The sequence below is a fragment of the Hippopotamus amphibius genome, chromosome 15, assembly GCF_030028045.1.
Source record: "Hippopotamus amphibius kiboko isolate mHipAmp2 chromosome 15, mHipAmp2.hap2, whole genome shotgun sequence".
NCBI classification, from domain to species: Eukaryota; Metazoa; Chordata; class Mammalia; order Artiodactyla; family Hippopotamidae; genus Hippopotamus; species Hippopotamus amphibius.
The window spans coordinates 61,560,204-61,704,065 of record NC_080200.1 but is presented as its reverse complement, the minus strand read 5'-3'; the positions used below and the strand labels follow the sequence as shown (position 1 = coordinate 61,704,065).

The following is a 143,862-nucleotide window of genomic DNA, read 5'->3' as shown; positions in this document are numbered from 1 at the left end:
CTCCACAACAGGAGAAGCCACTGCAATGAGAAGCCTGCGCACCGCAGTGAAGAGTAGCCCCCGCTCACCACAACTAGAGAAAGCCGGCGTGCAGCAACGAAGACCCAACACAGCCAAAAAAGAAAAATAAAGAAAAAAAAAAGTCCAACATTTTCAAAAAAAGAAAAGAAAAAAAAAAAGGAAGAGCGATTTTTGTGCAAGCAGAGAGTGCCGAGGGGGATAGGCTTAGCAGAGCTAAATCCTCTGAAAACAGATCAGCAAATGACCTCCAGGGCCTTGATTTCTTGAATCAGTTTTAAGTGGAGATTACAGATTTCCAGATCCTCTCAGACATGAGAGGCCAGACTAGGAAAGACAGATGTTGGATGAATGTGACAATTAGGAAGAATGAGAACTTCTTACACAGCAGGTCACCTAACACAGCAATTTCACAAACATTGCCGTGGACGGGACCCGTAAGACTGTGGGCCTGGAGAGGTGACATGATTTGAAACCAGACCGTCTGTTTGGTTTTATAGCACATTCTCCCTTGACTGGGGACACGATGATGGAGCCAATGGCCCAGTGGTGTCCTGAGGCTGTCCAAGCCCCAGGCCTCTAGATGCATCTGTAACTGCAGGCTGGTGACCACGTAACGATGTTAAAATGCTGGAAAGAACCAGCACAGCAAGTCTGGCTGCTTGTTCCTTGCGTGTCTCCAAGGAAACCTGGAGCCGTGACCAATCCTTGGCCCACCCTTGGCAACATGGCTCTTGGACGGTTTGTGATGTCAGTGATTGATGATGTTGTATACACCTGGAGCAGTGGACCGTGCCCTGCTAGCGTGTCAGGATGGCTTTGCACAGACGCCAAGACTGATGCTGTGCACCTGGTTGCATTGTTGGAGTCCTGAGTTCTGGTTGCTGTGGCTGACGGATAGCAGGATGTGTCTATGTGACCAACCTCCCCATTAATGCCTGGACCCTGAGACATGTGTGGGTTTCCCTGGGCAGAGGCCTTCCACGCATTGACCCTGTGGTTCTCTGCCGGAGAAGAAGCACGTCCCGAGTGGACTCAGATGAGGAGGCAGGGGAGCCTGTGCTGGACTTCTGGGGATTCCGCCAACATGTGCCTTTTCCTGCTACTTCTTCTCTGCATCCTTTGCTGTAATGAATCTCAGCCCTGAGTACAAGTCACACTGCGGTGTCCTGTCAGTCTTTCTAGCAAGTCATCAAATTCAGGGAGATGTGGGCCCTCCAGCCCAGAACAGGAAGCAGTGAAGCCCACTCCCCTCTATTCTGCTGGGTACTGCCGGACCCTGAGATCCAGGCCGCACACTCTCACCCAGCCTTGCCCCTTCCAGCTTTGATGCAGGTGGCGAGAAACAAGGCGCAGAAGAGTTACAGGCAAAGCAGGAGCTCCAACTGTAATCCCCGTGGAGGGGGTTCCTCTTGGGCTCAGAGCCCCAGCGTCCACCCACCTGGGAAATGTGGGAAGGGAGCGTGAGGCCCAGGCAGAAGGGGTAGGGAGGGTGAAGGTCCTTTGGGGGGCAGATATCAAGGTTCATTGCATTTTGGAATCTCTGGGATTTTTGGACTTGGGTTAATTTACATAACTGAAGTCAAAGCCACAAGGGCTGCCCTGGACTTCTGTTACTTATTACTGGTTCAGCAAGGCAAGCACTTTGGGTCAAAGTATCCTCCAGCCCTGCAAACCCTGCTCCATGTGTGCATATTTCTGTTTCACAGTCCAGAAGCACATTGCAAATCCATTCTCTCTCTCCTTTTATTTATCTCTCTCTCTCTCTATCTATCTATCTTTAATATTGTTATATGTATAAACTGAATAGGCACATTTCAAACCCATTCTCTTTTTATCTATTTATCCACCTATATCTATCTGTCTGCTTGTTTACCTGTAATATTTTTATGTGTGTAAACTGATGAGCAGTCACAGACACAAACACCAGTTAGACATGTGAAGAGTAAGATAGCTGGACAATTACAGATAATGCTTTCTAGTCAAAAAAACCCCGGTGTTTATTTTGCATCTAAAATGAATGCTAAAAGAAATGAAGATTGGAAAAAAATAAAATGAATGCTAATCCAGAATAGCCAAAAAAACTCTTGTAAAAGAAGAACAAAGTAGGAGGCCTTATACTTCCTGATTACAAAACATACTTCAAAGCAATGATAATCAAGACAGTGTGGTACCTGCATAGGAAAAATGTACCGACCAATATAACAGACTCATAGAATTCAAAATAGACCCATACGTCTATGTCAACTGATGTTCAACAAGGGTGCCAAGAACATTCAACAGGAGAAAGAATGTCTTTTCAACAACTGGAACAGCCACATGAAAGAGGATGAATTTTGACCTTTTCCTCAGACCTATACAAAAATTAACTTAAACTGGACCAAAGATTTACATGTAAGAGTTAAAACTATAAAACTTGGAAGACAACATATAAGAAAACCTGTATGATACTGGATTTGACAATCGTTTCTTAGATTTGACACCAAAAGTACAGGCAACAAAGGAAAAACAGATAAGCTACACTTGATCACGGTGAAAATGACATCATCAGAAAAAATTGAAAAGACAACTCACAGAATCAGAGAAAATATTTATAAACCACATATTTGAGAAGAGTCCAGTATACAGAATATATGAACTCTTACAACTCAATACTAAGACAAACAACCCAATTTAAAAGTGGGCAAAGGACTTGCATAGACATTTTCTCAAAGATGATATACAGAGTGAAGTGAATCAGAAAGAGAAAAACAAATATCGTATGTTAACACATATGTGCGGAATATAGAAAAATGGTACAAATCAGCCAGTTTGCAAGGCAGAAATAGAGACACAGATGTGGAGAACAAACATATGGACACCAAGTGGGGAAAGTGGGGAGGGTTGGGGGGGAATGAATTGGGAGATTGGGATTGCCATATGTACATTACTAATAAGAAAAAAAATACCAAACTGTACACTCAGTATATGCAGTTTATTGTCTGTTAACCTGTTAACTGTATCTCAATAAAAGTTCTTAAAAAAAAAAGATGATATACAAACGGCCAACAAGCACATTAAAAGATGAGGCTTAAACTTAAGTCAACACAATCAAAAGTGGAAGTGGGAGGCACTCTCAGGTGGGAGGCACCGAGAAGGTCACTTAGGTATACATTCTTACCAGAAATACACCTGAAACTTCAGAGAAACCCACATTTCAGGGCATCGAGGTGAAGGGCATACGAGAGTTTTTTAAACTGATCTCTTATAACTCTTCGGGAACAACTTTTATGTCCTTTTACACCCTTCAAAAATATCATTGTCATTCAAGACAAAAAGAAGGCAAACAAAGATGTCAGATTAAAAGAGAACAAAGAGAATTGGCAGTGAAATATAATGTGTGATCCTGGTTTGGACCCTGGACTGGGATAAAAGTGCTATAGAGACATCATTGGGACTTGGTAATTAGGAATATGTTCTTTCAGTGATAAATTTCCTTCTTCCGATAACTGCACTGTGGTTACATAAGAGAATGTCGTTGTTCCTAGGAGATACATGTGGGAATATTTAGGGGTGAAGGGGCGTGATTGCTGCAACCTACTCTTAAACAGATCAGGGAAGAAATTGTATATATGTATTTATCTAGAAAAAGAGGGATGATGCAGCAAAATCAGGCAAAATGTTAACAATGGTTGTGCATCTGGGTGAAGGGTATGTGGGAATTTTTTGTACTGTTCTTGCAACTCTTCTCTCAGCTTGCAATTATTTAAAGACAAAACGTTGTTACTATATTAGACTAAAAGAAGTAAAAATCTTATAATAAAAATATTTATAATACAAAGCTAGAAAAACAAGCATCTCTGCCGTAAAAACTTTAGGGATGAAATCGCCTCCAGCCCCTAGGAGGCAGTGCAGCCCCCCGCTGTCACCTAGCTGGGCTGGGTGGGCTGCAAATGCGGCAAACTTCCAATTTGGCACCAGACACCAGTGGGGAGTCCCTGAGGCCTGGAGTTTGCCCGCGAGAGAAGAGCATCATTTCCTGGCAGAAGATGAGGAGGAGGAGAAATTCACTTCTGAGGCTACGGGAGCTTCTAGAGGAATCCAAGAGTCCAGAGGCTTCACACTGTCCTTAATGTAGAGGCCAGGCGTGGCTTTCCAAGCCTGCTCCTCTCTGCTCCAGGTGATCAGAGCCACGTTACCTCAAGCCGAGGTGCACAGCTTGAATACCTACTGTGTGCAGAAGCCTGTGGGAGTGAGGAGGCCACCAGAGGAGGGATGTGTGTGTGTGTGTGTGTGTGTGTGTGTGTTTGAGGTATGTGTGGAAATCCCACAGAGCTTTGCAGCAATGCTATGTACGGGTTATTACTAATTTGGCAGGGGTTGGGGGGGTGGGGTAGAGGATGCAACCTCATTCCGCTGAGGAAACCGTGACCGTTTCAACCCAGCAGGATGATGGTGAACACTCCACAGCACTTACTCGGTGCCAGGGAGTGTTTGAAATATTTCACCTGCGTTAACTCCTAACCCTCGCAACAACCCCAGGGGGGTAGGGGGTTTGTCTCCTGTTTTACAGATGAGAGGTCAAGTAACTTGCCCAAGGCCACCCCACCAGGGACAACTGCTACCAAGACCTGAGGCTCTTAATCAAAACTGAGGTGGCCCCCTTAGCACGGGAACACACATCTCACTTTTTTTTGATCCCGTCCTGGGACATAAGTTGAGTCTCCTATAGGAGGCAGCTCTAAGGAAACACGAGGACGTTCTTCTCGCTCTGGGAGACAAGCCAACAGTTTTGCAATATGGCGCGTTTGTACATGGGAGTTATGGCCCCGTCCCCACTTGGGCGGTGGGCGTCTCTTGTCATGGTTTTATTGCTAGGTTGTGAATAAATTGTTTAGATTGACCTTTGTGAGTTTCGCACCAAATTGGAAGAAAAAAAAAAGGAATGGTTCAGCCAGCTGGCATTTTAGGAGTATGTAAAATGTTCCAATGTACTCACTCAAGCTTTGGTGCATTCCCTTTAAAAAAAGAAGTTGCTGGCAAACATATTTTGAGCATCATTTGTGAAGTTGCCCCGCCCGGCACTGCCCCAGGCCAGGGAAAGGCGTGCTTAAAGGGAGGCTCACTCTGTCTCCTGCCAGAGGGTCATTCTTAAAGGCAAGTAGTCCTTTGGGAAATGCTCTTGGCCCCTGTTCTTGAGTTATGATAAAAAGTTATAGCCACACAATGAATCTGCATTTCAGTTCTTTGCCTACCAGCCACCACAAAGGAACACGGTAGCTAAACAACTTGAATCTGCACCTTTTTTTTTTTTCAGCACAAATAGCTACTTGTCCTTGGTCAGTAGGCAGGTGACAACGTGGGTGCCCAAATTCTTTGAAAAGAGCATGTTGTGTCTAGCAGCCAGTGAAGGCATCGTGTACCCACTTGGCTTCTGGAGATGGAAGGTGTTCTAGCCCAAAGGTCACAAAGGTCTTCATCTAATGCAGGTGTTCTCAGACTCGGGTGCACAATAGCATTACCCAGGGACCCTGTAAAAAACCACCAATGCTGCCTGATCCCAGACCATTTCAACCAGGCCCTGTGGCTGGGCTCCTGGGTGGGAAGTGTGTTCTCAACAAGCTCCTCAAGCAACAGAAATTGGAGGATGGATTTGGGTCAGAAATGCCCAGAGTTGATGAAACACAGCAGCATTGTCTTCTATCACCCAACTACCAGGAAAAGCTCCAGGACACAACGAACAAGAGGCCACTGTCGGGAGCTTTTGTTCCCAGTATTCCCCCTAGATAACCTGGTCCACCAAGAGATGCTCGTATGCTACCCATCAGTGCTGGGTTCCCATTCACAGGGATAACGAGAACACAGAAATGGGAAGTTAGTGCCTTGGGACCAGAGGGTGAATTATAAAGGGGACAAAAAAGGTTTTGGAGCAGCGAGGCCTGGGCTAGGCAGGTGTGTGGCAGGCTGTGTGTTCCAAAGATGGTCCTAAGGCTCTCTCCCATCTCTTATGTTCTTCTGCAGGGTGACTTTGTCAGTCTTCCATCAAGAAGCAGACTCTCCTCCATCCTCTGGGACCTGGGCTGCCTGTGGCAGAAGTGATGATGTGTGATTCCCAGGCTAGGTCAGAACAGGTCTGAAGCTTCTCTTGGAAAGTTCCTCCTGGGGAGGCTCCTGTTCAGATCCCAGCTGCCACACTGCAAGAGGCCCAAGCCGCATGCAGAAGCCACCTGCAGAAGCCACCTGCAGAAGCTGTGTGCAGGCGTTCCATCCACCGTCTCAGCTGAACCCACCCTCAAGTCATCCCAGCTCAGGTACTAAGAGTAAAGAAGCCTCCAGGTGACCCCAGCCCCAAACCATTCATGTCTTCCCTGCTGAGGCTTCAAAACATCCCCCCTCTGCCTGACCCACAGAATCCCTGAGCACAATCAAAAGGTTCCTGTTTGATGCTGTTGTATTTGGGATGCTTGTTACACAGCATGGATCACTGGAACAGCAGGGCATATCCAGCATCAGGGGATGACTGGGTGATGGAGGCCTGAGGATGGGGACCCTCAGTGAGGCGAGGCCCTCCAGGCCCTGGTCAAGAGAGTGGGCTCTAGGGCTGTCTGGGTTTGAATCCAGTCTCTGCCCCTTACCAGCTCTGTGACCTTGAGAAATTTACTTAACCTCTCTGGGTAGCGGGGATGGTAATAGTGCCCATGTGAGCAGGTTGCTATGAGGATGAGATGTGTGGTGTATGAACAGCGCCTGGCTCAAGGGAATGCCCTGTAAGTGTTGGCAATCATTTCCAATTTGCACAGGCCTCGGCCCAGAACTGATCACGGGAGGATTTAGTTCTGGTCTAGATGGCACGTATGCTTGGAAAGCAATTCTGTCTCTTTGTCTCAGAGCCTGATGGAGGAGGAACGACAGGTTATCTGTCTCTCATTGTCTGTTGTGCTGGGGAACTCAAGGCATAAAGAAAGATGCTGTGCTTCAAGGAGGAGGAGCTGGCAGGGTCCTAGGGACCACGTGGGTGGAACTGAAAATAAAGTCAAGCAGAAGAGAAGCAGGTGAAGAAACTGGAGAGAAAGAAAACTGGGCCTGGGCCAGCGGGTAGTAGTGTTTTAGTGGTGTCTGTGTGTATGTGTGTGTGTGTAGGACCCCAGGGGATGGTAGGAGACGCCCCCTGGGATGTGATCCAAGTTTAGACAGTGAAGGGCTGTGTAGGGCACGCTACATGTTAGGGGTGCACCCCGGAGTTGATGAGTAAAGGGGTTTTAAGCGAGGCTGTGGCAGGAATCATGATGGAAAGTCCCTCTAGGAAGGGTGTCTGGCAGCACGATGGGGGAGACCTGGGAAGGGCCTATAACCAAGCAAAGGCAGGGCACCTGAGCTGGTCCCCAAGAGCACGGTGCCTTCCACACCTTCTGCTCTTGCCGGGAGAACCTTCTCCCATGTCCTCCAAGATGGAGGGATCGAATCCTGTTCTCTGCACATGAATATACACAGACACAGGACCCGGTTCCTGGGTTAATTTTTCTCTTGGCCTCTCTTTCCTTGGTTGAGTAAGCTGGCTTCACTTCTCCTGGTTACCAAATCATAACAGTTCCCTTGTAGCCAGGTCTCCCTTTAACACCTGCTGAGGCCTGACTGCATTGGACGCAAAGCAAACGTTACTCGGGTGTGTGAAATGCCATCCCCAGGGCGGCTGTTATAATAGTTTTAAAGACCTTGAAATTACTTTGATGAAGGTGATACTGAAACTCCTACTGCACCCGCAGATCCGTGTGCACCCTCTGCCTTTGTTAGAGGTGATGATTTGATGGTTTTCCCAGCTGCTGCTCTCCGCCTCCGCCAAAAGAGGAGATGTATGTTATACGCACTTTGGTTCCCAAATGGTTAAGCGTCATTGCGCCAGTAGTTGGCGCACAGTGGGTACTTAATAAATGTTTGTGGGATGAGAGGGAATGAGTAACTGAATAAAAGGCACGGACAGTGATGACCTAATTAAAATCTTGCTAATTTAAACATCCCAGCCCGGAGCAGCTGTGATTTCTAATACCACCCATGCGAGGGGCATGCTTACTCAGTGCCCAGATTTTACAAACAGGAGGGGAAAAAAACAGAACAAGGGGCAGAGGAATGCCGCCTGCCCCCTCAGCAACTGGACTGGCCTGTCCTGGCGGCATCTGCCACCCAGGGCCCTACTCAGCATCCTTCCTGCCAGGTCCCCCACGCATGGGCCAGGGACTCCCGCGTCTCAGAATGTGATAGTGGAATAACTCGTTCCCCCGGAAAGAGCACAGGAGTGGCTGAGTTGGCCTGTTGGGGACAGTTCTGAGGTTTCCTTACCCGGTTGTTGGCCCCATGTGCGGGCAGCTCCTGACACCAGATGGGCCCCGGCGCCCAGCCAGGGATGGCCTGTCCCCTTTAGCAGGTTAGTTCATCATTCTCAACGTGTTCCTGGACCTAGCCGGCCACTCACATCTTTCAGTTTGCATTTGGCAACTCTTTGGAGCCTCAGGACACCGGTGTGTCCTCTGAGCGCTTCTCCCGTGGGAGTGTGGGCTCCCGGGATGGCCGGCCCGGCAGGTGCGCGGCGCCGCCTCCACAGCCCTAGAGGACGCATCACGGTTACACAGCGGATTCCTCACCCGCTGCAGAAGCAGGGAGCCCAGGAGGAGTCACCTTGAGAAGCGACATGCATATTTCAGCGTCTCTAACACTTGGAACTGCTTTCAAATCTTGTGGCAAATTGTCTAAAAGGTATTCTTATTAAAAAGAACCACACAAATTCAAACGCTGAGGGTTGATTTGAATTCTAGAAGTCAATCAGAACACAGCCTGGGGAGCAAGAGGAGTGATCACATTTGGATAAATAAGGCATTTTTAGGTGAAAAGTGAGGACTGCTTTTAAAGCAATCAAACCAGTTTTCGTATGTGACTGTTAACCTGGATTTTGCGAGCACCACGTAGATGTCTTGGCAAAGACAGCTGTATTATTTAACAATATCGTGTACCCAGAGAGCCCATGGCGACCGCCATTTAGACGGGCAAATCTAGGCATGTTTTTTTTAAAGCTAATCTTATTCATTTATTGGGACAGGCACAGTTTACAAAACAGCTACGAATGTACCAGAGTGATGAAGGATGTATCAATGATTGATGTCCCCCCGGAACGTTAGACCATGTTGTGAAAACAGCCTTGCTTTAAAAAGTAATAGATTTGTGTGTGTGTGTATGCTGACCATTTCCCACTATCTTTTCTTTCTGTCTCCACAAAAATAATAGAGGTCCCCGAGTAACAAGGCTTCTAGTACCGGACTAGCCCTAGTTCCTGTCATCTCAGAAAGGCACCAGTTAGGCTGTTTACCAGCCTCTCTCCTAAATGGCTGCACTAGAACATTCTGAGTTCCTACGGGAAACCCATTAGCAGTCCATCCAAAATCCATCCCTCCCCCTGCCTTGTTAGCAGGGAGCCACTGCTCAACCCAGCTAACTATGTGCCCTTGCAGATGGAGGCCCGCTGAACAAAAGCAGAAGTCACTTGGCTTTTGCAAAATCTTTGGCTTTCCTGATAAAAGACACAGACATGGCCAGAGCCTCCTCTTCTCCCGCTTCTTGCTGTCTTGAAGGAGGATATGATGTCTAGAGCTGCAGCATCCCTTTTGAAACCAAGAGGCAATAAGACTGAGGACGAAAAGCCAACCAGACAAGGTGAGGATAAGCCTGGGTCCCTGATGGCCTCGGCCAACAGCAGGAGCAAGGCCAGCAGTCTTAGACATCCGGGCTTCTCAGCACATGGATACCATGAGGCCGTCTTCTCCAGTGGTCAGGCTCCCTGCTCCCAGCAGCAGACATAGCCCCACCTCGCACACCGGCCACTCCTTTACTTAATGAACACATGGCAAGTGCGGCTGTGCAGCAGGCAGGATGACATGGGCATGAGAAGCATTTCTAAGCCTGAGCTGAGTCTGTTTGCTGAGAGGAAGGATGGGAAGAGCCACAGACCTTCAAGTCTGATAAGAATTCTGGAATCAGTAGTTCTAATATAATTATGTTTCTTATTTAAAATGCATTATAGCAGTTGTATATTAACATTTTATATTTGCAAGTGACTCATGCACTTGGGAGGCCGTAATTTTCTTGTGAGTGGCAGGGAGGGGATCAGATGCTGGTTAAGACCTCTGCTCAGGGGAGGGGCTCACAAAAGGATCTGGTGTTTAGCGTGTGCCTGCTTTGTGCCCACATCGCCGTGCAAGAGACTCCACCTGCAACACTTCATTTAATTCCCACGCACACCATGACAAGGAGGTCTTATTCCCTCTCTTTTAAACATGTTTAAACACCAGTCTCAGACAGGTTGAGTAATTTGCCCAAAGTCACACAGCTGGTGGAACAGATCTCCCCCACAGCCCCAACCTCTTGCCTCGTGCCCGACTAGATTTGAGTCACAAGTTTTTGATGGAAGTCTTTCAGAGAAGAGCCCAGTCCCAACCTTAGAAGCATATGATTTCTTGCGGGGGTGGGGAGCAGGGGGCAAAAATGATAACTTTAGAGGCTCCTGAATTTCTCCTTTGGTGTATTAGCTTAAGAAAATTACTGTTTTGCTCTCTGGAATATTTATGGAGAATGTGAATTAGGAACTGTTGAAAGAGACATTAATAGATGTGAGATTTTTATCGTGATTAAACTAATGCTGTGTTTGTAAGGAACAGACTGAAGGGGCCATCTGTTTAATCCTCCTCTCTTCTTGAGAGGATTTAGCAGAATTATGATTAAGTAACCCTGAAGACAGTTACACCATAGTCTTTCTCATGTCAGATGTGTGAAAAGATGGCTCAAGGTCGGAGTCTCAGGTGTGGTACAGAAATATCCATTACCTTAAAGTCTTTTTAATTAGCTTCATTTCTACCAAAAGAATCCTGAAAGCTGCACTGTGGTTCAGTGAATGGACTTAGGGTATTGGTAGGAAAGTGGGTGAACAGATAAGAGGTGAGCAGGCCTAAAAAGATGTCTTCTGTGCCATTGTCTCAAATGGCCCATCTGGGAGGGAACAGCAGAGGAGAGAGAAGGTGAGATGCTCCATGTTATAGGCTGAATTGTGTCCCCTGCCCCAAATTCACATGTTGAAGCCCTAACCTCCAGTCCCTGAGACTGTGACTTTATTCAGAGATAGGGCTGTTGCCGATGTGATTAGCGAGGATGAGGTAATACTGGAGTAGGGTGGGTCCCTGATGCAGTAAGACCAGTGTCCTTACCAAAAGGGGAAATCTTGACTCAGATACACACACACACACACACACACACACACACACACACACACATACACGGCAAGAATGTCATCTGAACATGAAGAAAGATATTGGGGTGAAGTGTCCGCAAGCCAGGGGACACCAAGATGGCCAGCAAACCACAAGCCAAGAGGAACCAGCCCTGCCCACTCCTGGATCTTGGACTTCTGCTTCCAGACCTGGGAGACGATGCATTTCTGTCGTTTAAGTCATCCAGTCTCTGTTGTTTTGTTATAGCAGCATGAGTAAACTAATATACCCCGCAAGGAAACAGGTCTTGATAACTAAGATCTCACAAGGAGTTTTCTAAGTCTGAGATATGTTTGCTCATTTCTTCACCTTCATCTAAGAACAGTCATTCAACCCTCTGTGCAAGTCGGGCACCTTGCTGAGCCCTTTAGGAAACTGGTCATGGCTTCCCTGCCCCCAAGGAGTCCTTATTCTTGGAGAGAGAAAGAGCCCCCAAACCCGATGTATCATTAAAGCTGTCTCCATGCTGACTGCTGGGTGATTGCATAGGCGTGTGTGTGTGTGTACATGTGCAAGTGTGTATGGAGGAGCAAATGAGTACATGTAGGTGCCTAAATATGTATCCTGGGGACTTCCCTGGTGGTCCAGTGGTTAAGACTCCTCACTTCCACTGCAGGGGGTGCGGCTCAATCCCTGGTCCGGGAACTAAGACCCCACATGCTGCATGGCACAGCAAAAAATAAAAAAAGTGTGTCCTTTGTGTGTTTGTGTGTGCACATATGTGTGAATGTGTGCGTGTGGGTGTGTGAGCGTGTGTGCGAGTGAGCCGAGTGTCAGGTCTCATAGTGCATCTGCCGCAGGTTTTGTCCCTGTCAGCCTAGAAGTAGAGGCTGAATTCACCACTGGAGAAGAAGAAACTTGCGGAAGGGGCTCCCGGCTACGCTCAGCGGGGCTAGGGTCTTGCCGTCTCTGGAGAGGGTTCAGGTCTGCAGAGGGCCGCGTGTTTCTGAGGCCTCTGCAGCCTGAGCCCGGGGACGGGTCCCGGGACCTGCACTGTGAGGAAGGGCAGAGGCCGGTCAATGCATTTCTATAAGGAAAACATGGGAAACCACCTCATCGTTCCACAGTTGGCGATTATTTAATTAATTGCTGTATGTCCATACAATGGAATGGTATGCAGCCACTGGAAGCTCCAGGCTGAGGAATTTTTAACGCCTGGGGAAGCTGCCTGTGACAGTGCGAGACACCAGGGTGCAAACAGTGGCTGTGGTGCGTGAGGCTTGGCCGCCGTCTTGGGGTTAAATTTAGGCTCGCCATTTGCTGGCTGTGTGACCTTGGCAGGCACCTTGGTTTCTTCACCTGTCACACGGGAACCGCAGGGCACCAACCCCACGGGCAGTGGTGTGAGGTGCAGGGGCTCCCGGTACAAGGAGCCCTGATGTGTGGCATTTGCTGATTCCCACGGAGGTGAATGTTTCCATAGTGACCAATTTCAAGCTCCCGACGGTTTAACACCTGACTCACAAAATTCCTGAGACCTTAACCATCCCCCTCACAAGCCAGTCGGGGTGAGGAGTGCTGGTTGAGCACATCACGGCCGGGGTTACCATGGGGATGAAATGAATATGTGCACGACACACTTCGAGCGACACCCAGCACAAGACAAACATTAGCCATCATTGCCGTGCTGTTATATTTTGAGACACACGACAAAAATAAAGTAGCAAAAGCAACACGTGGTGAGGGTGTGTGATGAGCCAAGGGTGATGATTAGCTGAACTCTGTATATTCAGGGTCCAAAAAATAATTTTTTTATTTTTAATTTTTATATTTTATTGAAATGCAGTTGATTGATAATGTTCTGTTAATTTCTGCACAGCATAGTGACTTCAGTTACACATACACATATATTCTTTTTCATATTCTTTTTTTTAATAAATTTATTTATTTATTTATTTTATTTATTGGCTGCGTTGGGTCTTCCTTGCTGCACATGGGCTTTCTCTAGTTGCTGCAAGCGGGGGCTACTCTTCATTGTGGTGTGCGGCCTCCTCCTTCATTGTAGTGGCTTCTCTTGTTGTGGAGCACGGGCTCTAGGTGTGTGGGCTTCAATGGCTGCGGCACACGGGCTCAATAGTTGTGGCTCACAGACTCTAGAGCACAGGCTCAATAGTTGTGGCGCACAGGCTTAGCTGCTCTGTGGCATGTGAAATCTTCCCAGAGCAGGGCTTGAACCCGTGTCTCCTGCATTGGTAGGCGGATTCTTAACCACTGCGCCACCTAGGAAGTCCCATATTCTTTTCTATTACGGTTTATCCCAGGATATTGAATATAGTTCCTGGTGCTCTACAGTAGGACCTTCTTTATCCATTCTATATAAAATAGTTTGCATCTGTTAATCCTGAACTCCCACTCCTTCCCTCCCCACATCCCTTGGCAACCACAAGTCTGTCTTCTATGTCTGTGAGTCTGGTTCTGTTTCGTAGATAGGTTCTTTTGTATCATACCAAAAAATAATTTTAAAATATGTATGTGGCTAAAATGGAGTTCACCAAAATGCTGAGTGGTGGGGTTGTAGGCAATGCGTGGACGTTTGAGAATTTCTCCAAGGTTTGCACGATGAACACGTGGGACGAAGTAATCATTTCACTTAATTTAAAGGTGAGAGGAGTTCTGAAGATGGGGGCACCGTCTCTTGGGACGGGGGACAGAGAGTAGAGCCCCGGGGTGCTGGGGAGGCCTGGGCAGAGGCGGGAGGGCTGCCCAGGGTGAGGGACCTTGGCGGCTGGAGCGCCCGGGCCCCTGACACTGGCCTCTGGGTGGCTCCGTATTCAGGACACCTCCATCATCTCGGATCTCAAGGGGAGACTTTCTCTGGACACATCCTGCAAAAGGAAACCAGCCTCCTTTCTGTCTGGGGCTGTGGGTATTACTGTTGGGTATGTGGGGTTGGACAGTGTCCTCCCACCCAAATTCATGTCCACTTGGAACCTCAGAATGTGACCTTATTTGGAAACAGAGCCTTTGTAGATGTGATTAAGTTGAGATGGTATGAGGTCATGCTGAATTAGCGCGGGTCCCTCACCCAGTGTCTCTATAAAAAGATGGCCATGTGAAGACAGAGCCACACAGAGGAGAGGTCATGTGGTGATGGAGGCAGATTGGGGTGACGCAGCTGCAAGCCAGGGAACCCCGAGAATTCCCAGCAGCAAACAGAGGCCAGGAGAGAGGCAGGGCACAGAGGCCAGGAGAGAGGCAGGGCCCTGTCCCTCAGCGCCACCTTGATCTTGGACTTCTGGCCTCCAGAACCATAAGAATTCATTTCTGTCCTTTTAAGCCACCCAGTTTGTGGCATGTTGTTACAGCGCTGGGGGAAATGAACACACGGCCAAGGCCGAGAAAGCTCCCACATGGGCGCTGGTCCTGGCCTGGCCCCCAGGGTGGCGCTGGGGAGCAGCGGCCCCAGCTCCAGGCTGCCCCAAAGACGGCAAAGCAGCCCTGTGAATACATCAGCCCTGTGAATACATCCGAGCCCCAGGCAGGGGTGGGACACAGCTTTCCAAGAACATCATCACTTTCTTGGAAAGAAAGAAACCTTCTGATCTGTGTGGAAAATGAATCCTTCTTGACCAGCACAGTGCCCTGCCTGCATGGTCCTAGGTGATCCCCCAGGGATGCACAAAAGAGAAAGAGAGGAAGAAAAGAGGCTTTGGCGTGAAGCGCACAACCCACTCAGCAGATGTTTCCCTGGGACGGTGGGGGGACAGGGCACAAGGTGTGCCGGAGCCCAGGCTGGTGGCTGGCGGTGCCCGGCCCAGGTCACCTGCTCCAGCCGTGCCTTCCCAGCTCCCACAGGCTCCTCAGAGGGTGGGTGGCGCCTCCCTAAGCTCTGGCCCACACCCCACCCCTTCCTCTCCTCCCCCAGCTCATCAGGGATGATCGTCCTAACCCAGCAGCTTAATAGTCACTTCAGAACTAGACCGGTGGAAGATTAAGGGTTGCTAATTTCGAAGCAGGGACTGATGTTCTATAAAAAGCAGAGGCTTTGGGATCTGTTTAGTTTTTTAAAAGTAAGCCATTTTAGAAACTCTTCCTACACAAAAATGATGAAGTCAGTGGAATTTGTCCCTTTCCACACCCGCTTCTTCTGTTGGGCACCCCTCTCTTTTCCAGCTTCTCCAACCCCTTCACATCCCCCCATACGCCCCTGCCCCAAGCTCGGGGTGCAGAGGACGGGCTGCCACACACCCAGCGCCCTCCAAATGGGGTCAGCACCTTCAAGACGATGCGTCCCATCCTTCTAGGAGTCTAGGGTCAGAGAGGAAGAGATGGAAGGAGGGGACCCCCGACTGTGCTGGGGTGGGGGCTCCGGGCGCCTGCAGTGGACAGTGACAGAGGGGGCGCAGAGAGTGGGTGACTGACCCTGCCGGGAGTGGCTGCGTTTCAGAAAAGCACTGCAGGGCAAGGAACCCTTGGGAATGAGTTGCTCCTGTTGGAATCATTGAGTCCAGATGAACCGTACGGGCCAGGGAGGCCTTCCCTGATCCCTTGGATTAGCTGTAGGTCCTGGGAAATCGCCTGAGTGTTGCTCAGGGCTGGCAGGGAGTCATGTCTTTCTCTGTGCTGACGCTGGGTGAGCAAGGCCGCGGAGACATCACAGCCTCCTCTCACTCTGCTTGCAACCCAAATCTAAAGCTCCATGTTGCAAAAATGAAGAATGTTGAAGCTGGAAAAGGAAAAGGAACTTGACTTACTTTCTTATCTCTATGTGTTAGAGAGCAACTGTAACTTTGCAAGCAAAGTAACTTTGCAAAGCAGCTGTGTGAACACACACACACACACACACACACACACACACACACACACACACACACACACACACACACACACACACACACACACACACCCCTGAAGAGAAAACTTCGGGTTTTCTCAGCTCCAGTGTGTGCAAGTTATGTAAAAACTGGGAGCCTTGAGTGAACCAATTTCAGCTCCACTCTAGAGGCAGAAAATAGTCTTTTTTTTTTTTTTTTTGGCTTTTTATTTCTGAGATTCACCCCCAACTTGTTTTTCTGCCCCTTCATAAGCCTTGTAATGCACCAGCCAAGCCATTCCTCCCTGGAAAGCTCACACACTGCGAGGAGGCCTCCACTTTCTCAGTGGTAAATTCCAGGACATTTGTTTGGGGGCATAACATCTGCTGTGTAGCTACTGAGTAAAATTATGATTTTATGAAAAGCCCTTCGGGCAGGAGAAGACAGTGCCAGATCGAGGGAAGCAGAGGTGCAGAATTGCCCACAGGTCTGGCGATGACAGAATTGCCCACAGGTCTGGCAATGATAAGCCGTCACCATCGTAATTAAAAGCTGGGACACCCGGGCTGCGGGAGCCTCTCTGCCCGAAGACCTCCTTGTAGAGGAAGCACAGCCTTGGGACGGCCCTGCCCCTGGTCAGCGGAGACTCGAGGCCGCTCTGTCCTCTCAGACACAGGCCTGGGAGGGTCGCCAGCTGGGGGGTGCAGGAGGAGACAGAACTGGATGGACGGTTTAGGAGACACCTGAGGGTATCGTTTTATTCCAACTAGCAGGAGTGGGGGGGGTGGGGGGGGTGGGGGGGTGTCAGGTTATCCAAAGGCAAGTCCAGAGCTAACCCAGTGTCATGCGGGTGGGGTGGACGGGTGTGGGCTCCACCACGAACAACCCTCCCTCCGCCTCTGATGTTTTCTTTTTCTAAGTCAGTTTGTTGAAGTGTAAAACCATTTATACTTTACATAATATAATTTATAGAATTACATAATGTTATAATTTAGGTTTGTATATACTATCATAATTATCTAGTATAATTTATAAGTATACAATATGTTTATATATAGTATTTTACATAATATCCATATAACGCAGTTTACAATATTATGCCATTTATACCATATACTGGTCGATGATTTTTGACAAATGTGTGCAATTATGTAATGATCATCACAGTCAAGATACAGCACAGACCCGCCACTCCCTGCGTACTGATGCCCCGTTGGAGGGTGGTCTTCCGTGACCCGCGGTCCCTCACCACCCCCATCTGGGGTTGCCCCATCCTGACACCCTCCCTGGCTTCTCTCTGAGCCGTTGTTGCAGGCACTGAGTCGCTGGGTCTCTGTGCACAGCTTTCTCAGGGATCCTACCCCTCCCCTAGTGTGTGTGTGTGTTTTTTTTTAAGCTTAAATATATTATTTATACCCAAACCAGACTTTAACTTTGCTTTCCAGGCTTTAAGGGAAGCAAACGCAGCCATAATATTTGAAAATATACTTCTTAGCTTATCTCATTTTCAGCTGGGAGAATTGCCATGTTTGACAACCAGTCAAGACCTGGTGACGATCTTGAACCATTTTTAATTTTCTTTTTTTCTGAAAAACGTGCTTTGCAGGACCTCCCTGTGGCTGGCACGATTGAAAACAAAACAAAACCAAAAACAACAAAACAACATAACCCAAAACACATCGAAGTCCACTTCCGAATTTAGATCAGATCACCCTAAGTAAAATTCCTGCAGTGTCTATTGTCTCCTTGTCCTGCACCTGGCTGGAACCACCAGGTACTGAACCGGGCGCTCCCCGGAGAAGGGCCCCTCAGCCACGTGGCCGATGCTGGGTGTCTGAAAGGAATGAGGCTCTCATTACTGCTAATTAAAGAGTCACATGTTCCACCAACTGTAACCGGAAAGCAAGGCACATCCATCCTTGCCGGTGCTGCTCTCTTCGACTTTTTTAAGCAAACGCTTATATAACGCAGCGCTGGCTCGGTGCCGGCCCTGCTCACTCACGGCCCCCATCAGAGGAGCCGGGTGACAGCTCCCTGGGGCTCCGTGAGTGACAGAGGGAGGCAAACATCTCTGGAAGGACGCCTGGCCACCTGGCCGGCCGCTGCCGTCCCCTACAACGGTCCCAGCGGGAAGTCCTCCTTTTAGGCCGGTGGGAGTCTTCTCCTGGGCACCCCCTTCCCGCTCCCCCACGCCTGGGGGAGCTAATGGTTTTAGGGTGAATCCAAGTCCCTCCCCTCAAGGAGGGCCCAGCCTGGGCTATATTCCCAGGGGTCCTGAAGCCAGCGGGGTGCAGAGGGAGTCCTGGGGAGCCTGGTCTCTGTCTCTTTGCTGCTGCTCCAGGTGAGGACACCCGCATCCTGGGGACTCTTGCGAGCCCTTCCCACAGCGCCACCCCCATTCCCCCCGAGAGAGCCTACTATCCTTTGCACTAAAACACGTGCAAAGTTGGGCTCAGCCTCCTCTGCCCCCCTGCACACCGGCCCTGGGCTGTGTGGTCTGGGCTCAGCAGAGGTTGGGATTTGGGGCAGCCGAGCCTAGAAGGAGAAAATTCAAGGCCGGGGGGTGGGGTGGGGGGTGGGGTGGGGGGTGGGTGGGGAATGGCACACACGGGCGGGCAGGAGGAAGAGACACAGGAGGTGTTCAGACGCTTGTGACTCAGGAAGTTTGGCTGCAGCAGCATTGAGAGAAGAAGGAAAGGGGGGGGCGATGGGGGAAGAGGGAGTGATGGGGAGAGGTGGGGAGAGGGGAGGGAAGGAGAGGGGAGGGGAGAGGGGTGAATGGGAAGGGGAAGGGTAGAGAGGGGAGCGGAGGGGAGGTAGGGGAGGGAAGGGGTGAGGTGGGGAGAAGAGGGGTGGCCTGGCTGGGAGCTGGGCCAAGTTGGAGACGCTCGGAGGCCCAGCTGAGGAGTTGGGGTGTTGACCACGTGTGTCCCCTCCTCCTGTCCTTTCCTTTCCTTCTTGCCCCCGAAGGACTAGAGGACGATCTCAGGATGGGGGGAGGGTGGGGGGCTGGGGACGCGGTTGGGGTTGGAGGGAGTACAGACTCCGAGCCCCGCCCGCGGGAAGCGCTGGTTCTAAGACGGGAATAAAGTACTTGCTAGAAGAACACACTGTGCGAGTGGAAAGGAACAAACAGGCGCTCCCACGCGGCCGCCCGCGCCCCGGGCTGCTGGCAGCGAGAGGGGATGCGCCGCCGCCGCCGCCGAGGCAGAGCCGGGCTGGGGAGGCGCCCGCCACGGCACTGCACGCCCTTCATTAAAGTCGTTACTTATTATTGCTTATGTTGTGCCGATTCCAAGGAGTCTCTGTAAACGTTAGCTTCAGGATTGCTTTGTGTCCTCCCCACCCCCACCCCTTAACACACACAAACATGCAACACGGTTCCTTAAAAATCGACTGATAAAATCCAGTCTGGAGGAGCACCCAGTTGACGGTGAGCTCAGGTAGATTTTATAAACGCGGATGCTGGGGAAACAGGTTGCACCGAGGCTACCTCTGCACGGGCAGCGTTGAGTGGGGACGTACCCAGAGTGGAGGCGTTTGCCGGCAGGACCTCCTCATGGACCACCATGCTAGTTGGCCCCACCCTTCTGACTTCTCTAGATGATTCTGAAACCTTCTAGGCTGTGTTTCAGCTGCAAATTAGGCGGGGCTGTTTCCAGGTCTTTGGGTGACGCGGAAGCCCGCCTGCTGGGCGCGCATCTCCCCCGTCTCAGGGAACGCGCCCCCTCCCAGGCTCTGCTGGCCGCCTTCTGGGCCTCAGCTGAGTTGGCCAAGGGTAAGTGGGCTGCAGGCTCAAGAGAAATCCCTATGGTAGCCTGCACAAAGACTGGCACGGAGAACTTTGACAGTGAAGAGAGCCCTGGGCCAAGCAGCTTCCTGGATTCTGGAATTCACTAGGCAGAAGTGAAAGGTCAAGCTAAAGACATACTGGGTTGGTGGAACAGGGCCCACCTGAGTGCTGTGAGTGGGGCGATGGGATGAGAAGAGAAGGATGTGAGTGCAGGGTATGGAAGCCAGCGCTGCAGATGGCTCTGGGGAGAAAGGAGAGAGATGGCCTGCCCTGGGGCAGGCACCCTCAAGCCCAGTTCCAGTGTGGCCAAAGGCCCCGCCCAGCACATGTCCTAGCCTTGAACTTTCAGGAGATCCTATTACCTCTATGACAATAAACTCCACCCCCTGACTTGAGAGGCCTGAGATAGCCTCTGCCTCTTGAAGGGGAAAAAAAAAAAGTAAAACCCACGTACCTAAATCAGCCCCTGCCAAGTAGTTTTTTTAAAAGGAGAATGGGATGGGGTCAGTCAGGATCAGAGCCCTGGCACCTGGACACTCCTGTAGGTGGGTACTCACTGGCCAAGCTGATATTGGCTCCTGTAGCTCTTACCCTCTCACGCCTCCCAGCATCCCCTGAATGGGTTTATTCACTCTCAGGTGAGACCCAATTCTATTCCAAGTCTTTAAAGATTCATCAAGTGCCTACTGTGTGCAGGGCACTGGGCGGCGGCCTGTGGGGGATGCTCGGTGATGGAACTATGGTGTCAACCTTCCATTAGGAGAAGCGCAGGAAAGAGGCTGCAGGGGACCAGGCGGCTAGGGTTAGTGATCAGGGCACATTATCACTTACAGTTCTCTGATCTCTGGAAACAGACTAAATAAGAACCTCACAGTGCACAGTTGGAACGGGGGACAGGGGAAGAGTAGCACTACCATAGAAAAACCCGACAGATGCGTCCTCGGCCAAACAACCAAGGTCAATGTCAACAGTGATAAGTCGTGTTGATAGAGTGAATCTTTAATAGGATGAGATGAAAATGGAATTTACCTCTACGGCCTTCCTCCCCAAACCCATCCTCCTTGTCTCATCTTGAGAAGAATATCAGGCAAATTCTGATAGGAGAGCATGCTACAGTATGCCTGGGGAATTCCTCAAAACTGTCAAGGTCATCAAAAATAAGGAAAGTCTGAGAAACTGTCACGGCCAAGAGGAGCCTAAGGAGACATGACACCTCAATGCAATGTGTTATCCTGGATGGGATTTTTCAGCAGAAAATGAACATTAGGTAAAAACTAATTCAGAGATCTGAATAATCTATGATCATCAGTTAATAAGGTATCAATATCAGTTCATTATTTGTAACAAATGTACCACATTGATGTTAGATTTTATTAATGGGGAAATGGTGCAGGGCTTTTAGGAACTCTACACTTTCTGTTCATCATTTCTATAAATCTAAAAGTGTTCTAAAAAATAAAGTCTATTAAAAAGAACCCTGCAGGAATGAGGTTTGGGATGGCCAGTCTGTGAACCAGAATTTCTGCTCTCCAGGCGTTTTGGTGAGCTATTCAATATCTTTTAATAAAGCCCCTCTCTGCTTAAACTAGCTACAGTGGGAGTTCAGTTGTTTGCAACCAACAACCTAGACTGATACACACATTTACATACTTATGGCATCTAAGAAAAGAGCTGCAGGAGATTTGGTGTCATTTTCCATTTTGAGGAACAATCATTTTACAGTGGCAGGATAATGTTCATAAAACGTCTGCACATAGAATCGGGACTCATAAGATCATATTTGCAAAATGCTTTGAGCTCCCTGGAGCTACTGAAAGGCAAGTACAGGTATTATCATCATGAGAAAAAAACAAGCTTTGAGAATTTTGGCAGGGAGGCGGCTATAAGTAGAAATCTGTTCAATTACTCTCTCCTTTTAAAATAGACAAGTTCTATAAAAGTTGAAGATAAGTGATTTTTTTTTTTTGGTAAATCAAATTCCTCCTGACTTCTTCAGTCAAACGTTGCTGTCTGTTCTATGATCTTTCAATTATTTTCGGTGTTGGGCTCCCCCTGACAATATATCTAAGCAGCTTGAGTTTTTCTGCTTCCAGATTCTCCAGCAGAATATTCTCAAACTTCAAAATCTAGCCCTGTTTTGAGGGGAAAAAAATCATATGCTTTCCTCTAATGTTATTGGAAATTTCAAGACAAATATCGTGATTAAAAGAAAACCAACCAATACAAATCGTAATAGTAGAAGAAAGTCATATTTTTGTCTCTAAAGATACATTTTTTAAATTGTCAGCTCATGTAAAACATTGCAGGTTTTGTCCCTCCTAAGGAAGAGGGAGCCTGGGGCTCAGCATGGCCCTTTCAACATCAGGTCTGTTGTGTTGTTTTGTTTTCAAAGTCCATAGTGAGGAAAGAATCAGATACATGTGGGTGGAGAAGGAGATCACAGTAGGAACGTTTTCTCCCTATTTTAAGGAGAGGTTTTTACCTCCACATGTTCAAAGTCCTCTGTCTCAGAGAAGACTCTGTCATGACTAGCAGGGATTATCTGCTCTCATTCCTCCTGGGCCACCTTCAACCCAAGTTGTGTTTCTTGTTTTTGTTTTTCCTTTTAAAACCTTACAAGAGACTATGAAAATTGGCCAACACATTCCAAAACTTCCCTACCAAGTTCCCTGATACTATCTTGGTGGACACATGGCCTGTTTCCCAAGATGTAATTGAAGACAGTTTAACCATTTTGCAAACATGTAGCAAGAGCCCAGTTTTGAAACTGGGCTAAAGGCCACTGCAGCCTTCTCCTGGCAGTTTGGTGTCTTAGGGTTTCTTGATTTGCCACAACTGCCTCCTGGCACTAAATTCAGATTGAGCAAAGATTCCTTATGTGACAAGTAATTAGAAATCCAAGTGCAGTGACAAAGGGGATTCTGCGGCCCCCACACTGGAAGTCTGGAGGTGGGCAGATTTCCCCGAAGGTTCATATGATGACTCAGGAACCCCAGCTGTCTTCCTCTTGTAAAGAGTTTTATCCTGAGACCTCTTCCCCTTGTGGACCTGTAGAAGTCAAAGCCAGCTACTTCCTCCTTCACGTCCAGTAGGAGACAGAGTGGATCTGTCTGCAAACCCCCAAGAAGTCAGAGGGTCACGTGATTGGACAGTTTCCATTATACGATCATTGATGGACTCATGATGTGACCAGGATGCTGTGCTGATGGGCAGAAGTCAACCGCAGCCCAACCCCTGAAACTAGACATGGTATCCCCACCCTACCCCCAATACTGGGCTTCCCCAGGGCAGCTGGCGTGCACCCAAATGAAATCCATTACCCTTAGAAAGGAGGAAAGGTCAGGCTGCTCTCAGCAGGCCCCCTGCAGGGACCTCTGTTGTGATTTTTCTTGAAGTTACCTTTGGCAAGAGCTGGAATTTCAAAATTTCTTGCTGGAGATGTTTTCCAGCACAAATGGTATATTAGGGGAAAAGGGAATTTCTTGATAAACTCTGAAATGAGATTTTTTTCAGCTGTGACATCTAGAAAGTAGTTCCTGCATTTAGCCTATAATTTGCACTAGATACACATTAATTTCTTTCGTGGAATACTTTTCAATAACCTTGCCTTTGAAAGTTTTAGGTTGAAAAAATATAAAAAGACGGTTTTAGCAATGATTCATAACATCTGGGACTGGGTTTGGGCGCTGTGTTTTCATAAGGGGAAGTTTATATTCAAACCTTCAAACATAGTTGTCAAATAGGACAAGACTTGCTGAAAGATATAATTTAAAGAAGGTTACAGCTATATGCTTTTACCCTACTATTCCACAAATAGGACACCTGCCCTCCAGCAGGTAGGAATGTTTATCTCCCTTTGCCAATCATTAAACCTCAGCGGAGAACTTTCCGACTGGCACTCACATCTTCACACGGAGCAAAGCGAATCATCGGAGGCAACCCCAGATGCATAACTTTGATGTAGTTGATTACCGTTAGCTGAGGTTTTCTTATCAGTTCCTGGGCAGAGTTTTTAAAGGTAACACTGATGCTGTGTGATACAGCGTGTTTCAAAAATGAGTGTTTTCCTTTGATTTTTGCTTGGTATCTGCAAAGCCCAGCATTTCAGGAGTACCACCAGGGCAGAACCCCATTATTGGGGTTTTTTTTGCTATTTGACTAATTTACTTTGAAGAATCTTTACACAGCTTCAAAACTATCATCAGCTTTCGCAATGATTGGTAAGACCTGAGAAAAGCACATTTCTCTTCCAACAGTATCTTGAGCCATTGTGCCTAATAAAAGCATTAAGCTCAGTTTCTTCTGTTGGTTTATTCATCACAAGTAATAGGGAAAAGAGAGGCATTAAGTCAGTCTTTTGGAAAACTTTGATGCAAAACTTTTGCAAAAGTTTGATGTCAAGCTAATTCCATTAATGATTATTTGGTTGAAAAGTTGGACTGGCTTGAACAGCAATCTGAATTTTTTTCTTAGATTCTTCTCCAAAGGAAACTTACGTGGCTGTCAGAATGCAAACTTTCACATGAATTTCTTCACCATGAGAGGTTGGCTTTTGTTGTTATTGTTGTTTAATCTTAGTGATGGAAAAAGCTGAATCACACAAAACCTTCAGCACTTTGTTGATTCCTGATATCATATTCTAGTTCTGTCCAATCTTATGTGTAGCCAAAAATTCTCCTTTGCAGGAAAAACAAATGTATAAATGTCCTCAAATATTTTGACTGAAATATTTAAATTAAGAATTTGTCATTTCTGGAACACCAACATACTGGAAAAAAAATACTACATCCTTTTGCATGAATCCATGTATGACAATAAACATCGCCACAAATTTTTGATGCCATCTTCGACCACCCAGAGAAAAAAGACTAAGCAAAAATGAAAGATTTTGACGAAAATGCCTGGTCCCGCACTTGCAGCGTGCTGAGGGGTGTGATGCCGGGTCCAGACCCCTGGGCATGTCTGAAGTTTGGAATGCCAAGACCCTTTGTTTCAGTTTCTGACACTTGTCCTCGGCCTAAGCCCACCACATTTACTGCCACCATGGCAAGACTTAAATAATCTTTCCGGACAGTAGTCTAATGTTGCCCACTCAAGTTCAAGGACAAGCGCTAACTTATACAAATAGAAGACAGTCCCAGAATCTACACTTATACTTTATTATAGTATCTATAAAATCTAATGTTATTTTAAAAATATATGCAAACGTATTTAAACAGCAAGCTCATATACTGTACAGTAGGAAGCAGCAGAACAAATTGGATTTTATAATCCGGGTGAATAGGACACATTGTATTAACACGTGAGTTTCCTCTAAAGCCTTTCTTGCTTTATTTTCTGCCTGTATGCCCCATTCAGGGGACTTATTTATTCTCTTTAGTTTGTATTATAAAATAAATATATGTTTTTAATTTTCCAAATGTAATATTAGAATACTTAATATGGTCCACCCAATTTCGCACACCTGCTGGCCATATTCTGACATTCTCCCCCACTCCTACTAAATATTTTCAAAGAAAGAGTCCTTGGGACGTCCCTGGCAGTCCAGTGATTAGGACCCCATGCCTCCACTGCCGGGGGCCCAAGTTCAAGCCCTGGTCGGGGAACCAAGATCCCACAAGCCCCGTGATGAGGCCATAAATAAATAAATGACTAAATAAATAAATAGGTGCTTACCATGGAATGACCCAGCAATGAATCTCAGAGAAGCAAGAGTTATTTTGTGAATCTCAACTACTCTGATTTTTTTTAATGGGCATAAAACCAAATTTTAAAATAGGCAGCCCTCAGGTTAGGAACAGAGATGTGTATTAAAATGCTATTTGTCAGTCTTTTTTGGGGGAGGGGTCATGGAGAATTATGTTTCCATTAAACAAAATGTTATAAAGGGTGCCTCACCAGTGCTCTATATCCCTGTGAAGTGAATTACAATAATCAAGGACTGGGACTTCCCTGGTAGAACGGTGGTTAAGAATCCGCCTGTCAATGCAGGGGACACAGGTTCAAGCCCTGGTCTGGGAAGATTCCATGTGCTGTGGAGCAACTAAGCCGGTGTGCCACAACTACTGAGCCTGCACTATTGGGCCTGAGGACCACAATTACTGAGCAGCATGCCACAACTACTGAAGCCCATGCGTCTAGAGCCCTTGCTCTGTGACAAGAGAAGCCACTGCAATGAAGACTGGGCACAGCAACAAAGAGTAGCCTGCACTTGCCACAACTAGAGAAAGCCCGTACGCAGCAACAAAGACCCAGTGCAGCCAATGAATAAATAAATAAATTAATTTAAAAAAAACCCTCCTTTAAAAAAAAAAATCAAGGACTTGGGACACCTATGGACTCAGGTAGATTAAAAGCAGGCCCTCCACAAGTTTGGGTGCTTTAATGAGATATAGGAAAACATTGTCTAACAACAGTACAACCTTCCAGGTTGTCTGATTCTAGCCTTTCATTGTCTTTGAGCTGTTTTCTATCTCTAAGGTATAGGTAACTGTGTTAGTTCCTTAGGGCTGTTGTAGGAAAGTGCCACCAACTAAGTGGCTGAGAACAGAAGTGTATCGATTCACAGCCCTGGAGGCTCCAAGTCTGAAATCCAGGTGTCAGCAGGTCCATGCTCTCTCTGAAGGATCTGGGGGACAGCTCCCCACCTTTTCCAGTTTCTCATTCCGGCCACCAGCCACACTTGGGATTCTTGGTTCATCACTACAATCTCCACTCTTGCCTTCATATGACGTTCTCCCCGTGTGTGTGTCTGTGTCCCAACTTCCATCTTCTTCTAAGGGCATGGGTCAAATTGGATTCGAGGCTCACCCTCATCCAGGATGACCTCATCTTCATTTGATTACATTGCAAAGACCCTATTTCCAAATAAGGTCCCATTCACAGGTTCTGAGTGGACGTGAATTTTTGGTGGGCGCTATTCAGCCAGGTACAGTTACTAATAGCAATGCAAACCATTCGTGTTTATGGACATGTGAAGTCTGTCCTGTTCAGGAGAGGTTCAGTTGCCTTCTCTCCCGGCACCTGGAACAACCAGTGTTTCCTTCATTTGCACATTCATTTCAACATTCCTGATCTAAAAGTGGGTCTGTTCTTCAGAGTCTCTTTTAAACAGATTGGCATCTGTTCCTGGTTCCTTCATTTGTTGAATACAATCTTTAACAAGCATTTATTTTTATATATATATGAGAGTCATGGCTTTACCTTAAAAGAAAAATACTTTTTATCACTGAAAAGAGGAGGAAAAAGAAAGCACAAGGGAATTTCCTTCCCCTTCCACGGGCCCTAGGCTAGCCCTGAGCCAAACGCTGAAGTAGGTCAAGGCTGCCCTGAACCCCCTCCGTCTTCCACTTGGTACCTGCTCCAACCTCCCAGAGATGTCTGTTCAGGTTCTCTGTCCTGCATCCCCAAGTGGGTGGAGCCCTTGCCTGGAGCCTGAGCACCTGATACCAATGCTTCCTCCTGAATCCAACCCACCACACCCCTTCCTTCCGAAGGCCTCCTCCTAGGTGGCTCCCTTGTGAATTGCAGTTGGGAGCAATTGACACCCTTCCCCACTGAACTCCCACCTTTTAAAAAGACAATGCTTGCTGACCCATTTCCACCACTATTCAGCCTGATTTCAAGGAATGTAATTGAGATTCTGATCCTACATTTTTTCAGTTTTTTCTTCTTTTGCCGCTGAGTTCACAGATGTCTAAATCTTCTTTTTTTTAACTTACAGTTGTGTCCTATGGTATAGCAACGTGTAGCTGGCTAGTGAATCATCTGTTATAAATTAAGGGAGTTTTCAGATACATTTATTTTGTTCTTCAGTTGTAACTTTGGGGGAAATGGGCAATTTGTTTAGAATTTTTCTTTTTTATACATTTTTCTGTTTATCTCTTTGGTAGGTGATTTGGTCTAAATATATTTAAGATTGGAGTCAGAGAAGTGGATTTTGGGTCTAGAAGGTTTCAAAGATGGAAATACTCACTTGAGCCCAGGGAGTATCTGTGGTTGTACCTTGGGCAGCTTTTCCATCTTCAGGGTTGGGAAACAGTCCCTCTGGAGGGAAAAATTAGGCCTGCCCCAGGAAGGCTAGAGGAAGGTTCTAGGAGACAAACTTTCCCCACTAAAAGCTGAGATGAGGAATTCAATGGAACTTCCAGGTTTCATGGTGGAAGGGAGCTGGCAACTCCAGATCAGAGTTGGCCGCACTGTCTTATCAGCACTTTCCAGTCAAGGCTACTGTCTCCCCAGTCACTGCTGTGCAGGTGTGAACCTGTTACATCAGTTCATTGGTAACTGCCGTGTGAGCACACATGGATGCCCCACTTGTGATGTGCACAAAAGAAGAGCAGTGCAGTGATTCAGTTTTTGTGGTCTGAGGGTGTACCTGGTGCCATTATTTATCGAAGACTTTGTGCGCCGTATGGAGAAAATGTTTTGTGGCAAAGAAGTGTGTATGAATGCATAGAGATGCTTATTGAAGCCTAAACTTCGGATTAAACGCAGAGGGCTGCTATCCAAGGGCGTTGGGATCTTGCATGACAACGCACGTCCGCACATTTCTGCCCACACTGTTGACACTCCACAAAAACTTCGTTTTGAGGCGTTAAAGCATCCTCCCTAGAGTCCTGATCTTGCTCCATTGGACTTTCACCTGCTTGGTCCCCTGAAAGCAGCCCTAAGAGGCTGAAAATCCACTTCTGATAAAGAAGGGAAGACAGCGTTGCATTCGTGGCTTGCAGCTCAGCCTAAAACATTTTTCAGTGAGGGACTATGAAAGCTTGTTGACAGATGGACAAAGTGTATTGAAAAGCAGGGAGATTATGTCGAAAAATGCTCTATTTGTCTTTTCTAAAAGTTAGTTAAAATAAATTCTACAGCCAGAGTGCAGATAGTTTTTGACTCACCCTTGTATTTCTGTGCTCCTGTCCTGGGCCACAAGGAGAGAAGGCAGGCAGACTGGAGGTGCTTGGGTCCCACTGCACAGCTGTGGAAGGGCAACTAGGGTTGTGTTAGAGAGGGACCTGCTTAAGGAGGGTGACACTGCTGCCACACAGATGCTGGGATGCTGGGTGGTGGCCATGGGCTCCCTGGAGATGTAATAGGGAAGAAACTTTGGGGTGTGTGTGTGTGTGTGTGTGTGTGTGTGTGTGTGTGTGTGTGTGTGTGTGTGTGGCACTCCCTGCAGCTTGTGGAATCTTAGTTCCCAGACCAGGGATTGAACCCGCATCCTCAGCAGTGAAAGCATAGAGTCCTAACCACTGGACCGCCAGGGAATTCCCAGGAAGAAACTTTGTATTCTAAGCTAATCACTAAAGGGATGTTGCCCATAAGCTTAAATTATACATAATAGCCTATCTCTGGGAACCCTGCCTCCCAGGTAATGAGTGTTAAGCTAAAATGCCTTTGTTTAGCTCACAGGAAGCATCCTGACCAGGCCCACCTGTGAATAACTGCAGGGAGGAAGTAATTAACATATCCCCTCTGGAGGCTGACCGGAACCAGGAAATGTTTGACTTTGCTCCCTCCTCTTTTGGTATAAAAGAAGCCTGAATTCTAATCCAGGCAAGATGGTTCTTTGGGACATGAGTCCACCATCTTCTTGGTCTGCTGGCTTTCCGAATAAAGTCGCTGTTCCTTGCTCCAAACACTTGTCTCTGGATTTATTGGCCTGTCATTCGGTGAGCAATACAAGCTTGGACTCAGTCACAGGGATGGCCCAGGGTGGGTTCACCTTGATTTTGTGGCACCTGATGACACTGGAGGCCATCACTGGAGTACAATGATGACATCCTGCCTAATCTGTTTACCATCTTTCACTGCTTCAATTTTCAATCTTCCCGAATTATACCTGGGTCTCAGGTGGCTGGTACTCTCTGTGAGCTCCACTCCGCTTCTCCAGTTCCTTCTTCTGGAATCAGGGGAAGACTACAGCTCACCCTTCAGGACACTTACACTGGACGAACTATGTGCTTGTGTTCTAAAGAACAACGGCAGTAATGCCAGTACTAACACATGTGATGCTCATTATGTGCCAGGTGCTGCTTTAAGCATTTTACATAAATTAGCTCAATTAATCCTCATTAAGAAAACTATGAAGAAGGTGCTGTTACTATTCCCATATTTACAGACAGAGAAACTGAAGCATGAAGAGGTTAAACATTAGCTGAAAGACTAGCCTACTTGCCAAGGGAAGCTCATTGGTTCCTTAGCCTGGGGGGTTAATAATGTCCCCCCAACAAGGCTGATCTTGAAGGACAGTGTTTATTTCTAATGGGCTTATTGGGGATGGGGAGCTGCTGGGCACATTCTTCATCTTCAGTGTCATTCTTTGGGTTAAAATGAGCAGCAGTAGGTCCGAGGGACACACAGAGCAAGCGTCCCCCCATTGGTGATCTGGCCATGGGGAATTTGGGGTAAACAATGATATGAGTAATGGTTAAGCTTCCAAGCCAAAGAGAAATGCCTGAACCATGAGTAGTACTAGAAACAGTCCTGAATTCCAGATCCTCAGAAGATCTGAAGCTGGGAGAGCCCCTCCTGACATCACTGAGTGGGGTGGAGGCAGAAATTCCATTCTCAGTGGGAGGTTGAAGGTGGGGTGGGCTCTACCCCAGAGGGTTCCCAGGAGGCCTTCTGTAGGTGCATGGCCTCCAGCTACAGGGTTTAAAGGAATTTCTGGGGTGGGGAGAGATCTGGGGCTCTGGGTTCATCCTTCCTTTCACAAACCTTTACTGTGTGCTAACAATAAGAATAGCTAATATTAATGCAGTGCTTATTCAATTACAGTTTCCATGTTAAAACTTTCACATGTATTGTTTTTCACAGTCTTCTCTTACAACCTTGTAAGGCAGGTGTTACTACACTTCGAGAGGGATATTCAGCCCCACAGAATTTAAATAACATGCCCAAGCCAAAAAGAGCTGAGCTTTTAGAAAGTTTATTGAGGTATAGCATACATTCGGAATAATCCTAAGTGTAATAGATTGATGAATTATCTCAAAGTGAACCCATCTGTGCAACCGCCTCTCAGGATCACAAATAGGACATGACATTCCAAGGGCCCCAAACACCTCCCAGTGCCCTTCCCAGCCACTACCCCTCCTGCTCCCCAAAGGTAAATGCTATCCACATTTCCTAAAACACAGATTAGTTTCACCTGATTTTAAGCTTTCTATAAATGGAATCATAGAGCGTGTGCTCTTTTTTGTGTCTGGCTTCTTTTGGCCAACACCATGTCGGTGACATTCACCCACATTGTTGAGAGCAGCAGAGTTCATCCATGTTCAGTGCAGTATAGTGTTCCATCGTAGGAATACACAACTAATGTATCCAATCTCCTGTTGGTGAACGTGTGTTTTCTTCTTCTAGTTCTTGTTTTGTTTCTCGCCTCCTTCTCTGCCTTCCTCCTCTTTCCCATGATGAAGGAAGCTTCTGTGAATAGCCCAGTCCTGTCTTATTGGACATATGTACACATTTGTGCTGGGTACATAACCAGGAGTGGAATTACGAGTCATAGGGTTGATGCCAAGTAGGATTTTGAACCCTCATGTGCCAACTGTAAACTCAACCACCATGCCATATGCCCCCACGCGCTACGGACAGCATCAGGCTGGGGATACGGATGTAAAACCCCAGACAGGCATCCTGGGAGACATCTGGTGTGGAGGAGGGGAGCAGAGAGGGAGGGGTGGAGACACAAGCAATGCTGGGGGTGAGGAGGAGGGTCGAGTCTCTGGCTCGGGTTCCTGAGCAGGCGGTGGTGTCATTAAACATAAGAAGGGCAGGAGGAGAGCCAGCTTGTGGGAGGGGAGTGTGGGTTCATTCTGGCCCAGGAAGAGTCCTAAGATGCCTGAGAGACCTCTTGGGGCGCTACCCAGAGCACATCAGGCTGTGTGTGTTCATAAAGCTTGACTCAGGAGCCCGGTGTAGGGGGAAAGCTGGGGAGAAAATGCAATTGCCCGGGGCAGATCAGCACAGAGTGAAGAGCCTTGTGGGCCATGACACTGGAGGGTCAGGCTGGCTGCTAAGACCAAGTGGGGTGAGAGGGGGAGAAAGCGGTGAGTCTAGCAGGGCAAGAACCAAGAGTGGACAGAGAATTGTTGAGGGGCACTAAAACTGGCCCCCCACTCCGTATGGAGACCACACCCCCGTTGGCAGGACCCCTGGTGGGCGGCGCTCAACAGCCTGGTTGATGGTCCAGCAGGGGGGTGGTAGCCATGACCCCAGGGGAGGGGTTATCTGGTTTGGGTGGTGGAAGGTCAAGGATAAGGTCTGGAGGCAGAGTCTGATACGAGGAGAATTTAGGTGAGACCTTGTAGAATTGACCTGTGACAGGGAAAGAAGAAAGAGCAGGAATGAGGGCGCAGTGCTGGGTGATTGAAGAAGGGGTTGGAGGGTTGGTTCTGGAGTCTGACGAGGCCTAGGAACAAGCTCAAGTGAGGCACTGAGAGTCAGGTTAGAGGCAGGTGGGGAACGAGGCCGCCTGAGGGTCCGCAGCTAGAACAAAACAAAGGCAGTCTCTCCCAAATTCGCAGAAAATACATTCCACCAAATGTGTAGAATTCCACCATCTCAATGTGAAGGGTCATTCACACAACATTTTAACTCTAGTCTCTAGTGTCTGCTCCTGCTGAGGGGCACGTGTTCACAGATGACCACATGGCAGAACCAGTGGAAGGAAATGTTACTAGAGGTATTTGCAAGGGGGCGATCCTGCTTCATTTGAGAGCTCTGAGACTTATTGGCTGGGAGCCGGGGACATGTTTCGATTTTCTGTTGTGCGGATATAGTCCTATTTCCTGCTGGCAAGAGGGACCCCAGTTCATGGGGTGGGATTTAATGGATGCTTTGTCAACAGTGTCCCAGGGAGTGCCCCTGAAGTCTGGGGAGTCAGAGGCACAGAGACAGGAGGTGGAGCAGGGGTGCTGAGAGGATGCCCAGAGCAGAGAGCCCAAAGAGGGCTGGTGTGGGGCAAAAAGAAAGTTCAGTCTGAGATATTTGGGGGATTTTAGGGAAAACATTTTAAAAAATAGACTGAGATAAATTTTTAATGGCATCTAAAGTGACATTTAAAAAATCAAATTTTTTTTATGCACCAAAGAGTGCTTATCACTAGCAGACGTTTACTTTTTGTTGTTGATCAAATTGTAATTGTAGAACATTAATTCCATTAAAAAAAAATGTCATAGAGAGAAAAAAAATAGACTGCAGACTTCTCTGGTGGTACAGTGGTTAGGACTCCATGCTTCCACTGCAGGGGGCACTCGTTCGACCCCTGGTCAGGGAACTAAGATCCCATAAGCCGTACAGCACGGCCAAAAAATACAAATAAACGTAAATTTTAAAAATAGACTGATATAGTTCAGACATCTTCAAAGGATAGAATATCTGCGATTCCCCAGATGGAGAGTGATTTGGTTTCATTCCTCTGACAGTCTAGTGAAGGGCAACCTGGGTCCAAGAACTGGGGCTCAAAGAGAGAGTAGAGATGGACATGGTGAGCCGTGGAAAATCGTCCAGGAGAGAGAGCAAGGAGTCATGAAGTCAAAACTGCTATGATCTCTGTCCCCTCCTGTGGGTGCATGCGTTCCTGCCAGTTCAGCCCTGAAACTCTTCCGGTTGAGACTGGAGGGTTTGGGGCAGGGAGTGTGGGGACAACCAGAGCCCATCAGCCTACAAGACAACAAGGATCCCGTTTCCCTTTAGTGCACCCAGTGCCCAGACACACACGGTGAGTCTCCCCTGAGGCTGAAGGGAGTTGAAGTATTGACCTTTTTACATTTTTCTGGATCTAACGCCTGCATCTTCAATCCGCTGGCAAGGCAGCCATTGTCTCTTCTGCCTCTGGTTTGGGTCACAAGGGCTCTGTTTGGGCTGCTGCCCTCAACACATGTACCCGCTGGGCTCCACCGTCTGCATCCGAGACAGCCTGCGGGAGAGTTGCCACGGTTTCCTGCTTCAGTAGTGCTTGGGGCATGCAGCCCTCCTCCCCCACCCCGGCTGGCCCCTCAGAGCCAGACCCCCACCCCCTGCTGCCCGGGGCCCTCAGCCTCCCAGGCCCCGCTGCCACCTCCAGGACCACCGCATCCCCCCAGGTGCGTCAGCAAAGCCAGCAGGACTCCAGGCCGCCATCAACCGCCAGATCGACTGGGAGCTCTGTGCCTCGACCTGTTGGTGCCTTGACGACTTTGACCCGACAATGTGGCTTTGAAGAACGTTGTCAGATGTTTTCTTCGCTGATCTCATGAGGAGAGTGAGAAACTGATGAAGCTGCAGGACCAACGAGGTGGCTGAATCTTCCTGGAGGAGATCAAGAAATTGGGCCAAGATGCTTATTACCGGAACTGCACAAACTGGCCACTGGCAAAGATGCCCCCTGTTTGTGTGACTTCACTGAGGCTCATAACCTGAAGAGCAGGTGAAATCCATCAAAGAACTGGGCAACCACAGACCCAGCTCGTGCAGGTAGGGGTCCCGACTCTGGCACAGCAGAGCGCCAACTTGACAAGCGCATCCTGGGAGACCGTGGCAACAAGAGTTCAGTCTCAGGCTGGCTTCCATAGCCACGGGGGTGGCCTGCTGGCCACCAAGGCAGTGCATGTGTGTTGAGGTTACCTTTACCTTTTCTGTAAGTTGCACCAAAACGTCTGCTTAAGTTCTTTCCTTATACCATTCCTTCAGATCAAGTAATTGGGTACCCCACTCCCAAAAAATATTCAAGAGTTTTACTGAGGTCCTGCTCTCTGTGTGACAATGTTCAGCCCTTCCCGTCTGAGTCATCTACAGCCCTAGTGGTTGGTAGTTGTCAGGGGACAGCTACATATGTCATAAGGACATGGGCAAGTACAGGCATCTTATCGTTGGGAGCAACTGCAAACTTTCAGAGCAGGACTGTGCTGAGATGCTTTTCTATCCCTCCCACTCCATCAATACTTACTTAAGAAATTCTGTCAAGGAGAATGTTTGTGAGGGGTGGGAGGGCAAGAGAGGTCTGTGCTGACAGAGAAGAAACCAGAAGCCAGGTCTCAAAGGGGAGGTGATCCTAAAGCATCCTTGCAGTCTGGTGAGAGGGACTCAGGAGCCAGCTGCTGCGGTGGGGAATGTGGGCGTGAGTCACTAGGGGGGAGGATTCCGTGAGGGAATCTGTGATAAAATGTGCATACTGAGATTGTGCATCTGCTTCCCTCAGTAAACCAGGTGACTGAATAACTGCAGATTAGGAGAGGGAAGAACAGAGCTTGGGGATTTTTATCATTGTAAACTGCGGATATTTTTGGTCCAAGAATAAAATGCCAAAATGTTCTGCTGAATTCTTGACACAATCTATACCATAGGACCAGAGGCAGTCATAGTCAAGTGTAAAAGTGTGCCAACAAAAAGTCATAACTGTCAGCTCCACCACAATTAATGTTGTAAGGGGTGGGCGTAATTTCCACAAACTTTGTACCCGGGTTGTTTGTCTTTGCAACTAATGAGCTAATAGCTTCTGGGTTGGGTAAGATACTCCAGGTTGGGCAGGATGGGTGGGTTGCTTTAGGTTTAGGATCTCAAGAAAGCTGGGATTGCTCAGCCACCCCTCTTATCTATTTACTCAGGAATTGTTGCTGAGCGCCGTTTGGGCCACGGGCTGCTTTAGGGTACAGCTGGACCGGTCTCTGTTCTTGAAATTCACAGTCTGACTCACAACCCTCAGTCTTGCCCCGCTGCAGTCCCATGTGGGCAGTACTCCCACCTCCTTCCCACTCCCAGAGCCTCAGGAAGGACAGGGGTTTTGGAATATGGGGGGATGGGTGGTTCCAACTTCCCAACTTTGGACTGGAGACCTGGGTGGCTACAACATGAGCAGCCAGAGTGAGTCCACGCGATGGTGTCTCCATCTCCTGTAGATGGTCACTGTTCAGACAGGGTATGGGGCCCATGCCGATGCCAAATTTGGGTCAGGCTGGGAATGTCCATTGAATTTAAAAGAAAAGAAGCCCCTGCAGGACCCTTGGACAAGTAGGGGAGGGGCAGAAGCAGATGACAGTGATTCAAAGAGTAACGGGGAATACAGAAACTGGAGACATTGTCTTCTTACTTTGCAGACTCAGAGTGTCAGGGTGGTGGCAGGGGGTGTTTCCAAAAAGCATATACTATTTTTGCACTTTTCAAAGAAACATGTGCTTTTTAAATGAGTAAATAAAAGATAAACAATGGAGCTTGTTGAAGGAGATCTTTCTTGCAGAAGGTTTGGCTAGGACGGTGAGGCTGGTGGGGATGAGGGGGGCGGAGAAGGGTTGGGGGTGGGGGAGGAAGCAGAACTGGTTTAAGATGCAGAGGTAAATGGGTCATGGGTGCCAGAGGACAGTTGCCACACGATGACATGAGGACAGTCGGGGGAGGGGGTGGTATCCAGGGTCCCCAGGGAGGAGGGCTGCAGGTTTAGCTGTAGGGGATCGGCCTTTTCCACCGGAGGCTGAGAAGTGACAAAGGTCAGGGATGTAGACAAATCTCAGCTGGGAGAGGGGCATCCAGGGTGCCCAGTCTGGAAGAGACTGGTCCCGTTTCTCTGTAGAGCAGGAGGTGAGAGCTTTTGAGGAGGGTGGTGGCTTGGGCTTGGGGAGAGTCGGGGAAGATTTGAGGCCACTATGGGGACTGGGGGAAGGACAGGGTGGCAGGTCCAGCCCCCTGGGGAGCCTGCGTTGCTGGAGCCGGGGTTGGGATAGGGAGAGGATGAGGCTCACAGCTCCTGGGGCGGGTAGGACAGGGATTACAGGGTTCTCCCCAGAGGGGACAGACATGTGGATAGGAGGTGGGGTGGCTCACTCCCCCACTTCCTTTAGGTCTTAGTTCCAAAGCCCCTTCCTCAGCAGGACCTTCTCTAGCCCTCTCAACTAAAACTCTAACCCAGCATCCTTCCCACTCTCTTTCCCTGATGTTTTTTCTGGTGGCACATAATACTATTTCACACGCTATGCGTTTCATGTGTTTATGCTGTTTGTCACGTGTCCTCAACAGAAGGGGAGCCCTCCAAGGGCAGGGGTTATGGATTGAAATCTGTCCCCTTAAAATTCATTTGTTGACGTCCTAACCCCCCAGAACCTCAGAATGTGACCTCATTTAAAAATAGTGTTGTGGCAGATGTAATTAGTTAAGATGAGGTCATTAGGGTGGCCCTAATCCAATATGACTGGTGTCCTAAAAAAAGGGGGAGATTTGGAGACAGAGACAAACACAAATGGAGGCAGAGTTGGGGTGATGCTTCTACAAGCCAAGGAAAGCCAAATGTGCCCACACATCAACAGAAGCCCGGGGAAGCTAACCCTTCTGACACCTTGACCTCAGGCCTGTAGTCTCCCGAATTGCAAGAGGACACATTCCTAGTGTTTAAGCCACCCACTTCGTGATGCTTTGTTACAACAGTACTCGCAAACTAATACAGCAGGGAATTTTTACTTCATTTTAAAAATATTTCCCCAATGATTCTCCCATCATGCATTGCACGTTCAGCCTAAATTCTCTCTGCCCTTAGCTTTGACCCCCTGGGCACATTTTGACGTGAAACCCAGCCAAGAGAATTAGGCCAAGTGATAGGTGTAAGTCAAGCCAAAAATATGATTCATCATAGTAATTCTAAAATTCTGATTTGGTCTTTGCTTTGATTACCGAATTTATGCTCAATTAGGGAGAGCGATGGGGCCTGGAGGCCCTGCCCTAAGGACACGTGGGTGCTGGCTCAGAGCCGTGTGTGTAGCCCCATCCCTTCTGTTTCACAAGATGCACCTCTAGAAGCAGGACCACCGGCACTGGGTGAGCCCTGAGTCTCCTTAGCGTGTGCCTCCAGCAGCCTGAATATGGTGGTTACACACGGCTTTATAGGGAACAACTGATGGTCAGAGGCTGGTACAGAATGCAGACATAGCCCAAGGTCCTATGTCTTCCAATTTTGATAATGTGTTGTTGTTGTTGCTTTTTTTTTTAAATTCCGGAAGATCCAAAGACTTAGAAGTGCAACTGGCTAAAGAAAGTTCAGTTTCCTGTTCTGTGTTTGATCTTGTATAAACTCAGAAAGTCCTGGGAGACAGCTGGGGCCTGGTTTAGGATGCCACGTCTTCTCTTTCATTTAATAGGGATTTACTGAGTGTCAATCAAGATGGCGAGACACCCTCTTAGATGCTGGGGATTAAAAAAACTAATAATAAACAACAAGGCCCTTGTGTACAGCACAGGGAACTCTATTCAACACCCCGTGATGAACCATAATGGAAAAGAATAGGAAAAAGGATGTATATACATATAACTGAATCACTTTGCTGTTCAGTGGAAATTAACACAACATTGCAAATCAACTATACCTCAAAAAAATAAATTAATTAAAAAAAACCTAATAAGACCTGGTCCTTGAATTTGGTGAATTCCCAGGTTATAGGAAGGAAGATAGTCTTGCAAAAAATTGTTGGAAAACAAAGTAACAGGAACTATTATAGGTGCATGAACAAAGGGGCGGTGATGGGAAAAAAGAGTGTGTGCCCTGTGCCTGCCTGGGAGGCCAGGGTGGGTCCTGGAGAAGCCTCCCGTTCAGTGGATTCTTTAACAGCTTTTCACATCACATGTGACTTCCTAAATGGGCCTTAAAAGTCCAACTACTTTTATTCAGCTGAGGATCCAAGGCCTTTTTCCTTGAAGTAAACATGGCTTCCCTAGTGATAGCTTTTATCGCTAATTCCTGTCAAGAGCAGGAAAAAAGCAGAAGAAGTGGCAGTTAGGTGCACACATGCATATACTTCTTCCAGATATTTAACCACAAAGGCAGAAATCCTCCCTAAAAGAGAATAAAGTTCTTAAATGGTTATACACCCATCAGGTTACAATGGGAGGGAGCTGGTAGCTGTCCACCCAATGGAGTTAGCACCAAAGGGCAGCTAATCTCTTTAACAGGGAGACCCAGAAAGACACAGGAGACTTTTCCTTGTATTTCCAAGTAGGTCAGAAGTGTAATCTTGCCCAGTCATTCTGTACGTGGATTTCAGGACACTCTAGGTTACTTCTGTTTACTACAGTTAATTCAAGGAAATTTGCAAAAATTCCCAACCAAATAATTTTGGTTTGCTTAAATTGTTTTTTTAAGAAAGTGACTAAGAGAAGTCCCATCCCCCCTGCACTTCTACTTCTCACATGGGCAGGGGGCGAGCTGGAGGAGCCTGTGCAAACTTCAGGAGGTAATGAGCTTCTCTGAACTACATCCTTGAAGATGATTTCTGAGAGGAAGGGGAGAGTGAGAAAATAGAGCAGATCAGCCTTCAAGCTTAGGGTCTCCACGAGCCCCCATTTTCTTCCTTGACACCAACCCCAGGCACTGGGCTCGTTTCCTTTGCCTTTTTTTTTTTTTTATAAATTTATTTATTTATGTATGTATGTATGTTATTGGCTGCATTGGGTCTTTGTTGCTGCATGTGGGCTTTCTTTAGTTGCGGCGAGCGGGGGCTACTCTTCCTTGTGGTGCATGGGCTCCTCATTGCCGTGGCTTCTCTTGTTGTGGAGCACGGGCTGTAGGCGTGTGGGCTTCAATAGTTGCAGCACATGGGCTCTCTAGTTGTGGCTCGCGGGCTTTAAAGCGCAGGCTCAATAGTTAGTGGCGCACGGGCTTAGTTGCTCTGCAGCATGTGGGATCTTCCTGGAGCAGGGATCGAATCCGTGTCCCCTGCATTGGCAGGTGGATTCTCAACCACTGTGCCATCTAGGAAGCCCTCCTTTGCTTTTAACTGCTGCTGTCACTCAGTCCAGACCCCAAGCCTGCCTGGGGTGCCCTCGTCTGCAGCCACTGCAACCAAGCAGGACCCTGGGAGGCCCCTGGGCACGGAAGCCTTTCTGTGCCCTGTTTTCTTGTTGGTAGGGAACGGACCCCAGCCTCCACGACCTTCCTGAGTTCCAAAAGGCAGATTCAACAGTTGCTAATCAAGGGAGGATCAGCCAAGAAACCCACTGAGGCAACATTAAAGGGACCAGAGAAGCTCATCGAGAAGATTACCTGAGACCAGGTTAGAGGAGTGCAGGTCCTTCACACACTCTAATCTTATCAGCAAGCCCACCGTTGAACCGTTGCTATAAAACTCATGAAATCCTCCAGGGTTTCGGGGCAGGAGCCCGCTGTGTCCCCCTTTGCCTGGCAAAGCAGTACAGCTATCCTTTTCTACTTCGCTCAAAACTCTGTCTCTGAGATTCAATTTGGCACCAGTGAACAGAGGTCAAGCTTTCAGCATCACCACCCAGAGCAAGAAACAGCCTTTTTCATTTAGACAAGCTATTTTGCCAGTCGCCAGGGGACAACAGGGTTAACAAAATGGGTAGATATGCTCAGTTCTTACTTCTTGATTTGCAAGCAATCTCTCTGTATTCTGGCCATCAACCACTTGTAATACGCAGCACTATTAATGTTTTTCCTACAATTAATTTTTCCATTTGGCCTCTTGTTGTTGTTGTTTTATCTCTAAGATTTTTATTGTTTTTTGTTTATTTTTATTTTTTTGTTGAAGTATAGTTGATTTACAGTTTTGTGTTAGTTTCAGGTGCACAGCGAAGTGAATCAGTTATACATATTTCCATTCCTTTTCAGATTCTTTTCCCTTATAGGTTATTACAAAATATTGAGTAGAGTTCCCTGTGCTCTACAGTACATCCTTGCTGGTGATCTGTTTTATATATAGTAGAGTGTATATGTTAATCCCAAATTCATAGTTGCCCTTCACCCTGTTGCTGTTTTTAAATATGATTTATGTATTTATTTATTTTTGCAAAATTAAAGTTCTTTTAGTTGCTAGTATGGAAACCAACTCTGGAAAGCTTAAAGAACACCAGAGGAAATTATTAGATGTGTATTACCTCATGAGCTCTGCCTTAATTTTGTGGTGTAACCCCCACCCCATGGATTTCCACTGAAATTTTGCCATTTCTAGAACAGCAGGAGACAAGCAGGTTCTGAAACCAAGCAGGACCCTGAGGGGCTCCTGGGCACCATTCCTTTCTGTGTCCCCTGTTTCTTGTTTGTAGGAAACAGGCTTCATTCAGCCTCCTTGACCTTCCCTGAGCTCAAAAGGGCAGGTTCAAACAGCTGCTAATGCAGGAAGGGAGGGAATACAGAAATAAGGAAGGAATTGTCAAAAACAAATTGTGCAGCTTTGGAGCAGGGTCCTGGTTCCTGCTCAAGGAATATATGTAACAACACCTTTAAGTTCTTCTGCAGGACAAGGCCCTCACCCAGCTGGAGGATGGCAATTTCAGGCTGAACGCAAGGTTCCTGGAGCCCCGCCCTGCTACCTCACCACCAACCAACTGGAAGAAAGCCACACACCCTGCAGCCCTCACCCCAAATTTTGCCTATAAAAACTTTCCCCCCCAAACCATCAGGAAGTTCAGGTTTTTTGAGCATGTGCCACCCGTTCTCCTTGCTTGGCCCTGCAATAAACCTCTCTCTGATCCTGACTCCAACATTTTGGTTTCCTTGGCCCCACTGTGTGTCGAGCACATGAACTTTGTTCAGTAACAATCGTTTTTTCAATTGAGATTTCCCATCTAAGATCATGGTACGGCTCTCCACTGAGTCATGTCTCTTTCCCTGAGAACAGTTTTTATCCATTTCTTGAATTTTTTTCCCAGTAGTCTAGACTTTGGGTTACCATTTTGAATACAGCAATTAAGAAAATATAGAAGTTTAAGATGCTCAAGCCACCTGGCGTGGGAGGTTCTTTCAAGGAAATACCAGGTAAGAGTGCATCTACATGTGTCAACTGAAATAAAATCACATAACGTAAAAGTTGTGAGTTAAGTTTTATTTGGGGACTTACTGAGGACTACAGTCTGGGAAACAGCCTTTCAGATAACTCCAAGGAACTGCTTTGAACGAGGTTAAGCAGGGAGCCAGAATATATATGAACTTTTTGCTGGAAAAAAAATGGAGTCAAACATCAAAAGGTCACTGCTAATCATAAAGAACAGACTCCTCAAATTAATGATTTTAGTGCTTTTCTCTGTATGGGAAAATGCAAGAATCTGGGATCATTGAAAAATTTCCTTAGGTGAGTACCTTCACTATCTAGAAGCAGGTATCCAAAGCACAGGATGCTTCCTCATTTTTTTCCAGTCCTGAATTCCCCTGTCAGTGGGTGACTGCAATGGCTTATGACTTGATTCTTGTAGAAATGGAATGGCAGGCCACATTTATTTTTCTTTACAGATACAGTAAAAAAATGCTGGGAATATCCTAAATATCAAGACTAGGAGATTGGCCAGATACAGACAAATACCCAGTAATAGTCAGAATTTAGAACTATTACGGTTGCAACTCAACAGTGGAGGAGACATAATCGGCAAACAGTTCTGTTTGGTATCACAATCTGCTTTATATTATCCCAAGCTATGCTGCCTTCCAAAAGGACAAATGAAAAACATTTCTCATTCACCTCACGTGGGTTAGTTCTCTGGCAAATAGGGCAACACAGTTGGAGAAGCAGCTCCTGCAGAGCAGTTTGTATCATAGGTCGAATGGATACTTTAAATTTAATAATAATGAAAGTTAACAGTTATTGTGTGCTGAATTCCAGACAATGTGAAATGTTTAAAATCACTCTGCCATTTGCTCTACCCTGGGGGGTGGGTCGTTGGTTGTTTGGTGAGCAGTGGGGAGGGTTTGAGTTTGCTCCACCATTAGGTCCCATCTCCCACACAACCCCCCGCCCCCAACACTTTGCCTTCTAAACATAGTTGAGAGAGGCGGCCATTACAGGTGCTCTTGGTTTTCAGTCTTTAAATACACTGCTTGTAATTTTGAAAGCTCTTCCTGCTGTAAGTGTTACAGTTGAGTGGCCTCTTTGAGAAGTATAACTAAAGTGGTGAATCTTTCTTTTAATGGCTCAGAGACAAATTATTCAACTAAATCAACACGTTGCTTCGTTGCCATGCATATATAAAACTTAAAAAAAAATAAATTGAAATACTTCATTGAAATCGAGCAGTTCTGGATAAAATACAATTTTGCACAATGTTGCACTTGTTGAAGAGTTATCCTGAGTGTGTTGGCAGTTTTGATAAGCTACTTTTTCCTTCTCATGTAGATTTTGTACATATAATATATAATATTGACTTTACAAAGAAATCTAAATGCCTAATTTTGTGTTCTTTTACAACATTGAGAATCTCTTGTCTTTGTGCTTAAAGGGGTGCATTTTTGAAAGAGAAAATAATCAGTTTGGATCTGGCGTTTGATCACTCACAAATGGCTAGTTCTTGCTTGGAGCTGCCTGTTTCAGAAGTTTACCATTGGGGGTGAAGGGGAAGCTTACACTACCAGCTGTAAAATAGATAGCTAGTGGGAAGTTGCTGTATAACAAAGGGAGATCAACTCGATGATGGATGATGCCTTAGAGGGCCAGGACAGGGAGGGTGGGAGGGAGTCGAGGGTGGGAGGGAGTCGCGTGAGGGAGGGGACATGGGGATATATGTATAAATACAGCTGTTTCACTTTGGTGTACCTCAGAAGCTGGTACAAGAGTGTAAAGCAATTATATTCCAATAAAGAACTTAAAAAAAGTTTACCTTTAAAGCCATTTAGTGCTATTTGGACCCACATTTTTGAGAATGGAAAGGAGGAAGTGGTGAACTCTGAAGATAGAGCTTGAACTTTCTTGCTAAGTGCCCAGGGATGAGGACCTAGGGGCTGCCCACTCCAGAGGGAGTGCCCGGGACTCCACTCCCGCACTGCAGCCGGGAAGGCCGCCGTCCCATCCACCAGGACGCTGTCACAGCCCGCTGGGTTTCTTTTCTTTAATACCACACAGTACCCTGCCTCGGAGGAGAGGAGGTCAGCAAACCCAACCCTGCCTTGGGGGTGAGGGGATGTTGGTCACTTCAACTTGTAAATCCCCTGACTTCATTGAACAGGCCTCTGGAGACACCAAAACGGCCATCAACTTTGAAAGGGGGAACTTCCCCCTTTCAAAAGTGGGAATTTATGTAAATATGACTAGTTACAGAAAAACGTAAAAAGCAAACTATGATCTGGGGTATTTTCGGCTTCTGAGAGAAAGCCCCGGACTACAGAAGGAGGCCAGTGTGCCCAAGTTCACTTTGGGCTCAGGGCTCATCCATCCATCTTCACCAGAAGTCGCTGTCCTCCTGCCCTCGCCCTCCCAGCCCTGGGATGCCAGGTTCCGAGAACACCCAGAGGACACTGGAGGCCGGAGTGATCACCACTGGCAAGTCCTGCCCAGCGCAGGGTAATGCCAGGGGCTCAAGATCAAGAGGCCTGGGCAGGCAGTTCAAACTTCACTCTGGCCCCCACCACCCACCCCAGGTATTTTTGACTGCGTTCCCCACTGTGGCCCTCAGCTTGCCTTCCAAGACCTGGGGTCTTTAGTTTGTCCCGGAGACCCGGTTTAGTTCACCTTTGCACCCCGAGGGCCTCTCACGAGCTGGCACCTGGTAGGCACACTGTCAAGAGCTGTGGAAAGAAAAGAAGGAAAGGAGGGAGAGGGGACAGAGAGAAAGAGGTGGTGTTTGCCTTGTGGTCTCGGCATTCGCCCCTGGACCTGAGATGCTTTCTGTCAAAAGATGCAACACCCCAACCCAGGCTCTGCGCCCTCACACCGCGCCTCCACGCAAAGCCTTTTCCACGAGGATATGGCCCACGGTGCCGCAGCTAATCCTCAACCCCTGCACCGGGACCAACGGCGAGGGGCCAAGCTCTGGCCAGGGAGAGTCCGGGGATGGGACCACGGCCGTCGCCTGCGAGCCTGATCTCTGGGTTTGGCGGCCAGCCGCAGAGTCAGCGCCCCTTGGGGCTTCACGCGGTTAATCCAGCTCGACTCCGCAGATGCAGGCACGGTGACATTGGCCAGGGATGAGGGAGGAGAGAATCCTTCTGGCCTGGAGCCGCTCCTTCCCACCCAAATGTTACCCCCACAGGCTCCTGGACAACTGCCCAGGGACGCTTTTTTAGGAGCAACCTGAAAGCCACAGCTGGCCCGGGTTCTGAGTGACCCGGGGACTCCGCGGATCCAACCCCGGAACCCCCCGCCCCGCCCCGGGTTGGGACTTCCCCTTGGCAGCCCGGAGCTCTCAGTTCAGAGTGGCGGGGTCCTCTAGGTGGACACCACCTCCCACGCATCCGCTTGTCCTCCGTGTCCAGTATGCCCCGGGGATGCCCGGTCTTAAGCCGGGAGCGAAGTTGGCCCCGGAGCCCAGACTCCTGTGAAGATGCAAACACGGGGTCGGTGCCTCGGACGTTGAGAAACTTCCCCCACCCCAGCCCGGAGGCCTGACGCCCTGGGCGGCCCCGGGCTTCGGGTGTTCCCGACGCCAGCGCAGGCTCAGCCCGCGGCGTCCTCCGACCCCCACCTTCGCCCTCGCCGCCCGCGCCGCCGGGGGGAGGGGCGGGGCCGCGCACCGCCCCCCACCAGGGCGCTCGGGTTCTTTAGTTATTGCTTCTGGTTCTCCCGCGCGTGCATTTCTCAGCTCCGGGCAAAGCAGCCGGGCGCCCTGTCCCCGCGGGGCCGAGATGCTCCAGCTTCGCTCTTAACTTTTGCCAGGATCGGGCCGGCGGGCGCACGAGCCGGGGCGCGCGCCTCCAGCGGCGCGGCCACCCGGCCCGCCTCCCGCCGGGTCCCCGCCCGCCGCGCTCGGAAAGCCCCCGCGGCTCCTCCCACCCCCGAGGGGCTTTCTCCAACCTTCTGTGACTAGAGTCTTCGAGCGCAGCCGCCGAGCGCGCGTTTCCGCCCAGCTGGAGCGCGCAGAGCATTGCTTTCCTGGGGCGGCAAGGGACAAGGGGCGGTGACCTCGGTGCGCGCCCCGAGCCCCCGGCTCCCGGCCTGCTCTCCGGCCCCCGGCCCGCGCCCCGGCCGCCAGCATGGTGCTGCTGGCCGGGCCCGGGCCGGAGGGCGGCGGGGCGCGCCGCGTGTCCCCGCAGCCGCCGTCACCACCCCGGGACGCGGAGGCCGGGGAGGACCCAGCTGACTACGAGGAGTACGAGGACTTCTCGCGTCTGCCCGACACCCGCAGCATCGCCTCGGACGACTCCTTCTACCCTTCCGGAGGCGAGGAGGAGTACAGCTCCGTGAGCGCGGAGAGCGTCCCGGAGGCCGTCCCGGAGGCGGCGACCCTCCTGCGCGCTGCCTGCGCCAACGACGTGGGGCTGCTGAAGGCGCTGGTGCAGCGGGGGCCCAGCGCCGCGGAGGTGCAGGAGACCGATCGCAACGGCCGGGTAAGCGGGCGTCCCTGCATGTTGCGGGTCCCCTCCGCCTTCTTCCTATTGCCCGCGCCACCCGGATCCTGACTCTGTGCAGGTCCCGCGGTGAGCCCTTCTCCTCGTTCTCTGGGCGCGCGGCGCGCGTGGAGCCCGGGCTGGGGTGGGGCGGCCCGCTTGATCTGCCGGAGGTCACAGCGCCGCGGGGGCCGCCGCTAGTCCCGCGTGCCCACCGCAGCCCCTTCTCCTTTCCCGCCCCCGGAGTCCTCTGATTCCCCCCTGGGGCCCCGCGCCGGGCTCCGAGTTGGAAGGCGCTCGCCGGGTCCCTTCACCATGGGTCTCCCCTGACCCTCATCCTGTCTGGACTGCAGGGGAAACCCCTTCTGCCCAGCGCCCCCGTTGCCCTCCGTCCTCGGCCCTCGCGCCGCGCCTGCACTTGCGCATTCACGCGCGAGCGCAGGTTGGCTTCTCGCCTCCCCTCGGGTTCGAAGTTTCGCGTAGGACCGCCGGCTTACCCGCACCTCTCCCCCTTCCCACTCCCGGGAGCGCCTGGTGACCCACGCGGTGACCTGCCAGCGTGATCTCTGACTTGGCTGTCCGCACGGTCACCGCGGAGAGCCAGTGCTCTCCTCCCCTCCCCCCCCCCGCCCCAGGCAGGCCCGAGGGAGGACCGCGGAGGGGCGCGTGCACACCCGGTAGGGCAGGCAGGCGTGGGGGCGGGGAGAGGCACGAGGTATCCATTAGTCATGACAAGATTCAGAGACGATGAGAAACACTTAGAAAAAGAAAGAAAAAGTTGGCTTGAGAAGGACTGGCTCTTAGAACACACCCACAGAAGCAGCTGGAGGAAAAAAACCACAGGGTGAGCACAGCGAGAAAGTCCCCGTGAGGAGTCCGTGCTGGGTGGACAGTGGCAGCGGTCTCACCTGATTGTCACATGCCCCAGTCCCGCGGGACCTGCAGCCTCAGCCTGGCACCAGTGGGGAGGGAAGTGCCTTTGCTTGGGCCCGCATCTGGTAGGAAAGCTGTGCATTTCCTTGGGAACTGGTGGGACCCTGTGCCTTTGGTTTATCTCAGGGAACGGGGTGGTTCGCCCCTGACTGTGGTCTGGGCCCAGCTTAGTCAGACAGGAGCTCAGAAGTGTCACTTTCTGCTGCTGCACGTCTGGTCTAATTTGACACAGCATTTGAACTTGAGGAAGGTTCTATGCTTGGTGTGATGTGTCAGGTGCTGTGGCCCAGAGGCCCCTAAGGCTAGGAGAACTAGGATGGGGCCCTGGTGGGTGGCATCGCCCTAGTGGGTGGCATCACCCGGGTGGCACTGGGACACGGGGCAGTGCCTGCACCTCAGCCCTCCCTCTGGTGGCCAGGAGATGCAGCGCTGTTTCTGCAGCTCTGCTTTCACTTTTACTAAGATGACTTTTCACAAACAGATGTTATGTTATGTGCGACCTCACTCAACGCACAGCATATGGCTGTGTTTACTGTCTTGTCCTGTTTTTCACTCACTTACCTTCTCCTTGCTGGAAAGAGCCATCCTCCAGCTTTTTTGATTTTTCTCCCCTTCGGCCAGGCAAAGCTATTTTTCTTTTTGCTGTTCCCCTTGATTAAAGAGTCTCCCTTTGTTTTTCTGCTTTGAGTCTCCTTCTCTCTGCTGCCCACCAAATCAGGATGGAGAAATGGCCCACAGCCCACCAGTGGCGAGATCCCCAGCACTTTTATCTTCCAATCAGAAGGAGTGCGGCCTGGGTTCTGGGCTTTGAAGGGGAGAGGCGAGAGCTTCTGTTCTTCCCAATGGCTTCTTGATGCTTTTATCAAACAGCCTCTGTCTTTCTGAAACACTTCAAAAGAATAAAGTGTGTTAAGGTCCACAACATGACCCTGTAGCAAATGGAATAATGAGTCATCAACAAGTGGTTATTGCAGACCTGCTGTGTGCAAGGCACGGTTTGACGCTGCAGGAGACTCACATGTGAATCTAACAGTGTCTGCCTTGCAAATCTTAGCCTTTTAGTTGAAGAAGAACTCAGAGTAATAGACCCAGGGCTTAGAGAGTAATAGTACCCCGGGGTTAGAGAGTAATAGTGCCCAGGGCTTAGAGAGTTTTAGTACCCAGGGCTTAGAGAGTAACAGTACCTAGTGCTCACAGCCAGAGGCAGAATGTGAGAGAGGCCCTGTAGAAATGCAGAGCAAATGTCTTGGAAGCTGGAAGCTGAGGACAATTCTGGAAGCCCAGTGAGGGGACACTTTTGGAGGTGGTGGTGGGAGGACATTCTAGCTGGGCAGATGGAACCAAGGGGTTGGTGGCAGGTGCCTTGTGGTTGGTCATAGTGTGGGACAGTGTGGGTGCTAAAGCCGGAGAGGCCGCCCTGGCACAGCTGGCTAAGAAATACGAAATTGGGAAACAGTCTGGGTCCAGCGTGCCCGTGTCCGGCCTTGGGGCTGTGGCGTGCCTCCCCACGTGGCTGCTTGATTCATTCACTCGCTGCCTGCAGGTTCTAGTCCTAAGGGCGTCTCCTCAGGGAGGCCTGTGCTCCCATCCCTAGCTAAGCCAGCAGCACCCAGAGCTGGGGAGGACAATTCAGGGGTTCAGAGATGGAGGGCTGCAATTGTGTATAGGTAGGGCAGTCACCTGAGAGGACAGGTGACATTCGAGCAAAGATGCAGAGAAGATAACTGGGAAGAGCACTCCAGGCAGAGGGCACAGCACGTGTAAAGGCCCTGAGGCAGGAGCCCTCTGGGGCTGCTCTATGATTAGTAGCAGTAAAAAGCTTATGGAAAGCCCCAGAGCTTTAGCTGGAGGAGCGGGCTAATTGCTTTAAATCCAAAACTACTCACAGGTGCCGCCGGCATCAGCTTCCCAGAAGAAAAATGTCTCTAAAGGTTTTATTTTTGGGGTGTGTTTGTTGAGCTATTGATCTCTGGTCAGTTAAGAGCGTTTGCCTGAGCTGACGGAGGTTTCATTTGGTTGGAGTAACTAAGGATCAGATTTGTTTTGTTTAAGAAGGTGTGTTCTTTCCTGGCTCCTGAGGTTGGTAGAATTTTGGATGTGTCTAGCACAGTCTCCTTCTAAAATATTTACTGCTCTGAAAGGATTGCATCATTGAATATGCAACGTGTAAATATTTGTCAAACAATTCTTCAGCAGTGTTCAGGCTGTGCTCTGCTGGCTCGTAGATTTCTGCTTGTTTTGTTCCCGCTGACTTGGGGACAGCTGCCTCAGTGCTCCTTCTTAGTTCTTCACTTCTCTCCCGAGGTTCAGCCTTACAGCCCTGACAGCTCTGCAGACAGTACTGAAACCAAAGAAAGTGTTTGTGCTGTGTTCACTGTTACAGAACGGCAGTTTGAATGTCAGACAGCTCCTGAACCAAATTAGGCCCAATGACGCTAAATTTAAAATATTGCACGCCTCTCTTTTTTTAAGTTTTTCAAATCTGTTTTCACTTTATTTATTTATTTATTTTTGGCCGGGCCGTGCGGCTTGTGGAATCTTAGTTCCCCGACCAGGGATTGAACCCGGGCCCGCAGCATTGGAAGCTGCAGAGTCCTAACCACTGGACCACTAGGGAATTCCCACTCCTTTCTTGGTTTGATTCTTTTCATGCATGTTTATTTTATTTAAAAAAAATTTTTTTTTAAATTAATTAATTTATTTATTTATTGGCTGTTTTGGGTCTTTGTTGTGGCACCCAGGCTTTCTCTAGTTGCAGTGAGTGGGGGCCACTCTTTGTTGTGGTGCATGGGCTCCTCATTGCGGTGGCTTCTCTTGTGGTGGAGCTCAGGCTCTAGGCGTGCGGGCTTCAATAGTTGTGGCACGTGGGCTCAATAGTTGTGGCTCTTGGGCGCAGGCTCAGTAGTTGTGGTGCACGGGCTTTGCTGCTCCACTGCATGTGGGATCTTCCTGGAGCAAGGATCGAACCCGTGTCCCCTGCATTGGCAGGCGGATTCTTAACCACTGCGCCACCAGGGAAGTCCCCTCATGCTTGTTTAAATTCCAGGGCCTCTTGCTGAAGTTTTTCAAAGGCCCCTCCACCCATTTGCTCTTTTGGCTCAGGAGGCCCGCACTGCAGACCTGGTATGGAGGTGTTTCATGTTTCCTAGATTTGTAGTTGTGATTGGCACCTTTATCTTGACACATACATGAGAAATTTTTTGTTTCTGTTTTTGTTGTTTTTCTGAATGCCACAGGAAGATTTACAAACTTTGGAATCAGCTTTCCCTAAAATGGGAATCAGGCTCGGACTCACATCCACATCTACCAGGCCTCAGTATTCACGGGCCTGCATGTGCTGAGAACAGGCTGGTTGGTACAGACAGTGAGTGCTGGCCCCAGGCCTGCACGCGTCTGCCGATGGTCACCTTGCACAGAGGGTGCCTGACTTTGCTGTTTGGAGGTGCATCAGTATGTTAGTGTGCTGGTTGCAGGTTCTGAAGTGTGGGAAAGAGGGGAGAAGGGAGAATGAGCGGATTAGATTGGGAGCCCAGGGGGCCAGACCAGAGAAGCTGAAGCGAGCCTGGGAAAGAAAGCCTGGGCTTGGGACGGGCGGGCTCACGGGCAGTGTGGGGGCCGCTCTGAGCCCAAAAGCAGTTAAGAGGCTCATTTGTTTTGTTTTTTCATTTTTTATAAAAAAGTATGCAGTTTTTGAAAGAGTATTTTTAGTTCACAGTAAAATTGAGGGGAAGGTACAGAGATTTCCCATATACCCCCTACCCACCCACAGGCACATCCCCCCGCCCCCACTGTCAACATCCACCATCAGAGTGGTGCATTTGTTATAACGGATGAACCTACACTGACACATCCTAATCAGCCAAAGTCCACGATTTATATTAGGGTTCACCCTTGGTGTTGGACAGTCTATGGGCTTGGACAAATGTGTAAAGACCCGTATCTATCATTGTAGTATCATAGAGTGTCCCATGTGTTCTGCATGTAAGTGTATCAGCTATCTATGGCCACAGCAATGCTGCATAACAAATAACTGAAATCTCATGGGTGTATACACCAGTCATGTTTTGTTAAGGGTGGCCCAGCTCAGCCAATCTCAGCTGGATTTGCTTTTAGCTGGGGTTGGCTACGGATGGCAGGACTGGGAAGCCCTTGGCTGGGGTGGCTGGTCTCTGCTCCGTGTGGTTTCCCATCCTCCAGCAGGCTGGCCCTGGCTTGTTCTCCACGGCAGGGCGCAGGGCTCCTAGGGAGCAAGCAGAGCAAATAAGGTTCAGTGTCAGTGCTGTGGAAGCAAGTTACAAAGCCAAGCCCAGAATTAGCCTCTAAGTGTGAATTTGCTTTTGTTTGTAATGGATGCTATTCGCTAACCCTAAGCTTTTCTGTTTATTTAAAATTTATCTTTATTGAGGAACATTTCAGATAGGTGCCCAGGTAGAGTGTACCAAGACCCTCCCATGTCCTAATCACTCAGCGTCAACAAGCATCAGCTCCTGAAGGCCTGTTTTAATTTTGATGGAAAGGATTATATTTAATGCTGCTTTTGGTTTGTGTGTGTGTGTGTGTGTATGTATTGTGTGTGTGTGTGTGTATGTGTGTATGAAGGTTTAAGAAACCTAGAAGGACCATTATTGGGGCTTTTGAAGCCGGAATGGATTTTAGAGGTTAGTGGTCCCCATCATTTTGTAGTAGAAGAGAGTGGGGCTCAGAGATGAAGGCATCTAGATGTATCAGGAGAGCTGGGTTCTAGACTGACCCGGAAACTGTTCATGATCTCCTTTTGATCCCTATGGGCCTCTCCAAGGGGCTTGTGAGCCTCCTCCTTAACCTCCTGCCTGCAGGAGGAATGGGCCACTTATAAATTCCATGGGGTGGCTGGGGTGATTTTGAACATTTGATTTCTTTTGCATCCTATAAGTAAAGGTAAAGGAAGACCAAGCATAGGATGGAAAAGATTTATAAAAATCTAAAATAGTAAGAGGGTTTAAGAACTTTTGAAATCTCATTTATTCATCCCACATTTATATCAGTATAATATGTAAGCTATTATTCAAAACTATTTTGAATGACGTCTAGTAGATGTGGCTACAGTATAGGAAAAGCTATCAATGTTATTTAACTAATAGTAAGTTATTAAAATCCAAGCCCTCCTATCAGACCTTTAGGTCAGTAACTAATGATTATAATTATTCAGATTTTCTCTTTCTTCCCGAGTCCATTATGGCAACCTCTATTTTTCTAAGAAACTGTTCCATTTTTTTCCGCTAAGTTTTAAAGGTTAATAGTATGAAGTTTTTACAGAGTGCTTTTTTTAATCTCTGCTATAACATTATTATATCCTGTTCTACATTTTTGAATTTGTGCTGTTTCTCTTGTGACATATTGTCAAAAATATTTTATTAGTCTTTTCAGAGAATCAATTTTTGTTCTGGATCTGTTTCCTTCACTATTTCATCAACTTCTGCTTTTCTGTTTATTATTTCCTTCCTTCAGGTTTATTCTACATATAACTTTAAAAGCATCACTTTCACTTTTTTCCAACAAGTTTTGATATGAGATATTTTGTTATTGTTGTGTTCTCATTTACATTATGATTTCCTCTTTTTTTTGACCTAGAAGTTATTTAGAATGGTGTTTAAATTTTTTAAATACATATTGTTAAGTTTTATCAAAATAACTTTTAAAAGCTCATTCAGAGACTGTGGTCTGCATGATACTTGGACATTTCTTGAGACCGGCTTTACAGCCTGTTAGGCCAGTAATTCTAAATCATAACCATGTCACATTTTATGATTTCTCGAAATTAAGTCAAAATAGTTCCATGTGTAAAACAATATGTAATTCCCTTTCATTAAAAGAAAGAAGAAGGATGTAGAGAAGTTGTTCAAATATGTGAACAAAGGAAATATGTTTCATTCCAGACAACTGGGAATTAATTCTTTTAGATGGTTGGTCGAATGATGGTGTGTGTATGGGGGGGTGTGTGTACGTTCTTATGAGGTCAGATTTTATGATGAAATAGGATGTTAAGAATCCTTGATGTCACTCAGTGTGTGTGTACAAAAAGACTAGAGACTGTTGTTAATGGTGTTCCTGAATTTGAAAGACAGTTAAAGTGGCATTTACTTATTTCTACCAAGTCAGAGACACAGAAACTCAAGTAGACGTGAAATCCCGAGCGACAGTTGGCTTGCTGGCAAAATTGGATTGGAGTGGTGGGATTTGAAAGCAATTTCAAAGTAACAGAAAAGCAGTGTGTGCTTCCAAAGGTGTTATCTGTGTCAGCTCTGAGTGGGTTCAGATCCGATTAGGCATGTGATGGGGTGGAGAATGAGCATTTCCCTCTGGCATCTGTTTCTGAGATTTAACTGACTCCTGGGTTAGAGGCCACACCTGGTGAGGGACATCCCAGCGGAGAGAGGTGTGGAGGTGAGGCCAGCAAAGAGGCGGGGGCCAGGCTCAGGAGCGGTGCCTGCCCAGTAAAGGATGTTAAATTTATAGTAGCACATTTTCCGGGCTAAGGGAAGACACGTGAAGTCAGTTTAAAAGCAAAGGAAGAGGGGGACTTCCCTGGCGGTCCAGTGGTTGACACTTTGCCTTCCAGGGCAGGGGGTGCGGGTTTGATCTCTGATGGGAGAGCTAAGATCCCACATGCCTCTTGGCCAAAAAACCAAAACATAAAACAAAAGCAATATGGTAACACATTCAATAAAGACTTTCAAAATGGTCCACACCAAAAAAAAATCTTAAAAAGAAAAATAAAGGAAGGTGGAGAAATTAGGCTGAGTGGAAAAAGTCCATCTTTAAGCATTATACGCTGTGTGGTTCCATTTCTGTAACCTTCCCGAAGTAATGCAGTTGTAGAGATGGAGAACAGATTAGAGGTTACCGGGGTTAGGGCTTTGGGGAGAGGAGTGGATGGTACTCTAACTGGGACACGCCTACGTCTAGATCGCGGTGGTGGTTATGGGGAGCTGCACGAGGGTTAAAATGGCAGAGAAACACACACACACACACACACACACACACACACACACACACACACACACACACGGGACTGGGGACACCTGAACAAGCTCTGTGGAATGCAGCAAGACGCAGTTCATAATGCTCTTGTACTGTCATTATGCACCATGTGGATACTGGGGAGGAGGGCTGAAGGGGGCAACTTCCTGTCGGTCTGTCACACGTTCAAAATCAACAGTTTACTAAAAATGGAGGAAGGCATGCATGACCTTTTATCTGTGGCCCTACCACATGAATAGACAGGATTTTGGAAACTAAAGCAAGATCAGACCTGGTTAATATGGGGGGCGCAGGACTGGCTGGGAATATGGGGTGTTGGAACCATTGCCACTCAGGTGTGGTGGAGTGGGTCAGGAGCTTCTCCCAGATGCCCTCCCTGGACGTGCAGAGCCACAATCTACACTCACTTTTAAGGCGGTCTCGGTGATGGGCACGTACCCGTGTTGGAAGACCTCTAGAACTTTATTCTGAGAGTAGAAAACAAGTGTGGTGGCCAAAGATGGCAGGCTGAGGTTGGTCACATGATCCTGGACAAGGCACACGATCTCGCCATCCTCAGTTTCCTCTAGATCCCCATCTAGAAAGCGGGGATGCTTTTTATGAGGGTCACAATATCTCTTAGAGGTTCTCGGTCCTACATCAGTGCCTTACACGCAGAGTGGATACCGCATCGCAGGCGCTCAGTGAGTGCGGCTGTTGTTTCTGTGGACAAATTAACCTCAAGATGGGTTTCCAGTCTTGCTGTTTCAGTTTCAGTCAAGGGGAAAGGTATGAGCAAATTAAATGTCCGACCAAAGAGGAGTGGTCAAGAAAAGGTATGTCCACGTCGTAAGGACCCTTTTGTAAATGTAAACGTTAGTTGAGAGGGTAGATCTCATGTAGTGTTTATACCTGGAGGAAAGTGGCATTTGGGGCCATGGGGGCAGGTGAAGCAAGGTGGGAGGGGCTGGGCAGGGCCTGGGGCCACATCTGGGAGCATCTTGCGAGCACCTTTGATTGAGGGTGGGTGGAGGCAAAGGCTTGGAGGAGGATGAGCGGGGTCCAGACTCATGACCAACGAAGAAGGAGAGCGTCTCACGGAGGGCAGGGACGGCCGTTATGCCAGGGATGGTCATGAGACCTTTTCCTTTTTCTCAGTATTTCCTGTGAGTTCATGTTAAGGCCCTGGTGCATCCCGGGACTTTCAGGGCCTGATTCTGTCACGACGTTCTGCTGTAAACAGGCAGCTGCTGTGGATTCCCCAAATTTCCTTCCATTCCGCTTCTCCTCCACGCTGTCAAGCCAGGCAACCCCAAGCGCCCGGCCCTGCCCACTCCGATCAGGAGGGCCGGGCTGCATTGCTTCCTTCTAGACCTTCCAGCTTTTGTATTTGGAAACACAATAGTCATGCACTAAAAATAGCAGTGGTGACACAGCATCTGGGACAGTTTTTCAGAGCTGTGAGTCAGGCCTTCTTTCCTTGGTCATAGGAAATGGGTGGGTTTCTAGGAAATGAATTCCATGTACAGAAGTACCGGAATGGCCCGATGACCAGATAGGGGCGAGGAGTCCTTGTGTCGCCTGGCGATGCTTCTCCCTGCTGACTGTCGTGCCTCAGACAACTCAGTTCTTTTTCTTTGGGGGGGCCTGTTCGTCCGCAGTGAAAAGGGGCACAGGAGGCTCTGTGGAGCAGGGGACCGAGTGACTGATGCATCTTGTCCCCCACATGTCCTCCTCCGAGGAGCTGGAACAGGCTGCCTCTGAGGTCCTCAAGCTCACCCTCCGTGTGCTGTGGTGGGTGGGAGGCACCCATTGGCCCTACAGGGGGATCAGCTCTCTCTGATTTGCCCAGGATTTTCTCATGTTGGCACCAGAAGTCCCGCATCCTGGGAAACCCTTGTGCCCCTGGCCAGCTGGGATGGTTGGTCACCCTACCTAGGAAAGCCACTCCTGTGTTGGGGCCACACACAGTGTCACCTCAGAGCAGCTGAAAGGCCCACTGACTGCAGAATTCCTCCTTTAGCAGAATCTGGAAACCCTACTTTGGAGGAAAGCTGTTGCACTAAGTTATAGTGTCTAGGGCACGTCCAACGGGGGAAAAGGTTTTGCCTAAACGGAGTTGCTTAGACGGGATTCTTTGATCACATGACAGAGCTGTCACCCAAGGGGGACGCAGAACAGATACATCTTCTTGGGAGGCTTTTGGGAGGTAGGAGAGCCCATGGGGGGAGAGCCTGGAGTGGGGTTAAGTCTTCATTGCCATACCTGAAAAGCAGAATACATATGTTTTTCTAAAAAAATTCAGCTGCTTAAAAGCCACCAGGGAATCTCTGGCGAATTTGTTTTTAATAGAAATAATTATTTGAACATGTTGTTTGGTGTAAACAAATCTGAATCCTTTGGGTTTGTTTAGAATGAGGTACACGTGTATGGAGTTAACTGATTTCATTTGTGAAAGGCAGTGACTCACTGTGATTCTACCAATAATATTATTGGGTCCAAGAACACTTAAGATATGGTTACATTATTTTTTGTAAATTACCTGAGGTTACTTTGGTTGAGAGGCCTTTGAAAATAACTGAAAACTCATCAACATTTTGTTTGTATCTGGCAAGTCCCATCTATCAATCTGTAAATGGCTTGATTTCAACATAAGTGTTTTAGCAAATAGGTGGAGGCTGTGTTTTCTTATCAGTAACACAGGTACTTTAGAAAAGAGTCAAGGCAAGGAGAAACAAGGACTTCCTAGGTGGCGTAGTGGTTAAGAATCCATCTGCCAATACAGGGGACACGGGTTCGAGCCCTGCTCTGAGGATTCCACATGCTGCGGAGTAACTGAGCCCATGCGCCACAACTATTGAGCACATGTGCCACAACTATTGAAGCCCACGCATCGAAAGCCCGTGCTCCACAAGAGAACCCACTACAATGAGGATCCCACACACCACAATGAGGAGTAGTCCCCGCTCACATCAACTAGAGAAAGCCCATGTGCAGCAACGAAGACCCAACAGAGCCAATAAATAAAAGAATAAATTAATTAAAAAAAAAAAAAAAGAAGAAACAAGACTTTTTTTCCCAAAGAAATGGATATTCCTGAATGTTGGCTATTAAAACACATTTCAGTCCATTTGGGCTGCTGTGACAGAATACCACAGACTGGGGGCTTCTGAAAACCAGACGTTTATTTCTCACAGCCCCGAGGCCAGAGTCTAAGATCAGGGCCCTGCAGGTTCGGTGTCTGGTGAGGGCCCGATTCCTGGTTCATAGACGGCCGTCTTCTCACTGTGTCCTCACCTGACGGAGCCGGGGGAAGGAGCTCTGTGAGGTCTCTACAGGGACAGTCATCTACCCTCGTGACCTAATCACCTCCCAAAGCCCCCACCTCCTAGGACCATCACACCTGGGGGTTAGGATTTCAGCATGTGAATTTTGGGGGGACACAAACATTTAGTCTATAGCAAGACGCATCAAATACTGAAGGAATCATTAAACAAGAAAAGCATTTAAAGCATCTTTCCACTTGCAGAAGTGCTATATAGTTTTTCAATATTTGGAAATATATGTGTATGAGTTTCATTCTAAAAATTCTGGAATCTCTACGTGGAAAGTTGGATGGGTTTACATATAGAGAATCTTCATATCTCAAAGCAGGGAATTCTGTTATTCTGTGATTTAAAGCAAAGGTTTACATGAGTGAAATGAAATAATTGAAAATTAAGTAGTGGCAAGATGCCTGGAAATAGAAAAAAAAAATTCGCAAAGAAAACTAAGCCTTTGAAGTTCTAAGTGATGGGAATTCCCCAAAATGCAAACTAAAAGGAAGTAATCTAAAAAGGAAAGTGAAGAAAATGGATTGTTTTTGAGAAAGCAGTATGGATATATAATTCACATAGTGTACAGTTCACGCATTGAAAAGTGTACACTTCAGTGGTTTTTAGTATATTCACAGATTTGGGCAGGTGTCACCACAGTTCATTTGAAAACTTTTTCATCACCTCAGAAAGAAAACTTGTACCCTTCAGCTGTCACCCTTCTATTCCCAGTCTCCCCAACCCTAAGCAACCACTATCTTCTTTCTTTGTTTACATTGTTTATAAAAGGATTTTTATGAAAGATAAACTATATGGAACATATCTTGATATTTTTCTCAGCAAAAGAACGCAATGCACTTCACAACAGGAAGTGCCTGCCAGACAAGGTGACGTGTGTGGGTTCTGCCCTCAGGGTCTTTACTGTAAGTTTCCTATAAATTACGGTGTATGATAAGAAATTACGTTTTTTAAAAAATATGCAAATCCCCAAACTTGAGCCATTTCATGATGAGCCTTGGGCCGAGATATCCTTTTGTTCACCTCTGTTCTGGCTTGCTGACCTGTCGCTGAGGTCCTCAAAGTGTGGCCCCCGTTCAGCAGTGTTGGTGGCACCTGGGACCTCGTGATTCAGAAACTCAGGGGTGGGGTCAGCACTCTGTTCGACAGCCCCCAGGGGATTCTGATGGGCACTTCGGGTACCCTGGTCCATTGCATTTCCATCTCCTGTTTAATGTTTCTGCCAACTCCGCCTAGGAGGCTGTCTCTGTCCACCTGGGCACGGCCTGGCTGTCTGTCTAGTTTGAAGAGAGGATGGAGATTGGTTTCCTCAGGCCTATCTGGCTCTCCCCACCTTTTCTTGCTCCTGCTTCAGGGGATGACAGCTGTGTTGAGAGCACGTTTTGCCCTTGACGGGGTCTCCGGGGCAGGGGACTTGGGAATTGCCCAGTGAAGGTCGTAGACAGACTGTCACCTCCATCCCTGCCCCTCTGCGTGCAAACCCCTCTGCTGGTGGACTTGGTCCCCACTCTCCCTGACCTGGCCACTGTCCATCCCCTCTCACTGCCTCTTCCACCTCTCCCTGTCTGCTAATTCTTTCCTGTCTTCTTACAGCATCTTTAGATCTCTCCTGTCATAAAAAAGAACACACACACACGCACAAACTCTAAATCGAACAAACCCAAGACTCACTTGCCTGCAGGCTCCTGAAATCCTCTACTTTCCAAGGCCAAGGGCATGCAGGGCTGGCAGGTGCCTGTCATGGTTCCCCCCTCCCCCAACTCGCTCTGTTCCTGCACCTTGTCTGGCTGCCCCTGCAGCTCAGTCTTCAGCTTCATTGTTGCGTGTCATGAAAGCATCCTTTCCTGGGTCCCAGCCTCACCCTCTTGAGCTCTGATTTCTTCCCTCCCAACCCACCCCCTGGAACTGCTCATGGCCTTGGCAGGGCTGCCTGCCCTCCTCCCCTCCCCCCCCCCCCCCAGGATTTTGGGCAGTATTGTCAGAATCGGGAAAATGACATCCTTCCTGGGGACCAGTGGGGACAGCACCTAGAGCCTCACCTGGCAGCCAGGTGCCCACGGTGGGAGCAGCCCGCTGCATGATCTTGACGGTGGCCTGAACTGGGGTGAAAGCATCCACTCTCTGCAGCTGGGGTCACGCCCCCAGAAGCCACCTCCTGGGACTCCATAGGTCTCCCACACACTGCCCACTTCTGGTCTCTCCTGGGCCTTCTGGGTTCCACTTCTTTGCCCTGAGGCTCTTTTAACCAATTTCTCTCTACTCCCTGCGGTAATTATTTTTAAGTGTCAGCTTGGTTAGGCTATAACACCTAATCGTTCAACCACACTAGTGCTGAGAAAGTATTGTGTGCATGTGGTTAACAGCCATAGCCAGTTGACTTTAACTCGGGCTGACTGACAGTCTGGGTGGGCCTCATCCAATCAGTTGAAGGCCTTAAGAGCAAAAACCGGTTTCCTGGAAAGAAGGAATTCTGCCCCAAGACGGCAGCATCAGCTCCTGCCTGAGTTTCCAGCCTGCCAGCCCCCACTATCATGTGAGCCGGTTCCTTAAAATACATCTCTTTGTGTCTGTATCCCCTGTTGGTTCTGTTTCTGCAGAGCCCTGACTCATGCATTCCTTGGGAACCTTACCTACTGGCAGGGTCTCCCAGGCTTGTACAGCTGATGCCAGCCCTCAGCCCTTGACTGCTCTCCTGAGGGTCAGACTTGCATTCAAGATCAACGGCAGGGTTTCTCCCACCAGCCTCCGAGCATCTCGTACTTTCTGTGAACACATCACGACCCCCCAGCCTCAACTTTTGCGTCCTGTTTCTGTTGCCGCAGCTTTGTGGGGATGCAACCTCTGCAGCCCCAGGGCTCTGTGCTTGCAAGGGCCCGTGTTTGGTGTGCTGTTCTGCTGTTGCTGTCTTGAAATTCTTAGCGGTTTTGAACCTGGGGCCCCTGGTTTTCACTTAGTGCCGGGGCTATGAATCACATAGCTGACTCTGGTTGCCCCGTGCTGCTGGCGCCTCATATTTGCAACCCTGGAGTTGACCCAGCCTCGCTCAGCTCCCACATCTAGTCATGTTCTAGGCACTGCATAGTCTCCAATGATTGTCTCTCCACTTTTCATTGGGGTCTCACCGCCTCTCTAATTTGGGGCTTTGAGATGTCTTACTTTAACAAATGTGGTACTTTCTCTCTGGTCTCCCCCCTGCATCTCACCACTTTCCAGTCTATTCTACTACCACTGGATTTATTTTCATTTGTGTGGCTCGTGTTACAACAGCATCATCTTCAGAAGCTTCCTTGAAGGCCCCCCAACAACAGTGCTCCAAATGCCTGATTTTCCACTGTTTCCTTTTGTGTCACAGAAGCAGGTGACTTGCTGTCCCCACAGCCATGGCAGATCCTTATTCTCCCTGGGACATACATCGTTCCCTTCTCGCTACTGCAAGGCAGTCTCAGGTGTCGCCTTCCCCGTGAACTCCCGTGCCCCTTGCTGGATAGCTTCTCTCTGACTTTGGAATCTCATCACATGTTGCAGTTTGTTTATGGGACTCCTTTCTGCTTGGTTTTATAACAGTTGGTTGATATTTTCTGTCTCTGAGCTTGATGAGCTCCATGAGAGAAAGTCCTCAGCATTATTTATTCAACTTGTGTTCTCTTCAGTCAAACAGTTTCTTGCACATAGTAGGTGGTTTGTACCTGCTTGTTGGGTAAAATTGGGCTAATGTGTCTTGCTGCCAGTTGTATAACCTTGATTTGAAAATACTTAAAAATACAGTTTCAGGTCTTACATTTAAGCCATGAATCATTTTGAGTTGATTTTTGTGGTTGGGGTAAGATAAGCATCCAATTTCATTCTTTTTCAAATGGATACAGTTTTCCCAATACCATTTACTGAAGAGACTATCCTTTCTCCATTGTGTATTCTTGATGTCTTTGTCTAAAATTGACCATACATGGTTGGGTTTATTTTGGAGCTCTCTCTTCTGTTCCACTGATCTATGTGTCTGCTTTTGTGCCAGCACTATACGGTTTTGTTTACTATAGCTTTGTAATATAATTGGAAATCAGGACGTGTGATGCTTTCAACTTTGTTCTTCCTTCTCAAGATTGCTTTGGCTAGTTGGGTCTTTTGTGGTTCCATATGGGATTTTAGAATTGTTTTTTTTCTATTTTTGTGAAAAATGCCATTAGAATTTTGATAGGTATTGTGTTGAATCTGTATATCTCTTTGGATAGCATGGGCCTTTCAACAATATTAATTCTTCTATATCTTTCCATTTATTTGTGTCTTCTTCAATTTCTTTCACCAGTGTTTTATAGTTTTCAGTGTAAAGATCTTCACCCCCTTGGTTAAATTTATTCCTAGGTATTTTATTCTTTTTGATGCCATTGTAAATGGGATTGTTTTCTTGATTTCCTTTTTTGGATACACCTTGGATGCTGTAAAGAAATGCAATTGATTTTTGCATGTAGATCTTGTATCCTGCAACCTTACTGGACTTGTTTATTCTAACGGGTTTTTTTTGGTGGAGTCTTTAGAGTTTTCTCTGTATAGGATCATGCCATTTGCTAACAGATAATTTTACTTCTTCCTTTCTTATTTGGATGCCTTTTATTTCTTTTTCTTGTCTGATAGCTCTGGCTAGTACTTCCAGTACTGTGTTGAGTAGATATGGTGAGGGTGGTTATCCTTGCCTTGTATCAGAAGTTGGAGGAAAAACTTTTGGTTTTACCCCATTGATTATGATGTTAGCTGTGGGCTTGTTATAAATGGCCTTTATTTTGTTGACACTTCTCAACCTTGGCACTTCTGACATGTGGGGCTGAATAATTCTTTGTTGTGGGAGCCGTCCTGTGCATCATAGGATGTTGAGCAGCTGCCCTGGCCTCCACCCACTAGATGCCCATAGCACACCCACCCTGCCCCAGTGTGACAACCAAAAATGTCCCTGGGAGGGGAGGCAAAGCCACTCCCTGCTTGAAAATTACTGAAATAGAGAATAAAGGCAGCAAAATTGTTTGAGTTGTAGATCTGAGTGCCTTTTTACATGGAGAAATTCCTGAGGTTGTAGAAGGATCTAGAGTATTTGGCAAGCCTGATTGCTCTCTCCTCCCTCTTCTCAGTGAAAGTTTTGTCAGGTGTTAAAGAATTTACATGGCTTAGTAGAAAAATTGTATCTACCAGCTCCTCTGAGAGGCTCCTATTCCACAAAATGAGAGAAACCGATGATTAGAATTCTGAGCACTTGTAAACACTTCTCAGTTTCTTACTTGGATCATTTGTTGTTGGAATCATAACATTTGGCTGTATTTTCCATTTGAAAAATACTCATAATTGGACAAGTTGTGCTTTTAAAAACATAATATGAGGAGATTAGCCCCAGGAGGCATGATACATCCACTCCAGATTTCATGATGGTCACTCCATCTTTATCCTGAGCCGGGAGGAACTTGGAGGCAGCCACCCCGTGCTCAGTGGACATTTAATTGATAATGAAGTTTATGAGGAGCCAGAGATGACCATTTCATGCCTAACGAGACAGCGTATGGTGCATTCTATGAAGAAAACAAGCAAACGCTGTGCAGCAGTTCCTCCTTTAAAAAGAAATACCACGAAAAAGTGTGTACCCTGCACCAGGCACTGTTTTAGGGAACAGAGCACTGGGCAAAGGGGGAAATTCCCACTCAGACGGGGCTCACCTGCTTTTGGGGATGACAAGAGGTAGACTAGGCGAATCATGGGTTACCCAGTGTGGGGTGGATGCTAAAATTGGCCCTCCTCACTGAGGAGGGAACCTTCAAGTAAAGGCACCATGGAGGGAGAGTCTCCCTGCAGGGCTGTCTAGAGGAAGAGCGATCCGGGCAGATGGAACAGCACGCACAAAGGCTATGAGGTGGAGGACCTGGAATGTTCCGGAACAGCCAGGAGGCCAGAGGGGCCAGCGCAGAATGAAGCGGGGGAGCCGGCAGGAGCAGAGGTCTAGTGATATCACTCAGAGACAGACTTGCGCAGCCAGTTAGAGCAGAAGGAAAAAGACCCGCTTCCACTCAGAAGTGAAAGTTTCAGAAATGTGTCTCTGCAATTTGGTGCTCTTTCAGGAGGACAGAGTGTTCCAGGCCAGAGGTTTGTAAGGACTGGTGTGGTGAGCTTGCCTCTTGCATTATACTTAGTTGGATTGATGCCTTTTCGATATTCATGTAACTAGATCACCAGGTATTTCACAGCTGCATATGGCATTTGAATATGGGCTCCCCAAAACTGTCCTTGATTGACAGATCTGTTTTGGGGCTTGTCATCTGGGATCCTTAAGCTTTGGCTTTTAAAAGACTTATTTATTTATTAATTTATTTCTATTTTTTTTGGCCTTGCCACATGGCAGCCGGGATCTTAGTTCCCCGACCAGGGCTCGAACTTGGGCCCCCTGCAGTGGAGGCGTGGGGTCCTAACCCCTGGACTGCCAGGGACGTCCCAAGCTTTGGCTTTTTAGATCTGACTTCAAGTCTGGGGGGATCATTTCCGTTTGACGCAGGAAGTTTAAGAATGTGATTCTGTGAGTCTGTGGAGCAGGAGGTTTCCCTCTTATGAAAGGAAACCCCGAGAAAAACCCCTAAAACTAGAAATCACTTCTTGGGGGCTTGTGGCTTCCCCTGGTGGCCCGTGGCCTTATTGCCTAGAGGTCTGTCTGCCAGAAAGGTGTGCTGGGTGCCCCCTGGGAAGAGGAGGTGCTGGGCCGTGGGGTTTACGGGTTTCCAGGCAGCGTTGAGGGTACCACGTGGGGTGTGCATCCAACAGAGATGCGTGGGGTCAGAGATTCAGGACAGCACCCCTCCCACCTCCTTCCTCACCTGCACGGAGGCATCCATCCATCCCCACCCTTCCCAGATCTTCCCTGTTGCCTTCTCAGTGCCCAAGGATGGTGCCTTCTGCATGCCAGGCCCTGGGTGGAAGCCTGGAGGCCCAGAGAGCTACAAGTCCTAGGGCTCATGGTCGGCAACGTGGTTTTGAGAGTTTCTCCATTAGCTCAATGTCACGCTGACTCGTACAGTTGACCCTTGAACAATTCGAGGTTAGCGGCTCCACCCCTCTGTGCAGTGGAAAACCCATATTACTGCCATCTCCGCCTGAAAAACAAAGGATTGATACAGTGACTCACCCGATAGCCGGAAGCTGAAACAGTTTGGACAGTTTGGACTCAAACCCTAGTTGTTTTGCTTCCATATGTTGTGATCTCTAATCAGACAGAAACTTTCCCTCTCCCTTAGTTAATTTCAAGATCTGTAAAATAAAAATACACTGTTATATTTAGTGAAAAAAGTGCATGTGTAAGTGGACCTGTGCAGTTCAGACCTGCGGTGTTGGAGGGTCAGCTGTATTTCTTTTTTCCATCATGTGATAGTAGGAAATTGTGCAGCTCTACAGGAAGGAGAAAGAGCCAGGTTGGAAATCATTGTCTGAATCTGATAGGCTGTGAATACACCTTGTGTATGGGTCCCTGTAACTCACTGTGTGTGTGGGGTGGGGTGGGTGGGTGTGGGTGTGTGGGTGTATACTGTTTTCTCATCTCTATTTTCCATCCAGTTCATTACAACATTAGACCAACAGAATGGTTCCTCTCTGGTCTTTTCATGCTTAATTCTTTTCTGTGCTCTCAATGCTTATTTGAGGAAATTGCTATCGGTCTCCTGTAGTCAGAGCAGATTCAAATGGGGAAAGATTTTTCCAGTGCAAATGGGGGCCTTTTTCTATACATTTACATTTCTCTGGTCATTATTCATGTGTTTTCTGGCTCTCAGCAGCAGTATGTGCTTGGCTAAGCGGTTGGGAGAATCTTTCGCTTGCTGAATTTCAAGGGGCAGTGAAGTTGGGGTACATGAAGTTTTCTTTGGGCAGAAATGTCTGATTTTAGTGATTTGTGGAGCTCCTTCTGGATAGAGCTTGAACTTTTTTGCTGTGAATGAATGACCACGCCACTCTCTGATCTTTCATTACTCCTTTACTCTGACATTTAACAGTAATATCTATTAGGTTTTTTTTTTTCTGCCTCCAATAGAAATATTTAGGTGTGGAAAATGGAAAAAACAAGTACAAAGAAGAAAATAAAAACAAGCAAGCGGAGAGGGTTGGGGGGGAATGAATTGGGAGATTGGAATACCAAATTGTACACTCTAAATATATGCAGTTTATTGTATGTTAACTGTATCTCAATAAAAGTTCTTAAAACAAACAAACAAACAGAAAACAAGTGACCAGTACCTGGAGATAATGAAAGTTAACATTTGATATGATCTGTTCATCTGTTTATCTCTAAAGTTGATCTTATAAATACAATTTTGGATCCTGCTGTTTTTCACTTATAAGCATACTCTGAGCTCATTTCTATATTAAAAGTACTTTAGAAGCTTGATTTTTTTCAAAACCATTTCTATACACATTATAGTTTAGTTAATCATTTTTGGGCATTTTGGTTGTTTCTGAGATTTTGCCATATAAATAATGCTCTGATGAATGGATGTCTTAGTATATCTTTTATTGGCACTTGGAACATTCCTTTTTAGATCAATTCTTAGAAGGTATATTATTAGCTTTATGAGTATGAGCCTTTTAAAGGCCATCTTGTTTTCTAGGAAGATTATACTAATTTCTCCTTCCACCAGCAGGCAGTGAAGCTGCCTGTTCTGCTGTATCTTCATCATGCAGCACAGTAATTACTAAAAATGTCGAAATGGCGTATTGGCTCTTTGCAACATTAAAAGTCATACATGCTTATTGTAAATATTCAGATAACATAGATAGGTACAATGCCAAATTTGAAAATCACTGACCTAGAGATAATTGAATTTTTTTCCATATAACTTGAGTCATTTCTTATGATGCATGTGGTCTACTTTTTTCCTTAGCAACGTATTGAGGTGATGTTTCCATGTCTGCACATACAAGTCCTTATTTTTAATTTCTGTAATATATTCTGTTTTTTGGATATTTTCATTTTTTAAATGTGACTTAGGTGGACACAGGTTGTTTCTAGCTTGTCATTTATGAGCAGTACAGCAATGTGCATGTATCTTTGCACGTTGATCTAGTTATTTTTAAGGAACGGTTGGGTCTTGAGTTTGGATCCACATGGTGGGTCCTACTATTTTCACAAATACTTCTGCCTCTCCCTGGAGCGGAGTGGACTTCTCTCTCTGTAGCGTCATGCTTGACTGTACCTCTTGCTGTGGCCTAAGTTCAGTGTAAGAAGTGTCTTGGGTAACATCAGTCATGATTTTTAAGACCCAGCATATGATTTGCTATGCCCTCTTTTCTCCCTCTGCGATGAGACTCATAATATTCCAGGTAGAGGGAAAACAATGTGGACATATTCTGTGGGAAAGCAGACTTTTGTCATAAGCCATTGAAATTTGGGGGTCGCTTGTTACACCACACAACCTACTGATCCTGACTGACTATAATATATGGTAACAAACTTCCCTTTAGGAAGAGTGCACCTGCTGGTGCTCACCAGCAGGATATGAGAGTGCCTTTCCTTCCCCTTGGCCAAAGCTAGTTATTTTAACTCTTTTTAATCTTTTCTAACTCATGGTCAAAAAATGATAACTCACTTTAATATGTGTGTCTTTGGTGACTAATGAGATTAAAACATGTTTCCTATAACATGCTTACTAGCCATTTAGATTTCTTCTTTCTTTGATTTACTTCTTCATATCCTTTGCTTTTTTTTTTTTTGTTAATCTGTCTTTTCTTCCTAAATTCTAAGAACTTAAAAAATATGCTGAAGATATTATTCTTTGTCTAGCATATGTTCTACATTGTTTTTCCAGTTGGTGTTTACTTTTTAAATCTGATTTGTGTTTTGTAGAATTTCTTAAATTTATGGCTTGATATCTTTTGTCAGCTTGGGAAAATTCTCTGCCACACTCTTGTCAAATATTGTCTTGTCTCATTCTCTCCCCCCTCCGCCCCCAATTTTGTGACACCACAGTCCCATATACTAGACCTTTCTACCATGTTCCATGTGTCTCTTATAGTTATTTTCTCCCTATCTTTTCCATCCTTTTTCCCCTGTCTGGGCATTTTTGGTTAGTTCATCTTCCAGTTTAATAATTCTCTCTTTAGCTTAAACTGCTTCTTAATTCCTTTCAAAATTCTTAGTTTTAGTTATTATACATTTTATTTCCAAAATTTTTATTTGACTCTTCTTTATAGATTCCAGTTCTCTGCTAAAATTCTCCTTTTGTCATTATGCTCTGTTACAAGTGCATGATGGTCTCATACCTTCAGTATCTGTATCTCTTTGATATGTTTCTATTGTCTGTTTTTCTCTTGGTCCTTTCTCCTGATATCGCTGATGGTTTGATTTTTTTATTTTTAGAAGCTGTATATGCAAAGTTAAAATAGCTCTAGATGGTCTTATCTTTCTCCAGAGAGGAATGAATTTGCTTCTGGCAGCCAGAGTGGTGCAGATGATAGTAAGCTACGTAGGTCTTTGTACGGCCTGGCCTGTCTCTGGCTTGCCTTGCCTGTGGGCCTGGCCCTCAGGATGCTCAACAGGCCTGTCACCCTTGGCGAGACATGAACTCCAGTGCTGTCTCCTTAACCAGACTCTGCCTAATGCCTCTGATCATTGCTGCTGCTCTCTGCTTGGTTTCTCAGCCTCTCAGGTCCTTATGAATCAGCAAATATGACGGGAAAAGGGATGAGAATGGAAACTTATCTTAGGGCGTTCACCACCTCTCTGGGACATAGTGTCCGCAAGTCCTGGTTGTCTGGGGAGTCTGATGCCTCCAGATAGATTGAAAAACAAATTGTTCAGTCTTACTCATTGTTCTCAGTGGGAGAATGGATCTGATCAAAGCTGGTTTTTCATGGCTGAACGTGGAAGTTCCTATCATTTGCCTTTTTACTTTCTTTATACGGCTTTGCTGAGGAGGAATAGATTTTTGTTTAGCCAGATTTATCTATCTTTTTCTTTATGGTTTCTGGCTTTGCCATCATGCTTCAAAATGCTTTTTTAAAGCAAGTTTAATAGTTATCTAAATTTTCTTCCAGCGTTTTTATGGTTGTATATTATTTAATGATTCATTTTGGCATAAGACTTGAGGTAAAGATCCAACCTTATCTTTTCCCAAATGGCTGGGGCATTTGTCCAACGCCATTAATTGAGTAATCCATCTTCTGTGAATATCTGAAATACAGTCTTTTTTGTTAAGTACGTGGTGTCTCATTAATATTTTAATTTGCTTACTAGTGATTTTTCTTTGATTTTTCTGTTCTTTATCCATTTAAATTACTGTACTAAGTATATTTATGCTGATATTTAATGTTTCTGTGATTATTCAAATAATCCTGTATATGTCATTAATTTTGGTTGCTGCTTTTAAATTTCCTTAATTTTGCTTATGATTTTTTTATGTAAATGGAAATTATGTTTTCATGTACTGTAAAATTTTTATTTTTATTTGTTATTTTATTGATTGTTATTTTGCTATTGAAAACCTTCTTTTTCTAATGATCAGTTAACTATTTTAGGATGTAAATATGTATGTATATATTCATTTTTGCTTTTAATTTTTTAGTCCTTGTGATCTGTATTTTGATATACTGAGTGTGTGTGTATTTTTCCTGCATAATTATCAACTTTTTCAACAATGCTGGTTAAATAACCCATCCATTTTCCAGATTCTTCCTTAAACACATCTTGACCTTTAATGACAAGGGTCTTATTTTGGGCCATTTGCTTCATTTTTTCCCATTTAATATATACTTTTTTATCCTTCTTAGTATTGCTCTCCTTTTCCCATTTTTAAAAACCTGAGGTGTAATTGACATATAACATTGTATTAGTTTCAGGTGTACAGATAATGATTAAATATTTGTATATACAGCCGCCCTTCTGTATCCACGGGTTTAGCACTTGCACATCTGCATCCATAGATCAAAAATATTTAGAAAAAAAATTCCAGAAAGTTCTCGAAAGCAAAACTTGAACTTGTCACCAGCTGGTAACTATTTACATAGCATTTACATTGTATTTTCAGCTATTCACATAGCATTTATATTGTACTAGGTATTATAAGGAATCTAGAGATGATTTAAAGTATATAGGACAATGTGTGTGGGTTATATGCAAATACTGCTGATTTTAGTATCCGTGGATGTCTCAGAAGCGATTCCCTGGGGATACCAAGGGACGACTGTCTTGTGAAATGACCGCCACAGTAAGTCCAGTTAACATCCATCGCCACTCATAAACACAACATTTTTTTTTCCTTCTGATGATAATGTTTAAGATCTTCTCTCTTAGCAACTTTCAAATATAAAATACAGTGTTAACTATAGTCACCGTGCTGTGCATTACATCCTCACGGCTCCTTTATTTCATAACTGGACATTTTTGTACCTTTTGACCCCGTTCGCCCTTTTTTGTTAAAATCTCGCACATACATGGTAGAAAAAAGGCTCTTAGAGATGGGCTTGTATGAACAGCCACAGCTACTCACCCCGGATCCTTCCATCTCCTGTCTGCTTCCCAGAACTGCTAAACATCCGTACTTCCATTTCTTCTGGCGGCCACTCCCTGCTGATGTACAGCTTGCTCATAACAGGCATCTTTTTTTTTTTTGGGGGGGGGGGTACACCAAGTTCAATCATCTGTTTTTATACACATATCCCCATATTCTCTCCCTCCCTTGACTCCCCCCCCACCCTGCCTCGAGTCCCCCCCACCCTCCCCGTCCCAGTCCTCGAAGGCATCTTCCATCCTCGAGTTGGACTCCCTTCGTTATACAACAACTTCCCACTGGCTATTAACAGGCATCTTGATTTATCCATTTGGGACAATGCTGTTGACTGCCCGTGGTGACAGAGTTTTTGCTGACCTGCACTCCTTTCTCCCCCTCTCTCCAATCAGACACACTCACCCAGAATTTTTCATATTTATGGTTCTAATGCCTTATTGTTTTGCATGTTCTCAGCCTGTTGATAGTGATACTCTAGGCTAGGACCGCCTGGAGCACTCAACTGGGCCCATTCTACCTGTGGCAGCCCCCACAGGCGTTTCCCCACCAGAGCCAGGGTTGTACCTGGATCAGCGCTTGTGGTTCTTAATAGGACTGCAAGACTCACCTCAGCAATGACCAGCAGGAAACTTTGAAAAAAACAAGTTTTATTACTTTCAGGACCTGTAGGGTGCATGGCATGCCTGGGGCCACATGGCAGAGGGGGTGAGGGGGAGAGAGAGAGAGAGAAAACGAACAGCTGGGGTTCTGCCTTTATTGGTAGGGTGGGGGCCTAGGGGTCACTCTTTATTGGTGAATTTAATTAATTATTTATTTGTTTTTTAAAATTTTATTTATTTTTGGCTGTGTTGGGTCTTCCTTGCGGTGCACAGACTTCTCGTGGTGGTGGCTTCTCTTGTTGCAGAGCACAGGCTGTACATGCATGGGCTCAGTAGTTGCAGTATGCAGTCTCAGTAGTTGTGGTGCACGGGCTTAGTTTCTCCTCGGTATGTGGGATCTTCCCGGACCAGGAATCAAACCCATGTTCCCTACATTGGCAGAAGGATTCTTAACCACTGCGCCACCAGGGAAGTCCTTTATTGGTGAATTTAAAACAAAAGAGTGGGAGTGAAAGTGCAGGATGGGAAGCTGTCCATCCACAGCTATCTTGATGGTCTGGAGGTTTTTATTTATTTATTTTTTACATCTATATTTATTTATTTATTTATTATTTTTTAGGGGGGTACACCAAGTTCAATCATCTGTTTTTATACACATATCCCCGTATTCCCTCCCTCGAGTCCCCCCCCCTCGAGTCCCCCCCATCCTCCCCCACCCCAGTCCTCTAAGGCATCTTTCATCCTCGAGTTGAACACCCTTTGTTATACAACAACTTCCCACTGGCTATCTATTTTACAGTTGGTAGTATATATATATGTCTGTGCTACTCTCTCGCTTCGTCTCAGCTTCCCCTTCACCCCCCCGCCCCCTCCCAAACCTCGAGTTGGTCTGGAGGTTTTTAAAAAGAGGAACATTATGTGTGGGGCTGCTGACCTCTTTTTGTGGTTGAATAGCTGGTGATGTGTTTATTCAAGATGGGTGTCTTTGCAGTGGATGCCTGAGCAATCAAAAGCTTAATGTCAGGCACATTACACATCAAAAGAGCTAATTGTCTGGCACCTACACATGTATTTTATTTCAACCTTGATTTCTTTTCCATCAGCTCTAGTCAGTATTTCTGGACTTCTCCTTTAGGGAAGGACACTCCTGACCTTTCCCTACCTCCTCTGGCCACGCCACCTCACTGTGTCCTCCTTATCTTTCTACTAACAAGATTAATAATATTTTTTTCCTTTAATCTGTAATTATGGTTTTGTATACCTGGACTTTATCTGTTGATTGATTCTAACAGTTGGGAACAAGTAACACTTATATTACTGTTATAACAGCGTAACTCTTGTAAATTGATTCAGAACTCGTATTCCAGAGAACCAAAAGCTCAGGTGAGGGCTGGGGTCTCCCTGCTGTCCATGTGGGATGATGCGCTTTGATGGTGTCGATGGCCCAGGTGGTGTGTTTTCTTTGCGTTCAGCCACTTTGAAGGAACAGCATTCATATTAGGGGCTCTATTTGCAGAGTATTTGTTCTGTTCATTTCCCTAATCAGCCATAGTTTTCCATTTGTTAAAAGTTGAGGTTACCAGTAGCTGGAGGAATAAAAAAGCTAAGTAAATTACCAGGCATTTTGAGTATTTTACTCTGCTGCATGGTTGCATCTTATTTTTGCAAATGCATCAAACAGTACTTGCCTCTACCACAAAGGTGTCTCCAACATGCACGATGCCCTTCAGGCTGGGGATGGGAGCAGGGGCCAACCCTGGGCTTTCCCTCCTGAGGGTAACCAGGGTGTTTCACGAATGGACTCTTTTGAGCTGGGAGAGCACAGGAGGGTAGAGGGTGGAGGGGAGTCAGGCCGGGAGGCAGGTGACCTGATGGGGGCTTCTGCTGCCATGGCAGGTGGGTGAGGGTGGACCCACAGGTGTCATCCTGAGCAGGAGAGGAGGGGGAAGGTCAGGTGAGGGAGATGCTGGCAAGATGCAGGGCGAGTGTGGTGCTGGAGCATTGGTGTATCAGTCTCCTGGGGCTGTCGTAACAGCTTACCGCAGATTGGATGCTAAGCAACAGAGATTCATCCTCTCACAGATCCGAAGGCTGGACACCCAGAATTGAGGGGACAGCAGGTTCAGGTTCCCTCCGAAGACCCTGGGAGAGCATCCTTCCTTGCCTCTTCCGCCTCTGGTGGCCCCAGGTGTTCTTGGCTTGTGGCCGCATCCCTCCAGTCTCTGCCTCCATCTTCACGTAGCCTCTCCCTTCCCTGTGTCTGTGTCTCAGATCGTCAGAGTAACCTCATCTCAAGATTCTTAACCTGATTCCATCTGCAAAGACTCTATTTCCAAATGAGGTCACGTTCACAGGTACCAGGGGTTAGGACTTGGGTATATCTTTTTGAGGGGGACACAGTTCAACCCGCGGCAGGTGGTTAGTGGGTAGGTGAGGGAGAGGGGTCGTGGCCCAGTTGCCCGAGGGGAGGGAGACTTCTCAGAAGCGGGCTCTGGGGGGCAGGGTGTGCCAAGGGCGGGGGTGTCCTGGTGGCCCCTCCACAGGAATCCTCAGAGATTCATCAGTGCCTTCAGTGCCACCCTTCTAGGCTCATCCCCGTACCCCAACTGGGTATTTTGTCTGGTCTTTTCTGGCCGCCACCACCTGGATGATTATGACACTAGAAATCTGCCCGTTATTCATTTCTTACCTTCTTACTGGACCTGCAGGTGTGAGGTATGAACCGAGGACGGAGGTGGTGGAGGATGCCAGGGCAACAGAGGAGGGTCCCCAATTCTGTCCCTTGGTACAAAAGACATTGTGCTCACTGACTCATGGGAGAGTTTGAGGTGATCCTGTTTCGTGTGACCTGGGGACATACTGTTTTTGGCATCAGTCAGACCAGCTGTTCCCTGGTAGGAAAAAAATCCAAACAAGCCAACAAAACCATTTCACTGTGCACCAGAACCCTTTGAAATTAACTATACTTTCTACTATGAAGCTCTGATTCAAGTTGAATGTATGTTGTGTGTCCCTGTGATGCTTCTGTTAAGTGGCTGCAGATTTCTGGGCCTTCCTTTGTTTACTAAGAGCCCTTGGGTTTTCTTGCTGTGCTTCTTTTCTTGGCAGATGACTGATATTTTCTTAGGGCCACAGGTCAGAAGCCAGTCCCCCCTCCTCTTCCCTGCATCAGTTCTACCGCATCAGTCCGGGGTTTGCTTCCCTCTCAGCCTCCCCAGGCCATCACCTTACTCAGTGGCGTTCTGTCCACCTGGGTGACTGAGAGGAGGTAACTGGTTTCCCACCTCTGGCCCTGCTTTTCCTTCGCCTCACCCCCCACAGCGCAGTCAACGCCTTATTGCTTTTTAACCCCATTTTCTGGTCCTAGTTGTGTATGGAGGTATAATTTGCATATAGTAAAGTGCATAATAGATTCTAAGTGGACAGCTGGATGATTTTTTGTTGTTGTTGTTCTTTATTTTCTTTTTGGATGGATGCTTTTTGACAAATTCATGCACTTGTGCCATCACCCCCCAGCTCAAGATGAAAAGCACTTGCACCACTGTGGTTAGGTTTCCTCTTACTCCTTTCTGTCCAGGCCCCACCCTTCAGATTTCTATCACCATGAGCTAGTTCAAACAGCACAGGGCCTGCAGTGGAATCACACAGGCTGTGCTCTGGTGCCTGGCTTCTTTCATGCGACACATGATGGTTTTGAGATCGATCTTTGTTGTGTGTATATCACTGAGTTGCTTTCTTTTCTCTTTTCTTTTTCTTTTTTTTCATTTTTAACAGTTCTGTTGAGGTATCGTTCACAGTCCATATAATTTGTCCATTTAAGCTATAGAACTGGATGTTTTGGGGCATATTCCATTATGAAGTTTTTTTAATGTATCAGGTATAAAACATAAACCCCCCGTTTTAACCATTGTAACCAGCGTACAATTCAGTGGCATGAATTATATTCACGATCTTGTGCAGTCGTCACTGCTATCTGTTTCCAAAACTTGGTCATCACCCCAAGCAGAAACTCTATAACCGTTAAGCAATAACTCCCCATGCCCTCCTCCCTCTAGTTTTGGTAGCCTCTAATCTACTTTCTGTCTCTATGAATTTGCCTAATCTAGATATTTTGCACAAATGGACTCATACAGTATTTGTCCTTTTGTGTCTGGCTTCTTCCATTTAGCATGATGTCATCAGGGTTCATCCATGTTGTAGCATGTTTCAGAGTTTCATTACTTAATTTAAAGGAATGATAGTGCATTACGTGGATGTGTCACATTTTGTTTATCCATTCATCTGTTAACGGACACTTGAGTTGTTTCTGACTTTCGGCTATTGTGAATAATCTTGCTATGAACACAGGTGCACACATATCTGAGTCCCTTCTTTAAATTCCTTTGAGTGTAGAGCTGGGAGTGGATTTGTCAGATCATACGATAATTCTGTTTAGCTCTCTGAGAAATGACCAAGCTGTTTTTCACAGTGGCTGCACTATTTATAACCCTATCAGCAGTGCCCAAGGGTTCCAATTGCTCCACAGCTTTCCCTGTGGAGAAATAACAGTTGTTATTCTCTGTTTGTTGTTGTTGTTTTATTTTTAATTGTAGCCATCCTAGTAGGCTTCTAGGATGTAATGTGGTATCTCATTGTGGTTTTGGTCATTTGTATATCTTTGGCTAAGTTGTGCTTTATGAGATACAGTTTACACACGGAGAAATGCATAACTCTTAAGGGTACGGCTCAGTGAATTTTGACAGATGAATATAAACGTGTACATATCACCCAGATCAATATATATGATGTTTCCATCACCCTAGAAATTTCTCTTCTATAATAATCCTCTTCACGGTTTTTGTTTGTTTATTTTGTTTGTTTTTTTAATCACCGTAGATGAACTTTGTCTGTCATTGGATTTCATTAAATGGAATCAAATAGCATGTATTGAATACTTTTTTGTGTCTGACTTATTTCGTTTCCCGTAATAAGCTTGAAGTCTGTTGGTATTGTTGCCTGTATCAGGATTTTGTTCTTTTTGATGGCTGAGGGGTATCTCCAAGTTTAAATACAGCAGGGCTTGCTTATCCAGTCTCTTGATGATGAGTATTTGGGTTGTTGGCAATTTAAAGCTTCCCTAAACATTCTTTTTTTTAAAAAATAAATTTATTTATTTATTTATTTAATTGGCTGTGTTGGGTCTTTTTTTTGCTGTGCAGGCTTTCTTTAGTTGTGGTGAGTGGGGGCTACTCTTCGTTGTGGTGCGTGGGCTCCTCATTACCATGGCTTCCCTTGTTGCGGAGCACGGGCTCTAGGCGTGTGGGCTTCAGTAGTTGCAGCACATGTGCTCAATAGTTGTGGCTCATGGGCTCTAAAGCGCAGGCTCAGTAGTTGTGGCGCACAGGCTTAGCTGCTCTGCAGCATGTGGGATCTTCCTGGAGCAGGGCTCGAACCCGTGTCCCCTGCATTGGCAGGCAGATTCTTAACCACTGTGCCACCTAGGAAGCCCCCCTAAACATTCTTGTACACATCTTTACATGAATATAGACTTTATTTCTCTTGGGAGTGTACCTATGAATGGAATTGCTGGATCATAAGGTAGGCACGTGGTGCATTTTATTAGAAACTGCCAGTTTTCCAGTATGGTTTCCAGTTTTCCGGTATGTTTTATTTTACACTTCCACTTGCTGGGAATCCCACACCCTCACCAGCACTGGTTATTGTCAGTCTTTTTAATTTTAGTCATGTAGGTGGGTGTATGGTGGTATCTCAGTGTGGGTTTAATTTGCATTTCCCTGATGACTAATGATATCAAGAACCTTCACATTTGGAAAAGGTTATAATTTAAATTTTTACATTAAAAAAAAAATCAAGTTACGAGACGTTAATGAACACCTGGAGAACAGAATGAACCCTGAGCCCAGAATGTTCTGTTGAAGCCGTCCGCCCTGACAGCTATGAGTCAGACAGAGAGATGTCAGTTTCAATTACATCTTCAATCACAAAGGAGTTGCCAAATCAGTTAAAAAAGGCGAGTGGGGAGGCCACATATTTAACGAATATTTTGGAAATAGAAGAAAATGGGGAGGCTCCCCTCTTCCACCCCGCCTCCTACCGGAGAAGCAGGATTTTAGAAGGAAAATGTGCTCGTGACACATCCTGCTTAAGACCTTAAGTGGTTCTCCACTAGCTTCAGGAGCAATGCAGACTCCGTAGCCCGTGTCAACCCTCAGGACCTCATGAGCTGTCTCCCTCTCTGTGGGCAGCCAGGTGAATCTACTCGTAAATTTCCCAATTCCCCATGAGCTGGCAGCTCCCAGCCTTTGCTTGTCCGACACTTGGACCACTGTCCTCATCCTCCCTGGGATTCCTGCCTTTGTTTGGCTAACCAGGCCCAGCTGCGTGGGTGCCTTCCCCCAGCCTGGACCCGTTTTCTGTCCTCTGTCCCCTGGGGCAGGTCTTGTCATCCTTGTTGACTTTTCTGTCTCTTTCCTCAGACTGAATTTCCTAAGGTATAGGTCTGTCTAATTCCAAAGTTCATCTGTGTGTTCTCAACACCCAGCCCAAGTACCTGTAGACCATCAGTACCAGCTTGTTGGATGGTGATAGAATGCTCATGGCTGGGGGAGAGGGAGTTCTGGAAGCAGTGCCCCGCCCCCCGGCCCCCCCGGGAGCCCGCTTCCATTGTGTTTGTTCTGCTACAGACATTGTAGGGCTAAGAGTCAATCTCTAAGGCAAATACAAACCACAGAATCTTGCTATGTCACATTCTCTCTGTGACCCCTCCATCCCAGCCCAGAGAAGAGGATGCAGTTTGCCCTGGGGAGACCAGGGATGACTCAGGATGAGGGGTCAGAGAGCAGGTGGCAGACAAGACCCATCAGGGGCATTTGGGGGGTGCTGTTGTCACCTGGGCCAGGACCGCGTGAGAATTTGGTACATGTTTGATGGGGATTGGGCATGACAAGAAAGTGGATGCACCTCCCCATAAAAGGAAAACCAATGAAAGTTAAAGTTAGCGGGAAATGCAAGCTGAGCTCTGTGTCTGGGATCCCGGAAGAGGTGACTGAGAAGTCTGTACCCAGGTGTCGTGACAGCAGCCATCGCTGTCCATCCGAGAGCCGCAGCCTGGGCCGCAGGGGCCTCCCACGTTACGTCCTATATAGTCAGCCGTGGGCTTGTGAAAATGCAGGCTCTGATTCACCAGGTCTGCGCTGGGGCCCAAGGGTCTGCATTCCTAACAAGCTCCCAGGCCATGCTGCTGCTGCGGGTCCAGGTCCCCCCACTTTGAGTGGCCAGGGTTGACCCTGAACCAATTAGAACACAGGAGACAGATTGTTGGGGGGGGGTAATAACCCCGGGTTGTTTATCCTCCATCGATTGGATTGGATTGGATTGTACGAAGTTGTGCCACCTTCTATGTGACCCCAACCAGTACCTATACATTACAGACCTAATATTTGTGAAGACGTGGCCTTGAAAAAAATTGTAAAGTTTTATTATCGCGAGCAGAACGTACTAGTGTCTGAGCGCTTACAGCAGAGCAGCTGGATGGGAACTTTGGTGTGAGAAGCAGCACTTGGCCGAGTAAGTGAAGCATCAGCAAGGGTTTCAGTTCTTTCAGGCCAACATAATAGGCAACTTGGGTTTCTTTCTTGAAACTTTATGGGTGGTTTTGTAAGAAATTCATAAAGCTGATGGTAATCTGCAGATCCTGAAAGGTCCAATTTGTTTTCCTTTTATTGATTGTTTATTGATTTTCATTTATTGATTGATTGCTTGACGGTAAATTTATTTAAACCCTCCCCAGTTCTTTCCAGAGAAGGACAAGCAGCAGCTTTATCTTGTTTGTACTGTTTCCTCCCAGCCTGTGAGCTTGCCATTTACTGCACGCAGCAGATTGGGAAGCTTTATCAGAACTTTTCTTCCTTAAAAAAACTTTTTTTTAAATAAATAAATTTATTAAAAAAATTTAAAGTTGAAAAAATAATAAAATAACAGACATTTATTTTTTTCACAGTTTCAGAAGCTAGAAGTCCAAAATCAGTTCCTTAAAAATTTTAAATTTTCTGATTGTTACACAGAAGTAAGTTCATGATAGGAAAAAATGGGACTTTTTGCTACAGAAAACTATAGAGAAAAAGAAGTCACCTATATGTCATCATCCAGAATCAATTGCTACTGAAATCTTGGTGCATTTCTTACTAGTGTTTTTTCCATGCATTGTTGATACAGAATTTTGCAGACTAGTTTATTAAATTCTATATATTTCACTTTATAAGTTAAGCCTTTCCTCATGACTGAAATTCTTTATATATTTCATTTTTACTAATACTTGATAATATAAGATTATATGATAAAAAATGTTCTCCAACTTTTTTAAATTTCAGAAGGAGAACATTTTTGAAAGTCGGAAAAAATAGTGTTGTTTTCATGTCTTCTGAGAATGTAATGTCTTGATTTAAGCCCAAAAGGAAAGGTTTCTTAGCTGGTTTGTGGCATTAATTATGTCTCTCTGTAGCTAGCATAATATGTAGTATTTCTCAATGGTTGGTTATTAATGAAATACTAGTACATTTTATTTAATTATGCATTTCTTTGTATAAGCATATATTCAACCTAAATGCAAGAATCCAGTTCTCAAGATGAATTTATTAACATAAATTATCTTAATATGTGTGGGCTTTAGAAGATTGTGATTGGATTTTGGAGAGTCTATCCCTAGGACTTGCTGGTGTTTGTGTTACTTGTCTAATGCTGCATCGTATCACCCCCAAATAGAGTGGCTTAAAAGAACAATTAGCATTTATATTCGCTTACAGTTTCCAAGGCTCAGGAATTCAGGGGCAGCTTGGCTGGGCAGTTTTGACCCAAGGTGTCTTGTGTTAGTTGCTGTCAGATGTCGGCTGGCGCTGTATGAGCTGAAGGCTTGACCGGGGCTGGAGGAGTGTCCCTGGTGTGTGGATAGGTGCTGGGGAGGCACACCTGTAAGCTCTTTCTCACTGGGGCGGGAGGTTTCTGCTCCATTTGGTTTTCTATATTTTGCTCTTCTAACTGTTCTCTCTCTTTTCAGGTCCCTGTTGAGCTTTGTATATCCATTGTAAACAATCTAAGGCTAACTACAAAAAGATTAAATGAATAAATGGTGAGAGGCACATGTTATTATCGACAGTTGCTGCCTTCAGGTCAACTGTTAGTTAATTAGCAGGTGTGGTTTGCTAACAGTGAATGCTGGTAAGAGGGCTATCTGAAAATCACAGTCATTATTGGGAAAATTAGACAAGCTTCTGAGAGATATATCCTTTGAATTAGGAGTGTATAAAAGAATTAGAATGAGAAGTGTTTGGATATATATATTTATTATATTTGCATATGTAATAAATATATATTATTGTATATATTTTATATATATACGTGTGTGTATATATATAAGTAACTGGACTTGAAAAGAGACTGTAGTTAAGCAGTTTCCTAAAATCACTAACAATCTAAGCTTATAAATCCAAACGAGGTTTGCAGCAATAATAAAATTCACATTTTATGCAAAATTTAGTCTATAGGGAAATTGTTTTGAATTATGACAACCTTGAGTTTATCCACTTCTAATTTAATGATAAGCCCCACTGCGAAAGAATTCTCCTGATATAGTTTCACATGTTTTATCTTTAGTAGTGTTTATTTCTTTATTTAAAACAATTTATTAGGCATCTCTTTCTTTAAAGCAGAAAGGCATGAAAAGAAATTAAAGATCACCTGTAACTTCACTGCCGATATCACTTTATTTGTATAACGAAAAAATATGTGTACCTCGAAAGGACATTGAAACAGATCGAAAATACATAATACAGCTTTGAAGTTTCCTCTCTTACAGTTTGTGGATTGAAGGTGGCCAGTTACATCTCTTATATCCTCTTTCAGAAAAGTAAAAGACCTTTTATCAACATTGACATTGCAGGAGCCTTGCACATTTTAGAAGTTCACACAAAAAAAGATCATGTCACACACAGTCGTCCCTTGGTATCTGAGGGGGACTGGTTCCAGGCCCCCTGCCCCCCTCATAGCAAAATCTCTGGATGCTCAAGTCCCTTATATAAAATCATGTAGTATTTGCATATAACCTACACAATCCTCCTATATATTTAAAAAATTTTTTATTTATTTATTTTTGGCTGTGTTACGTCTTCGATGCTGCACAGGGGCTTTCTCTAGTTGTGGTGAGCGGGGGCTACTCTTCATTGTGGTGCACGGGCTACTCATTGCGGTGGCTTCTCTTATTGCGGAGCATGGGCTCTAGGCGCGTGGGCTTCAGTAGTTGTGGCTTGAGGGCTTAGTTGCTACGCAGCATGTGGCATCTTCCCAAACCGGGAGTCAAACCTGTGTCGTCTGCATTGGTAGGCGGATTCTTAACCACTGCGCCACCAGGGAAATCCCTATGTACTTTAAATCACCTCTAGATTACATATAATATCTAATTCAATGGCTCTAGATTACATATAATGTCTAATTCAATGGAAATGCTATGTAAATAGTTGTCAGACATAGCAATTCAAGTTTTGCTTTCTGAACTTTCTGGGATATTTTTTTCCCCAAATATTTTCCATCTGCAGTTGGTTGAATCCAGAGATGTGGAACCCGTAGATACAAAGGGCTGAATGTACAGTGTTCTGATCTGTGGTTATTATTAGCTTTTTTACTTAATGCTTCCCTGTGAAGATCTTTCCATATCAGCACATGCATTTTAGCCTCATTCCTATTGGGGGTGACATAGCACCCCATAGAGTGTGTGTTTCATTAGCCAATCAACTCCATGTATATTTGGGTTATTTTCAGGCTTTTACAGGTGCAGATCCCTTGGTGTACTTTTGATGCCTCTAAAGTGAATCCTCGCAGTGGGAATTCTTGGGACTGCTTTCATTTTCTTTGCATGTGGCTGTTGTTTTCACGTCTATATTATTCAGCCCTGAATCTGACAGCACCAGCTTAGAGTGAAACTTACCACACTAAAGTCAACTGTCTTCTTTGAGGTTTTCTTGGAACCTCAAGTCATTTCCTTACTCGAAGATAAAAAGCCTGGAGTTCATGTCACCGTGTGGCAGTGCCTCGATTCAGGGTCAGTTGAGTATTTGCTGGAGGTGGGAGGTTCTGTCACATTTCAGGGGCATTTCACTCATTCAGTAAATGCTTATTGAGTGTCTTGCAGATGTTGGGCACTGGGGAAAAGTTAAAAATATGTGGTCCTTCTCCACTTGGAGCTCACCTTCCAGTGAGGAGTGGAGTGTGCAGGGCAGCCCAATGAGAGCATCAGAAAATGGGTAGAAAGCGCTTGAACCAAGATGTGCAGGAGAATCAGATGTGTGACAGGCGGGCTGGATGATCGGGGCTGGAGAGTGGGAGGAAGGGCACCCCAAGCAGAAGCACCTGCACGACGTGCAAAGGCTCAGAGGCAAGGAAACCGAGGTAGGGGTAGTGACAAGCGGTGGGCCCTGGGGAGAACTCAACCATGGGGACTTAGTTCAGAAGTCCTGGGTGGCACCACGCTCAGGCACTAAACTGTATCCATGAAACAGCAGTTCCCCAGTTGGTAGACTGGGCTCTTGTAAGATGTTTTTGGAATATGAGGCATGACATTGTTGCCAAATTTTTATTTTTCATGCTGAGAAAGAAATTAAAAAGATAACCCTAAACTTCCCATCCCCATCAGTTTATAAATGAAAGTACATTTTATGCCCAATCATGCAGCAAAAACATAATCTTAAAGGACAGTTCTTTCCAAGGGAAAAATAAAGAGTAGCTATTGACACATGTATAAATATACACTACCATACATGTTATATAATAAGCTATGTTTGGATAGGGTATGTTAACTGTGATAACATACAGCCCCAAATCTCTTGGGTTTAAAACAACAAAGTCCTGCTTCTTGTTTACTCATGCTTTTGCGGGTTGACTGGAGGTGATGGTAGGGCTCTGGGCTCCGTGCCCTCACACATAGAGAGAGACATTCCGGCTCTGAGCCTCAGAAGAGTCAAGGCAGGAAAAAAAGGGAATGTGGCAAGTCCTGCACTATCCCTTAAAACTTCCGGCGGGAAGTGACACATGCCATTTTGCTTGCATTTCACTAGCCAATCCGAGAGTCTGGTCAGACGTCAAAAAGAATTGGTAAGTGCAATTCTACCACGTGGAGGGAGAAGTAGATAATGTGGGAGCGCTTAGCGACCACCATAACCGATTGTCCTTGTTTTTTTGTTGAGTGTCTTGTTTTTGTTGTGTGCCTTCACCAGCTCCTTGCTGGTGCATCCCAGAGTACGCATCCTCTACATGCCAACGACAGGATAAGCGAAAGAGAACACAGAATGTCCATGAGGACGTTTTGGAAGAATCCTAAGGGTTACTGAGGACAGCAAAACACACTAGGTGGTGAGCTTCCAGCTGCTTGTTTTCCTGCTGGACTTTGAGTTCATTTATTATTTATAGCTTGACATTATTGAGGCAACAACTCTCCACAGCAGTTTCTTTTGTCCCTTTCTAGGTGACAAAAGCCTATTCCTGGCAACTTAAGCACATCTTAGGGCATCTTCTTGGGACCTATTGTCTCATTAAAATTTTTAGTGTTGATTATATGTTAACATCATCATATTTTGGCCATGTTGGGTTAAATAAAATGTTACATTATTAAAATGAATTTCACCCATTTCTTTTGGCTTTCCTTAATATGGCTAGCAGAAAATTCAAAATTAAATACGTAGGTGGCTTACATCTCTGGTTCCCCTTATATTTCTGTTGGGTAGTGCTGACTGCCAGTATATAAAGAACTCAGCCTGATCAGTAAGGAAAAGAAGCCAATAGGAAATGGGCAGAGCACATAAATCATTCACTGAAGAGGAAGTGGGGATGGCCAAGACACATATTGACTGCCAGTCAGGGATGCAAGTTAAAAACACTATAGCAATGTACACCCCTACAACTGCTGAAGGTTGAAGATGGGTGTTTACTCGCAGCCTCGGGTATTGATGAGAATGAAGAGAACTGTAATTTTCATAGGCCGAAGGGGGCATTTTTAAGTAGTTGCAGCCACTTTGGAGAGCATCGTGGCATGTGTTCTACCCCCAGGTAGTCCACTTATCACCGGAGTTCTCACCAGGGAGGCGATTTTGCTCCCCAGGGGACATTTGGCAATGTCTGGAGACATTTTTGGTTGTCATAAATGGGGACGAGGGGTGCTACTGGCATTTAGTGAGTAGAGGTCAGGGGTGCAGCTAAACGCAATACAGGGGACCGCCCCTACAAGAAAGAGCTACCAGAGGCCCCCAAAGGAAAATAGTTCTGTGGTCCAGAAACCCTGACCTAGGCGTGGATTCCAAGGACGCCCTAGCCGAGGTGCTCCAGGAGATAGAGATCGAAGTTTTCATTCCAGGGCTCCGTATGTACAGTTGGGGGAATTTGGACGCAACTTAGATGTCTGTAAGTGTAAGGGATAAATGACTAGCGAGGGACCCACACGCGGAGGTCCTACTCTAGTCACCATGTGGGATGGTCTCACGTCCAGCCCTGAATAAATCGAGTTGCAGGCTCACATGCACATGGAAATGCTAATTTCCACAGATACTTAAAATACAAAATAGTACTTTATGTTTAATGTATTGCCTATGGGCACAGGCGTGCACAGTAAAAATTCAAAAGCAAAACCAAGAAGGACACCCATCAGCGCCTAATAGTGGTTGCCTCCGGGGAGGAAGGGTACACAAGGGAATTCCTTCTGGAATGTTGATTTCTGACAGACGTTTGAAGCAACTGTGACAAAATATTAGCTTTTGTTAGTGTCGCCGATGAGACATGGGTGTTTGTTGTGTTACTTTCTGTTTTCGTTTTCTCAGTATTGGAATTTTTTTCACAGCAAACACGCATGCGCACTTACCGAACCGCGCCGCGTGGTCCGTGGTCTCCAGTGCTAGCAGGTGATCCGGGCTGTGCCTGGTTCTGTCTGTTTGATTCCCCAGCGTCCAGCTGGGCCCCGCACAACTCAGCCCTTGTTAAGTGTTTGTTACATAGGCCGCACATGGGATGCTCCGTGGGCTTCCTTACTGGGGGCTGAGAGGTGCTGAGGCCACACCCTGCAGGGGGATGACCCCTCGGGACCTACTTGCTGGCCAGGTGGTCACCCCCATGCCCCACCCCTCTGCACCAGACCTGGACATGCCTTTTACCTTCCGAGCATGTAACAGCACATCACAGAGAGTAATCCAGCTCAGGATACTAAAAATCACACGTACGATGTCTTGTGTGTGTTTAAAGGGAAATAGACGTCACATCTTGTACATTGCATGCAAATCTGAATGCCTAGGGCGACGCTGCAGAGGGGAAGTGTGCTGTCTGCGATTTGCGGTTAGGTGCATTCAACAACACTGACTCCGTCGGGAAGGGTTTCACAACAGCATTTCATGGTTGGATGAGAATTTAAGACCAGCAGCGGCCCGCCCCCCCCCCCCCCCCCCCCCCCCCCGCACAAGCCATGTGTGCTAGGATTGCCCACCGGACAGGGGGCGCCCTCCCTCACCATCATTCCAGAGGAGGCCCATGGAAAGGATGCCTGCCTCTGGAACCAGGCTTGTATGCTCCTTAATGCCACCATTTTTTCTGTAATGTGTTGAAATAATGAACTGATGTCATGGGTGAGCAGAATTATTAAGGCTTGTATAAGATAGCCCTTCCCTTTAGAATCTCATTGGAGGAATAGCTTAATTAGATGGTTAGAAGGTGTTTTCAAAAGACTCTCAGAATGGAAAATCCAGGTCAGTCTTCTGCTTGCGCTGCGTGTGTGTCCACATCACTGAGCCAGGCTGAACCAGAAAGCCAGTCCCTCATGGGGACCTTATCCCTCTTACGCCATTGTATTTGCTGTGACCAAATGGCATAATCCTGGGTTCTCTCCTTCATCCCCCAGTGGAATATTCTTTTCTTAGGCCCCGATATTAATTTGCATCGTCTTTAAAGTTAACAGAGCAAATCTTTTCTGCAGTTATAGTGCTAGAAGGCCAGCTGTGTTATAATATTTGTCTGACAGATTTTCAGGTTCACGAACAGTCCTTCTCCCGAGATTATGGGCTTTGCTGACTACCTCCCCTGACCTCATCAGCTATCCCAATTGCAACCATGGCTCAAGGGACCCAGAAACAATTCTCAAACAGGGTAAAACATCCTGTCATACACATCTGTGAATGCGTTGTTTTTTTGTTTGTTTTTGTTTTTGTTTGTTTTTGTTTTTGTTTGGCTGCGCCAGGCAGCTTGCGGGACCAGAGCCCCAGCAATGAAAGCGCCAAGTCCTAACCACGGGGCTGCCAGGAAATTCCCTGCAAATGTTTTGTGAGGTACACAGCATCAAAGCCACATTTATGAAGTTATAGTTTTGATGAGAATTATTTAAAGTCCGCAAATTCAGGCAATGTTACTGTGATAATTGCTGGGCTCTTTTGCCTTCCACCAAATGTGCAGGAGTGATGCCTGGAAGTGTAGGTGCCAGGCTGGGGTGGGCAGTGCCTGCTGCCCAGAGGGTCCTGGCCATGCCCTTGCCATCGAATTCGAGGGTGCAAAGTTCAAATCCAGTACCATCTAGGAAGAAACTGTTTACCAAAGTCCTAGTCCTAACATTCATATATTCAACAAGTACGTATCAGCTCGGCTGTGTTCTCAGAGCTGGGGACCTGGCTGTGAATAACATAGATCAAACTTCCATCCTGGAATTTACTTTCTTGTCATGGTCCTTAATCATAAATGAGATTATTGAAACAATGCCTAACACATTTTACCCAGCAAATTATGCCCATGATTACAGGCACGTGTGGTCACCTTTTAGAGACATAGTATATCTTTAGAGGACCAGAATTCTTAGGTTTTTTCATTAAGTGACATAAACTTCCCCTGCTGCTTGTTGGTGGTATTATTATGGAGAAATGCATTTTTTAGAAATAAATTTTCAAGTAGCTGAGGTTTAGTCTCTTGATTCTGAACTTTAAAAAAACTATACTATGAATGGTGGAATTTTTCCTTACAATTTAAAATGGGCAGTGTTCTGTTTTTTCCGTATGATCAGGGGAATTACTCTATTACTGTGCCAGATGGCTGTGGGGTTTCTAGGAGGGTGAGTCAAAAATTATCCACACTCTGGCTGTAGAATTTATTTTAATTAACTTTTAGAAAAGACAAATACAGCATTTTCCAACATTATCTCCTTGCTTTTCAATACACTTTGTCCATCTGTGAACAAGCTTTCGTAGTCCCTCATTAAGAAATGTTTAAGGCTGAGCTCTGATCCACGAATGCAACGCTGTCTTCACTTCCTCATCAGATGTGAATTTTCATCCTCGTAGGGCTGCTTTCAGGGGACCAAACAGGTGAAAGCCTGATGGAGCAAGATCAGGACTCTAGGGAGGATGCTTTAACACCTCAAAATGAAGTTTAAGCAGAGTGTTGACAGTGTGGGCAGAAGTGTGCAGACATGCATCGTCATGCAAGATCACAACGCCCTTGGATAGCAGCTTTCTGCGTTTAACCCCAAGTTTAGGCTTCAGCTCTTCAATAAGCATCTCTCTCCATTCATACACACTTCTTCGCGACAAAACACTTTCTCCATGCTGCTCACAAAGTCTTCAATAAATAATGGCAGCAGGTACACCCTCAGACCACAAGAAACGAATCCCTGCACGCTGCCCTTCTTTCATGCAGATCACAAGTGGGGCATCCATGTTTGCTCGCACCGCAGTTACCAATGAACTGATGTAACAGGTTCTCACCTGCACAGCAGTGACTGGGGAGACAGTAGCCTTGAATGCAAAGTGCTGATAAGACAGTGTGGCCAACGGAAGTTTTACTATAACTGGAGTGCGGATAATTTTTGACTCACTCTGTATGAGCATCTTGGTGCCTCAGTCTCTCCCTTGGCTGTTTGTCGGCTCCCATTTCTTCTACCCACTCCCCCCTTCACCCCCTTCACAGATGGTTCTTTTTTTTAGTTGTTTACAGCTGTTGTTATAAAACCGTATTTCCTTATGAGACTGTTGTTAATGTAAACACTTTGCTTTCTTGTTTTTTATTGTGAATTAAAATCGTGTAAGTTCCTCACGAATGTGACTTTGTTTTAAAGAATTTTAATTGTACTGAAACAGAGAGAAAGGTGAAATTAGATCTCTGAAGTGTTTCTCCCCCCTCCCCCCCCACTCTGTATTTATCAGGGGTCTCCAGAGAGCTAGAACCAGGAGTGAGTGTGTGTGTGGTGTGTGTGTATCTATAGATACATAGAGATTTAGATAGATATATACACATACTGATTTAGAGAGATACAGCTGTATAGTCGCTGAGACTTCTCCATAGCTATCCATTTATACCTGTATCTCTGTATGGGGGGCAGGGGGGAGTAGAGAGATTTACTTTAAGGAATTGGTTCACACAATTGCGGAAGCTTGGGCGAATTCAAAATCTTCAAGGTGGCCGGCAGGCTGGAGACCCAGGGGAGAGCTGTAGTTCAAGTCCAAAGGCAGTCTGCCAGGAGAGTTCCTTCTTGCTTGGGGGAGATCAGTATTTTTCAGTTCAGGCCTTCAGTTGAGTGGGGGAGGCCCACCCACGTCGTGGGGGGTGATCTGCTTTATTCAGCACCAATTGATTTGAATGTGAATCTCATCCAAAACATACCTTCACAGAAACATCTAGAATGACAGATAGCTGAGTGCACATAAAATTAACCATCACACATCTCTGTTCCCTTTTATTCTACAGAGGATGCCACTCTTCATATTTTGGTATAATCCTTCTAGATGTTTTCTATGCGTGTGTGTGTGTGTGTGTGTGTGTGTGTGTTGAGAGGTTTAACACACTTAGAGGATAATCCTCCCCCCCACCCTTTTAATCTGTTAATATAATAAATGATGTTGTTAGAATCCTGCTGTTATATCATCCTTTCATCCTGCATGGAATGGATGTTGTTTATGTTGTTTTTTGACGTACAAACAGTTTTTAAGCAGAAACATCTTATTTTTTTGTTTTTGTTGCTCTGACTTTTCCACTGTATGTAGGCTTTGAAAATTAGGAGTATATTTTGAGGGCCTAGAGTTTCTGGCTAATCTCCAAATGGGGGCTTCCACTTTTAGGTAGCTTACCTTTTTTACCCCTTAATAATAATATTTTTATTCTCTTGAATGCTTTGCTTATAATTTAAAAAATAAGCTGTCTGTGGCTTCAGGGAACCACATGCCACTGGGCTTCTGCCAATTCGTCGGGTGGACAGTACTTTCCTTTGCAACAGGTCTTCTGTTGAATGGTCTTGGGAGGCCATGGTCAGGGGTTGCCAAAGATTGTGTCTCTCTTCCCCACTTCCTGTCGAAAGCACCAAGATGCTGCAGCCGAAACAGAGTTTAAGCTACAGCTCAACGCTAGTTTTAAAAATGTAACTGTCAGACATTTGGATCAGATTCCCAGGAAACAGGTGAGAAAGGTAATGATTTTTAATAGTAATGGAAGTCTCTGTGGAGCCTAGAGCTATTTACTTCTGTGTTCAATACCATTTTATCCTGAGCCCTTAAAATGTATTATCTGTTTTTTTTTTTTCCCCTGATAATCTTCATTTCTGACCTAAGGTGATGCTAAGATTTCTGAGGCCACCATCAGAAGGGGCCTACTGCAGATTTGGGGAAGGCTTACCTTAGGGGCTGGAAGGGGCTGTGTTTCTCCCCTTTAGGTTGGGGTAGGAAGGAGTGGAGGTGAGGCTGATTCCAAAAGAACCAGGAACTTCAGGAGCCCTGGAGAGTCCCTTTATTACTTGCCAAAGGGAAGTCTTCCTTTTAACCTAGAATCCTTTCTTCTTTTTTATGGCCGCACTGTGTGGCTTGCGGGATCTTAGTTCCCCAACCAGGGATTGAACCTGGGCCCCCTGCAGTGGAAGCGTGAAGTCCTAACCACTGGACCACCAGGGAAGTCCCCAGAGTCCATAACTAACAGTTGGATGGCAGGATCGGTGAAAGCAGATGTCCTTTGAGATGTTTCTGAAGGGCGGCTTTACAATATGTGTTAAAAAAACTTTCAAAATAACTCCTTTCATCCAGAAATACTACTTCTAAGAATGTCCCCTGAGAACATAAGAAGTGATATGCATATGGCCTCAGCTCTAGGACTTCTCAGTGCACGTTTGACTCATAACACAGAAAAACGGGAAACAATCTCAGAGTCCAAGAGTAGGGAGTCATTAAGTAACTAAGATTCTGCCATATGTGTAATACCCCAGGCGTCAGGTGTTAGAAATGTTGACACAGAAGTACTTTTATTGGTAGACGTTGCTGTATATTCCTGACAAACATATAGCAAATAATCCTGTGGTTTCGTTTAAAATTTTTTTAAAACGCACATGCACGTGTGTGTGTGTGTGTGTGTGTGTGTGTGTGAGAGAGAGAGAGAGAGAGAGAGAGAGAGAGAGAGAGAGAGAGAGAGATTGTGTGTCTGGTTTTTTTTTTTCTTTCTAATCTATGTTTTTGGATTTTTTTCTGTCGTAAATGTGAGCTTCTTGTGGAATTATATAAAAAGGAAGTGGCTACACTTTGTACAACATGCCTCATTTATGAGTCAGGAGATTGTAGAATGTTCTAGAAATACCGTCTTTTGAAGAAGTTCAAAATGAGAGGCATTTATAAGGTGGAATCCCGAGTTTTCTGGACTGTTTATGCAGCAGTGAGCTGACAAGGTAGCTGGGAGGATGCAGGTGTTGGTAGCAGTAACCTCTGGTTTCAGAGACTCCATAAGCTTCTGTGTAGAGCCTGCTTAGGCTGACACCGTGCTCGTTTCTCCTTAAAATTAAATTATTGTGAAACATTTCGTTCTGTAGATACAATGACCTGTTTCAAAGGATGCGCAAGCAGGAGTACATGAAATAGCCTTTACTGTCGTCACAGAATTATACAGTTCATTTTGTTGCAGTATGAATGTCGGTGTTAAAAAATCAATGGTATTCTCTAAACCTTTAAAAATGGTAATCTTTGACATTTAATATATTGGGAGGGCAACTAGGAGCCTTCCTGAAATAAGCAGGCTCCCATGCCCTCTCCTCATTCCACGAAAAGTTACATTCTCATTAAAAATCTGGTAAAAATAAACCTGGGCCGCTGTGGGATTGCGCTAAACGTAAGCTTTGCATCCCCGAGTGCTGGTGGGTGTGGCTGGCAGGGCTCATAATCACGTGATCATTATCCCTGGATCTTGACTTCTTACTCTGGGTTGAATTTTAGGATCTCACTGAATCCTTTGTTACAAGGTGTCTTAATCAATTTGGGATGCTATAACAAAATACCATAAAATGAGAGCTTAACAACAGAAATTTATTTCTCACGGCTCTAGAGGCTAGAAATCTGTGGTCAGGGTGCCAGCATGTCAGGTTCCTGTCCTGCTTCCTGGTGCATAGTGGCCACCATCGTTGCCTGTCTAGCATCTGCAGGAGTCCCCCATGGTGTCTTTTCTTCTGATGTCAAGCGTGTGGGTTTTCTCTGATACCACATCCGTGTTGCTTTTCCACACCAGTTCTCCGTTTCTCTGACACCAGCAGGGTGTCCAACAATTGGATTCTGTTCTGACACTATAGAGTGTCAGCAGGGACCCCAGGGGTTAAGGGCTCGGTCTCACAAGGCTGCCACCACCTCAGATGCCAGTCGCGGGACCCAGGAGCCACCTTCTGACTGACCGGTTATAAATTTGGGGGCTCCCACAGCCGCTCCTTGGGTTCAGTAATTTGCTAGAACGACTCACAGAACTTGGGAAAGTGTTTTACATCCTACTGCTGCTTTATTATAAGGGCTCAGTATTTTGCTAGAATGACTCACAGAACTTGGGAAAGTGCTTTACATCCTCTTGCTGCTTTACTATAAAGGCTGCAACTCAGGAAGAGCAGGATAAAAGAGAAGCACAGGACCAGGTCTGGGGGATGGGTGCAGGGCTTCCACACCCTCTCCATGTGCCCCACCATCCCGGCACCTCAGTGTGTTCACCAACCCAGCTCTCTGAACCCCGTTGATTAGGATTTTATGGGGGTTTCACTTAAGTAGGCATGATTTGCTCTGCTGTTAAGTCACTGGCCATTAGTCATTGGACTCAGTTTTCCACCCTCTCCTCCCCACCCCAGAGGTAGGAGTCTGGGTGACGGGCAGGGGAGCTACAAGATCTAACCTTCTAATAAGCTTTCCTCGAGACCAGCCCCCATCCTGAAGCCGCCTAGCACCCGCCCCACCACAAGTCGTCTCATTAGCATACAAAAAACTGAATTCCAAGGGTTTTAGGAGCTGCGTGCCAGGAAGAGGGGTCCTGTGCGCCCGCCCCCGTCTCCCTGCTTTCCCTCTTAGAGTCTGTTTTCCACCCAGCAGCCAGAACTGATGCAGGTAATTGACAGCAGACTGCCCAACACGCTCCCCTCTCGCTCAGCGCAAACCCCAGGCCTACCCTGGCCACCGAGGCCACCTGTGGTCACCCACCTCCAGGCTGGTCCCTGGGAGGCCAGGCGTGGCCCTCTGCCTGCACCTTCTCCCCCCAGGCCGCCTTGGCATTTTTCCCCACCTTTTCCGTCTGTGCCCAAGGCCCCAACTCAGTGAGCCCACCCCAGCACCTATTTGAGGCTGAGCCACGTGGCCCCTGTGCTCACCCTTTATAACACATTTACATCTTAGGTCCGTAGCGGATGACTTTTCCTCCCGTCAGGATGGAATGCAAACGACTTAGGGGCAGAGTCTTTGTTACCCCGAAGTTTCCAGGCACAGCGCTCAGCACACACTTGAGAATGGACAGTGGCCGGCTTGTTCTAACCTCTGCTGAGGACCGGGACTGGGTTCTCACCCCTGCTCATCCCGCCCCCACCCAGGGCAAGGGATGCACACGGGGTGATGCTCCCTCTGCCCCTCTGACCTGCTTCCCTCTTCACTTCTAGACTGGCCTTATTGTCGCCTGCTACCACGGCTTTGTGGATACTGTGGTGGTCTTAGCAGAGTGCCCCCATGTTGATGTCAACTGGCAGGACAGCGAGGGGAACACGGCGCTAATCACGGCTGCACAGGCAGGTAAGACCCAGCTTACCTCCCCTCCCAGAGCTAACCTCCCCTCCCAGGTAAGACCCAGCTTACCTCCCCTCCCAGAGCTAACCTCCCCTCCCAGGTAAGACCCAGCTTACCTCCCCTCCCCAGGCAGTTGGGGGGCCTGCACTTCCCCTCAGCTCCTGGGATTGATGTTGGAAGGATGTAATTGATCAGAGGTCATGCTTTACTACTAAGAGGGACAAGAAAAAGGCTGGGGGGGGGGGGTGACATTCTCTTTGTGTATTTGGAACACTGTGTTGCTGAGTCCAAGCTTGTACTGCTCTCTGCATGACCGGCCAATCAACCCAGAGACAAGGGGTTGGGGCAAGGAATAGTGACTTTATTCAGAAAGACAGCAAACCAAGAAGATGGTGGACTTGTGTCCCAAAGAACCATCTTCCCTGAGTTAGAATTCAGGCTTCTTTTTTAACTAAAAGGGGAGGGGGTGTGGCTGGTTGTTGCAGACTTCTTGGTGCTGGAATCCTTTGTTCTTACAGCTGTCTGAGCAGGTCTGGTCACCATGTTCCTATAAACCTCCAACAAGACAATTGTCATTTTCTATTCTGCAACTTTTTATCTCTATGTGAATGGAAAAGTGTTACATCTTTAAAGGTCAGAGCCTTGAGAATGGGCTATCTTGTATATTTCAGGCTATAGGCAATATTCTTTTTTTTAAATTTATTTTTATTATTTTATTTTATTTTATTTTATTTATTTTATTTATTTTGGCTGCATTGGGTCTTTGTTGCTGTGCGAGGGCTCTCTCTAGTTGCGGAGAGCGGGGGCTACTCTGCGTTGTGGTGCACGGGCTTCTCATTGTGGTGGCTTCTCTTGTTGTGGAACGTGGGCTCTAGGCGTGCAGGCTTTACCAGTAGTTGTGGCATGTGGGCACAGTAGTTGTGGCTTGCAGGCTCTAGAGCGCAGGCTCAGTAGTTGTGGCGCATGGGCTTAGTTGCTCCACAGGCACGTGGGATCTTCCCCGGGTCAGGGATCAAAGCCTGTCCCCTGCATTGGCAGGTGGATTCTTAACCATTGCGCCACCAGGGAAGCCCCTAGGCAACATGCTTTTACGAAAGGCGCAGAGCCAGCATGACTAAGCACAGGCGACAGAGCACAAGGGTAAGAGCGAAAGGAATAGATCTGGTAGGGAGTCAGGTCTGTTCTCTGTTACAGGTGCAGTTTACTCACTAGTGCAGGACCCGGTATAGGACAGAAATAGCTCTGAAACTGCCAGAAACCTTTGAACATTAAGCTGCACTAGAAACCCAGCCCCCAGAGCATCGCACCCCACCCAGCACTCGGAGACCCAGGAACTGAAAGATGCTGGTGAACTCATGAGTCAAAGAGACACTAGTGATAGTTAATGTATAAGAGTGGACATATATACGAAGTAACCCTGTGCTTTGCCTGGGGATGTGAAGGAAACTAGGGGCTTCTTGCTGAGAGTGTGTCAGTGTAACAAGTCGAGGCTGTTAGTAAGAGCGCCTCCTAAACGGTAAGTGTCCTTTCATCTGGGATGTTCATCTCCAGAGGTGGTCCTTATGCCAGCATTGTCAAGTGCACAGGGCACAGCTCTCCTCTTCCAGAATTGTACTCAGACATTTTCTGAGATAAACTTGAAAATATGCTTGTCCCTTCAGAACCACACTTCCTTTGTAACCGTGGTCTTAACCAGGTTTGTAATTGACCACTTTTGAAATTCTTGGCTTTCAAGATTATATCTATTGCATCACTCAGGTTCTCAGTTTTCAGCGGAGAAGCTGCTTCTGGCTGAGATAGGAAGAAATTCATTTGTTTATTAAAGGAATGTGGGCCAACATACAAAGTTGCTGGGAGTTACTGAGAACCAGACTCGGGGTCGGGATGCAGCAGAAAATGCCCCAAACAACACAACGTGTTGATTCTGGAAAAGGAATTTCTGCTGCTGCCACCCAAGGGACACCTCCCTGTCCTGTCTTACATCACAGGCTCCTGTGTCTAAGCCAGCATGAGTGACTGATTGCAGAGCCCAGGGGAAGCAGAGACTCAGCGTCTTGTGGTTTCATCCCTATAACGGGAAGTAGTCTGTGCACACCTGCTTTTCAGTTGAGACGCCTAAGATGGAAAACCCCCCAAACTTAGCCAGGTGTCAGGGCTGTGCTCACACACGTCCACCTCATCAGGTGTCAGGGCCTGAAGCTTTCCCTCCATGGAGGCACTCCAGAATTTGAAAGCCCGGATGCCCAATGTCCTGAACCGCAGAAGAGTAAAAGGATATTGTGAGAGGCGGTCAGTGACCGTGGCCTCATCACTCAGTATTCCCCACTGGCCAGGAACCCGGGCAGGTACCAGGGGTGTAGTGAAGTGCACTTCTGCTCTTGAGTAACTGTCAGGCTAAATAGCCATCTGATGGGACTCTGATGGAGGGGTGCGCTGGGAGCCTTGGGGTGAGAACACCCCGTCTAGCCTGGTGGTTTGGGACGGGGGTGGTGGAGAAGGGGGCTTGAGCTGGGCATTGCAGAAGTCAGAGGCAGGCTGTGCCAGTCCGTGCACCGCAAAACCCTGGGACCAAGAGGGAGCCCAGCGTGTCCTAGGGATGGCCAAGGGCCACGTGCATCTAGGACAGGGGAGAGGTGGCCCCATGAGGAGGCAGGGGACCAGGTCATCAAGGGTCTAGATACAATGCAAGAGAATGCATTTGAGTGGCAGGAGGCTGGGTGTGTGGTGACGGGGGCAGCATGGTCCTGGTGGGCACAGAGGCTGTTTCACAGAGCAGAGAAGGAGCATTCGCTGCGTGGCAGAAGGCTCAGGTCCCGGTGCTTGTGATGTGGGCCATGGGGGAAGGGGAGGGTCTGGGCTGGCTTTCAGCCTTCTGAACAGGAGATGATGCCAACACAGAGGGGTATCATGAAAGCATAGGTGGTTGGAGAAACATGGCCTGCACTTGGTCCCCAGGCCTTTGAAATGCCGAGCCACCTGGGTAAGAGGTCTCTGTGGCAGGAGGAAAGTGGGAGCACCAGACTCCAGGTCCTGCTGGAATACAGACGGGTCGCCACGTGTTCCTGGGCAGCAGGACCATGGCATAGACTAGAGCACGCGTCTCATCCTAGAGTATGAGAAAGCACAGGAAGAAAGGGTTACTTATTGATTTGTGAGAGCTCTTGGTGTGTGATGGGATATTAGTGGTAGTTTAATATCCACGAGGCACTTTCTGAATCCTTGCTTATTTGAAAATGTATTTTGTATTCATGCAGAAAATAACTTGTCTTTTGCCTTTTTTTTTTTTTTTTTTCTTTTTTTCATTTGGTGTTGCAGAAGGATAGTCTGAGCCCAGCCTGCCTTTTGTCTTTGTGGATACCCTGATATTTCTTAGGCCTGTAAAGATCTCCTACCTGCCATCCCTGACAGTGAAAAGAACCCAACCAACCAACCAACAACAACAACAAAAAATCCCAACCATCATTATCACATTATATTAGGCATATTTTTATTTTAGGGAACACTTCTCTGTTATCTCTTTGAACACTGCATCTGCCTTCTTTTTTCTTTCTGGGGTTCCCTCATGTCACAGCTTCCATGTCATTGTTTTTTTATTTTCTATCTTTTACTCTAAGATCTGTGGAAATGCTTCATGTTATTTCATTAGTTTGTTTTCATGCTATTCATTGGGTTAAATCTACTCTTTTCTTCATGAGCAGACTAATGTCTTAGTCCGTTTGGGCTGCTGTTACCAAAATACCATAAAGCAGGAGCTTAAACAACAGAAATTTATTTCTCACAGTTTTGGAGGCTGGAAGTCCACGGTCAAGGTGCCAGGCCATTTGATTCCTGGCGAGGCCTCTCTTCCTGGCTTGCATGTGGCATCTTCCTGCGGTGTCCTCACAGGCAGAGAGAGTGAGATCCAGGTGTCTGGTGTCTCCCCTTAGAAGGACACCCATCCTATTGGATCAGGCACCACCCTTATGACCTCATTTAACCTTAAGTTGCCCTCACAAAGGCTCCATCTCCAAGTACAGTCACACTGGGGATTGAGGCTTCATCGTAGGAATTTGGAGGAATACAAAGTTCCGTCCATAACACTTATCTTTTAAGCAGGGCCTGTGCTTCCCTGAACTGCTTTAAGTCAAAGATGACATAGGTCCATTCAAGGTTAGACAGAGGCCCAGCAAAGGGGAAGGAACGGGCTCCATGTGCTCTCCAGGCTCTGGGTCTGGGGCCTGGGGTACAGAGGGAGACATCCAGGCAGTGCTGGTCACAGCAGCTGCTCCCATCCCTGGGCAGGTGTGTGATGGGGCAGTGGTCTGTGCAGGACAAGGTTGAGCACCTGGGGTCATCTCTGCTACCAGCAGGAACTGGGAGTGGGAGCACCGTGGGCTTAGCTCATGTGCCTGGGGCACTGGAAATGGCATCAGTGGGTCTCCGTGTATCCCTGCAGCCCCTTTTCTCCCTGGGGCACTGTTGGAGTTCCCCCAGGTCTGCTTCAACACCTGTAATGCCCCATCCTTCCCTACAACAGGCTCCTGTCTCCACTGCCTCCGACAGAAGTTCCTTTCTGGAATTTTGCCCAGTGGATGGTGTCCTTCTGTGGTTTCTAGCACAGATAAGCCTTCTCCCTATTGCTCTGGTCATGGGTGGGAAGCTGGAACAGGGGACAAGGCTCCTGTGTTCATGCCCTCCCCTGACTCTGACTTTAGGAGAGCCAGTGGTCCCTGGTAGGGCCTCCCCTCCAGATGGAGTTAGACTGGAGGGCAGTTGGCAGGATTCGGATGGCTGGGGTGCGTTTAAGTATATGGGTACCGGGGGTGAGGGGGTGTGTGTGGGGGGGGTGGGGTTGGGGCTGTGACCCAGACTGAGTTGTGCCGGAGGAGGCTGGCAACGTGGTGGCTGTCCTTGGTGCTTTTTCCACTCAGCCTTGCTGATGTTCTTAAAAGTTGATTGTAATATACAATACACAGTGTTTGGAAAAAAATAAAACACATAAGCAATTAAACACATAAAGCAATTAAAGTTAAGGGTGAAAATCTCTTAGCTCCTCACTCTTAGTTCTTTGCGATTTTACTTTCTAGAGGTAACCATTGTTAATGATTGGATGCGTAGACGGGTTCTCTTCCATGTACTTTTATAAAAACAAAACATTATGATGTATTTTCTCTTTTTCCTGGCTTCCACGATCCTTGGCCTATTGAACAAATCTTTGATTTGTTCCAGCTCTGTATGTAGTCTTTGTTTCATAACCACCCTGTCCTCTGCATGGCTCCTGCTCCTTCCACAGGGGCTCTGAGCCCTGGGACACCCACCCAGGCCTGCAGGGGGGCTGTCTGGCTCCGCCCACCAAAGCTTTAGGACTGAATTGTTTGGGGGGGAGGGGAAGGAGGGAGGAGTGTGTTTCCTGTGCTACTTAAAAAAAATCTGATTAAAAAGGTTTCCTTCTTTATCTTAATTGCCTCCATGTGAGGAAGCGATTTTTTTCCTAATTTATTGCTGGAGGTGGAGGTCATGACCTCATGGGGCTGCACCTGCTCCCTGAGAGCACCATGACCTTAGAGCACAGCCTGGTTCTCAGCCTTGCGCTTGTTACTGAACCAAACTTGGGTCTGCTCGCCCGTGCCCACAGTAAAGCCAATCTCCTGATACCAGGTTGTGATGAAGGAAAGGGTATCGTTTATTGTAGGCCCAGGCAAGGAGTCCAGGTAGCTAGTGCTCAGAAGGCCCGAACTCCCCAAAGACCCTCAGGGAGAGGTTTTTAAAGACAGCGTGAGGGAGGAGGGATGTGGGGTGTGTGATCAGCTCGTAGACATTCTCCTGATTGGTTGGTGGTGAGGTAATCAGGAGTCCACATCATAACCTTCTGGTTCCAGCTGGTCTGGCGTCTATGTGCTTGTGGGCAGCTTCCAGTTCACTTCTTCCATCTGATGGGGGTTTCAGTATCTGCAAAACGGCTCAAGGATATGGCTCAGAATATTATCCCTAGCCCTTGAGGAGGAACTAAATGTCCTTGACTTTGTTTAATGGCTAAACTATTATGAATTTGTCTTGCTTGACTGTTTTCCTTTGTTTCTGCATTTTCTCACTTCTCTGATCAAATTTGTTCTTTGGAACTTGGGGAAGGCCTAGGAGGCTAACGTTTTTCTACAAACAAGGGGCAGGCAGAGGACATAGGGGGTGGTGGAGGTCCCATAGGGTTCCATAGGGTCCTGCGCGGTTACAAGCTGAATCACTGTCACCCGTGGGTGGGTAATCTGTGTTTTAACCCAGATCTGTTTAAAACACAGGTTTCTGGGCCCCACCTCTGGAGTTTGGATTGTGTAGGTCTGGGGTGGGGCTCGAGACTATGCATTTCAGTGAGTTCCCAGGTGACACTGCTGCTGCAGGTCTGGGGACCTCGCTCTGAAAACTGGAGCTTTACAGTTCCTATACAGAATGGTGACCCAGGGTGCCTGTCAGGGGTGTAAGAGCCGGGGGTGGGATGGGGTGGGCTGGTTCACGGACCCGGGTGAGATGTCAGAGGGACACAGAGCTATCACTAAATCAAAGGGAAAGGAAAGGAAAGCAATTGAGCATCTGTTCATGCCTTTCATGGGCTGTTTTACCAAAGAGAGGCTGTTTGGGCTTTCAGCTGATAGAATCAAGTGATGTCCTGTTTTAATCCAACTCCATAACTAGCTTTATTTATTTGATGATTTCTTTCTTTTTCTTTTCTTTTCTTTTTTCTTTTTTGGCTGTATTGGGTCTTGTTGCTGTGCGTGGGCTTTCTCTTGTTGCAGCACGTGGGGGCTACTCTTCATTGCTGTGCTCGGGCTTCTCAGTGTAGTGGCTTCTCTTGTTGGGTAGCACGGGCTCTAGGTGCTTGGGCTTCAGTAGTTGTAGCACCCGGGCTCAGTAGTTGCGGCTCATGGGCTCTAGAGCGCAGGCTCAATAGTTGTGGTGCATGGGCTTAGTTGCTCCACGGCATGTGGGATCTTCCCGAACCAGGACTCAAACCTGTGTCCCCTGCATTGGCAGGCGGATTCTTAACCACCGTGCCACCTAGGGAGCCCCCTGATGATTTCTTAATTCCAAAAGATGTCATACATGGTTACAGTGGAAAATCACCACAGGAGTATTACTATATAAAAAAAGAAGAAACATCCCTTTTCACTCTCCCTAATTCTCTCATTGACTGACCATGTTCCAGCTGGTTACATTTCCAGAACTCACTCTCTCTCCTTTTAAACACAAAGGGTGTACACGCACCTTTTACTTACACGAATGGGGTAATTCTGTAGTGATTTGATTTTAATTTTTTTCACTCAGTTGATCTAGGAGTTCTTTCTGCATGGACCAGTGCACACAAGATTTACCTGGTTCCTACAGCAGCACACCTGAGTGGTGGTGGGTTCACGGCCGTGTCCCCAAGTCCAATAACTGAGACAGTTCAGTAAACAATGGCTCATCTATTCTCTACAAGATCTTCTTTTAAAACAAATATTTATCCAGCAGTCACTTCATGTCCAAGGGCTGTGCTAAGTGCTGGGTCTACAGGGCAGGCAAGGGCACACGTAACCCCATCTCCCAAATTTAAAGTCTAAGTGCGGGCAGGTTTCTGAATGAGCCAGTTACAGACCCCGCTGGAGGGAAGCTTGTGTGAGTGTGTGCGTATAGGAGGGTACATTTCTGAGGAGGGTGTACCTGTCAGCATCCCAGCCAGAAACAGGTGGAGCAGCAGGTGTGCTCAGAGGCTAAACTGAGGAATGGTCAAGGGGACTGTGAGTGGAGGTGGGGGCAGAGCTGGGGGGGCCTGGAGAGAGAGAGCCAGGAGGGCTGCCCCCAGGTGCTGGGACCTGGGTCACCTGAGCCTCTCACGGTGGGAGGTGGGGGGGCAGGGGCACGTCACCCCACCCCCTCCTTCCACCGGGCCCCTGCTAAGTCACACCTGAGACTTCAGGGCTAAGGAACCTGGCAGGTTGTGGTTTGTGGAGGTCAGAGCAGGGCAGAGAAGGAAAGAAGAAATGCACGGACAGATTCTTAGAACTCACTTGCTTCAGCAAAGGACGCGCACATTTTAAGTGTGCACGTGTACGTAGCCCCTGCCAAGTGGCCTGTAGGCAAAGCTGTACCCATTTATGTTTCCCACCACATTCCCAAGGGTTGAGAGTTTGTCAACTCAAAATGGACTTTGCTGACTGTTTGCAATTATGTTTCCCTGATTCTTATTGGAGCCTAGCGTCTGCTATGGTGCTTTTGGGTGCAATTTACCATGAACACCCAACGAAACAAGCTTCAACGATGAGAAAATGGCCCTCTCTTGCAACATGACCTGCCTGAAGGCAACAGTTGGTTCTGGGGGCGGCGGCATTGCTTCATTGCAGAGCTTCCTGGGGCCGACTTCTCAGAAACGCTCCTGATCGTTTACCTCATGCTCCCAAGATGGCCTGGCAGCTCCAAGCAGTGTGGCTTCGTGTTACAACGCAGGACGCTTCAGGAAGGAGGAGCAAATCCCTGTCCGTGTTCTGTTCTCTAAGATGGGGAAACAGCTCCAGAAGCCGCCAGCACGGCTTCGGTTACATCTGCCAGGGTTGCATCACGCCTCTCGCCCCAGGCAAAACAAGTCTCCGGCCAGGGCGGTGGGGTGACCCCAGTTGACTTGGGGCAGTCGACATTGGCCCCCACAGAATCCGTGTGGTTACGGAAAACTGTAAAGCAACCACATGTTTATATTATTCGATACCGCAGCTGTGTAGCTCGTCAGAGAGTCAGGAGTGTAAACTAGGATGCAGATGCCTGGCTCTGCCTGTCCGGTGTTCTCTGCAAAGTCTAACCTTCTCAGATCTTTATGCAGAATAAAGATACGGCTGAATCTACCTTAGGCCTTTACCATGGAGAGGATATATGAGAATAAAGCCTCAAATAATCTCTAAATCTCACGTAGCCAGTAATTTCAACCTCTACCTTACTTCCCCTGACAAAAGTAAAGTATAAAGTAAGATAACCAAAGAAATGAATTACAAGCCCCCGGGGATGGCCTTAGGTGTTTACTTTCTCCATTTCTTGTTCCCTTTAATAGAACGGCAGGCGTAAGATGAAGTGAGAAAATGCAGGGGTCTTTCTGAACTGGTGATGATATCAAGCTGGTTCAGCACAAGTAACCTCTGGTGCATCCTTGAAACCTGTTATTCCTTGAACTTATCTTTAAGATTTTGGAGGAAATGCCCTGAGAGCCAGCCTGGCATTATTCATGTCAGTTGCTGCGGGGGACAGGGTGGCAGTGAGGCTCCCGGGAGCGGCCGGTGGGCTTAGGCTGCCCGTGGGTGTCCTGACTTGTGAACTAGATTTGGGGAGGGTCCCACTTCAGAGGAGAATGTATGACTTGGCCTGAGCCAGGGGTAAATGCCTCTTGATTATATTTATCCCATTTTATTATCACTGCACCTGATCACGATTTCTAGTCTGACTTCATTGTGATTTTTATGGAGCTTTGAACCGTTTTCCTTTTACTCGGTTTCTGTTGTTTTAAATAAATTAGAGCTTGGCACATCTCAGGTTTCCTAGCATTGCCTTGCCTTTTCCCGTAAACGCCAATTTTCGGAGCCTTTCTGATTGAGGACAGCAATGCCACCTCCTTCGCAGCAGCTGGCCCTGTTCCTCAATCAGACGAGAGGACAGCAATGCCACCTCCTTCTGCACTGCCCGCCCCTTGCTCCCTGAGTGCATTTTCCCCTCCTCTGGATGGGGACAGAGAATCTGTTCTCTTCATCAGTGCTGCTGGGACCTGGTATTTCCAATCAACAGTTCCCTCTACTGGCCTGGTTTGGAAAACTATATTTTGAGTGCCTGATGTCAGACCAATCAAGTCTTTAGACAACCCTAATTCCCATTTTTAGGTCTGCACGTATTTATGGTCTGTTTCCTTTCCTTGAAGAAAGGAATAAACAAGACTTTTAGCCCATAATTGGCACCCAATTACATTTGAATGGATCAATAATTAATAATTGTGATGGCCATGTGATCATAGATAATGTGGGCTATGGCTTGGAAATTAGCAACCTTTTTGATACGTGAACTTCTTTCAAGGAAGAAGTGGGAATGCTTCAGCCTTTTTACTTACTAAATATTGAGCTTGCCGTCAGTTGGAAGTTTTGGACTTATGAGCAGGGGTCACGAGGGTTATGGTAGCCTTGGAAATCCACGGCCACGTGGAAATGTGGACCATGAGGCATCGTGGTTCTGGTGCCTCAGCCAGGGTTGGGGACCAGGGCAGAGCTTCCACTGGAAGGGAGCTGAGTAAAAGGCAAAGGAAGAGTGTACCAGCCAGGGGGACTGACCTGGTGCAAACGCCACCAGATTAGAGAAAACGTGGTGCACAGGTGAGTTAAAAAGAGAGTTGTGTGATTACAGAGTTGAGGAGAAGGGCATTGGTGCAAGAGCTGAGGGTGAAGAGAGGACACAGGGGAGGAAAAATAACCTCTCTACCCTTCTGGGTTCCCAGCTAAGACCCCTGTAATAAAAGACTGACTAAAGAGAGAACCAGACATCTGTAAACACGTGTGCCTCATGTATAAATAGGGGACAGCCAGGGAGAAAATGAGTAACTCAAGGAGGGGGCTTAGAACTCTGGCTTGTTTGCCATCTTCCGTAAAGAACAACGCGTCTGTGGAGAAATGACAGGACAAAGGAAAGCAGTTTTTGAAGAGTTCTCATCACAAAGAAGAAAAACCATCCCCCCCTCCTTTTGATATATTTATGAGATGATGGATATTAACTAAACTTACTATGGTACTATGTCACACTATGTGTTAAGTCAAATTATTATGTTGCACACCTTAATTTAACACAGTGCTATATGTTAATTATATCTTAGTAAAACTGGGGAAACATGAAAGAACAAAATAAGAAAATTTGATGTCCTGCTTTTAGGCAAGTGGGGGAGGGCAGGGAGCTTTTCTTGTGTCTGCTTCTTCTCATTCGCCTTCAGCTCAAAATAATTCTTATGCCAAAATTGCATGTTTTGGGGTGGCATATTCTTCTGCCCTTCAGAGAGCAGGGTCAGATTAAAAAGGAGCTAGCTGGTTAAAGAATTGAGACTTCATCTAAAGAGAAAAAACCACAGAGGGTTTTAAGTAGTAGTTGTGTTGGTCAGAAGAGTTTCTTGCTGATAGTGTAGAGAATGGGACAGAAATGGGACCAGGAAGTTCAATTAGGGGAGGGATGGACCCCAGGAAGGATGTGGTGGCCCTCATCCAGGTTAGAAGTGGGGTTGGAGAAACAGGGACAGGTTTGGGAGATATTTAAGAGGTGGCATTGGCAGAATTCCATGATATTGGGTTGGCCAAAAAGTTCGTTCAGGTTTTCCCATGACATCTCATGGACGCATCTTAAGATGGTACAGAAAAACCCGAATGAACTTTTTGGCCAACCCAGTACTTGGATGGGGAAGGGGTGGGGGAGGGCTGAAGAAGAAAGCCCAGGTTTCTGGCTTGGGCGCCTCGGTCAGTGATTGGCAGTATTCATCACTGAGTAAAGAATGTGGGCCGGAGGAGCAGATTTGGAAGAAACATGTTTTGAGTTTGATGTGCTGAGTTTGATTTGTTGGTGGGATGCCCAAGATGCAATATCCAGTAGACAGATATTTAGGTAAGAAACTCAGGAAGAGAGCCTAGCTAGAGATAAGTGATCTGGAAGTTTTAGGATGATAACTTGATTCACGAGAGTGGATAGGATCACCGAGGGAGAGTGTATGGAATGAGAAGAGGGCTTAGTCACGCATCTAAGGGATGGTAGCATTTCAGAAAGCAGAGAATAGGAGCATTCACAAAGAACATTGAGGAGCGGCCAGAGAGATAGGAAGAAAATCAAAAGGGTGAAGCTCTCAGGACATTTGCAGAAAGTGTTTCAAAAAGGTCGGAACAGACAACTGTTACATGCTATGGAGATGTCTAGTAAGATGGGAACTGACTAGTAACCGTTGGATTTTGCTAAAAGACAGTCATTGGGGAATGATGGAAGATGGTTTCAGGAGCGTTGGTGGGGGGCGTAAGCAGCATGAATGAGCGTAGGTGTCTCTGGAAGTTAGACTGAAAAGGAGTCCGATGATTGGTAGCAGGTGGCGGAAGCACAAGGACAGGTCCACAGGGATTACTGTTGGCCATTGCAGAGGACTGGGTGTTTACGTCCCCCCTCCGAATTCATCCCCAAGTGATGGTAATAGGAGGTGGGGCTTTGAGAAGGTAATTAGGTCATGAGGGTGGAGCCCTCATGAATAGAATTAGTGTCTTAACAGAAGAGACCCCAGAGAGCTCCCTCGCCTCTTCTTCCACGTGAGGACACAGTGAGAAGACAGCCTATGAACCAGGAAGTGTGCTCTCACCAGACACTGAATCTGCTGGCATCTTGACCCTGAACGTCCCAGCCTCCAGAACTGTGAGAAGTAAATGTTTGTTGTTTAAGCCACTCAGTCAATGGCAGTTTGTTAGAGCAGCTCGAATGGACTAAGTCGTATATATTTTAAGGTAGAAGACCCTTGAGCTTAGGTACCAGCCTGTTGCTGCGGGACAACCCTTATACTCTAGTTTAAAATATCTTTATAGTTGGTGCATCTGCGGATGGGCTGGGGACTAGCTGACCTAGACTGCTTCTACTCTTGGTGTCTGTGGGTGAGCTGGACACTTCGGCTGGGGCCGCTCTGCTCCATGAACTTCTTATCCTTTTCCTGGGACCATCACGTCAGCCTGGGCATGTTCTTCTTAGGGAAATAACCGAGGCATAAGTGTAGAAGGAGTCCAGCCAGTGAGTGTGTTTCAAGCTTCTGTTTGCATCATGCCTGTAGATGTCAACATTCTTCTTGACAGAAGAGCTTTGAAGCCACATGGCAAAAGGCAAGGTGAGGAATTGAGGCCATTAATACTATCTGGTTGGAATGAATTTACAAGGCGGGAGAGGTTGAAGAGAAAGAGGAAGTAGTTTGTAGCACAAATATATTCCCCAGAAGTAGACGGGGAATGGCCTCAAAGCCCTGGAGGAGGAGGAGAGGGTGGCATCTTTAAATAGCAGAAGAAACACCCTCCTTTTCACGAGGAGGGATGTGGGGAAGTTTTGGGGGTGATGGGAAAGTTGAGGGGTTCTCTTTTTGTGGTTTCAGTTCCCTGTATGAAGTAGGAGGTGCGTCATCTGGGAGAGGGCTTTGCTGTGAGGTAGATGATGTAAGAGTGGGAACGTTTAAAATTTCCCCTTTGGGGTTTGGGGGATCATCACTCAGTGGAAATCAAAGATGGCTATGATGCTTCTAAGAATGTATAGATAGTAACCTTTTTTCTTTAAAACCATGACCGTGAACAAAAGGGAGCTTTCCTTTTTTTTGGTCACATAGATAGTTTGACAGATAGTCAAGCTTAGCTACCATGGACTTCTGCTCCCTCCATACACTCTCAGGGGAAATGCCATTCGCCATCCAAGGCCGAGCCAGAACCCTGGGGCTGGGCGGTACCAGGAGTCACCTTTGGCTTTTCTCTTTCTGTTACTTGGCTCAGCCCAGTAATCACCAAGACCTGTCCGTGCACTTTGCTCTGAGTCAACAACTCCTCTCCACCCTCCTGCTCTCCCTAGGGTCCAGCTGCCATCTTCTCTGACCATCACACGCCCACATGGTGAGTCCCACCCCCCCCCCCCCCACCACTGGTGAGGCTTGTGGATGGCGTGGACGGGATCCACACCCGCAAGTCAGTCAAAAATCATCGTCCCTACCTTGCACTCTTGTTGAGTGGCCCTCGCCTAGATCCCCCTTTCATAAGATAAACTTTTGATTTTAGAATAGTTCCGACTTACAGAAAAACGGCAAAGATTGTGCAGAGAATTCCCCTATACCCCGCACCTGGTTTCCCCTGTTGTTAGGATCTTACACTAGGATGATACCTTGGACAAAACAAGCCCGTATCGATGTATTTTTGTTATTAATTCAAGTCCATTTTTAAATTCAGACTCCCTCAGTTTTCCCCTAATGTGCTTTTCCTATTCCAAGATCCCAGCTAGGATCCCACGTGACTTTGTTGTCAGGTCCCCTCAGGCTCCTCTTGGTTGTGGCAGTTTCTCAGACTTTTTGACCTTGACACTCTGGGAAGTAAGTACTTGTCAGGTAGTCTGTAGAGTGTCCCTCCATTTGTGTGCGTCCGATGTTTTTTTCATGATTAGAGTGGAGTTGCGGGTTTTTCAAAGGAGGGGCACAGAGGAACGTGCCACTCTCATGACATCGTAAGAAGGGTTTTGTTGGGTCTGTGGATGGAAAATGACTGCGAGGAAACATCAGGGAGATTCTGGCCAAACCAACCCAAAAAGATTCTTGCTGAAGACAGACCAGGGCAATCAGATGTCGTCTGGAGGGTGAGGCATGATCAGATATCATGGTGAGGGGGCGGGTGGTGCGTGGTTCTGATTAAATTGACTTCTTTGCAGGGTTCTTGCTAAAATGAGATTTTACAAGGAAGGGTACCGATGGGCCTGGGAGGAGGTTCCGGAGCCTGACTGACGTTTGATCAAGCACAGAAGCTTTGTGAACACATGCTCTGGACATGATTATTGACCGTGATCACCTGGCTAAGGTCATGTTGGCTTCTCTCTTGTAAGATTACCTCCCCTCCACCCCCACCACAGTCTGCTCTTCGGAGGAGAGTCTCTGTGCACAGCCCACAAGTGAAGGAGTGGGCTCTTATGTGTCACCTCCTTGAGAGTAAAGCGCGTGCATAAGTTATTTGGAATTTTTCTGCCTGGAGATTAGTCTATTAGGCCCTTTTCATACAGCACCTATCTCCTGTCATTTTCACAATTGTGAGGTTGATATTATCTCCCGTTTTCCAGATGTGGAAATGGAGACTCAGAAAAGTTGACCTACCTTCCCAGAGTCACCCAGAATGTAAGTGGCAGGCTGGGAGCCTGAACTTGGGTATTCTCAGAGCCAGCTCTCTTGAGTACTCAGTTCTCTGTCAGCATGGCCATTTAATCACCCCCCTGAAGCTATGTCATCAAGAGTTAACTTACTCCCTGGGTCAGTTATGCCCTTCTCTCAGGCAGGGTAAGGCGAATGGGGTCCGCGGGGGTGGGGGTGGTGCGAGGGGGCTTGTTCTTGGGCTCTGTGTGGTCAGTCCACGCGTTAAGTCTACTCTGAGGACTTCAGGAACCAATTCCTACTCCATACGGCCAAAGCTGGGCTGGGTTCAAACTCGATTTCAATGTGGGGAACATTCTGTTATGCAAGGAAGGCCATGTTCTATCTCGTTTATCTATCTATCTATCTGTCATCTATCTATCTATCTATCTATCTATCTATCTATCTATCTATCTATCTATCTACCTATCTGTCATCTATCTATATCTATGTATCTATCTATCTATCTATCTATCTGTCATCTATCATATCTATCATCTATCTATCCATCTATCATCTATCTATCTAATTATCTGTCTACCTACCTACCTATCAGTCTATCGTCTATCTATCTATCATCTATCTATCATATCTATCATCTATCTATCCGTCTATCATCTATCTATCTATCTATCTATCTATCTATCTATCATCTATCTAATTATCTATCTACCTTTCAGTCTATCATCTATCTATCTATCATCTATCTGTCATCTATCTATATCTATCATCTAATCTATCATCTATCTTACTGAAGGAGAGAAGCTCCTGTTGGTTAATTGTCATGATTTGAAGAAGAAAGGTTAATATCTTTTCATTCTTAGCAGCACTGGGTCCATCCTTGATTTCGGGTGCGTGAGGTCGTCTGCGGGGTAAGAGGTACTGTTCTGTCATCCTGGGAAGGCCAGTGGGGAGCTGAGAGTAGGTTCACGGGTCACCGACAGCTCAAGCCTGTGGTCAGAGTCGTCAGAACAAGTGGGCTGCATGTTGGTTTTTCTGGTCTCTACATAACCTGCAGAACAGATCTGTATAATGGGCCGTTTGCTTTGTGGATTGCCAATTTTTTCTCTCCCCGCCTGTTCAGAGTACTTTTGATATGTCACTGCAAAGGGCATCCTGCTGAAAATGCGGTGGACACGCTCCTTCACGTTTTTAAAGAAATGCCTGCAAACGAATTGCAATTTGTTTCCCTGTGACCCTGGCTGTATCTGACTGGCAGGTGCTGCAAAGCGTTTAGCTGGATGACAAACCCACCGGCGATCAAAGGACCTCCGCCCCTGCCCCAACAGTTTACAGCAGTTAAGCTGCTTTGGGCACCTGACAGCCGGCATCCTCCCTGGGGGGTGGGGGAGGGTGGGGGGTCCTGGAAATGACAGCAGAAAGCCAAGCGGTGTGAATGAGTCAAAAAGCATCAGCTGCTGGTTGGAACCTGTGAGTCACAGAGCGGAAAGGTCCCACCCCACCCATTTGTTTCCCCCTTGTTAACCCTGTGACATGACCGTATTAGTCAGTGCTTCTCTCAGAAAGTCAGAAAGCGACATGGTTTTTGTGATGAGTTCAGGAGTTGGGCTGAGGTCCATGGTGAGCAGACAGCACTGCTTCTGGAAGAGTCTGCACTCTAATTTTTGTTGCATGTTCGTTTTTAACTTGGAAGTTGAGGAGACGGATGCACTACTGCTTGGGCAGCAGCCTGCAGTGTCTGGGTGGCATTCAGGAGGATAACTGGGTCCCCGCCTGCACATCTGTCTCTGTCAGGGTGCGATGGGAGGACAGAGCTCTTGCCATGGGAGGAGTTACTGGTGCCCACCAGTGCATAGCACGGGATGGAAGCCCGGGAGACGTCTCTGCAGCAGGGGAAGGGGGCCTCCACCCTGCCGTGCCGGGGGCCTCCGCTCATGTGGCCTCCTGGTCTGCTTGGCAAGGACGTCTCAGGAAGCACCTTGTGTCTCGTGGCTGCCTGTTCCCCAGAGGAGGCCACGTCTCCAGTCGCACCAAGTGTCGTTCCTGATACCAGCCGGGGAAGGAGCCTCAGGGGTCCTGGCTTCTCCATGGTGCAGAGGCCTCCCTGCGGGAGCAGGTGGTTCCCAGTTAACGGCAGAGGGCACCCTGCCGTGTCCACCAGGCCCCACACCTGCAGGTCTGACAGTGGGGGTTCCGAGGGACATGCATAGGGCTGGGGATGAAGAGGGGATTTCAGAGCTGAATCCTCAGCATATAAGGATGGAGACTGGGTACCCAGGCCCTCCACCCGGGCTCAGGTGAGAGCTTCTGCAGACTGCCCACCCTCCCAAGGTGTGTTGGTTAGGGCCAGGAGGTGGAGTCAGAGGTCAGAGGTCAGGGTGAAGGTGAGCAGGAGAGGAAGCCGTCTTCCACCTTGGCCCAGAAACAGTGAAATCTGAGCCTCTAGGGCAATGGTTCTCAGCAGGGGTGATTTTGCCCCCACAGGGGATATTTGGCAACATCTGGAGACATTTTGGGTTGTCATCCCCGGGAGGGAGGAGGGGTATGGTAGCTATGGTATCTAGTGGCTAGAGCCCAGGGATGCTGCTCACCTTCCTACTTGCACAGGACGGCCCCACCGCAAAGAATCATCCGGCCCAGGTGTCAGGACTGCCAAGGTGGGAACCCTGCTCTCAGGGACTGAAGGGTCTGGGGGGCAGAGTGGTGCGTCACTTCACATGAAGGCTTAAGAAGTATGGCCAGTGGGCTTCAGGCGCCTGGACATCTGGCCCCAGAGCCTCTTTCCGTGGCCCAGGAGTTCTGTTGGAGGCTCTTGCTGTGGATGAGCCTGGAGAATCTTGGGAACACTGCTTCTTACCTGATGTTCTCCTTACTCACCGCTATGCAAGGGCATGTGGGCTTTTTGAAAACCCTCTGGGAACGAGCAGAAAATCAGGCTCTTTTATTGGAAGTGCAAGGCGATGAAGGGGAGAAATCTATATTCTGAAATGGATATTCTTCCCTGCTTGGGTTTCTGGATGAGGGTCTGGGTACAACACTCCATGTGTTCCCTGCCTTTGTGTGTGTGTGTGTGTGTGTGTGTGTGTGTGTGTGTGTGTGAGAGAGAGAGAGAGAGAGGGAGGGAACCTTCTGAGTGGTGGCAGGGTGGCAGCGTGAACTGGCATATCCTGTTGCTATGATGATGAGATGAAGACTTTCTCCTCCCTGAGGCTCTGGAATTCTGGGAAATGGCTTCAAGGTTCACATTCTGTTTTGCATCGGCACCTCCTGCTGCAAGCCAACAGCGTCCAGGGCCTCCCCTCTGAGCAGCTGGTGTCCGCGTTGGGCCAGCTCGGGTTTGCCCACGTCACCCCCGCAGTGTCTCCGCTCCCCACGTTCCCTCCTTGACAGGTTGACCGGACAGCTGGGCTTCCAAGATGGTTGGGAGAATGAGACAGGAGTGAACCAGAGGCAGCAACACCGTGGCCAGGGCAGGGCCCTCTGTCTTCTCGTTTCCTGGACTCCTGAGAATTATTTGTTGCAGCCTAAGAGGCCAACACGCACACCCCCTAGACAGGCTGGCCTCAGAGGTGGACCATGCCCCGTTTCCCTCTGTCTGTGTGGGAAGGCCTTGCTGGAATGCCCGCCCTCTGTGGAGTGTGGTCCGTACATGTGTGTGTTTCTCTTTGCAGGACACATCACCATCACCAACTACTTGTTGAACTACTTCCCTGGTCTTGATCTTGAAAGGAGGAACGCGTTTGGGTTCACGGCCCTGATGAAAGCCGCCATGCAGGGCCGAACGGAGTGCATCCGAGCCCTGATGCTAGCAGGTACGTCCCACCTGTCCTGTGCGTGCGGTCCCTGGGTCCCGGGAAATGCTGAGTGTGCTCCTCTAAAGAGTATGTGTTGAAGGGATGAATCCCCCCCATAGAAACCACGGCTGGTGGATGCAGCAAAGAAACGTTTCTTTGTTGAGGTGTATGGCTGTCATCATCAGGGCTGAAACAAGAGCACTCTCGCTTTCAGGGTGGGGGTGGGGTGGGTAAGGTCACGGCACTGGTCACCTGAGGGGACAGCCCTCCTGTTCCCTGATGAGCTGTTTCCTCACCCCCTAGCCTCCTCCTGCCTGTATTTGTTCTTCTTCAGAAACGTGTGTTCTGGTCTTGACTCTGAGAAGTAAGATAGTCCTATTGAAGGTGGGCAAAGGGATGTGGGGGGGGTCTGCCCAGGAGCCATCCCAGGTCCCCTCTTGCTGGTGGGTGGAGTCACGTGGTCATGTGATGTTGTAACTGAGCAGGGGCTCATGTGCCCACAGTGCAGAAAGTCACACTCTGACAGCAGGTGTTTGCAGCAAAGTAAGGGTTTATTTGCAGGGCACCAAGCAAGGAGTACCAGCAGCTTATGCTCAAAAGACCTGAACTCCCCAATGGCTTTTAGGCAAGCCTTTTCAAAGACAGTATTAGGGGAGAGAGTCCTAGGATGTCTGACCAGCTCATTGACCTTCTGATTGGTTGTCGGTTTCGGTAACAGGGTGATAATTCAGGAATCTCAATCATTAATCTTCTAGTTCCAGCCAGTCTGGGGTGTAATGCTTGTGGTCAGCATGTGGTCACCATCCTCCACTGGGTGCGGGGAGGTGTCTTAGTTTCTGCAGAGCAACTCAAAGGTATGCATCAGATTGTTACCTCTATCCCTTCAGGAGGAGCTAGGAGTCCTGTGACTCTTATCCTGATAACTAACTGCTTGAGTCTACTCTTTGGAACTCGAGGAGGGCCTAGGAGACTAAAGCCTTTTTTTCTACAAATAAAAAACAGGACACAGGGGGGCTTTTGCACCCAGGAAGGCCCCACAGGGTCCTGCCCAGTTTCAGTCCCCCCTTCTCTTTGATGCTCACCGATCCTGAAGGGAACAGAAGTGGGACAAGAAGGGGATTAAAGTTTTAGGTACAGAGGCTCATCGTCAATTGCAGGAGTGGGGCTGGGATTTAGGGGTCTCGGGCTCAGTGTGGGGCAGTTTCCTTCTGCCCTGCGTCACAGTGGAATGTTCTCAGGCCAGAGCAGCAGGGCAGGCCCCGCTTTGCCCTTTAGGCTTCGTCATCTTCAGGGAAGCCCTTCCTTCTCTGAGCCTCTCTATCCTTGTCTGTGAATTGGGCATAATGACTTCTTCCCCACCTCCCTGAGGATGGAAGACGTCACTTGGTAAACTCCCTGGGACTTTACAGATTTAATGAATTACTGAGCTGAATTCCTTGCAACTCATCTCGAGTGTTCCCCTCTCATTCTAAAATGGAATCAATGATCATTGTTAGAGCACAACCTCATTCGGTTATTCCGAGAATTAAATGAGGCTCTGGCGCAAAGGGAGCATCTAATGTCTCAGTCAGTGGGAGATGCCGTTGTCACCGTTATTTAATTTCATTACCTTAATTTATTTTGGTTTTGTTCTTGGCACTGGGTTCAGCCAATCTCACTTGGTTCTATGAGCTCCCAGAGAGGAGGCATCCCCTCTCATCTCCATAACTTGAGGACAGCGTTAAAATTCTTCCAGGCATCAGCCTAGGCTAGTAGTTCTGTTTAGACAACTTGCTTTAGGTGTATGGAAAAGTGACAGAGAGAGTAGAGAGAGCACCCACACAGCCCACACTCAGCTGCGGGGAGGCTCCCCCGGCTCTGCCCCACCTCCACATGTTAGCATTTTACTGAGAGTCCAAAGCTACACACTGCTGGTCACTAAAGTCCAGACTGTATCCGGAAGTCACCAGTTCTTCCACAGATGGCCCCTTTCTGTTCCGGCATCCCAGCCAGGCTCCCACACCGAGTTGTCACATGTTCCCAGTCTACTCTGGCCCCTGGAAATTTCTCAAACTTCACACCTTGTTCGTGACTTGGTCTTGACACTGACCAGTGAACACTGTCCCCCGCCCTGAGCCCACCTGTCCTTTTCCTTGTGATTAGATTGGAGTTAAAGGATTCACCACCTACTTTGGATTGTTTTTTTCTCTTGCTTTAACTGGAGCATTTTAGGGGATGCTCTAAGAGAAATAAATTCAGTAAGCGAAGACAGAGGCTTTGAAGATGAAAACCTTCTCGGAACTAAAAAAGATCCTGATTAACACGAATCTCATGGGTTGTGCTTTTGACTCAGTGACAGTTTCGTTTTTTTAAAAGCAAGATACCAGTTTCCACAGAGTTTATCAGTGACATCAGGGAGGGACGGTTTCTCCTAATTTAACAGTGATTATGATGCTTTTGTGTTTGGGGAGAGCTTCATCCGCTTCTACTACTTCTGAATCTAGTTATAATTAAGTGTAGATCTTTAGCAATTTACTTTTACAACCAGAAACTTACAATGTCAATCCAGGCATTTTCCCTAATGAATTAATTTGAATTACAAACCCTCTTGTTTTCAGATTAATTGCCTTCTAATCACTCTGGACCGTGCATGGGGTTTGCTGTCATTTTTTTTCCTGAGTCTGGTAGAGTTTTCAGGCATTTTTGATCACAGAATATTTCAGATCACAATCGCGCCAAAGACTGGCCTGCTTGAGGGCAGTGTATTCAATGCTAATGTGGTTTGTTTTTTTTTTCCCTTTTCCTCAGTTACTTGGATAACACATTTGGCATCAGGTTTTATATACCCTCCCTTTCCTGTTCTCACCTCCTTGAGCACAGCCCCATCGAAGTCTAGGGTAATCTGCATGAGTGTAGACCTCTCGTGTGTGCATCCCTGAACTGTACATGGTCAGAGCAGAATGGCCCACAGAACCAACTCAGAAATCGGGACCCCTTGTTTCAAATTCCAGCTCCTCCATTCAGCCCCTCTCTACCCAGCACCAGTCACCAGCTGCTTCGGGACTGTTTATTCTCCTGTAAAATGCGGTGAATGTCAGTAAGCTCCTGCAAGCGGTCATGATGGGGGTTGAGTGAGTTCTCTCATGACAGCTCTCGGATGCTCTCCCGGTGTGGAGGAAGCCGTCAGTCATTGTTGGCTGTCATTATTGTTATTGGTGACTTCATGAGTTCAACATTATTTGTTAAATGAATGAAAAACTGTGGTATATTTTTCCCTTTGAAAATATGCTTGTGATGAGATACTTGACCTTTCTTATGGAGGGTAAGAAACAGGTAACTCGGGTTTCTTACTCTTGGCACTGCTGACATCTGGGGCCAGGTGATTCTTCATGGTCGTCTGGCCTGGGGGTGTAGGATGTTTCGCAGCGTCCCATCTCATCTGCCCACTAGGCGACTGTAGCACCCCCCGGTTCTGACAACCAAAAATCCAGACATTTCCAGACGTCCCCTAGTGGGAAAGTCGCCTCTTGTGGAAAACCACTGACGTAACTAATGTAAATGGGAAATGAAGGGCAGTGAGAAAAGAGGATCTGACACCTTCTTCAGGGAGCTTTTGAGCTGCCTTCTAAGGCTTTCATTGTTTAACTTATAGAATGTATTCATTTTCTACCATTGCCACTAAGTTAGCTTATACTTTTTCCCAGGAAGGTGGGTTATGTTTTCCTCTTACAGTGAATGTGTGTATGTTTTAAAAGAAAGAAGAATATGTGATTGAATACCTTTCCTGGGTTTGGTTCATAGCAGTAAGGATGCTTGTTGAGATGTTTAAGCAATTTGCATCAATATTTTAAAGTCTTCTTATTTCCATTTGAATTTATCAATATTAAGAAAAACTAAAGCCTGTAAAGATCCTAAAATCTGGGTATTTCTTTTGGAGTGATGTTTATGTATAGGTAAGGACAAATTACAGAATCAGGTACTACTATATTAATGGTTAGGATTAAACTGTGTATCTCATTCTCATTTTTTCGAGTGCAGTATTGGATTGAATTTCTGACTTGCAGTTTCATTATATTCAGTAAGAATCATTTCCTTTTAGAAATGATGCATCACTGAATTGGATGTCTCCTCCTCCAAATGTTTAGATTTTCCAATAGTTCATAACCGATAGGCACATATCAGTGCTTATCAAATTACCTTGTCAGGCAGACGAAATAATGTCAGAATTACCAGAATTTGGGCTTTTAATAAAAATATAACCAGGTTCTGAATTAATTGGCTCTTTGGTTTCTGGCTTCCCAACGAGTGATGTCCGCTCTGCTAATGAGAATCTCAGGGGGTAGGGGTGGGGCTACAGAACCTTATTGATTCGATGGACTATTAATGCCCCAAAGTGACAGGTCTATTTAATAAGTGGCTCTGAGAAGCCGTATGGAGGATGTGATTATCTCTGAAGAGAAGCAGAACCCGGTGGAGGCTGGCAGGTTCCAGACTTGCTTAAGAGAGCTGGCTTTCATGCCTGAAGTGTGGTGTCACTGATGCAGCATTTGGGAAGCAAAAACAAGCAAACAAAATCCTTGACTCTCCCTGTGATTCCGGGGAACAAAGCAGACAGAAAGGAAGTTGTAGGAGGCTCGTTTGATGAACAGAGAGCAGAGGCACTCCTGCTGTTGATGATACGCTCGTACTTGCCCTCGCCAGCCTTACGTGTTTCCAGAAAGCCGACGGATATGGTATCCCCAGAGGGGGTTCTTTCTGTTTATAGAGGAAAACATGAATTTTCCATGACTAAGTTGGAATAGTGTCACGTTATTAGGCAGAGAAAGGGCTAAAAGTCAGGCATTTCGTATCACTGAGGGCACTGTCTTAGCTTGGGCACCCGCCAAAGCCAATTGTAAGACAGGACTTGGGGGCAACTGGTTGTTCTGCAAAGTCACCCCAGGAAGCCTATCAGGGATAAGGAAGCCAGATTGGGAAGACTGGAAAACTAACCAGTGTGAGCTCAGTAGCTGGTTACCCTGCGAGCATGTGAAAGTCAGCCCTGCTGAGACCCTCTGAAAGCCTGGGGGTGGGGTGGGATCATCTGGCTTCAAGGGCTCTTCCCTGTGACCCTGCATGCCGATTTATCATCTTGATTATACCACACGTGCCCAAGATACGGGCCAGAGGTAGCACAAGAGGAGGCCCGTGAGGACTGGTCCACAGTGGTCTTGTGTGACTGTCACCGGCAGAAAATGGCAATTCCCGCAGTTCTTGTCCTTTCAAAGAGAAAGGATTCAGTCAAGAGCAGTTTTAAGTAGCAAGAGTTGTACTAAGCAAAGCAAAAGTATGCTCCCGAGGGGGAGGAGGGGAGCCGGTTGTCTGGAAACCAGAAGCACCTGCAGTGGGGGGTAGGATTGGTTTTCCAGAGTGGTGGAAAGTCCCTCCTTATGTCCTGCGTCATTTGACTGACACGTTAATTGACAGCTTGAGGGTATATAACTCTTTCCTTGTGAGCAGGCGCTTACCCACAAGCACCCAAGTGAATGGGGGGTGGGAGATGCCAAAAACTGCAATGCTAACTTATTACAGCTATGGCACAACAAAGCCCGGGGTACTTGGAGTCCCCTTTTAGGGCACAGTGCACCTGTGCCAGCCTGTGCTGGTGGTTTCATCTTGTTTGGTCCTGACAAGGCTGGAAACTTAGCAGTCCTTGACCACGAAAGGGAGAATCTCCGAGTGTGTTCTAATCACCAGGGTCCAGGTGGGAGAGGGAAAGATGACCCTGTCCCGGAGGAGGCGGGGATCCGCTCACGTCTGACCAACTGCCTCACAGGACCAGAAAGGTCTCTTGGCGGGAGGGGGACCAGAGCGGGGCTTTGAAGGGTGGATAACGTGGGGATAGGGGCTTGCTGAGAGATAGGAAAGGGAGGATGCATCCGAGGCTCTGCCTGCCTCCTGCTGGTCGCATCGACCTGGCCTTGACTCCTGAAGGAACGTGTCCTAAGCATGAGTAATGGAAGGTAGATTGTTTTCCTTTAGCCCCTTTTAGAATGCTTTCTGCTTCCAGTAATGGAAATCCTGACTTGACTGTGGCTTAAAGAAAGCACACGTCTCTCTGTCTCACCTCCCTAGAAGTCACCACGCAGAGCTGGCCCCAGATGCCACGAGGACATCACGGACCCAGGTTTCTTCCTCTTGTCCATGCAGCGCACCCCCCCCCCCCCAGCTTTCCAGTGTGTTGACGGATCACCTCATGATTGCACAGTGGTCACCAGAGCGCCACGTCTTAGACAGGAAGCAGCATCACTGACAACATCAGTCCCTTCAATCAGGATGCAACAGCCTTCTGTTTGGGGCTCAGTGACCAGCTGTGATGGAGGCTGGGAAAGCGGGCAACAAGATTGCAGGTCATCAAGATGAGGCCATTGATCCTCAATGGGGAGGGGATGTGTGTGATCCCCCGGGGGAACATTTTTGGTTGTCACAGCTGGTGGGGGGCTACTGGCATCTAGGGGGCAGAGACCAGGGATGCTGTTAAAAGTTCTACAATGCACAGGACAGTCCCCACAAGAAATTGTCCTCTGGCCCAAAATGTCAACAGTGCCGAGGCTTTGAAACTCAGGTTTAGACCAGACGTGGTGCGTTGCCTAGAATTGAGCAGTTGCTGCCTTGAATAAAATAGAGGATTCTGTATAGACAACTCACAGCGCTCGATGTGGCAGCTAACGGACACACTAGCAGGAGCCCAGCCCTTGTCTGCACGGCTGGAGCCCTGGGTGAAACAACACGGCGTGTGGGTTGAGGATGCCCGTTGTCTCTTGGGCAGGAGATGGGTACATTGGCCTTTCAGAGGTGCTGAAAGGTACATGTATAAAGTGCTGATCATCAGTTCTTGCCTCTTATGATTTAATGACTATGTCCAGGCCTTTAATATCACCCCTAATCATACTTTCTTAAGGAAGTGAATCCCTCTTTTATAGCAGGACGCAGATTCTTTGGCTGCTTTACAGTCAGAATGGCCTTTGCTCTTTACAGTGTTTGTATTTTCCAAGATGATTTTGGAAAGGAAGAGGCCTGCTCAAGCTCAACTTGTGACAGCTGTTCCTTTAGTTTTCCATTAGCATTTGAAAAATGTCTCTTTCAGGCAGTGTTCATTAAGATTTTAATTTTGCAGTTTGCTCCTTTTTTAAGTGACGTGCAATTAATTAAGGTTTAATGTGTCATCTATTTTTTGCAGTGACATTTTTACTGCCCCCTTTCATTCGAGTCCGTTTATAAATTGTACTCTAGCTAATGAGTTCCATCCTGATTTCCAGTTCCAAATAATTACCACTTTTCTAATATGGCTATTCTTTAATGTGTCACAGAATTGAGTACATTGCCAGGCGAACTCAGGTGAGCTGGGTCTTTCTGGGCCATGGGGCCACTGGGGGCTGCGGGGCAGGGAAGCCGCCGAGAGTCCCTGCTGCTCTCGTTGAGCACGGATTCACCAGCCGTCGCACGTCGGACACCCAGGTCTGCATGGGATGTAAATGCAGGAGCCTCTGCCGGGCCTAATCCCTGGAAAGACTAGATAATTGCCCTACTTCCCACTAGTGCTTTGCCGGTGGAAACATGACTAATGGGATGGGAAATCTTGAATGATTTTTAACTGTATATGTGGCTGAGATTGGACCAAAATTAATTGAATAGCAATTCCTTATGAATGTCTATTTTACTACCAAGCCGAAACGTATGAACATTTCATCAAGTTGAGTTGAAGTTTAGCTTTGCAGTATTAAGAGGGGGCAGTGGGTGGTATGGGGGAGATTTATGAAGGAAGTGACTAGTGTAAGGGAGACTGAGAATGTAGAAGTCAGAGTTTTCCAGAAAGACAGAACCGATGGGAGATATATATTAAGATTTATTTTAGGGAATTGGCTCCCGTGATTTGGGGGGTTGGTAAGCCTGGATCTGTAGGAGAGGCCAGCAGGCTGGAGACTTGGGCAGGAGTGGATGCTGCAGTCTTGAGGTTGAATTCTTTCTTCTTCAGGAAACTTCAACTTTCGCTCCTAAGACCTTGGACGAGGCTCACCCCCATTTGGGGTGGGAAAATCTCCTTGACTTAAAGTCAAGGATGGGGATGATTGTGGATGCTAACCACATCTACAAAACACCTTCACAGAGTTACCTAGATTAGTGTTGGATTAAGTCCCTGAGTACTAGACCCTGGCCCTGTTGACACAGAAAACTGTCACAGAGGAAGAGGCCCCCTGCAGGGTGGTGGGAAGTGCTGGCAGCTGAGGGTCAGGACCCAGGTCTGAGCACTTCTCTCATACCAGCTTCGAGGTCTCTGGCAGTGCCCTCAGCCACTGTGACCACCATCCATTCTGGGACAAACGTTTATTAAATGCACGCCTCCTACCAGCCAGAATGATGTGTGTTAGGAAGCAGAAATGACTAAGACGTGCCTGTGTCCTGGAGAAGCCCAAGTATAGTGAAGATTACAGACCCAGGGCCAACCAACCACCAGCACAAAAAGTGAAGGACCACACATTTCCTGCAAAAGAAGAACCATAGCCGTCCCCACAAGGGATCTTGGAGGAAAAAGGGAGATGACAAATAAATAGGACTTCAAATGCTTTGCCAGTGTTAGTATTTACTGTTGGTAGTTTTAGAACATTCTAGTAGCATTCTCCAAGTGTTACAAGGCACCTTTGTGGTCTGATTGTCCCTCCATTGCTGGAAAGCCGTGAAATCTTATTTCTATAAAAAAACTCCACGATAGAGGTGCTCAGTTTAGGTGGTTTTATTTAGGAAACGTAAACCATTAGGTGGAGCACTTAAAGGTGGGTTGTGTTAGTGGAGGTGACGGTCAGGTGTGGGTTCATCCAGGTGGCCCCGCTCCAGGGCAGAGTCAGTTACTACGTTTTGGAAGTTTTACCTTTCATCCATCTCATTGTGTTTCACTTTCTGCCTGTGGAAGGGAGACGGTCTTATCGCGTCCACCCATTCCTGTTTCTGCTTTGTGGTTTCCAGGGGCAGATGTCCACGCCAGGGACCCCCGCCGCGGGATGTCGCCCCAGGAGTGGGCTGCTTACACGGGACGGTTTGAAGCGGTCCGCGTCATCCAGAGGCTGCTGGAGCGACCCTGCCCAGAGCAGTTTGGGGAAAAGTACAAGCCAGAGCTGCCGCTGGCCCCCGAGGCGGGTGCGAAGCCTGCGGGCTCCAAGAACTGCTTGCAGCGGTTCGCCGAGTTTGTGCGGTCCACGCTGACCTCCCGCTCGCGCCAAGGCCTGGAGGATGGGGGCGTCCTGGACCACATGGTCGGGATGACCACGAGCCTCCACAGCCCCGCGGTGGCCATCGTCTGCCAGACCGTGTGCCCCGAGAACCCCCCCTGTGTGGGGAAAAGGCGGCTGGCGGTGCAGGAAATCCTGGCGGCTCGGGGGGACCCGGACGCGCACGCCCAGGAGAGGGACAAGGCGGAGGGCGCGGAGCAGCAATTCCGGACCTCCCAGGCCGCCGGGGTCTCCAGAGAGGGGGCCCCCAGAGCCAGCCTCACGTCTTCCCAGCTGCCGGCTGCCTCGCGGAGGGCCAGCCTCCTGCCCCTGCAGCTGCTGCGGCGGAGCAGCGTGCGGCCGGGCGTGGTCATCCCCAAGGTGCGCATCAGCAAGGCGCCCGCGCCCACCTTCCAGCCCGAGCGGGCGGCGAAGGGCAGCACCAAGGACAGCACCCACTTGCAGCTCCCCAAGTGGCGGTACAAGGAGGCCAAGGAGGAAAAAAGGAAGGCGGAAGAGGCAGAGAAGCAGCGGTTGGCGGCGGCACAGAAGGAAAAGCGGGCACCGTCCTGGAGGAAGAGGACGTGAGGGGGTGTGTGTCCGGCGCGGGAGAGCCCGGCCGGGGATGCGATGCTGCCCGGAGCCCCAGAGAGGGAGGCGGGGAGGCTGTGGGGCCTCCTCTCTAGGGAGGAAGCGCCTCCGCCTCGCCCTTGCTTTCTAGGCACCGCACATCCCTGGCCCGCAGGCTCCTTCGGGCGCCCCGGAAACATTCGTGTTTGTTCCAGCTGCACTGAAGAGTGAATTGAGCATAGCACTAATCGATTTGCCTAAAACCAGTTCCCTTAGCAATCAATCCACTTAGTGGGCATTTAACCCAAAAGTCTACCTTTAGAACTTCAGTTAAGAAAGTTTTAAGGCCAATTTATCAAAAGGGCATTTTCTGTATCATTTTGTATTTTTGATCACAGTCAAATTTGCAGCACTTTACCAGTTGATGGGGCTCTTTGTGTTTATGATGGTTTTAATGCATTTGTCTGAAGACCCTTTGTTTAAAGTACTGTTTCTAGCAATAATTATTTGTGGTATCTCTATGATGTCACAGAATGTGTGGCATTCTCCGCCCTTTTGCTGTTTGTTTGGGTCTTTGCCTTTCTATCCCATGTAGGTGCCCATGAGCACTGCGTGTTCTTAGTTGGATTAAGTGATGCTGAATATTTCTTTCTCTTTGGCGGAGGCATTAACTTTATAGCAAAATGATCAAGTAAGATAGAGGGATCAGATTCCCTTGTATCTTATTTTTTAAGTTCTCTTGTACATCCAGTGGTAAAAATGAAGAAAACCCAGTTGTCAAAGTATGAGACTTCATAGAGAAGCATGTATTTATTGCTAGAACTAAACTCATTTTAAACAAGGGATTTTAGATACACTGCATACAACATCTTGAACATATTCAAAAATAGATATGAGGGAAAAAGTATTTAAGAAAATGGGGGAAAATCTAATAAGTTATTACTAGAAATACAAAATTATATGCTCTTAGATAAGTTGGATTCAGATATCCTTAAAATGTTAAAAAGATGCAAAAAAAACCCCATAAGGAACCCAGAGTTCTGCAAACTACTAACATGGGGGCGGGGCAGGCATAAATTTTTAGCGAAATAGGGATTAGAACTGAATATCAAGCCAACATGTTTTAGGCAGGTTCTCCTGGAGTGAGCTGGGTTGCTTCCTCCTCCTGACTCAATTCCATGGAATCCCTGGTGTGAAACTGCTTTTCTTTTTCCTTTGATGACTGCCCCTGATGCTCAGTTCACCCTCATGCCGACTTTGTAGAATTTCCAAGGTGTGGGGACTTTGGCAGAGCACATATGTGATTTGCCCTGGGCCCTGAGCTCTCCGCGGGAGTTTTCTGTCCATACTTTTTATCTCCAAAGCACTGAGAAATTCTGATGAATCTCTGGCCATCTGGGTTGCAGAGTATCTCTCACATATGCACTACCAACAGCACTTTATTTAAATATTATCCTGCTTAGAAGCCATAGATTTAAAATATTACAGACCAATTTGGAAGCTCTTTATTATAACCCTGGATTCTCCTGGGAAATCGTGCTCCCTGACTCTGTGGTGACGAGCACCCATCTGTCTCATGATGTGGGCGGGGCGGCGCTGGCTCCCCCCCTCCCCCTCCCACCACCAGACATTGAGCATATCACACTCACCTCTCCAAAAACCCCAATAAACAGACCATCAGGCTGCACCCAGACTGATTGGAGACAGGTGTGACAGCTTGTGAAGTCAGATTTTAGTGAGTTCCTCCCTCATCCCAGAAGGGCACAAGAAGGGCTCAGAAGGCTGGACCCACTTTAAGCATCACTGATATAGCTGGCTGTGGGTCACCCTTGTGCCTAAGTCCGCTTGGATGAGAGGAGGGCTGGTCTCCGAGGTGGAGAGAAACACCCGCCTCCCTGAAGTCCAGTCCACATCCTTTGAGATTTTTCGTGTGTATATATTTTCATTGCTTTGAGTGGTTGGCTGTGCTTTTCTCACCAAGGCGTCACCCCTTTCCCCTCCTCCAGTGTTGGTCCGGGTTGGGGCAGTGATGAGCAGTGTTGCCCCAGCTCTCTCACTACATGTTTCCTGCTGGCCCCTTTGCCTCCTTTTTTCCTTACTTGCTTTTTCTTTGTTTTGCCTATTTTCTGCTCCAGATTTGGTTAAATGCCTTGATCATCCCAGGCATACAACCACTACTCTGAGGTCTAAAACGCGCAGAAACGCAAGGCAGTCATGAGAGATCAACAGTGTCCCTGTGGAATTACTGTGTCGTGCCCTCCGAACACCCAGGAGTGAATGAACGGCAGGTTTTGCCAGCTGCTTCTGTGCAGAATTTTGGCACAGTCCCCCCCACCTCCACCCCCACATCCCCCCTTTTTTTTCTTTAGGGAGGGAAACTTGGTTTGCTCTGCTGACAGATGACAGCGCCGCCCTGCTGTACAGAGCGGGGAGGGTGCGGTGTCTGCTTGCAGTCCTGGTGTTTATTGACTGTAAATAGTGAATTTCAACTTGACAGGTACCTTCTCAGGGATTTATATATAAACATAGTTAGGGGGAAGTTGAAGTATATTTTAATACATTTTAGCAATTGAGTGAGTTATGATTACACTATATAGAAGATGTATTTCTGAGACCATGTCAATGCTGCTGTTTTCTGGGGAGATACCTGGGAATCCCCCTTCACGTTGAGATTTCGTGATTATCAGAAACTCGGGACTCTGGCAGTTGAAGTGGCTTTGGAGTGGATGTGAAGTCACTTCAGTGCCTCTCAGTGGCCTCTTGTGGATGTGAACCCTGCATTTAAAAAAAAATTCAACCTCTACGTATGTAGAGATGGCTGTGACAACACAAATGGACCATTCATCACCTTTACCTCTAGAACTGGTTCCTCCCCACCTGATCCAGGGCTGTGTGGTGTGAGAATGACAGTGTTTTCTATCTGCTTATATGAATCACACGTTCTACAGTCAGCCCAGCGCCAGGCTCACCGCTGGCAGCAGGGAGGGGAAAGCTGGAATGACCATGGTGTTCAGAGACTTTCCATGTCTTTGGCTACATTCGAGAAATGCAACACATGACATTATGGACCCTTGTGACTTTTTCTGCAGCGCCTCCCCACAAGTTCCTGGCAGCACTAGATGTTGCAGAAATAGGATCGGAAATTGCAGTAGTTCGTCATCTCAACTGCAGGCACGCCTGCGGCTCGCTCCTTCTGTGGTGGGTGATAGAGTTCGTGATGTCAGTTGAAACGTGGGATTTGTGGACGTGGGGGGCCCGTCCAGGCTGCCTCTGCCCGCTTCCTTCGGTGCTGTCAGTGGGGGACCAGGTCTCTGGAAATCCCCTGTCTGAGTGGAGATGAGGCTGTTATCTGTGAAACTGAATCCCGTGAGGGGCCCAATCCTGAAGTGGACGTGGAACCTGCTGTCTCTAAGGGAAGACTCACAGGTACCGAGTTATTGTGAAGAAAAGCATCCCTGAGAGGTCAATAAGTGAGCCAAGACTAAGAAGTAGGGATGATCTGTGTCTTGCAGCCTCTGGCAGGAGCACTGTATTCCGCATCCCCCTCCCCCCACCCCAATCCACACTACAAGACAAAAGACCGTTTTTTCATCATTCACCGGAGCTTGCTTTGCAAAATGAATTCTAGCCCTGATGGACGTCAGGTGCAATGCTTACCCCCAGGTTTGCCTTGGAGACCCATGCTCTCTCCTTTCCCATCCTGATACAATGTAAGTATTCCCTGCAGTGGGGAGATTTATCAGGAACTAGTATAAGCTCTTAGTCAGCCTCAGTCTTTTTAGGAGGAGGTGCTGCACTTTTTCTTCTTTACAGTATTCGGAGAAATTCTAACACACTACCCAAGTATTTGCTTGTGAGCCTTTTCATCCCACGTGGGTAACTGCTTGGAATCTGCATTCGGCTGTGGTTGCCCGGCTCACAGCATCGCTGGTCGGTGTGTTTGGTCCTTGGTTTCCGCAGCAGCAGGCTCACGCTGGGCCCCTTTCAGCAGGGCCTGGCAGACCACGGGCTTCTAGGGAAGGAAAAGGCAGAAGATGCATCATGACCGATCCTTGTAAAAGAGCCAAGTCCCATTTACGGCAACAGCTGGCACTGGATCCATAATCCTGGCAGCGGGGGTGCTGTGGCCACCAAGAACTCACAACAGAACAGCTCTTCCTGAAGCGCTGGTTGCCATCCTCTCGATGCATTTACAGTTTGTTTCAAACATCTTGAATCAGCTACTCGTGGCTGTGCCCTTGAATTCACGTTTCTTCATTAACATTTAAAATCAGCCGCTAAAAAATTCCTCTGGAGGTTTTGGGTTTTTTTTTTTTTCCCCTAAGAAATAGAAAAAAAAAAACCCAGAAAACTACCACTGCCTGACTTGATTTAGCTCATTTTTGAGGGACTCAGGTGAATGCCAGGGCTGTGTGTACAGTCTCTCTCTACCTGACCCCGCCGGAAACAGGGCTCATGTGAAAGGCACAGCCCTGCGGTGCTCTGACGGCTGCAAGGGGAGGTGCGTGATGTGGTGTGATGTCAGTGCACGCGCGTGCCTGTGTGCGCACACACACACACACACACAAACTGGAAGGAGTTCAGGTTTTGTGCTCACAAAGGGGACTGCCACTGCGGCTTCCAGGTCATGTCTTGTGGGACCTGCTTTGGTGGCGTGTCGTGGAGGATGGGACAGCCCAAGACCCCCACCGGGAGCACTCCAGTGTGTCCAGTGTGACACAGAACACAGCCAGCGTGTCATCACCCAGGTCTTCTTGTTGACAGGTGGTGTTGGCCTGGGTGGCTCATATAGGAGCTCCTGTGTGAGGTTGTGTAGCCAGGCCTGGGACATCTCTCTGCTATTGACTGCATCCATGGCGTGGAGGGGCGGAATCCAGAGGGGGTGCTTGGGGAGCTCCACCAGGCGTTCAGCCCATGGTGGCAGAGTGGTTTGGTACCAGGCTAACCAAAGAATCAGCATCTTACCCTGAGGAGGCATTGAGGTTTTCCCAAGTCTGCCCAAGTATTAGTACTCTAGTTCATCAACGCTAACACAGTTTGGTTTTTGAGAGAATCATTTCATCGTAATGGGACAACGTTATATTGTTTTTGAAGAAAATGTAGAGGAGAAACAAAATGAAGGCGGCTGTTGCAGGCACAGCAGTGGCCTGTGTTGATTTGATACTCTCTGAAATTTTGGGAGGTCGCATTGAAGCACTTTAACACCAGTTTTTGAGCAGAAGTTCTAGAAGCTGGTTTGGAACCTCGCAGCTCTGTCAAACTGGGTGAAAACCAGAAAAGGATGCTATAAACCTCCCGATGTTACCAGCAACCCTGTGAGCCCTTGGGCCATCCTGAGGAATTTGAATAATAGACCCCATTCAAACAAACAGGCAAAGCTAATCTCATCGCAGTTCTTTTCATTCAGCTCTTTGTTCTGCCTGGCTTGTACTGGGTGTCTGAGAATGTGTGTTTTTAACAAGGGTGACTAAGAGCTGTATGGACTTTGCACAAGTGCCAGGTTTCTGGTTATGTCATGTTGGTATAAGCTTTATTTTCTGAATGTAAAACTATTTTCATTGTCATTTCTAAAAATCCCCTAGGTTTCTGGATGTTGTAAAAATGTCGAATAAAGATATGATTGTGTAAAAATTTCTTAATGTTTTATTTTGAGGTGAGAGTTTTGTTGCAGTTTATAAAAGCTATTTTCCTATTTAGACCTCAGGGCTATTTGGGGACCTGCAAATAAATGTGACCCCAGCAGTTGCAATTCTCGATATCCAAATGGTTAATCATCTTTAAGTTAAATAGGATATATTATTCAGCAGAAAGAATGCGTCTTTTCTTTTTAACTTCTAACAAATTCTGTATCTAAAGTTTAAAAAGTATAGCAAAAAGGATGTGGATCGTGTAAAAATGTGGGGAAATTGTGGCTACAGAATTAAAAATCACTTGTGAAATAAACAGTCTTATGGTGCAACGGTGTTATATTTGCATAAACTCAAGTGTGTAAATTAGAAAATGATACAATGATACCAGCGTTTTTAGTGTTATTTATTTTGATGGAATAGATGTGCACTTCTTCATCTGACACGCTTTTACTTCTCACATTTCAAAGCTAAATTTTTAAGTTCATGAGCTACCTGTGAATACCTCTGCACGTGTTAAAGTAATCTCTTTACATTCTACCTCTTCTCAGAAGTAGCCATGGGTAGGGAGGCATCCTTCAGCCATGTTTCTATCTATTTGTTTACATGCGTAAATAGAAACAGAAATTTAGATTTGTTTCTACATGTGTTCTTTTACTTAAGTGGTACAAAATAAATGTTTTTTAGTTTCTTTTCTTTACTCAAAACATGTCCTTGGAAAGCTTTTTAAAGAATTTAAAAGTGAATTTCAATTTCTTTTAACAGCTAAAAAAGTAATGCACAAAAACAGGAGAAATATACCAAATACTGTAAAAGATGAAAAGTGATTCACTCTGCTCCAGGGCAGGCAGTCCCTCAGACTTGTGCATCTTTCTAGAAATAAATATGTATATTTATATTTATTTATTTATTAGTTGATTTACAATGTCGTATTAATTTCAGGAGTACATCAGAGTGATTCAGATATATATATATTTTTTCAGATTCTTTTCCATTATAGGTTATTACAAGATAGTGGTATAGTTCCCTGTGCTATACAGAAGGTCCTTGTTGTTCATCTGTTTTATATGTAGTAGTATGTATTTGTTAATCCCAAGCTCCTAATTTCTCCCTCCCCACCCTTTCCCCTTTGGTAACCATAACTTTGTTTTCTATGTCTGTGAGTCTATTTCTGTTTTGTAAATAAGTTCATTTGTATCATTTTTTTTAGATTCTCCATATATGTGATATCATATGATATTTGTCTTTTCTCCGTTTGACATAGAAATATATTTTTAATGTTTTCTCCCCTTCGTGTGTGGTACAGGTGAGACTGTGTTGTATACACAGCTTCACTGGTGACCTTGCTGAGTGCTGTGTAGTACTCCCCAGGAGAGCTGCACTGTGGTTCATTTAATCAGCACCTCGCGATGGACTATTACAGTATTTTCAGTTCTTACCACTTATAGGTAATGAAGAGTCTTGAACTAACTTACCAATTTGTATATACAAGTGAATGTTTCTCTAAGACAAGCAGGTAGGAGGGAAGGGAAGATGAATTTTAATTTCACTGTCACTGCTGTGTTGCCCTTTTCAAAGCTTGCTGAGTCGGCAAGCGTGCCTGTCGGCAATGATCAAAAGAGGCCGCTTTCCCCTGCAGCAGCACTTGCTGTTTGCCCATCTTATGGTTACGACATTGCATCTCGTTTTAATTGCCCCAGTCATTGGTGAAGTAGAGCATTTTTTCATGTGTTTTTTGGCCATTTTTATTTCCTGTTTTAAAAATTTCTTATATGTATCTGTTTCTCATTTAAAAAAATTTTTACCTTTTGGTGTGATTTTTGCTGATTTATAAGAGTTTGCTATAAATTTTGAATCCGATTTTTGACACATATTGTGTTTTTTTCTCCCATTTTATCACTTATCTTTAAGGTATCTTGTGTAAAAGTTTTAAATTTTGATTTAGTCAAACTTGCCAAACTTTTTACTTTGTATTTGCATTTTTTATTTAAAAAGGTCTTTCCTACCACAAATCAACAACATTTTTCTTCTATAGTTTTATCTAATGATTTGTAGCTACTTTTTTTTTCTTTTTAGCTCAAAAAAGACTCATACACAATTCATCATTTCAGTAATTTTTGGTGGGACTGGAAACAAACAGCTGCTATTTTGGGGGGAAGTTCTATTCGACATTTGAAAAGTCTGAAGTCTGACACGTTAAAAACCATAATTTTACTCATTAAAATCACCTCATCAAGAATCGTAATTATTAAGGAAGGACCTACATAGGAAGTCAAATTTTAAATAGTTTTGTTCTCGGCCAAGATTGTTATTGGAGATTACGCATATTTATTTGTGAAAGAGCAAATGATGTGGAAGGTCATGTACAAGGGACTGTCTTTATTAGAAAGTCCAAGAACTGACATGAAAAGTGAGGGAGGTGGTCTTTCCTCCCCCAGCTGAACCTGTGTCGAGCACTGTGAGGCTCTAAGGACCTTGGACAGATGGCCCTAAGGTGGTGTGGCCTTGGGATGCTCTTTCCCGTCTGGTGGCCCGGGCCCCGGAAGCAGTGCCTCTGCACTGGGCAGTCGTGCGGTCAAGACCGTCACCCCCTGAGGACCTCGGGGGCATCTACGTGCAGCCCTTTACCTGGTCACTAGCTCCCAGCAGGTCACTCCTGCTGTCTCCCGTAATGATGACCAGGCTTCTTTCCAGCCGGGGACATGAAAGGTGGCCCAGAAACCCCCGGTCTGCTGACAAAACCAACTTTGAAGTGCGGATTGCTCAGGTAAATTACCAGTCCACCTGCAGCTCCCAGTCCCAGGGGCCACGGTCCCTGTGGCAGGGACAGCCGATCACAGCTGCGGGGCAGCCTCCTCGCCCACTCCCATCTCCTGGCTGCTCGTTCCATCCAGGCTCATCACTGCGTTCACTTAAAAACCCCAAACCCAACAAGATGTTAATACATTCTCCTGGGTAAAAAAACTGTAAGAATATAAATGAAACTTAGGTCCACCTTGCTATTTCAAAAGTGTTATTTAAAACACAAAATCAAGAAGTCAGGTAGCTATAAGGATGTGATGTCAACGTTTGATGAGCTCTTATCAGAAAAGAAGCTTTAGGGCCAAGAGCTGAGATGAGAGTTGGACCAGGAAGGCACCTCTCTGGGCCACGGAGACAGAAGGGTTCGGGAACATGGACTGTGCTGGGGAAGTTGTCACCCTGTAGTGAAAAAGGTTGCAAAATATCCCCACTCCCTGAGACATCCCACGGTCCCTTCCCCCCCTGCCCCTGGGGGTGGGGGCACCAGCTTTTACCCTCTAACCTGAGTGATCATTGAAAGGTGCAGATTCGACATCCTTCCTACCAAACCCCATTGGAATGGGCCTCCCTTGGTTGAAGTGCGTGATGCCCTTGGTGAGGGGAGAGGTCATAGGTTGGGGGTCAGAAAAGCAACCCCTGCATTCCTTCCCTCCCACTGCGTGCAGGTGCTGGGCCCATCCTGAGCCCCAGCTTGTGTTTCTCTGAGTCTACACACTCCTCGTCCTGGACTCAGGCCAGGTGGCCCTAGAGATATCTCGTCCCTTCACCTGGTACAAAGTCCTCTGCTTTTTCATTTTCTGTATCTTTCTGTGGCTGTGGTTTTCAGCTCCACAGAAGGAAATACTGCTGATATGGCTGGATACTGTTGTCTGCCCTCTTGTGGAGGAAGCTCTCTAGGAGGCTGCAACGTGCTTCCTGATGGGAGGGACTGATGGTGGGTAGGGCTGCATGGGCGGAGCTCAGTAAGACTTTAATCCAATTTGGTGGGCGGAGATCAGTGAAACTTTAATCTGCTTGTCTACCAATGGGTGGGGCTGTGTTCCCACCTTGTTTGATGTTTGGCCTGAGGCTACCTAGTAGTGGCGCTTACAGGCTCTTTAGTGCTGCTAACGGCAGACTCTGGGAGGGCTCACGCCAATGAGTACTTCCCAGAACCCCTGCCCCCAGTGCCCCTGTCTCCTCCGTGAGCCACAGCCGCTCCCCACCTCTGCCGGCAACCCTCCAACACCAGCAGGTAGGTCTGGTTCAGTCTCCTATGGGGTCCTTGCTCCTTCCCCCTGGGTCCTGGTGAGGACACTTTTTTGTGTGCCCTCCAAGACTGGAGTCTCCATTTCCCCCAGTCCTGTGGAGGTCCTGCAATCAAATCCCGCTGGCTTTCAAAGTCTGATTCTCTGGGGATTCCTCCCCCCCGTTGCTGGACTCCCAGGTTGGGAAGCCTGACGTGGGGCTCAGAACCCTCCCTTTAGTGGGTGGAGTTTTGCCGTATTACTGTTCTCCAGTTCGTGAGTCACCCACCCAGGATTTATGGGATTTGATTGTAACGTGATTGCGCCCCTTCTACCGTCTCATTGCGGCTTCTCCTTTGTCTCTGGATGTGGGGTGTCTTCTTTGGTGAGTTCCAGTGTCTTTCTGTCGATGATTGTTCAGCAGTTAGTTGTAATTCCGGTGCTCTTGCAAGAGGGAGTGAGGGCACGTCCTCCTACTCCACCATCTTGATCCGTCTCCCAGGTGGCCTTAGAGATATTTGGGCAACTGTCGTGTCCTCCCCCAGCCAGCAGCTGGACCTCTGCGGTTGCATAAAGCAATGGTGCTCGAAGGGCCGGGATTCCCAGCACCACTTGGAAAATTTTCAGAAATACCCTTCTCAGGCCACGCCAGGATTAGTTTCCTGTGATTGCTGTAATAAACTACTGGGATGGCTTCAAGCAATGGAAATGTATTCCCTCACAGTTGGGGAGGCCAGATGTTTGCAATCACCTGTCAGCAGGGCCACGTTCCCTCTGGAGGCTCCGGGGAGGATACTTCCTTGCCTCTTCCAGCTCCTGGTGGCTGCCAGTAATCCTTGGCGTTCCCTGCCTTGCAGCCGCCTCCGTCTGTCTCCATCCCCACATGGGCGGCTTCCTTCTGCGTGTCTATGTCCACATTTCCCCCTTTTTATGTGGCCACGTCCCTGGGTAGCACCCGTCCACCCTAATCGAGTATGGCCTCGTTTAAACTGGATTACACGTGCAGAGACCCTGTTTCCAAATAAGGCCACATTCACAGGGGCTTAGAGTAAATCCTTTCGGGGGGCACAATTCAACCTGCACCGCCAGCTAAGTCTCCTGAATGAGAGATGCTGGGAGCCTGGGAGCGCGTCCTCCCTAACGCTGCACCCCTGCAGCCCCCTCCCCGACACTCACGCTCCAGCTCTCTCCCACCTCACTGACCGCTGGGGTCGTGTCATTACCATTCCCCAGCCCCCACTGTACCTCTGAAAGCTAAAAGCTGGCTCCATACTGGGAACCCTTCTCTGCCCCCTGCCTGGGCCATCTCAGAAGCCCATGGCTTTAAATGCCAGCTAGAGGCTGTGCTGACTTTTAGCTGTGACCTTGACCACCACCTCTAGGCCAGGGGCCCACAGGCCATAGTTCAAATCCAGTCACGGTCTGCTTCTGTAAATGCAGTTGTATTGAAGCACAGCCCTGCTCACTCAATGACATGTTGTCTACAGTGGTTTTCACTCTCCAAGGGTGTCGTGGAGCAGCTGTGTCAGAGGCCGTATGCCTACAAAGCCTAAAATGTTGACTCTCTGAGCCTTTACAGAGAGAGCTTGCTGGCTCCTGCCTGGACACCAATTGCACAAATGGTAGATGTTTCCACTGGGGTGTGGAGTAGGCACCGAAGACCTAATGTGCCCAGACAGCTTTTTTTTTTTTTTAATCAAGATCTAATTGACGTAAAACATGATATTGGTTTCAGGTGCACAAGATGATGATTTACTATTTGTAGATATTGCAAAATGAGCACCACAATGTCTAGTTCACATCCATCACTACATATAGTTACACTGTGTTTTTTTCTTGTGATAAGAATTTTTAAGATTTACTTTCTTAGCAACTTTCAAATATGCAATATAGGATTATTATCTATAGTCACTGTGCTGTCCATTACATCCCATGACTTCTTATTTTATGACTGAGAGTTTGTGTCTTTGGGCCCCCTTCACCTATTTCATCCACCTCCACATCCTGCCTCTGGCAACCACCAGTCCATTTTCTGTATCTATGAGCTAGGTTTTTTGTTTTTTAGATTCTTCATATGAGTGAGATGATACAGTATTTGTTTTTCTCTGTCTGACTTACTTCATGTAGCATAATAGGTCAGACTCCCAGGTAAGTGAGTGGAGCTCTGAACACTGCCCCTTCCCCCACCGCATCTCTGCACCCACACACCCCTTTCCCATCGGCTCTAAAAGCTCCTTGATGTTACAGAGACCAAACCATGACCTGCCAAGCCTTTTTATCCTGAGACTGAAAGTATGCTCACAGCTGATACCTGCACCAAATGGACTCAGTATCCTCCAGACCAAAGCCTCTATACCCCATGGAGGCAGGACCAGGGAGAGGAGAGCCTCCCTTCACTCTCCGTTCTTGGCCCTGGGACAGCCTTGAGAGCTGAGGCTGAGCCTGCGTCCACCGGCCTCCATCCACAGGTCATCAGGGGATACTGGCTCCTCCCCACATGGGCTGTGCTGCCTTCTGAGCTGCTTTCTGTGTACATCTCTGGAGGTCATTCTTGGATCCTGAGCTCTGTTCCTGGGAGGTGAGTAGGAGCTGGAGGCAGCTTGGAACACACCCCGGGCAGCCCTCCACCCCTCATTTCATCTGCCCAGGAGTCAAGGAACTGACCTGCCATCAGCTGCTTCCCATTGGCTGTGGGTGGTTGCCGAGACCAGCTCGGCGACCCGAGGTGAGTGACGGGTGCCGCAAGCTTGAAGAAGACACAGACACAGACTCAAGAGAAAAGTGGGACGGGGGGGGGGGGGGGGGCTCAAGACCTCTCGGATCAAGAGCCCTGCTGACTCATCCCAGGTTGCTTTTATTGAGTTCGTGGGCTAACATTCTCAGGTTACACTCATAAACAATCAAAGGCCTCACATGACTGAGACAATTATCTTTGTTTACTTCCTGGGTCTGAGTTGAGCAGGTGTGGATTTGAGCTGGGGGTGGAGAGCAAAACAGCCCTGGGGGCAGGAGACCTCTCTCAAAAGGATTAAGGGTCTGTGCCCCACCCGTGTTGGCCCCTCTGCGACTGTGCCTGTCTTAGGTTGTTCCTCCCTTGAGGAATCTTACCCGTCTCTGGCTAACCAGTCATCCTCCAGGGCCAAACACGGTGATATAAGGAAGGCTCTATGCACCACCCCTGTTGGCCCCTCTGCGGCTGTGCCTGTCTTAGGTTGTTCCTCCTCTGAGGAATCTTACCCGTCTTTGGCTAACCAGCCATCCCTCAGGACCAAACAGGGTGCTATTAGTCTCCACGCCCTGCACCCTCAGCTCCTCCACTGCTCAAGCAGGACATTCTGAATCCCATCGCTCGGCCCACATACTTCAACATTTTCAATGTTTCAAAAAGGTTCCAGAATGTCTTCCCACAGGTGGTAGTGGTGGCTGTCCTGGTACCAAGTGCCTCTCGGGACATTGTGATTAGATCCTGTTGATGAGGGCGCTGGTGTTTAACTAGGAGGATATTAAATGACAGTGGAAACCAGATACATCAGCTTGGTAGAAACAGCAACGTGGAAAATACTCTGCTTTATTAGACTCAGCCTGGCTCTCCTCCCAGAAAAGCATACGGGTTAGAAGATACTTGGCTTGCTTAATTAAACCAAATGACAATAGGCATATTTAAACTGTGTGGGGAAATGTCTTTGGAGGCAGACAGACAAAGGTCTGGTCCTGGCTTTGCTACGTTTTCTTTGTGATCCTGGCAGGGTAGTGATTTCCTTACAGAAGAATGGGTCTCTGTGTGAATGCTGTATATCCTGCCTGGTGCCCGTTCTGGGCAGAAGGATGCTGGGGGCCACTCTGAGCACAGACTCTATGCTCATGACCTTGATTGACAGTCCTCAGGGGTTCTTCATCTCTTCTCTGCCTCCATGCCCTGCAGGTGATCAGGAATGTCTCTCAAGAACCCTAGTGACTCTCTATGGAAGGTAGATCAGCATAATATGGCCTGCAGCGGGGGATGAGGTGAGACACGTGTTTCAAAGTCCTTCCAAGTGCTAATATCTTCCCCAGGGACAATCAGGCCAGAGCCCTTCAGCCCCAAGCCCTGTATGAGCACCAGTTCTGGTGACTTGGGGCTTCGGACCACGCATGGTCTCCGAGCAGGTGGAGAGGTGATCTCGGCTCACACTGCAGTTGTGCTCTAGTGGACTCTATGCTCTGTGCTTGACTTAGTTTTTGTGGTGTCCTCAGCGCCCAGAACAGTGTCCCAGACTGTCTGGGTCAAGATCTTTCCAACCATGGTGAGAAGGAAGTAGGGTAGCTCCAAGGATGTATGATGGATTTCTCCCCAGAGGGTAAGTGAAGCCTGGTTAAGAGGTCCATCCTCAGACCTTCTGGGAGGAGAACTTAGAGCTGGATTTCCATTCAGTGGAAGTGAAATCTAGGCTTTCAAGATTTCTATGCTTTTATAATCTGGCCCAATGAAGACCAGAATGGAGGAATGGGTTTCAAATTTCTCCTAGGGTTACACATCCTGAGAACAAGGCCTAGACATCTCAGAGGGGCCAATCAGGGTTTGACAACCAGAGGACCTTACTGTTCCTCCAACTCTGGAGACCCTACTGTTACCTAGGATAATGTCTGTTGGTTGATGGGGACTGTGTAAGCAGAGGAACATCTGAAGTCTTCTGTGAGGAGACAGAGGACACGAGAGATGGCCTGGCTGGTCAGAGGGTGGGGATGAGAATTAGATAGTGGGGGATGGATCAAGTGTGAAAATGACACTGGAGTTTTCTGGTCTTTAAAGATTGGTGGTGGAAAGCATAGAACTTGGTGTCCTTTTGATCTTAGCTTTGCCACCTACTGCTTATAGAAATTATTTTTACCACACTAAGCCTTAGTTTCCTCATCTGTATAATAATCTTCACTAATAACAACATCTACCAAGCAGAGTTGCCATGAGTGCCTGGTACGTAGGAAGTGCTCAATAAGGGGAGAAGGATGACAGCGGTGGTGCTGATGGTGAGGATGATGGTGATGGTGGTGACAGTGATGCTGATGTTGGTGGTAGTGATGATGGTGATGGTAGAGGTGATGATGGCAGAGGTGGTGACAGTGATGAGGAGGAGGATGGCAATGGTGGTGGTGGTGACAGTGATGCTGATGTAGGTGGTAATGGTGGTGGTGGTGGTGGTGATGGTGGTGGTGGTGACAGTGATGCTGATTTGATGTTGGTGGTAATGGTGGTGGTGATGGTGCTGCTGATGGTGGTGGTGGTGGTTGGTGGTTGTGGTAGTAATGATGGTGATGAGGATGAGGAAGATAAGGATGAGGAGGATGATGATGATGGTGATGGTGGTGATGTTGGTGATTTAGGCTCAGAATCTCTTCCTGTGGGTAATCTGTCTGCATGGATGCTTTTGTGATTCATGAAAAATAGTCACTCCAGTTAAGTTTATATAGTTTAAACAAAGTGTTAATTAATAAATGCCCATTTATCATGTCTTTTTATGTTTAGGTTATCTAATTGTCCTTGAAGAAAATACTTGCTTACCAAACTCATGCTGGTGCTTATTCTTAGATGTTGCAGTTTTGTGCCTGCAAATGAATAATCTTTGGTTTTGTTGTTGTTTCCTAAGAAAACTTTTTGGGGGAGATCCTTTTGATATCTTAAGAGCCTCTATGAGGATAGTTAAATAACTTACCCTATTAAGTTGAAAAAAAAATAGTGTTAAGGAAGAAAAAGTTTTAGCTGTGAAACCGAAGCAATAAATGTATGAATGACTTTATTAGTTATTTTACCAGGCATGATGGGCTTAGCATCAGCTTAAGGCTGTTAAAAATACATGACGTGACATTATATGTAATTTGGGGGGGGTACCCTTATTATGCTTTATGGAAACCTGACTATGGTTACCCCAAGCACTGTTTATTAGGTTTTGTTTATGGGTTTGTTTTTGTTTTTTTTTAGTTGTTGTTTTTGTTCAGATATTCTTTCTACTCCTAAAATCAGCCTTCTTAGGTCCAGTGTGTACGTGGCTGAGAGGTGACACCTGTCAGGATGTGGTTTCTCACACGGGTCCTCTTAGGTGAGGATAGATGTTTACCCACAGTGCTCTGGCTTCCAGTTTGCAGATAGATTGAGAACATCTGGGAACCACAAACACTGTAATAGCCTTTCTGGTTGTGCTATGATACATCTGATGCTTGTTAATTTTGGCAACTGGGATTGAGTTGAGTCTTCTCCCAGCTGAAAGTTTTGCTTATTTATACCGAACGACTTGAGTAGTCCCACACAGCTTCCCGCATGAGTGGGGGCACCCTGACAAATCATGCTTCTGGAAAGTGACTGAACCTGAAAGTTTCCGGCCAACTGATGCACAGAGACGTCAGCATCCTTGGCACCCAAGGTAGAGAATTTGGTGACAAAGCACGTGATTTTTGCAAACTTTTGTTCCATCTCATGAGATGAAATTTGTTTTCTATAGGCCTTGTGATGTAATCTAGTGGTACATGGTGCAGCTAAAAGTAGAACCAAGTCATTGAACATTTTCAGTACCGAGGGATGTCAGCATCCCAGGTCTCCAATCTAGGTAGTGTGGAGTTATGGGTAAGCTCCAGGGGTAAGAAATGGCCACGTTCCCAAGAGTCCACAGCTAGCTTCAGTCCTTCTGAGATGGAAACAAGGACTTGAGGAGGGGCTGTGGAGGGGTGAGGGTGGGGGCTATGGTAGGAGCCAGGGAGACAGGGCGAGGACAAAGCCCCGGGCTGAAGGCGCGCTTTCCCTGCACAACGTTCCCTCCCCCCACCTCAGGCTTAGCTGCTCGCTCTGCAGACATGCCCATTTTCCTCTTCTGCTCCCTGCTCTGCGGCTCGTACTGATAAATCTGAGGTTAATCAGCTTGAGACGCACACGGTGCCTTCTGGAAAACAGGCTGCAGTCGTTTGGAGGGGAGTTTCTGGATCTTCCTTTGAGCATGTTTAAGTAGCTGAGCCAAAAGCCTGTGTGTTTGTCTGCCTGTGCTGGGTGAATGTGCCAGGAAGCCACCCAGGGACACATCTCCGCTCTTCTTTGTATCAGTGTCTGAGAAAACAACCATTACACTGCAGAGCCGTTGCACGCGCTCCCTGAAGGAAAAGGCTTGCTTTATCTAGAATTTTCCATTGCATCCAGGAGTGAATCTGCACGATAGCAATTTGTTATTTTCTGCTCCAGGGACTGAAAAGCATACACAAGCTTGAGCTACTTTTTAGCTGCTTCCACGAAATGTACCCTTATCACTGACACATATGTAAAAATTTTTTCAAGATTACAGGAAGAAGAGAATTTGCCTTTAATTGTTTAATTGAAATACTACAAGAACAGGACCAATAGAGTTTCTTAACGTCGGTACTGATGACATTTTGGTCTGGATATTTCTTTGTTGTGGAGGCTATCCTGCACATTCTAGGATTTTTATTTACTTATTTTTTATGTTTTAATTAATTAATTACTTTTTGGCTGCATTGGGTCTTCATTGCTGTGTGCACACTTCTCATTGCTGTGGCTTCTCTTGTTGCAGAGCAAAGGTTCTAGGCGCATGGGCTTCAGTTGTTGTGACTCGCGAACTCTAGAGTGCAGGCTCAGTCGTTGTGGCGCATGGGGCTTAGTTGCTCTGTTGCATGTGGGATCTTCCTGGACCAGGGCCCCAACCCATGTCCCTTGCACTGGCAGGCAGATTCTTAACCACTGCGCCACCAGGAAAGTCCCTCTAGGATTTTTAAGAGCATCTCCGGCCTCTACTCACTAGATGCTACCTGCTAGCAACCCCCCTTCTCTCTAATCCCCAGTTGTGACAACCAGCGGTGTCTTCAGACATCACCCAGTGTTCTCTGGGGCTTACATTGCCCCCCTCCCCAACCTCGATGAAAACCACTGCCCTCGAGATAATGGAGATCCTCACTAATCCTCCACGCACACTGCGTGCCTTCAATACATCTCTATCTAAAGAATGACACAAACGGGTTTTTGGTTAATTTGCACAGAAGCTGAGCCCTTGCGCTATAAAATGTTGAACTCTCTCTTTTAGGTGACCCTCGGCAGCACAGAATTACAAAGCTGAAATGTAATCAAAAAGCTCATTCAGGGCTTCTGGGTAAGGTCCCAAATCTTCCAGATTTTATCAGTTCATTATATCAGATCATGCTGGGGCTTTTCCAGTTGACAAATTGGATTTTTTTTTTTGAAAGCATGGCAGATGGATTTCTAATAATATTTAGGATTAAATGGGTGGATGAGGGAAAAATTATTTTCTCTTGTCATGAATGCCCTTAATTGAATTTTAGAATGTCCGTTTGGAAGAGCAAGTTAAATGTAAGACGTTGTAGCAAAGATGTGCAGGTGCTTCCATGAGGCCAAAGTACAAACACATCCAGGATGCTCTGAGGACTCCAAGAAAAATGAGCTACAGTGAACTCTTGTGATGGTTCATCTATGCGTTAACTCGGCTGGGCTGCGATGCCTAGATATTTGGTCAAATGTTATTCTGGATGTTTCTGTGAGGGTGTTTTTGGTTGGGATTCACATTTAAATCAGTGGCCTCTGAGTGAAGCAGATTACCTTCCATAATGTGGGTGAGCCTCGTCCAAGCAGTTGAAGGCTTGAGTAGAACACAAGACTGTCTTCCCCAGAGAAGAGAGAATTCTGCCAGCAGGATGCCTTTGGACTTGAACTGCATTGGCTCTTCTCTGGATCTCCAGCCTGCTGGGCCACCCTGGAGAGTGTGGACTCCTGAGCCTCCATAATCAAAAGAGCCTATTCCTTAAATCTCTTTATCTATCATCTATCTATCATCTGTCTATCCCTCCATCCATCAATCTAACTTATCATCTACCTATTTCTTTATATCTCTATCTATATCATCTATCTGCTTCTTTGTATCTATTATATCTATATATCCATATACCTATCTATACATCTACCTTCATCTACCTATTTCTTTATATCTATTACATCTATCGTCTATCTATCATCTATCTATCTATCTATCTATCTATCTATCTATCATCTATCTATTATCTATCTATCTAATCTATCATCTATCTATCCATTGTCTATCCATTTCACCTGTCTCCTGCTGGCTCTGTTGCTCTGGAGAACCCCAGCTAATGCAACTATTGAGCATATTTCAAGCACTCCACACTTCCTAGTTAACCACCACCACCCCCTCAGCTCTCCATTCTTCAGGAGCATATGGCTGTAGACGCCTCCTGGGAGGGTTACGAAATGCTTGGTTTTTTGTTTTTGTTTTTATACTGCAGAGGCAGCAGGATGCCAAGTCTTGGGGAAGAAAAGTTTACTTTGGGGTTTGTAGAGGGAAGCATTTAACCAGCACGGCAGCTGTGAAGTTAGAAAAAGCTGCAGGACCACAGAAGAACCCCGCAGGCCGCCGAGGCAGGAGGCAGATGTTTTAAAAAGAATCCATTAATTGAAACCCCCTGGGTCTGGCAGTATCTCCCTCCCCCCCACCCCCAGGCCTTCCCCTCAGCCCTGCCCTTTCTCAGGGTGCCTGAGCCTGGTGCCCATCGGGGTCAGGCGGTCCCTCCACATCACACGTGCATGTCACACCTGTAGCCTTGCTCCCAAGCACACATGGGCTCACTGCGTCCACACAGGCTTGTGGAAGAGCCTGGACCATGTCCGGAAGCAGGATCGTTCCAGCTTGGCGTGGGCTGGTGCAAACTTGAGTCAGAGTAACCTATTAGTGTGTGCAAAACACTCATCTCAGGGCCCAGTTTCCCTTGCACCTGGTCCTCAGCCTCCTCCCGGCATTTGCTTTAATTGGGCGGAATCTCATGGTGTCTCTGGTCCTGCATCATAAATTAACAGCCATCACAATAATGATGATAAATTAACATCGCCTGAGTGCTCACGCCGTCCCGTCAGGAAGGTTCTGGAGGGTTCCTCTTGCTGGTGATGAAGCTGTGCCCAGAGAAGAAACCCTGGCTGCCCAGGTCCCACAGGTACCGAGTGCGGAGGTGGGACGTGCACCCGGAGGGTGTACGCTTGCTCCTGGGCTGAGCTGCTGGCCCGTGCAGCTCCATCAGGGGCTGACTCTGGTTTGAGGATGCAGCTGAGATGTCCTCTGAAGCAGGCAGGCATCGATGCCACAGGTGTGGACCTGAGGACCAGCATAAGTTCTTTCTCTCTGGACCTGGGAGGAAATGTCCCAGGGCTTCTCACCCGCACCCCCAGGAGGGCATGTACCAAGAGGGAAGCTGGTCTCCTCAGGTCCGGCCAGGGCAGCAGTGGGCCTCCTGTGTGGCCCAGCGGGGGCTTGGAGGGGGGTGTCTGCTTCTCCGGTGACCCCGGCTGGGCAGGGGGCTCTGGTTCCAGGGGCGGCGGCCGGGGGAGGTGGTGGCACAGGAAGATGATGTGCTCCTCTCCATAACCTCTCAAGACGGGGCTCGGTCCAGTAACACTTGTAAGCTATGAGGGGATTTCTTGCTGAAACCATTCAAGGGCTGAGCTTCATACTGGGATGACATGACCCCAAACAGAGACGGGGGGCACACCATGCAGGCACCGGGGCACAAGCCAGCCTTGATGACCTCTGGGTCACACAGGTCCCCAGAGGGTCCTTTGGTCCTCAGGATGCCCGTCCCTGCTCCTCTGATCACTAACCGGCCTCTGGCCTCCTCTCTGCTTCCTTGTTGCTGTTCCTGCACACTGTCTAGATTGGCACTGACCCAACCATGCCCTTCTGGAATCTTCTTTCCCTGCTAACCCACAATCTCTGCACTGTCCAGTATGTTGTCCATGGAAGCCCCGTTCTACTGATACTGGTTTCCATATTAGCCAGGAGGTTAATGTCCACAATTTTCTTTTCATCCTTACAAAACTCTGCGTACATAATGGCCCAGTTAGGTACAGAACTGAGGTCCAGAGATGCTAATTGAGGAACTCCTCATGCCAGCAGGGGCCAGGTGTGAACCAGTCAGATGTGAGCCTGCCCCAGTGCAAAGCCCACCACCCCATGTCCTTCCTTCAAGCCCCTCTTCATCACTTTACAGTTACTGGTGTGTCTGCTCTGGCCGGTGCCTTCCTTGTGGCTCCCATAAGGAGGTGTACGATTCCATAGGTCTAGTGTATTCACAGACACACGCAAGCATCCTCTTAGTTGATTTTAGAACATTTCCATCACCAGAAAAAGAAACCCCCTTTCCTTCAGTTCTCACCCCCTGTATCCTCCTTGCTGCCCACCAGCTCTGAGAAGCCGATGTCTCCACATATTTCCCCATTCCAGACATTTCGTATAAACGGAATCATATAACATGTGGTCTTTTGTGCCTGGCTTCTTTCACTGAGCGTAATGTTTTCAAGGTTCACTTGTATTGTACTGTATATCAGTACTGCATTCCTTTGTATGGCCAAATAATGGAATACTATTTTACAGTGGAATAATATTCCATTTGTTTGTGTGTGTGTGTGTGTGTGTGTATACATATAATAGTTTGATTATTCATTCCTCAGTTGATGGACCTATTTGGGTTGTGTCTACATTTTGGCTGTTATATATAATGCTGCCCTAAAGATGTGTGTACAAGCTTTTGTGTAGACATATGTTTTCATTTCTTTCGGGTACATACCTAGGAACAGATATTCTGGCTCACATGGTAACTCTATGTTTAATTGTTTGAAGAACTGCCAGACTTTTCCCAAGGGCTGCACCGTTTTACATTCCCTGTGTGAGGCACTATACGAGGGTTCTGATTTCTCCATATCTTCAGCAGCACTTGTTATTATTTGGATTTTTGATCCACTTTGTGGGTGTGACGTAGTGTCTCGTGATTTCAATTTGCATCTCTCTGTGACTCATGTTATTGGGCACCTTTCAGGTGTTTATTGGCGATTTGCATATCTTCCCTGGACAAATATTGGCTAACAGTGACTTTTGACCCTGGGCACTGAGCTTCAGTCTTCCCATCTGTAAAATGGGACGACCACCGCCCGTGGAGCGCTCTTACGGAAGACAAGATGTAGGCTGTAGGAACACCATGCGTCTGACCTGGGGACACGTGCAGTTGAGAGCTGCACTCAGGAGCTACTGAAACCGGGGGGTAGGTGGCCCCCCGAAGCCTGGGGGCTCCCATCCCTTGGCATCTCTGCTCTGCTCTCCTCCTCCTAACCCTGCACACAGGCTTTGACTGCTTGTGGCAACACTGTAAGAAAATCTGTGGTGGGTGAAGCGTTCTCATAGTAAAGCTTATTCAGAAAAGCAATTGACCAAATGAACAGCTAGTCGAATGGTGTGAGCTGGGAGCGAGGTTTATGGCTTTTCAGTATACGGTTGATGTCATGAGTTGAATAGCGTCCCCCCACAGACGATGTTTCAGGTCCTAATCCCGTGTCTGTGAATACGACCTTATTTGGAAATAGGGGCCTTGTGGATCTGATTTGTTAAGATGAGGTCACGCTGGATCAGGGCGGGCACTGGTCCAAGAGCTGTTGTCCTTGGAAGGAGAGGGAAATTTGGACACAGATACACGAGAAGACGTCCACATGACAGCAGAAGCAGAGATTGGGTTTATTCTGCAACCAGTCGATGATCACCAGGCATTGCCAGCAGCTGCCAGAGGCGGAAGACACCGAGAATGACCAGCGCTGGAGCCTTCCGGGGGAAGGTGGCCCTGCCCACACCTTGACTGCAAACTTCTAGAATCCAGAGCCCTGAGGTGTGGTGATGGGAAACTAACACAGGTGACAATAACGTTAGTAACAACGTGGGAAGCCCTGAGGGGGGCGGGATTCTGCTCCATGGTTGGTGTTTGGCATTTCTATTCACATTTATGTGCCGAGAATGACTCTTTACCCAGGGACACTAAATGCCTAAGACCCTCATTCCATCCTCAAGTTATAATCGTTAGGGAGATTGGATGCGTGACAATAAGTAGCAGCGTCCAGAGGTGACCCTAAGGGCTAAAGAGAGGCCAGCGTTGTTGGGAGGTGCAGACTCTGGCCGCACCTGCCTTCCCCAGGCTCAGGGCTGCCAGGCTGCCCCTCAGGTCCTCATCAGGTGAAAACACCCCAGGGTCCCTCCCAGCTCAAATCTGTAGTCTGATTCCAGATCTCGAGCTTTAATAATTCTGATTATTTTCTCATCCTGCTCATAAAGTTCCCAGGATACCTTTGGATAAATTAGGTGAATGTCTTATTTATCAAAAGCTGCTCACAGCCACCCCGGGCTTACTACTAATCACTCCTTCTAAGTCTGTTCCCAAAGGACCTTCCTAGCACAGGGCCAGCTGCTTGGCCCAAGGA

The 143,862-nt window shown here is 47.2% G+C and overlaps 1 protein-coding gene across 1 annotated transcript; it reads left to right on the top strand.

Moving 5' to 3' along the window:
• Positions 1-45,638: 45,638 nt before the first annotated feature.
• On the top strand, positions 45,639-126,872 carry ANKRD33B (ankyrin repeat domain 33B). The gene is made up of 4 exons (XM_057708529.1): positions 45,639-46,071; positions 92,366-92,495; positions 111,012-111,152; positions 120,114-126,872. Exons 1-4 carry the CDS (start codon positions 45,718-45,720, stop codon positions 120,941-120,943), a joined length of 1,455 nt encoding a protein of 484 aa, XP_057564512.1. The 5' UTR covers positions 45,639-45,717; the 3' UTR covers positions 120,944-126,872.
• Positions 126,873-143,862: the final 16,990 nt, after the last annotated feature.

Coding starts and splice junctions, on each gene's coding strand:
- ANKRD33B (XM_057708529.1), top strand. CDS start 45,718: ATGGTGCTGCTGGCCGGGCCCGGGCCGGAGGGCGGCGGGGCGCGCCGC. Junction 46,072..92,365: donor AGACCGATCGCAACGGCCGG/GTAAGCGGGCGT, acceptor CTTCACTTCTAG/ACTGGCCTTATTGTCGCCTG. Junction 111,153..120,113: donor CCGAGCCCTGATGCTAGCAG/GTACGTCCCACC, acceptor TGTGGTTTCCAG/GGGCAGATGTCCACGCCAGG.